General features: G+C 38.9%; 5 protein-coding genes and 1 pseudogene across 10 annotated transcripts in view; 3 read left to right on the top strand and 3 right to left on the bottom strand.

Moving 5' to 3' along the window:
- Positions 1–8,260, bottom strand: part of LOC309501978 (uncharacterized protein) — a 16,292-nt gene extending 8,032 nt beyond the window's left edge. The window contains exons 1-2 of one of the 3 annotated variants that reach the window (XM_082174281.1): positions 8,147–8,242; positions 7,659–7,805 (exon numbers count right to left, since the gene is read on the bottom strand). The gene's annotated coding sequence lies outside the window, so the exon portion shown is untranslated. Of the gene's footprint in view, positions 1–7,658; positions 7,806–8,144 lie in introns of all 3 variants that reach the window. The other 2 variants (XM_082174279.1, XM_082174280.1) reach the window with 2 other exon arrangements.
- A 27,158-nt stretch (positions 8,261–35,418) lies between these two features.
- On the bottom strand, positions 35,419–39,668 carry LOC309502155 (uncharacterized protein). 3 transcript variants are annotated; one of them, XM_082174423.1, is made up of 6 exons: positions 38,826–39,668; positions 38,620–38,664; positions 37,546–38,026; positions 37,409–37,463; positions 36,172–37,330; positions 35,440–35,546 (listed from the first exon to the last, which is right to left on the bottom strand). In XM_082174423.1, the coding sequence occupies exons 1-3, from the start codon at positions 39,322–39,324 to the stop codon at positions 37,917–37,919; spliced, it is 654 nt and encodes a 217-aa protein (XP_082030549.1). In that variant the 5' UTR covers positions 39,325–39,668; the 3' UTR covers positions 35,440–35,546; positions 36,172–37,330; positions 37,409–37,463; positions 37,546–37,916. The 3 variants fall into 3 exon arrangements, with proteins under 3 accessions (XP_082030550.1, XP_082030549.1, XP_082030548.1); XM_082174424.1 differs by lacking the exon at positions 37,409–37,463 and having other exon boundaries at positions 35,419–35,546; positions 36,172–36,236; positions 37,859–38,026; XM_082174422.1 differs by having other exon boundaries at positions 36,172–38,026.
- A 15,381-nt stretch (positions 39,669–55,049) lies between these two features.
- On the top strand, positions 55,050–56,742 carry LOC309500228 (putative nuclease HARBI1; annotated as a pseudogene). The gene is made up of 4 exons: positions 55,050–55,723; positions 55,894–56,009; positions 56,123–56,225; positions 56,313–56,742. The product of its transcript is annotated as a putative nuclease HARBI1 (transcript).
- Positions 56,743–78,034: 21,292 nt separating this feature from the next.
- polr2d (RNA polymerase II subunit D) lies at positions 78,035–82,432 on the top strand. Its single transcript, XM_082174350.1, has 4 exons — positions 78,035–78,233; positions 79,393–79,573; positions 80,538–80,633; positions 82,218–82,432. The coding sequence occupies exons 1-4, from the start codon at positions 78,164–78,166 to the stop codon at positions 82,294–82,296; spliced, it is 426 nt and encodes a 141-aa protein (XP_082030476.1). The 5' UTR covers positions 78,035–78,163; the 3' UTR covers positions 82,297–82,432.
- A 2,339-nt stretch (positions 82,433–84,771) lies between these two features.
- abcf3 (ATP-binding cassette, sub-family F (GCN20), member 3) lies at positions 84,772–102,666 on the top strand. The gene is made up of 21 exons (XM_082174233.1): positions 84,772–84,884; positions 86,226–86,367; positions 87,705–87,781; positions 88,725–88,780; positions 88,917–89,014; positions 89,143–89,265; positions 92,388–92,654; positions 94,297–94,377; positions 94,576–94,635; positions 94,774–94,830; positions 95,010–95,032; positions 95,120–95,175; positions 95,356–95,556; positions 97,816–97,892; positions 97,980–98,024; positions 98,103–98,235; positions 99,232–99,320; positions 99,610–99,701; positions 100,483–100,615; positions 101,893–101,980; positions 102,170–102,666. Exons 1-21 carry the CDS (start codon positions 84,809–84,811, stop codon positions 102,326–102,328), a joined length of 2,133 nt encoding a protein of 710 aa, XP_082030359.1. The 5' UTR covers positions 84,772–84,808; the 3' UTR covers positions 102,329–102,666.
- A 5,418-nt stretch (positions 102,667–108,084) lies between these two features.
- LOC309501969 (oxysterol-binding protein-related protein 1) lies at positions 108,085–127,266 on the bottom strand. The gene is made up of 13 exons (XM_082174269.1): positions 127,120–127,266; positions 123,307–123,396; positions 120,799–120,871; positions 120,487–120,621; positions 116,983–117,080; positions 116,720–116,902; positions 116,466–116,573; positions 116,236–116,325; positions 114,601–114,724; positions 114,320–114,439; positions 111,555–111,678; positions 110,512–110,602; positions 108,085–108,796 (listed from the first exon to the last, which is right to left on the bottom strand). The coding sequence occupies exons 2-13, from the start codon at positions 123,363–123,365 to the stop codon at positions 108,694–108,696; spliced, it is 1,308 nt and encodes a 435-aa protein (XP_082030395.1). The 5' UTR covers positions 123,366–123,396; positions 127,120–127,266; the 3' UTR covers positions 108,085–108,693.
- Positions 127,267–144,179: the final 16,913 nt, after the last annotated feature.

The raw sequence follows: 144,179 nt of genomic DNA, 5'->3' as shown, positions 1-144,179 counted from the left end.
ATCTGAAAGTGTGTTAAAAGGTAGAGAACAACTTATCGAAGTCCGTATCATGTGACATGGAATCGCTCGATCAGTGTTTCAACCGTGGAAAGACGTCAGTAAATCAGCTTGTAAACAATGTCATGTAACGTCACATTTACCTCAGAAAAACCATATCCAGTGACCATAAACTCGTTAGTCAGCTAGAAAAATTAACTCTACAGAGGAGCATTTTGCTAAATATATGCACCATAGGCCATTACATATTCATTATGTTTAATGTTCTTCAATTCTTCAAATGCATGTAAATCTGGAAGGTTTTTATGACAGCCACCATTTAAATGTTTATATTTCATATAACTTTATTCCCGTTTTGTTTGTCTGTTTTTAAATATTAGACAACGGTTTTGGAGCGTTTGAAGAAGTTTGAAGATTGTATAACCTTTCCAACTATTGAACCACGATGTGCGTTTTGGTTTCACCTGTTGGCCTATTGTTCCTAATTTTAAGCGTCTGTTGCTGGAACAAACTTTCAGGGTGCCCTCCTCTGGATCTACACTTCTGCGAGGTTGCTATTGGTGTGGATTCCTCCCGCATGGCGCTAAGGTACACTGTTTGCCAACTGTTGAAATTGAAAAGGAACTTTTATTTAGCACACGACACCTATGCTAACTGTGATGATGTTGGAATACTTCGGCGTAAGCGCTCTTCAAGGCGCAGTGTTATATGTTCCTCATCTGATGCTGTTTCCTATCCTACATTTCTTCGTAAACATCAAAGGTCGGTGTATAAACCTGTTGGGATTAACAATAACAACTTGACTGTGCTAACATACAAAGAGCATTCACGGGAGGTTTTGGAGTCCCCGTGCCTGTTGAAATCTGCTATTTTTAATGCTCGCTCTGTCAACAATAAAGCGGTGGCTTTATCTGACATCATTCTGGAAGAAAATCTTTTAAGTATAGTCGAAACATGGCACAAACATTCGGACGGTCTTCTTTTTAATGAACTCACTCCTGCTGGTTATGGGTTATTGGATCTCCCGCGATCTTCTGGCAGAGGTGGTGGCATTATTGTTCTGTACAATCAGAAATTCAATTTAAGACCCGTTGCTGTTCCACTGTTCTCTTCATTTGAATGTCTTGTTTTAACTGTTTCCGAGTGTTATTCAACTGCCATAACTACAGTCTACTGGCCTCCTAAAGCAAACAAAGACTTTCTATCTGAGTTTGCGGATCTGTTGTCGCATCTGTGCCTTAAATTTGAGAGAACTCTTTTTTGGGGGGATTTTAATATCCAGATGGACAAAAAAGATTCTGCATTAACAAAGGACTTCTTGTCCTTGCTGGAGTGCTTTGGTTTAAATCAATTTGTTGACTGTATTACACATAACAAAGGTCATATTTTAGATCTAGTGATATCAAATGGGTCTTTTGTGTCTGGGATGTCTGCTACTGATTTAGGATTGTCTGATCATCTGGCAATCTTTTTTGATATGCATATACCAGTTGCTAACACTGCCTCCTCTCGTATTTTGACTTATCGGAAGTGGAGATCAGTTGATCCTTCTGATTTCTCTGTTTTTATTGACTCTTCATTAAGTTGTTTTACTCCATCTGACCCTCTGGAGAAAAGGGTTTCTATGTTAAATTCAGCTGGATTTATTTGCTCCTCAGAAGTCACGCTCTGTTTCATTCGTACGTCCCGCTCCTTGGTATAACGAGGACTTGCGTATGATGAAAACATCTTGTCGCAGAGTGGAGCGTAGGTGGCGTATCTCAGGTCTGACCGTCCATTATCAAATGTGGAAAGATTGCTTACAAGCATATAAGGCTGGAATTGTGTCTGCCAGATCTGACTATTTTTCTAAAATGATTGATGACAATCAGGGTAATTCTAGACAACTTTTTAATTCAATTAACAAATTGTTGAATCATAAAACTGTCTCTCATGTTACTGCTTCTGATCATCTCTGTAATAAGTTTCTGGATTTTTTTGTCACCAAAGTTGAAAATGTTCGTAGAGATTTTTGTACTTCTATTTTACTGTCTTCTACTGCTGTTTATATTCCTTCTTATTCTGGTACTAAGTTGTCTAAATTCTGTACAATAGACTCATATTCTCTTTTAGCAGAGGTTTCAAAAATGAAAGCAGCCACTTCTTTACTAGATCCCATACCATTTGGTCTGTTTAAATCATGTTTTGCTTCTTTGTGTCCCTTTGTTCTGAGCATTATAAATGACTCTCTGTGTACTGGGGTTGTACCAACGTTTAAAACCGCTGCAATTACCCCAGTGCCTAAAAAGTCAAATATTGACTATGAGAACTTCACTAATTTCCGTCCCATATCAAATCTCCCTTTTTTTGCTAAACTTTTGGAACGAGTGGTTGCTTCTCAGTTGATTTCTCATTTAACTCAGAACAATCTCTTTGAGCCTCTGCAATCAGGCTTTCGTAAATTACATAGTACAGAAACAGCTCTGGTTAGGGTCACCAATGACCTGTTAATCGCCTCAGATTCTGGCTGTCTTTCAGTTTTGATCCTACTTGATCTCAGTGCCGCTTTTGACACTGTTGATCACTCAATTTTAATTACTCGTCTTGAAACGGTTTTTGGGGTTTCAAATACTGCTCTTAATTGGTTTAAGTCCTACCTTTTTGATCGGAAGCAGTTCGTTGCCATGGGTGGATTTAGATCTGAGGTTAATGTTGTGCAGTCTGGCGTCCCCCAGGGGTCAATTTTGGGCCCTCTTCTTTTTAATATTTATGTCTATCCTCTTGGCCAGCTTTTGAGATCTCTTGGTCTAAAATTTCACTTCTATGCAGATGATACCCAGATCTATATTCATTTCAGACCTAATGAAATTGTGCCTGTTAATTTTCTTTCTGAGTGTATTTCTAAGATGAAGGAATGGATGACAGATAATTTTCTTTGTCTTAACAGTGAAAAGACTGAGATTATGCTTGTTGGTTCACCCTACCATCTACGCAAATCAGAGCCGGTTGTTCTAACTCTTGATGGCTCAAATGTGGAGTTTCAAACAAAATTGAGGAATCTAGGAGTAATTTTTGATGCCAATCTAACGTTTGAGCCACATGTTCTGAATACTGTTAAAATTTCATTCTTCCATCTTAGAAATATTGCCAGATTGCGTCCAATGCTGTCGTTTACTGTTGCTGAGAGATTGATAAACACTTTTGTGTTCTCCCGTATTGATTACTGTAATGCCTTGTTAGCTGGCGTGTCAAAAGCTACCTTAAACAGAATGCAGGTTTTACAAAATTCAGCTGCCAGAATCCTTACTAGAACTAATATACATGATCATATTACTCCCGTTTTGGAGTCTTTGCACTGGCTTCCCATTAGGTTTAGGGTGGACTTCAAAATTCTGATGCTTACTTACAAGGCACTGCATGGTTTAGCACCTCAATACTTGACTGAGCTTTTAACTCCATATACTCCAAAACGTGATCTTCGTTCTTCGGAATCTGGTCTTTTAACTGTTCCCTCAACTCGTTTAAAATCAATGGGAGACAGGGCTTTTTCTTCATTAGCTCCAAAACTTTGGAATTCTCTACCGATTGAGATTAGGCAAGCTAAATCTTTTGGTATTTTCAAATCACAGCTTAAAACTCATTTTTTTAGGTTTGCTTTTAATTGATTTATTGTCTTTTGTTTATTTTACAGTGTATTATATCTCTTTGTGTGCTGTATCTTCCTTCATCTTTGTTATTTTAATTGTTTCTGTACAGCGCTTTGAGATGTACATTTAAAGGCGCTATAGAAAATCAAGGTTATTATTATTATAATTATAACTTTATGATTATAAAAATTATAAATCAGATAATTTTTACCTTCAATATTATAGTAGGCTAATGAAGCCTATAGGCTACAGCTGACTTCCATAGTTTACAGCATTAGTAAATGATTTGTTTTCCTTGAGAAAATTTACCATGCATTGTACCTGATATCCAAAATAATCAATATTGAATCGAATCGAATTGCAAGCTTGTGAATCGAAATCAAATCAAATTGTGAAATTTGTGTCAATACCCAGCCCCATCGCTGGCACTGGAGACCTAGGCGATGCCGTGGCGGCGAGTGTTTGAGGCGCAGCCAGAGTGCCCAAGGGCTGAGGGAGGAGCCAGTGCGACGGAGAACAGAGGCGATACCGAACCGGACGGAGCGCAGCGGATGGTCCGTAAGTCAGTGGTGGAAGTAGAGTGACGACTGACAAAGGGGGAGCTGGTGGGATAAGGGAACCAGGTACAGCCACAAGGCCAAGGGTCTCCGGTGGAGCCAAAGGTGGGAGGAGCAAAGGCGGAGCCAACAGGTCAGAATGGAGCGAAGAGATCAGAGGCCGGAGGTGGATCCACAGGATTCCCTCGCATAGCACTGCAGATGGGATGCACGACCTGTGGCGACGTCACAAGGGACTCCCCGGAGAGACTATTTGCAGGGCGGTATGGCTCTGTTCATCTGCTAGTCAATGACGAATTCACCAAGGATATTTTCGTAAACAAAAACTGAAAATAAGACTTAAACAATCGGTCAAAAAACATTTTCATAAAAAAAATAAAAAAAATAAATCATAATAAATGAAAAACTAAACGAAACTAACAACAGTTACCGAAATAACAAAAACTATTTCTTTTTGCTAATTATTATTTTATTAATAAGCTCTTTACTGTGGCAGAAAATCTGGCCTGTGGCTGTTTAGGGAAATGCCTGTACGCGCGTGAAGTTGCTGAGGCGATTAACCGCTCAATGAAGGACAGTAACCTAGAACACATCGCTAGTCCTACGCGGCTGTTCATAGAGGATGTGTCTGTGGCAGTGGGAACAACACAAGATTATGAGACAGAAGTTGAACTTTAAACTTGAGCGCAGTATTTTTAGAATGCCGTTTCATGTGCGAGACGCAGTGCGACAGCAAAACAACTCCGTCAAGCACAAAAACACTTTAATGTAAGCCTACTACTACTGTATGTTTGAGATGTCATATTTTCATGAAGGTTGACAGACTGAAAGGTGCTGTTATTATCTCTGTTTCTACAAAACATTAACTGCTAATAATATTATCATCCATGTGGAGACATTTCCCCACAATGTAGGGAATACCAGGACATCACACACACACGCACACACACAGACACACATGATTTCATCTTTAATATGAATTAGTTTGTCTGAATTTTTCATATTTTTTTCTTGTATACTTTTAAGTTCCATTTATTTGGATCAATCTCAAACCATTATTTTATTTTTATTATTAAGATGTCTGCACAAGAGTTACCTGTAATCTCAGCAAACATTAAACTTTGCTGAAATTAAGCGTCTCGCTTTGGTCTACACTGGAAGTGTTTTGTTAGCTCTGCTAAACTATAATTACTAAAACTGAAACTAAATAAAATTAAAACTAAATAGAAATGTGTTTGCAAAAAAAAAAAAAAAAACTAAACTAAGACTAACAAAACCATTAATGAAACTGACTAAAACTAAACTGAAATCTAAAACAAAAATTGAAAACGATATTAAAATGTAAAACTATCATAACCTTGTGACAAACGTAAGGTTAACTGCAAGGTCGGTGGCTCGCACTCCAGCTTGGCATTATTGAAAGAGACAAAAATGTCCATGAATACTTGTTTCTTAATTGGAAAACACATGGCTTAGTGCGATAATGAAATCGCAAAGGCTGTGATCATTTTTTTGTTTCATGGACAAATTGTATTGTCTGTACCACCAATCCCCCAAGAATCAAAGGGAGCTCAGTTCTGCCATCTCAGAATTGGGAATTGTGGTTAAAAGGATTGGCAGAGTCCTGAGAGTGAGGTGGGTGGCCTCATCACACAGAACAGTGAAGGCAGTGTGGACAATGCATGAGGCGCTTTACGCTCACTTCATGATGCTGAACGCAGTGCAAACGAGAGATGCACGTTTCAGGGTCTTGCAACAAAACTCTCATCAGGGGACTTAGCCAGACAACACAACATTTTATGGGGTAACACTGCAAAAGGACCCTAAGGTGAAACCAGTTTATCCTCAAATGTTATGAAGCTCTGGCTGAAAGTGTGCGCTCAAGAATGGTGACTGAAAGTGAAATGTCACTTTTTGACAAAATCAATGTTCTTGTGCCAGAAGCCTGGCCATCACCGTTGCCCGTGTTTTACGGAGAGGATGAGATAAGAGAGCTCTGTGACCTTTTTGACATCAGCTTTTCTGGTGTCAGACAGAGATTCAGACATTTCAAAGGGCATCCAGAAATTCCTGTAATTGCTAAAACTGCGGCAGGCAGTGAAATCACTTGCTGTTAGCAGTGCTGACTGTGAAAGGGGATTCTCTGAAATGAACATCACAATATCACCACTAAGAGCTCAACTAAAAATTCAAAAGGTGTCAGCACTGATGTTCATTTCTTTGGTCGGGCCTCCTGTGAATCAGTGGAATCCACAGAAATATGTAGGAAGAAATGGGTGCTCAAGAAGAGCAGCTGATCACACCGCCTGTCCATACAGAGATCAGTGCAAATCAAGTCACAGTACCAGTCACTATGGGAGCTATTTTGACTGGATGTGAGAATAGCCACAATATTTGGACCATCATACATTGTTGTTTTGTTGTTGTTGTTGTTATTGTTTCTTATGTTTTATGATACAGCAAAACTTGACTTTGACATTGACAATATGGTCTATCTAGGTTGTGATTTATTTCTGTTATAGTTGTCTTCAGCCATTTTGGTGTGTTAAATTCGAGTCAGTTTTGGACTTTCCGTTTTTATGTTCGAATTTACATTGTGAGAAACAAGGCTGTGTTCCATATTGTGGTGTTCAGCAGTTTTAACATAGTATCATCATCATATCAGTGTAGATGTAGATGAACCAAAATAAAACCATTAAAATATTGTATTTAAATAAGATGATTTTTGTGAGTTATCCGCGTACTGGTGTGCATGTAAACGTGCTCAATATTATTACGGAGAGATTTGCAACGCCTAATTGAGGAGAACATGATGTTAATCGAGATTTTTTTGTTTAAAGACCAAAAGATGTCCCGCTAAATTCAGTGGTAAGAAACAAATGTACTCAAATTTAAGTTTAAGTCAAATAATTGTTTATTCATTTTTTAATGTCTATGAATAAATGTCATTATTATACAGATCTGTGATAAAGCCATTGTTATTTGGTGCTGAAGAAATGTAAAATCTGGGTATCCTGTGAAATTTAGTCAATCTTTAATGGACAAATGACATTTCATTTAATCTTCCATATGATGGTTGATATGTGCTCGGATTTTTTTTTTTATTAACAATAAACAATAAATTAAAACAAGATATGGTTTAGCCTATTTAATACTGATATATGAGTCCATATAATATGGTTTTATTTATTATTAAAGATGTACAAATATGTAAGAATAAACATGATGAACTGAGGCTAGGGAAATGTTTGAATAACGTTTGGTTTCTACAACTCAAAAACTAACGTGCTGTTTGTGTGAATAGACCTTATTCAGAGAGAGACTTGCTCTGTTTTCAATGGCATACGCTGTAAAAAGCAGTATAAAGCTCCTAGATCACTGATAATATTCCACAGCTCATATTGTCTGGAGTTTTTTGGCCATTGAAATTTCTTATATTTGTGCAGTGTTTCATCATCTGAGCAATCCACAAACCCACTGAAGAGATGCGTGTCCATCCCTCACAGCCCCGCTTTCATCCCCGGTCAAGATCAAAGATGGCGCTGCCGTGAATAAGGTCTATTGTGGTCGCTGTTGCTCGTCACACTTACAATCGCTCTCAATTATCCAGGTTCTGTTTCTGTAACTGTTTAGAAACAATTCAATTATTTGAGTTTTTTATTGTATTTATTTTTATTAACTTTAAATTCTAACTCCTCTAGCTGATGTTTATGTTGACATTAGATGCAGCATTAAAAACAGGTTGCATTTGTTCATGGCATAAAATGAAAACAACTCAGAATATTTAAAAAAAATTATAATGTGAAAAACCAGTCAGTCAGTAACGAGTTTACGTTTCACGAGCGCAATCTACAACATCAGTCGGTTTATTTCGATTAATGTCTGAGTGATTCACTAAATCAACTAACTCCTTTAACCTTTTGGATTTAGATGTCTCCTAATAAATGATCAAATGAATATACTCACCGTCTGAAACACATCAGATTTAGAGCAGAATGAACGGCTGTGTTCCACTTCTCATGTTTATGTTCCCTTGAATCCCTTCCCTCGCTCACTTCTCTTCTTCTTCTCACACACTCGGGTGTGTTTCAGTGCTTCGGTTGCACGAGCGCCTCTACTGGCGGAAACTAATCTCTATTACACTATCTAACCTTCATGGATTAGATACAACCAACATAAAATCTGTTCTTTTTTTGAGATTATAGGCTACCCCAAAAAATCTTCTCACCAAATATTTGATTTGGGATAAAGATTCACACTTTAAATACCTGCTAAGGAGTTTGCATTTGTATTTACCTTCTGGACAACAGTTGTTTAATATAAGTTTTTACTTAATTTTAAAGAATGATGGTAGAAGTATTATTGATAAAAAATTTGAGAGTTATTAAGAGATATGTAGATTTACCTTAAAAACTTCTGTTGGAGCAGCTCAATGCAATGCAAGTAGAAGTTAATTGTCAGATTTAGATTTCTCCCAATAAAAATAAAATCAATGTCCCCACGGTCTGATAAACACAATGAATTAAATCAACATGGATTCAACAAGTACACAAAATCTGCTTAAAATATGACAAGTTAACCTTGATTACTTTTTTGTATTAAAATAAAATAAAAATATTAGCATATAATTTAAGAGCTTAAATTAAACCTAATTGGCTATTTTAACTAGATAGCGGCTGTAAAAAAAGTAAGCTATATTTCACTGCTCAATGCTATTGCATTGAATTAACATTGCAAAGTGATGTTATTTAAATTTTGCACCCGCAATATGTTGAAACAATGAGATTTCAATGAAAAATCAACAGTAATGTCACTAAATCAACGTTACATTATGATGTTGTTTCTACATCACTGCTGTTGAATCAACATTGAAATTAACAAAAAGAATTTTGTTCGATCGATGTTCAATCACTTTTGAACACTGAACTGACTTCAGCTGATCAATGACACTATTGTCCTTTTAGAGCTGCTTTACAGTAACATTGAACTCTGTTTGCATTGAATCATTATTTTCCATTATTTTTCATTATTACTCTGCATATTGGTTAATATATATATATATATATACAGTGAGGAAAATAAGTATTTGAACACCCTGCTATTTTGCAAGTTCTCCCACTTAGAAATCATGGAGGGGTCTGAAATAGTCATCGTAGGTGCAGGTCCACTGTGAGAGACATAATCTAAAAAAAAAAATCCAGAAATCACAATGTATGATTTTTTAACTATTTATTTGTATGATACAGCTGCAAATAAGTATTTGTACACCTGAGAAAATCAATGTTAATATTTGGTACAGTAGCCTTTGTTTGCAATTACAGAGGTCAAACGTTTCCTGTAGTTTTTCACCAGGTTTGCACACACTGCAGGAGGGATTTTGGCTCACTCCTCCACACAGATCTTCTCTAGATCAGTCAGGTTTCTGGGCTGTCGCTGAGAAACACGGAGTTTGAGCTCCCTCCAAAGATTCTCTATTGGGTTTAGGTCTGGAGACTGGCTAGGCCACGCCAGAACCTTGATATGCTTCTTACAGAGCCCCTCCTTGGTTATCCTGGCTGTGTGCTTCGGGTCATTGTCATGTTGGAAGACCCAGCCTCGACCCATCTTCAATGCTCTAACTGAGGGAAGGAGGTTGTTCCCCAAAATCTCGCAATACATGGCCCCGGTCATCCTCTCCTTAATACAGTGCAGTCGCCCTGTCCCATGTGCAGAAAAACACCCCCAAAGCATGATGCTACCACCCCCATGCTTCACAGTAGGGATGGTGTTCTTGGGATGGTACTCATCATTCTTCTTCCTCCAAACACGGTTCGTGGAATTATGACCAAAAAGTTCTATTTTGGTCTTGTCTGACCACATGACTTTCTCCCATGACTCCTCTGGATCATCCAAATGGTCATTGGCAAACTTAAGACGGGCCTTGACATGTGCTGGTTTAAGCAGGGGAACCTTCCGTGCCATGCATGATTTCAAACCATGACGTCTTAGTGTATTACCAACAGTAACCTTGGAAACGGTGGTCCCAGCTCTTTTCAGGTCATTGACCAGCTCCTCCTGTGTAGATCTGGGCTGATTTCTCACCTTTCTTAGGATCATTGAGACCCCACGAGGTGAGATCTTGCATGGAGCCCCAGTCCGAGGGAGATTGACAGTCATGTTTAGCTTCTTCCATTTTCTAATGATTGCTCCAACAGTGGACCTTTTTTCACCAAGCTGCTTGGCAATTTCCCCATAGCCCTTTCCAGCCTTGTGGAGGTGTACAATTTTGTCTCTAGTGTCTTTGGACAGCTCTTTGGTCTTGGCCATGTTAGTAGTTGGATTCTTACTGATTGTATGGGGTGGACAGGTGTCTTTATGCAGCTAACGACCTCAAACAGGTGCATCTAATTTAGGATAATAAATGGAGTGGAGGTGGACATTTTAAAGGCTGACTAACAGGTCTTTGAGGGTCAGAATTCTAGCTGATAGACAGGTGTTCAAATACTTATTTGCAGCTGTATCATACAAATAAATAGTTAAAAAATCATATATTGTGATTTATGGATTTTTTTTTTAGATTATGTCTCTCACAGTGGACATGCACCTACGATGACAATTTCAGACCCCTCCATGATTTCCAAGTGGGAGAACTTGCAAAATAGCAGGGTGTTCAAATACTTACTTTCCTCACTGTATATATATATATATATATATATATATATATATATATATATATATATATATTATAGCTGCTTTGAAACAATCTATATTGTATAAAGCACTATAGAAATAAAGGTGACGACTTTTGTTAAAACAAAATACAACTGAAATGTAATGTCAACATTAATGATGTTTGCTATCTGATGTATAGAGTTAATTTTGAAACAACATTAATATTTCCTCGACACTTCAATGTCAACAAATTCCTGACCAGTTTGAAATTCTTGCAGGTTACTTGCACTTTAAGAAGTCTGTTAGATGTTGTTGGAACTTTGTTAAGCGGGAAAGTCCTAATAAATATTACTAAAGCAATAATAATTGATAAGGTACAAGCTTAAATCTTAAACCCAGATCACAACACTGTCTTTGGCCTAGAAGGGCTGAGTGACCCAAACAATAAAATATATATAGATAAATAAATAACACCAGGAAAATTGCAGTATTTTTTATTTTATTAGCTGAAAGTAGAGTATAATGGCATAGCACATTATTCATTCACGAGGCGGAAAAGCAGAGGCTGAAAAATTTGAAAATCACACCCGCAAAATGTTTGCGTGCTATCAAGTTGCAAATTAAGAGGATTTAGGATTAAATATATTATATTATATTATATATATGAAAAAAAAAAATGAGTTTGTCATGTCATTTTGCTGTGTACTGAACCTATTCACTGCTCCATCAACGTTTCATGCCAAATCGCTATATTTCCTTGTTTAAAATGTACTGCAAGATGCAGTTCCTTTCCAAACCGCGATAAGCGCCAAACCTATTTTTAGCCTAAACGAGATATATCCTCAGCGTTCTACGCAATCCAACATTTATTTTTTATTTTTTTTAAAGACAAACCGTAAATTTTTGGATCGATTTATAGCGTTTTGAAAAAAAAGAAAAATTTACTTTGAATTTATCATTGTTGTTTGATTTAATAATTATTGTTCAACATGTTCAGACTGAGCCAAAAAAACATTTTAACTGAAGGAGTGAATTGTGGTCACTGTTGCTCATTTAGCAGATGATCATCACACTTATGCTGCGTCCCAATTCGCCTACTTATACTACGCCCTAAAAGTATGTACTCTTTTTGTGAAGAAAAAGTACATACTTTTGAGTGTGTAGCAAAAGAGTAGGCAAGCTTTGGGACATACTACTTCGTCATCTTAACGGACAGATCTGTCGCGTGCGTCCTGTCACCGTAAACTGCCCTGTCAATCATCTTGTCACAGTTAAAATCCTCCATTCAATCTAATTTAATTTCCTACCGTTTCGGAGAGAAATGTAGTTGCACGTTGATCTGCCAGTCCTGGGTCTTTCATGCGGAGACTCTCCTCATGTGTTTGCAATTTGAATATAATGATGCATTTAAAAGTTAATGGCTAAACGTACTGCTGCAGATGCAATATAATGTAGACAACATTGAATAAATACATTTTCGCCAGGTTAGATACTGATACTTAATCACTCAAACCCCTTTATCTAAACCTCTCTACATAACCGCCGGACTCACGCGTCCTCCATATCTGTAGTTTTTAAACACTTTTCACTTGTGTTTGTAGTTCTAACCGAATAGAGAGCCTAAGTCCCTCCCCTTCCGGTTGACCACCATGGGACCTTATTTCGGAAAAATATTGTATGGTAGTCAATGGCGAGAGACAACAAATATTTTGATCTCGTTTGAATTGTGCCCTGAATTACACATATGATGTTTGTCAATTTAAACGATCCATTTTAAAGTCAAGAAAGTCGCAGTTTGGTGTAGAACTGTTGAGGTATAAGACTGTGAAAATACGTAATTACAAAGACTACAAACCCAAAACGCGCACATGTGACGTCATACCTTTTCTCTCAATGAATGAAGCTAACTTTACTGAAGCTAACGTCTGTAATTTTTTCTATAGTCTTACTTTATAATCGTAACGTTACGTCGTCATGCCTGAGTGTTTTGTACCAGACTGCATACGAGCAACGGATCATGCTTGTTGTTTCGCTTCCCGGGTGATGAAAGGACCAGGAGTCGTTGGATTAAACACATCAGGTGAGATACATATCTGCGTGGAACATAGTTAAGTTACCTAGCTAGTAGCAAGCAATGAACGTTAGCTAGGATTACTGCGTTAACTTAACCATGTTATTTTCATTACTCACAATATTTAACAGTAAGAGAGTAGTCATGAAGTTAGGAAGAGTTTGGTAAGTATTTAACGTTAGTGAACCCTTTGAAGAGTACTGCCACACCAGTGTGATCATTCTGGAATATACCATTTTGTGTTAAGTTGTGTGAACATTGAATATTAAAAAGATCAGGCAGTTCAGGGAGAATCAAAAGGCAGGAAGGCAGCCATGCATGTAAATCTTCTGGACAAAGATTTTCATTGTGATGGTGAGTCAGTCTCCTTTTTTGGCAAGGTAGTTTGATAATTAGTGAGAGAGTGAATGAACAAGGCTGATTGGGAGGAATTATTTATAGTGTTGAAAGTGAGGTGACTTACCTTTTTTGTCTTTTATTTAACCTAATTTGTAAATCTGCGGACACACAAACAGCACCCCACATACAGACACATGTAATGTCACACATTCACACAGTCATCTGAAACCATCTTTACACACTTATAAAAAGTGTAAGAGTTGCATCTTGTTTTGAAATCGTGTGAATAAGTGTTCTTTATTCTTCTTTTCCCAGGTCCATCGGCACACCCTGTTCTGCATGTCCTGCTTGCCCATCAATGCTCTTATTTGTATGTAATTACAAATAAAGAAAAATTAAAGTTGTGTTTATTCTGAGTCTACAACCAATATTTGTGTTTCCAACATTCAATGAAGTTTAAAGTGTATTACTTAGCAGTCAATATGTGGCTACAACAGTAAGAGGGGCTAAAACAGAGTTAACACTGCGCCACCCTGAGAATGCTAAGGCAAGTACCCAATTAGGCACACAGGTTCCAAAAGCACTACACAGAAGATGTGAATTCCATGTAATCAAAGGTTTATTGAAGAATTGGGGGGGAAGGGAAGTTCCTTTAAGAGAAAATATCAAAGGATTATCGGGTTAAGCATTGTATGACATATTTCGATAATAAGTCAAAAGTAGATCTATTAGTATATTATAAATAAACAAATTGCAAAGTGAGTGAACAGGAAAAAAACCTGTGGTAAACGCTGATGGCGCTTCGGGGTTTTAAGTATTCATTATATCATTTTGATATATATATATATATATATATAATTTTCTCATTGCAGACGAGCAGACAGGGAGCCAGATGCTAATAGTAGAATTTGCAGCTGCCATTTCCCTCATGGGAAAGACAAAGGGCCAAGTTTGTTTAAATGGACAAAGTGTAGCACAGTCAGCTTACCCTCAACAAGCAAGTCCATCGACCACGGCTATGCCAAAGTGCTTGAGTCTGCAGACCCAGACACCAACCCCGAACCCGGACCCTCGAGTGAGCAGTCTGGACCCAGTTGTGAAGATGAGGCAGGAGATAACAGCTTGCAGTCTGAGCCTGTTGAGATAAAGAGGTCAGGCAGATACTCTGTAGCATGGCTGACAGATGAGGTCATAAGGATGGAAACAGGGCTTCCAGATATGGCCATTGTAGTGGGATGTACTGCTGCATCTAATTAACCTAATGCGTTCAGGCGTGAGTTCAATCATAACGATGCGGGACCATATAAAAAGGGTTTCGAGTCACCGTTTACGTGTGGGTGTCGTTTGCGTGGTGCGTCATTGCCCGGGCACCGCCCCTCCTGGTTCCTCATCCGTTCTCGCTCGGAGGTATGTGTTTGGCTGACTAGTTAAACAGAGATGCGTGATTTTATGTAAACAACTATTCCGTTTTAGCTTTGAGGATAAATCGCGGCTGTGGGCTGTTGACAGCTGCTACTCTCCTCTGCCGTTCCTCTTGCGCGGTCCCGCGTCTGGTGATGCGTTGAGCTTGAGGATAAATCGCAACTGTGGGCTGTTGGCAGTTGTTACTCTCCTTTGGCGTTCCTCATGGTGTTGTCTTGTGTGCGCGTGACGTGGACGGGCGACTTTTATGAAATGAAGGAGGAATAGACTGGTCAGGGACACCTGCGGGGCAACGCTGTTTGATGCTGCTGCTTTATACACTCGGATTCCTGCTGCTTTATACACTCGGATTCCTGCTGTTTTGTACTTCCGGATTCTTTCTGGCAATAACATTTCTCATCAACACGTGCGCTCGATTTATGCGTCTTGTGTGACGCCTGCTCTCCAGCTCTCGTCCTTGTGATCGCCGGGTTGTTTCTCCAACTAGTCTTTCGAATTGTGTGATTTGCTGTTTATATATATTTTTCCGGTTTGTTGATTTAAATGTTTATTATTTGTGTGTTTTCTTTTGTAGTTAGTGTCCTTGTTGCATGATGACCCAGTCTTTTAATGTTGTCTTAAGATTGTTGCTGACTACAATAAAATGTTGTATCTTTGTATCCACGTCTCTGGCCCTTCCTCGATAACAACGTTCCTGTGTGTCCTTTTTGTGGGTTATTAAATTCATGAGTATTAATATTTCCCTGTTAAACAGGGTGGCGTAGTCATGCATATGTAGAGGTAGTTATGGAGCTCCTCCCCTTAAGCGGCGCCCCGCTACACCATGTTTAAAAGAGTGGCAGGGTTGGTGGAGCGCTTTGAGGGCTCCATTGTGTATTTTGCAGGATGGAAAGTGGAGGGCATCCTGCTGGAAGACCAGGTTTTCATGGCCTTGATGAAAGTCCGCCAGGACTATCCACACCTGCACCTTGCACAGCTATTTCAGTGCAGTACTGCAACAGTCAGTAATGTGGTGAACACCATGATTCATCTGCTCCACAAGGTGCTGTTTCAGGCGATGATGTCCACTGTGCCAAGTCACCAAAAAAAATCAAGAGAGCATGCCTGCTTCATTCCAGTCCTCTGCTTTTAACTGCCGCATGATTGTGGACTGCACCGACATCCATAGCTGCCCCCAGTCAGATGGACCAAGCAAAACTGACATACTCTACATACAGGGGGATGCACTCATTCAAAGTACTGATCTCTGTTGCCCTGAATGGTGTCATTCATTTTTGCAGCCAACTCTTTCCAGGCTCTGCGTCTGACAAGTTCATTGTGCAGCAGTCTGGCATTCTGGCACACCTAGTTGCTGGTGATCTCATACTGGCAGATAAGGGGTTCCTGATCTCTGACATTGTGTCTGCAGGTGTCATAGTGAACATACCACCCTTCCTCAATAAGGGAAGGTTCACAGAGAGTGAAGTGAAGGTAACGAAGGACATTGCCAAGAACCGCATCCATGTCGAGAGGGCGAATGCCAGGCTGAAGGAGTTCAGGATTCTGGACCTGATTCCTTTGCACCTCCGGAACTCTGCAAATGTGCTGGTGCAACTCTGTTGTGCCTTGGTAAATTTGCTAAATCCACTCATTGAGGAAATTGCCAGCACCCTTGTTGTTGATTAGCCGATCTGTTCTTGTTCTAATTCCAATCATCACTAAAATGTACAATAACTAAAAAATCATCTGTGCAATGTCTACTTTGTATGTATGATTTTCTTTCATAAAGTTGTAATTCATAATTGTTGTGTTCATAATGTTCTGTTTAAAAATGAGCAAGTTTATTAAAATCCTAATATGGTTAAGGCAAAGATTTAAAATTTGTAATGGATCATTAGCTTCCCTGTTTTTTTAACAGGTACTGACAGGAAACGCGACAGGAACGCTGATCCAGTGTCTCCCAAAGAACTTGGAACTTGTAAAAAAAGAACTGATTCTATAAAAAAAATCAACTATTTATACATTTACATATTTACATGTCCTCCTCTCTACTGGCCAACACTGGGAGCATGTATTGGGTGTAGAAGTTCTCCAGGAGGAGGAGATTTCCACACCAGGCAGGGCCTTTGAGGATGGACAGGATGATTGCTTCCTTTGTGGTCCACACCACAAAGTAACATAACTCACGGCCAGTGATGTAGAGCTGTCCTTGGACCTGGTGCCAGTATGGGTGATCCTCTTTCAAGACGTATGATCCACCCTCCATACGTAGACAGAAAGATGATGACTGGACTGCCTCAGTGATGGTCATGTTCCTCTGGCTGTGTGGACACTTAACTTCCAGCAGGGCAGATGGCTTCACAAGTCCATCGGGTGATGCTCCCAGGATACCTGACTCACTCACAAAGAGACCAGACTCGAGCACCTCCAGCTGACAGGCCTTCTCAAAAGCTCTCACCCTTTCAGCCTCGTTCATTAAACCCCAGTTGACAGCCATCACTCCACCCAGGTTGTTCCCCCCAAGCACCCTTTTCATGAGGGATGGGCATGGAGTCGATGAGCGCCTTGACAACAGCACAGCACCAAAATTGCTGGCTGTCAGTCTACCCTGCCTGTGCAACTGCCACTGGGGATTTAGCGGCTGTCCCACGGTGGCTGTCTGGATGGCAGCTTGCTGGTCCTTTGTCAGTCGCATTGAAGCAAGAATTGCCTCAAGCCCCCGACCCCCATGCTCCTTCACCAGCTCCGGCACAGTGAGATTGACCTGATGTTGAGGCCGTGGCTCTGGCTCAGGTGACAACAACCATGCCATGCCACACTGTGTGCCCCTCAACGCAGTCCTGAACCAGTCCACATTCTCAGAGGTGATGTCTCTGCCCAGGGGGTTGTATGTTGCCTCACGCTGTGGGTAAAGCTCAGACACCGGATGGATGATTTTGGAAGATCGAGGCTTCTTCCACTGGCACTCCACATCGGTTGAACTGATCTCCCACATGGTGAAAATGACCAATGCTGCAGCATGGCTACATTTAAACTCTCCCCGTGCACAATCACAGGCAGAGCTAATAATAGTGCCGTCATCTCCCATGCAGACCTGTAAAAATAAAATAGCATACCATTTCTTAGAATGCTGTAATATATTTAATTAGCAGCAAAACATGAATGGGCAGGATATATGTATCCAATCAGACATTTGTGTATCAGCTGTCTCTGAACAGCAAATGATACACCATTTAACATTAACCCTCTGGGGTCGGCAATCGAATAAGCTTTTGTTCGCCAATTTCTGCTCATATGTTAAATATATAGTATGGGATGTTTTGTCAAAAATAAAGTAGGTATATTGAATTATCAACTAAGATGTTATTATAGTGTTTGTTCCAATATTCAAACTAATGAATCCTTACCTTTGAAATACGTATGATAAAATGTATACTTTTTACAAAGAAAGATTACACTTGAAATATTGTTAAAATTGTAATTGTTGTTGTAATTGTAACCTTTTTAATAAAATAGCAAAAAATATATTTACAAGGTAGATGTAAACAAAATCTTAATATGTCAATATACACCTTCTCATTAAATTAATTTTATTGTGTATTATTAGCGAAAAAATTTCGGGAGAGGATATATTCCCAAACTTTCTGAAAATACAGTATGGGAATTAACTGCACAATTACTAGAATGATTAGGCATGATGATTTTCACATCATTTTGAAGCAAAAAGTCTTGTGGACACATATTTAGAATGTGTTTTGTGGCCTTATTTCAGAAACTTTACGTTTTAGTTTTTTCAATAACCATGCATAAACAATATTCTCTCAAAAATACAAACATGTACATACATGTTGCTCACATATTATGGTAGCCCTGTTTGTGCTAAATAGAGTGTAATGACAACTTTGTCATTAATATGTTTATAAGCAACTGAAAAAAAGCAAAAATGACAGGGCATGTCAAAACATCTCAAGGACCCCAAAAATACCATAGACCCCAGAGGGTTAAATTATGCTGATCTCCCTTAACTCGTAATTTGAGCATTAGCCTATCACTTAGCGTTAGCGTTATAGCTGACATTAACGTTACACCCGTTTAACACTCACCGAAACTTTGTACCGCCGGTCTCGCATACTGGCTCTTACGAAACCGACTAAGTCTCCTTTTGCATAGCTGCAGCTCTCAACATGACCCGACTTGTAGTGATTTTCACCCCTTTTAATACTTTTTTCCTCGTTCTGGAAGAACGAGATGAAACGCGCTAAGGTGACAGCCATGTTGGTGACGTACATAGTGCGAGACGAGAGATGTAGTTCATTGAGCGATTTTCACATAAAACTAAATGTTACTCTTCTGTTTTATGACAAACTGCGACTTCCTTGACTTTCATAATTATCTTTTAAATAGACAAACATCATATGTGTAATTCAGGGCACAGTTCAGATGGCATAAAAAGATAAGTTGTCTCTCGCCATTGACTACCATACATATTTTTTCCGAAATAAGGTCCCATGAGCCGGAAGCGGAGGGGAGGGCTCTCTATCCTCGTCCAACACGCGATGGGTTGTGGGCAATATTAGCCGTTAGAGTGTGCATCGATCTGCACTTCGGATTCTGACCGGAAATAGTAGACCATCCGGGTATCTTTGGAACACTCATTTCAACTTACTACGATTTGGGATGTACTAATTCTATTTTGGAATACTATTTAGGACGGATAGTATGCGAATTGGGACGCACCATTACAATCACTCTCAATTATCCAGGTGCAAATGTTTGAGTTTTAACTATCTTTAAAGGACAAGTTTGGTATTTTACACTTAAAGCCCTGTTTACAGATCGTATCTGATGAAATAGAACGGTTAAGATTAAAATTTGGACACATGCTCCTGTCCCGAGAATTTTAGGTTTGTTTCGCTAGCAAGTCAAGATATATTAAACGCCAAAGAAAATAAATGAGTCTTAAGAGTAGACTTAAGAATAGATAAAGTTGTGGCATTTCTGATAGTTTAGGGCCGATGACAGAAAAGGCATGATCACCTCTATTTTTTTCGTCTTGTCCTGGGAACTTGCATTAGTCCAGAATTAGCGGATCTAAGTGACCTTGACTGAGCGTAGGGATGTAGCAGATATGATAAGTAGCCTACTGTGGTGCCTCATTATGAATAGATTTAAAAACAAACCATAGAATTTTTAAATCAATTCTATATTTGACTGGCAGCCAATGTAGTGAGATCAAGACCGGCATGACAGAATCATGTTTACGTTTCCATAAAGAAGCCACACCGCTGCATTCTGAACTAACTGTAGATGTGAAACACAAGCCTGGGGGGGCACTGATATGCAATGAATTACAGTAGTCCAGTTGAGATGTTACGAAAGCATGCATAACCGTTTCGATTTTCTTTAGGGAAAGAAATGGCTTCCCCTTTGACAGAAGACGAAGATGATAAAAACACGACTTAAACACAGTACTTATTTGCTTATCGAATTTAAGATTATTGTCAAGCCAGATGTCACACACTGCTCTGAGACACAAAGGTTGAGGATCCAAATGCAGTATTTATTTAAAAGGTTATCCACAATCGTAATCCAAATCCAGGCAAGGGTCATACACAAATAAACAATAACAGATTAGGGCTGAGGCAAAGAGATCAATCCGAGGGGACAGGCAGAGAATCAAGAAAACCAGGAGAAGGATACAAACACACTTAGAAATGCAGTGAGACACATACAAGACTTCACAGATAATGAGTGAGAAAACCAGGCTTATATGGGGTGAGCTAAACTAGATAATGAGATACAGGTGAATGTGATAATGGATGAAGAGTCCGGGAAGTGAGTTATGGGAAATGTAGTTTGTGAGGGAATGACAGTAGTCTGATGTGGAGTGCCCTCTGGTGGCTCTCAAGGGCACTCCATCTGGTGACCGTTATACCACACACCCAAGTTTCTGACACATGTAGTACTATAAAGTGACAAAGATGCAAGTTCAAAATCATGTACATAGTGTTTGTTTGAACCAAACACAATTAATTCAGTTTTACTCTCATTAAGGCTCAGGAGGTTAGTTGCAAGCCAGAGTTTTAGTTCTTCCAAACAATCCATAATAGGCTTTAAGGCCTGCTTGTTATCACACTTCAAAGGGATATAGATTTGGGTGTCATGTGCATATAAATGAAAAGCCCTGTACTTGTTAAAAATAGACCCTAGTGCAGGGGTCGGCAAGTAACTTTGGCCGCGGGCCAATATTTTTTTTAGCCAGTAGATGGCGGGCCAGCTACACGGAGTAGGCCTATGGATACAAATTAAATACTCTTATATAGGCCTATAATCTCGGAATATGATGGCTCCGTCACCGTCCGTGGATCATTTGTTCAATCATTTTTTTTTTCAAATTAAAACCAAAAATAAAAAGATGAAAAACAACTTGTTTTTCCATTATTTATTTCCTGAACTAAAATTAAAAAATGAAAAAACGAATAACGACGGGTTTTCTGATTTTCTGATTGTGCTCAAATCAAAAATAGAAAAAAAATGAATTACTGGATTAGACAAATTTTAATTTTGATTTTTAATTTTTAATTTAACACCTTAGGCATATATCAAGGGAAATCATTTTAAACAGATCAAGTACTATTGTGGTAACAGATTATAGCCATTTTAATAAAGGTGTGAATAGCAATCATGCCTCATTCGCTTACAGTCCGACTTTATTCCTTTTTTATTATTATTATTTATTCGGGACACATACATACACACCTAAGGTTTAAGGAGGTCTGCGCGGGACTGTTTTTTTTTTTTTTTCGTCTCGCTCCCACAAGGTTCTATTCAGCAACCGCTTAAAATACACTCGGTGTTCACCCGCTTTATTTCCCGACCTGACGGGTCCGCAAAATTTAGATCTCATTTCCAGAATCTCACAATCAAATGTCTCTAACGGAAAGAAGGAGATTAAGTAGCCTATAATAATTATAAATACTATACAAAAATTGTGATTGTGTCAATATAAATATTAGGCTATTTTAACATTGTACTGTCAGCAGAGAAAAAAAATGCCACAGAAAAAATGTAGGAAATATAAATAACATAAATTAAATAGGACAAAGCCTATCACTCATATTTCTAAGCAACATAAACGAAAATCATATTGCCCTACTGACAAATGAAGTAGGCTATTTTCTGCCGAACTATTTCAAACATCCTTGCAAAAAAAGAATGTTGTTGACTGACAATCATGGTTTCAGTACCAAACAGCTCCTCAGAGCTAGGTGTACAGGTGGTCAGAATTAAGTGCGGATACGCTGTCAAAAGATGTCGGGAGTGGGCTATTCTCAGTCAGACCGCCCGCTCCGTCCAAAGTACACCAGAGTTCTGGCCGCTACCGTCTTTTGACGCGCGAATGGACACAAAGTGGTCAAGCGTATAACTAGACGCGGCAGGCGCGAATTTGACGAGCTATTCGCGTCCGGTGTGAACGCACAGTTATACTTTAAAATGTAATCCCGCGGTGAAATCGCAGCACGACTACAGCTTTTCTCAAATAGTGGAAGAGTTTTGTGCAGCATTTAGAACTACCAAAATAATCCGGCGGGCCAGAAAATATTGCTGGCGGGCCAGTTTTGGCCCGCGGGCCGCCAGTTGTCGTTCCCTGCCCTAGTGGAAGCATATAAAGGGAAAACAGTACAGGACCAAGAATTGAACCCTGGGGAACACCAGAATTTAAGATTATATCAGAGGAGGAATGGTGTCCAATATTAACAACATACCTCCTGTCAGATATGACCGAAACCACTGTAATACTGTGCCACGAAGACCAACACGTTTCAAGACGTGATGTAAGAGTATCATGGTTGACTAAATCAAAGGCAGAACTGAGGTCTAACAGAACCAGAGTCATAGACTGCCCAGAGTCAGTGATTAACATGACAGGGCTCTCAAGTCTCACGCATTGGGCGTGAGACACACGCATTTCAACCCATTCACACGCTCACACGCCACACCTTGTATTTCTCATGCAGAGACATTACGAGGATAACGCCCACCAAGTTGCGGCGCTATTTTTTAAACCGTGAAACCAGTGAAACAAAATATAGCTACCGAACAGCCAATAAGAAAATAGCATTGCTGTATCTGGGTAAGATTTTCACAGGCTCGTGCGTGCGACACAGATTCAGATGCTCGCTGAAGTAAGTAACGTAACGGTTACAGAAGAGGACAGCGGCTGTCACATTTTAAATGATTTACATCTCGCCGAACTGATTTCTACAGAGTACAGACTGATCAATGTGGGAGAAGAACATCCTATGTAAGTCATCTCACCATTGCTGGGGAATATGTGTCCAGACAGCTGGTAACGTTATGTTAACTAACAGTTTGACCAGACTATCACGTGAATTAGCCTATCTAGTCTGTTGAATCCCTGGTAGTTTTATCTTAAGTAACTTAGTTCACAAAGCAGTTGAGACCAACTTCTAGGAAGGACATTACCAACTTAAAGGGTTAGTTCACCCAAAAATGAAAATTATGTCAGTAATTACTCACCCTCATTTTGTTCCAACCCCGTAAGACCTTCGTTCATCTTCGGAACACAAATTAAGATATTTTTGATTAAATCTGAGAGCTGTCTCACTCCTCCATAGGCTTCCATGTGATTTGAACTCGCTGGCCCAGAAAAGTTATTAAAGAGATCGTTAATATAGTCCAAGTGACTTCAGTGGCTCAATCTTAAGTTTACGTACAACACAGAAGCTTTGCGCTAAAACACTACGTGAATTCACTCGAAGCCCACAAGAAAATCTGAATAGTAGAATAAAGTCGGGGGGTTTTTTGCGCACAAAAAGCATTCTCTATAATAATATATATATATATATATATATATATATATATATATATATATATATATATATATATAATATATAATAAGTATTACACACACACACACACACACACAAATAAATGCTGAATTAAATAAATTTTATTTTATTTGTAAGAATATGTGTCATTTATGAGATCAGACACCCGTTCGCCGCCAAAATCTCACTCTGAACTCAGTTCAAAACTTGAGAGCCCTGACATGATGTCATTTAAAACTCTTAAAAGAGCTGACTCAGTACTGTGACAGGATTTAAAACCAGATTGAAATTTTTCGTGAACAGAATTGATAGTCAGATTAGGCAGAAGTTGATTTAAGACAACTTTCTCTAGAATTTTAGAGAGAAAAGGTCAATTTGAAATTGGACGAAAGTTAGCCTACAATGTGGAGTCCAAACTTGTTTTGTTTTTTTAGATGAAGCCGCACTGTGGTGAGTTTAAAGACAATAGGTACAGTCCCGGTATGGAGACATTTCGTGAGCTTAGAATTATAAGGTTCTATCTCCACTTTTGGTCTAAATTGAGTTTTTGACATAATCTGATCCATTAGGTGTTTATTAATGCCTGTGTGGTGTTATTTTTGTACAAAAAAATTAATAATTGTTAGTAGTTATTAATAATTAATCAAATAAAAAGGTTCCATCTCACAAAAACATAAACCAAGTTGGGATTATAAGGTTCTATCTCCAGTAGATTCAATATCCAATCAAAATCAAAAATCCAATCAAGCTGTGTGCTTGTATTATAAATATATAAATTGATTAAAATCAATGGTTATATACATTTATTCTTTGAAATGTGGGGTTTTATTTGTAAAAGTGGAGATAGAACCTTATAATTCCAAACAGAATCAGAGCTCTCAGAATTATAAGGTTCTATCTCCATTTGGGCCATCTTAAAAAAATCCCATTTCCAAATGTGCCAGGATTTTGATATTCTATCCTCAAAGTACCTGTAGGGTGATGGTCTTGTTGAGCTATAATAGTAGATTATACTACATAACAGTTTTGCCAGCTGGGATGTAAAAACTTTGATGCTCAATATCTCAGAACTACCCTAAACGGAGATAGAACCTTATAATTCTAAGCTCACGATTTATTGATTACAGACAACAGGTCAGAACCAACAGTCTCAATAACTTGCCCAAGGAAACGTGGTGGAATGACATCGTTGGGACACATAGTGGGTTTCAGACGAGACATGGTCTCGATCAGAGTATTCAGGTTAACAGACTCAAAGACAGACCAAGTGGAAGAGGAGAATGGAACATCAGACAGTTTATACGCCGAAATATGGATTGTAGATGTAATTTTGGAGATCTTATCGTTAAAATATGTTGCAAAGTCCTCACATATGGCGCGTTTCCACCGAGCGGTACAGTACGGTACGGTACGGGTCGGTACCCTTTTATTTGCGTTTCCACTGCCAAAAGTTGAGAATGGTACCAAAAAGCCGAACCGTACCGTACCACTTTTTGGGTACCCTTCCGTTGGGGTACCTAGCACAGTGGTACGGTACTAAAAGGTGGAGCTAGACTCACTGCAGGACGTTGATTGGTTGACAGAGAATCGTCACTTGCGCGTGCTACGAGGGGAATGACAACATAAGAAGCGCCATTTTTTAATATACAGTTTAATATAATACTACTGTTACTGTGTCACGAAATGTAATTTTAAGAGTTTTTCAGGCGAGAATGTAGTTGTTTAAAGCTCAAATCTGTGGTTTATTTATAAAGATGATTTGTTTTTCCCCGGTTGTGAGATCCATGCGATCAGCGGGCGCTCGGCGCTCATGTTTCCCGGCTGGATGAGCCTTTCCTCGGCTAAGTTAGTTCTTCTGACGTTCGCCGATGACTCCGACGGTAGTGGTTAAACATGAGATATAATTCGTCTTGTGTAGACCTAACGGGCGATCTTTGGTCTCGTGAATATATAATTCGTTCCCTGTCAATCGTTTTGGCCGAGGGCTAAGTTTAGTTTCATATTATAGGCTATTTGTATTTAACTTTACTGTTGTAATGTTAGACTAGAGCGCAGCATTTGGACATTTGACTGAATTGTTTGCTTTATTTCTTATTGTATAGCGTCTTGTACCTTTTACTTAAACTTTTATATTGGCTATTATTGATAAAACTGAAATTTTACAAAAATAAATATGGTTTCTTGTCATTTTCTTATTACAAGATTATCACTGATGTTTATTGTAACATTTGTACAAATGCATATATTGCCTGTAATATGTGTAATTTTTTTTATTATTTAAACGAAAAGAGGTAACGTTAGGGTTGTGTTTTAAATTTCGTTTTGTTATAACGTTAAATAGAATAACGTATAACGTGCAGTCAATATGCGTTGTGCATGAACCACATTTGTGTCCCTATAATGTTTAATTTATTTAAATGAAAACGAAAAGAGGCAGAGTAGTGTTTTATAACATATTTCGTTTTATTGTTGCTTAAAATGTACATACAGAGTAACAGAGATAACCGGAGTAGCAGAGCGAGCTGAGTGACCTTTTAAGAACGCGCTGTACCATTTGCATGTAGGAGTCGCACATGGCAAGTACAAACTTTGCGTACTTAATATTGAGAAAAGCCTAATGTCGGCGCTTGTCTTCTTGTGACAAACATGTCGAGGAGCAAGAACAAGATCTGCTGTATATGTCATCCATTGTAGTTTACTATGTTCTTCTTCGCGCGAAAATGACGTCGATCGAAACACCACGCCCATCAAGTAAGGGTACTGTTGGCAGTGGAAACGCTAGCCAGATCATGGTTAACAGACCCGAACCGTACCGTACTGTACCGTACCGTACTGTACTGCTCAGTGGAAACGAGCCAATAGAGAAACAGATACTTCAGGGAAAACATTAACACTTGGATGGAGATCAGACTCAATAGTGGAAAACAGAATATTTGTCTTATGGCTATTCCGTAAGATTAACTCTGAAAGGTATCTACTCTTTGCAACCTTAGCAGCTCGTATCATTATGCCAATTATGTATTAAATTATGCTTGTGTTTTTTCGCTTTTAGAGGTGCGATAGAATTTAAGATGTTAAAGCAAGTAGTATTGAAAATACTTAGATGTTCATCAGCATCTAAGTGACATGTGGAAAGGTTCATATCCTGAACAGCACTTAATTGTACATACTTGAAGGAAAATTCATCACGTGAACAATCGGTGAAGATTCGAGTCCAGTGTGGCGGTGGAGAATGTCCATCAGTTTTTCCATCAAATGGCACAGAAAACAATATGGGCAGATGGTCAGATAAGCCAGCTTCACCAATTTTGATGTTGATAGACCACAAGATAAAATCAAGTCCAAAGTATGTCCCTAAACATGAGTTGGTCCAGACACCCATTGCACAAAATCAAAATAGTCGAGTAGGCTAAGAAAGTCTTTTTAAAGAGGCTTGGAGTCACAGCACAAATGGATATTAAAGTCCCCAAGAATTAAAATTCTATCATAACTAGTGACAATTTCACCCACAAATTCCGCAAATTCATTGATAAAATCCTTATTTGCATGGGGTGGCCGATACATAATAACAAAAACCACCGGATTTACCAGAGAAAGTTGAAACAGCTGAGCTTCAAAACTTCTGCGAGTCCCAGTTGATAGATAGCGACAAAGGTGATTGTTTTTAAACACAGTCGCTAACCGCCCACCACAGCCAGATACTCAAGGGGAATAAAAAAAATTACAGCTCTGTGGCACCAGTTCAGTGAATGGACTTAAGTCTCCAGGTTTAATCCAAGTTTCGGTAATGCATAAAATATCCAAGGCGTGCAAAGTAAAAAAGTCGTTTAATATAAATGTCTTGTTTACCAGAGAGCATGCGTTGATCGAAGCCACATTGAGTAGCGACGTATCCTCCTGGAGCTGCGTTGATCTCTGCAACGGTCGAAGATTAGAGGTATTCACTCCACGCTGTTCACAGTACTGATCTATTAATCAAATTTTAGGTTGTGATCAAACAGAACATCCAGATTTCTAGCTCAATGAGTTTCATATGGGGCAAGAGAACCACGGTCCACATCAAACACACCGCTTTTCCTTAGGACAAAAAATAATTATTTCAGTTTCATTTTTGTTTAAATTTAGGAAATTACATGAGTAGCTTGAGTTCTTTTAAACAGGCCAACAGTGGTTGTAAACCGTTTTTATCATCATGTTTTAAGGGAAAATAGATCTGAGTATCCTCAGCGTATAGACAAAAGGATACTCCATACTTATTAAAAATGGAAGCCAAAGGTAGCATGTACAGGGTAAACAATACTGGCCCGATGATTGATCCCGGTGGGACTCCACAATTACAGAGGTATACTAGAGGAGAAATGATGACCAATACGAACACACGAAATCTGTTAGTCAGATAAGAACAAAACCACTGTAAAACTGCGTCACAAAGGCCCACAGATATCTCCAGACATCTCAACACGACCTCATGGTCGACCAAATCAGATGCAGCACTAAGATTTAATAAAACTAAAGCCTTGGATTTCCCAGAATTAGTTTCTGCAAAGATATCACTTGAGACTCTTTAAAGGGCAGATTTGGTACTGTGTAAATCTTTAAAACCAAATTGAAACATTTCATGAACGGAATTTACAGCCAAATAAAATTGTAATTGTAATTGAGTACAACTTTCTCGAGGATCTTTGAGATAAAAGGTAGATTAGAAATAGGATGAAAGTTAGAAAGAGAGAAAGAATCAAGGTTTGGTTTTTAAGATATGTTCCCTGCTGAAATCCAGCATTGCTGGCCACCAGCATAAGGTATGTTTTGCATGCTGGTCCCCAGCTTTGTGTCTTCCTAGATTTGACACAGTAATATTGCTGTTTTTCCTAGAAATATGTTTACATCTCCCCTGTCAACTGATCTGCACTTTTATCGGACTATCCGAACACTTTGTAGATGATCAATTTCATATGTATAAAAAATTTTTTTCTCACTTTCACTGTTCGTCTTAACAGTTTTGTTGAGGGAAATTATATATATATATTCCATCTTCCCTCCTGTGTCGCTTCAAGTCTGGGTGAAGGTCAAGTCAAGTCAAGTCACCTTCATTTATTTAGTGTTTTTAACAATATGCACTGTTTCAAAGCAGCTTTAGTGATAATAGGAAACTAAAGCAACAGAGATTGTTTTGGCTTTACAGCAGCTCTTTATTGTCCAGCTAAAGTTAGTTTTGATTGATTCACTTCCATTGCAAAGATCATTAGTTATTAACTTAGAGGCTGCTAACACAACACCACGCTCATTTGCATGATGACAGTGCCTGGTGGCTCGAGAACGCAAACCTTGAAAGAGGTTCCAACATGTACCCTGCTACAGCAATTGATAGCAGGAAAATCAGTCCATTTATTTTTCCTATACTATTCTGCTGATGTTGTGTCTCTGTCTCACTTTTTTTGTCTCTGTCTCTCAGTTTTCTTTTCCAATCAAGCCTGACTGGCCACATTAGTCCTGGTACAACAGGGATATTGACATACTCTTACTTTACAAGGTTTGTACCAGTCAAAGGACCTTATCTCTGTTTAAATGCATTGCAGTAAACCGATTCAAGTTATTCAGTCTAGCACTGCAGATAAACCTTACCCTCTACTGAAGTTTTTGCATCATTCCTGTGCTGTCGCTGCCTCATACAGTTTTGTCCTAGCTTTGCTGTTGTCTGCTTTCCTCTTCTTTTTTCTTTTTTCCATAACATCTCTCCTTTTGATTTGGGCTGCTGACTGCTCTCCTCGCCTCTCTCCACTACTTTTCTCTTCTTCTATCCACACCTGTCATCTTGTCCTTAATCTAATGTCTTCATTCCTCTTCTTGGGACAGTGGAGACCGAGAGAGGCCAGGCCTGGATTTATGTTGTGTTTTATTTTGTTATATGTGACAGCAGTTATCCGTGAGAGTCTTTAATTTTGTATTTGTGTATTTATTTAGTTATTACAGTCTTTAAATGTTCGCCTTCTTCCCGCAACAACGAACTGTGTTACCAGTGGTGTTCCTTTAGTGGAGCCAGTTAAGCACCTTCCTGGAACCAATAGCCAGGTGGAAAAGGACACATTTCAGCATGTGCCTATCATAGATGTTCTGAAGACTCAGTTGGAGAAACATGACATATTTGAATCATAGCGAAGAACCTGTGAACAAGCCCCAAGTACAGATTTTTTTTAAGCAGTTACACAGATGGAGAATTCTTTCATGAGAGACACTTTTTTTGGAGATCCTAATATTGTAAGATTACATCTGTACACTAGACTTGTAGTCAAGACCGCCTAAACCGAGACCAAGACACTACCAAGACCAGAGGGTATCGAGACCAAGACAAGACCAAGACCAAGACCAAGACAGACCAAGTCAAGACCAAGACCAAGTCAAGACCAAGACCGAGACCAAGTCGAGACCGGAGGGGGAAAAAAACAGTGTTGAAGCTAAGCAACTTGTATGAATTCAAGAATAGCAGCATTCTAGGGTTCAGCCGCAGTTTACATTCAATACATATTAGACGGTATTACTTCAACTACACAGGCAGAACAATGCATAGACAGACCATGTCATGTGTGTGACTGTGATCTCACTGTAAATGTTTATGCAGACTGGGTGAGATCAACTATGTGTAGCAATTGCATGACGGCTGTTACTGCACTATTAGAGGATTGAGACTCCCTTAACTTTTGTGTACTGTTGAGGACTGACATGACTGGTACTGATTGGTTCATCTGACAAAACATCAAACACCTCCAACACAATCTTGCTCCTCCAACAACTGTCTAAAGAATGAGAAATATGTAACCAATTGAAAATATACTTAATGTGTAGATGAAATCGTAAAATCAAATTAAAGATACACAATTGTAAACTTGGATTAGGCCTAATGTTTAGTCAACACAACGGAGATATGCATATGATATTTAAAAGACCATTTATTTAGTCTAACACCATCTTAAATACAATACTGTAATCAACACACACACACACACACACACACACACACACACACACACACACACACACACACACACACACACACACACACACACACACACACACACACACACACACACACACATCAAAGTCACAAATTCATCTAAGCAAATGCCTGCCTATCTCTGCCGATTTCGGAGTCTCCAAATTAATCCATTCTGCAACTTTTAAATACATAATTACATTTTTAAAAACTAAATTATAAGCTGAAGTGCAGGATCCGAAAGTTGGTCGTTTTGTCGCTATGGTTACACACACACACACACACACACACCGTTGGCGGTGCGCTCAAAGTCATCTGTCAGTTGTGCAGTTACCCCAAATCTCCTTAATGAAGATAAAACCCATCATGTCACTGATATGTGTTTTTTAAATCAAGTGATCAAAGTGCTCGTTGCCGCGGCGATCAGTGGCGCGGATAAAGTGTTTTCTGGTGTGACTCGCGCACACGCCGAACTTTCAGTCGGACGCGCGCTTCAATCCGTTCCGTTGCGGATAATAATGTTGCATTATCGAACGTTGTGTCATCGTGGATATTGTAGTATTGTATTGCTAAATCCCCCGACCACTATGTCGGTCTGAGACAGCGAGACCTAGACAAGACCGAGAGGTCCGAGACCAAGACAAGACCAAGACCAAAGACCGTCAAGACCGTGACAAGACCGAGACCACGTAAAAGTGGTCTCGAGACCGGTCTCGAGACCAAGACCGGTCTCGAGACATACATCACTACTGTACACTGATGAATATGAAGTGGTAAACCCCTTGGGGTCTTAAAGATCAGTTCACAAATTAGCAGCCTTCTATTTTATGATTGGCAATCTTGAATCTAACTGCAAATGAGGCATATACATTTGTGCTTACTTGTAAGAAATCAATTTCTAAAGAAGTATTCATACAGAGACATCTTGCTGCCCCTGATTAATGACCTGAAACTGAAGGACTGCAGGTCAGTGTAAATGGTCTCAACATCAATTTGAAATGCGCTCTTGCCACTATTTTAGCTGACAACTTGTCTGCTCACAGCCTGGCAGGTTTCACCAGCTGCTTTAGCAGTGGACGGATCTGTCGCTTTTGTATGATCCGTGTTAGGATTCAGGCTATGTTTACACGGAAACAATCTGAAGAGAAAACGCAAAAGTGGCGTTGCGTTATCACTTGTTATTCTGCGTTTAGATGAGCGTTATGGGGGGGAAATCTGCATGCATATGGTGACGCAAAAGTGTGTGAAATTCGATGTAGTATGCACTCCAGGTGGCTAGGTGGCAATGTGAAGCACTGCCACACAACAACTCACCAAGTCCGCGCGCCTGCGTACAACCTTCCTTGCGTTTTTAAGCCCCAAAAACGCTGTCGCCGTCTAAACGGGCACATCTGATCAAATATTTTTACGTTTTCACCAGCGAGCATTCTCGTGTAAACAGGGCCTCAGATTGTTTTGTGTGGGTTTGGTTGTTTTATTTCTCTTTGCAGGTTTGATTGGTAATTGGGGCATGGTCTGAGAACACCTGAATCCTGTCTTGGCTCCTATTGAAGCAACGTGGTGCGGCTAGTCGGGGCGCTGCTAAGTTGTTGCTTGAGCAGTTTGCCAGATCGGGGCGTCAGTTTTGAGAAAGTTACTTTTGGTTCACAACTTGTCCTGACAACATTCAATAGTTCCACATCCATTAACTTGCATTTCATACTGACTGATATTACTGATGACTGACTGTTTGATTATGTTATTTTGTTAATTTAGATGTAATAAATTCTTTCTTTTGAGCTTCTGTGTCGTCTCCCCATAATGTCACATCCTTGAGCCAGCTGTGACATCAGCTACAAAGACCTAAGGTCTCACGTTATCGAAGATGATGTAATAATTCGATCTTCTCAGGTACATCAGTACCATCTGCAAGCACTCAGGGAAAGTGCTGGAATATCCAAACAGACATATGGTGTGGTCAGCGAGTGCCCTTTCACTGAGCTGAACTACTTTGATGTAACAAACTTCCCCTTGACTTAATGCACGGTTTTCTGGAGGGTGTGGTGCCTCTTGCATTTAACATAGGGAGGAATGAATGGGCTTAACCTCCCTCAGAGACTTCCACATTGTGTGCTAAAGAAAAACACACTATCAGGGTCTGAAGTTTGGGCCACTGAAACAACTGTGGTGCATTAGATTCGAGGGAAAGCACCAATACTTGCATTACAAGAGGCACCAGTTAAGGCAGTGCTGGGAACGGACGTCGCTGGATTCCTTACATCAGAACAACTACACGAGACCTCACCTGAACACGTGCTCAAGCTTGAATGCGAGCGCAGATTAATGACGTCACAGAATTTACTATAACGTGGACAAATGTTATTCTAGCTTATCATGCCACACCAGCACTGTTTAAAGAAAACACCCGCTTCCTCTACTGTGTAGATAGTGTAAGTAGTTGTCTGTAGTGTCATTAACATTTGATGCACTTGACTTGAATTAAATGAACTGTTCATGCAAATATATATGCAGGGGTTAATGAGTCATTCCACGAAATCGGTATGATTTCAGTCCCTCTGACCTTTTTAATTGCATTTTATCTATTGGGTCACCGAAATCTATTTGTAAAAGTTTTTTTTTTTTTTTTTTTTTTTTACCAATTGAAATGTTTCCTTTAATAAAGTTTGAAAACATGACATACATTTTACCTTTATATTAGAAATGATCTTGTTTTTTTTCAGTTGACACCACCTATTTTGTCATGTCCCTCATGGACTTCTATGAAAGTGTACTTGGAATATGAACAATAAAATGTGAAAATTAGAAATAATTTTTTTTTGCTGGTAATGTTTTTTTTTTTTTTTTTTAAGTAAGTTCATGATTATTCATTAAAATCACATTATTTAGACCCATACCTCAGTAACCCCTCAACCCCGTTACGCACATCATTCTCCCCCCATACAAATAATGAACTGATCCTTATGTGGCATCAATAACAGAAAGTGACATCATATAAGTCTTCTGAACAACATTGCATGCAGACACAGGCAAGTTACCACCTACTTTTATAATTGTAACGTATTTATATATTATGATATTGTGGTTGTCAAGCTCAACGACTCAACCCTGTTACATCAAATAAAGATGGAAAACTATGACTTGTGAAAATTATCTTTGTTATTATTAAAAAATTATTATATTACTGCCTAGATTTACACATCTCAGTGTTAATTAAATTGCTCTGAAAGAATGTTTGATTTAATGATATCAATTTAAACATCTACAGACATCTATGAGTCTGTGATGGCACCGACACCAGCGGCAGAAAGGCAGAGGCAGTATCGTGCACGCCTAAAAGCTGATCCTGAAAAAAGGGAGAAATACCTGCAGAATGAACACCAGAGATGGAGAAAAAATTTTGAGACAGGAAAAAAGAAAGGTATCAATGAGTTAAGTAAAAGACAACAGCGGCTGAAGCGTATGCAATACTTGTCTTTTAAAGCAAAATTGTATGTGAGATAAAAAGTTTAAATTTGCCAATATAGGTTGCTATAATTAGACTATGTATAGATAAGAGAATAACATCCAATGATGGTGGAACATCCAATTATGAGTCTTGTTGGTTCTTGCGTGCCTAGTTGTCATATCTGTGTTGTGTCATGAATGATTCAATCACAAGAACGAAAGAACCAATGAGATTCAAAGTAATCAAAGTGGAGCTGACGTGGTAGCATGTTGAATGTTCTTCGGTCATCACCCCCTGCGCAAAGTTACCTCCAGATGACGTAGTTTCAACGGTGTGCTTGTCCGTCCTATGTCGGTATCATGAGGGTGCAGACTGTGACGCCAATCAACGTATTTTTCCGCCGTCTACCGAACTTCCTGTATCGACTTCCACAGGACTTCTGTTTAAGGGCTAAATGTAGTCCAGATATGGTCGTTGTGGACGTCTCATTTTGGTCCCCTATGGGTGCAGACTGTAACGCCAGACAACGTCTTTTTTTGTCGTCTAATGATCGTCCTGTACTAACGACCAGAGGACCTCTGTATTGGGCTAAATATACTCCAAATGTGGTCATTGAGGACTTCCAAATTTGGTACCTTAAAGGTGCAGACTGTGACGCCAAATGACGTCTTATTTAGTCGTCCAACAAACGTCCTGTTTTAACGTCAATCGGATCTCTGTGTAAGGGCTAATTGTACTCCACATGTGGTCATTGTGGACGTCCCATTTTGATACCTTAAAGGTGCAGGCTGTGACGCCAAATGACATGTTATTTAATCGTCAAACAAACGTCCTGTATTTACGTCTATAGAATTTCTGTATAAGGGATAATTGTAGGCTAGTCCAAATGTGGTCATTGTGGACGTCCCATTTTGATACCTTAAAGGTGCAGACTGTGACGCCAGATGACGTATTTAGTCATCTAACAAACGTCCTGTATTAACGTCCAGAGGACCTCTGGAGATGCAGACAGTGCTTTTATACTGCACTGTTCATAACCTTTGTCTCATTTCAACTGTTCCAGTTAATTTTTCTGTAGCTTCATTTGATTGCTTTCCTTACCACCACATAACTGGAAACACATTCCAATGTAGCCTAATCCATCCATTTCCAGTTCAAACCTGCCTCTGAGCCAAACAAAGCTACAGGAAAATTAACTGGTACAGAAAACAGGCCCTCAACCCTCTGGAAAGGGATAGGCATACAGTTATGCACAGAGGTTTAAGAAATCAATTCACTCCTCACTCATTTTTATTTTTATTTTTTTGTAAATCACTGTATGATCTGTACAATTCAGTTAAACACAACTATCACACAAGTGCTAAACTGAATCTGTGCAAAAGTTGAGTGACTGACTGCTGTGTCTGTGTGTCTGTGTGTGTGTGTGTGTGTGTGTGTGTGTGTGTGTGTGTGTGTGTGTGTATTTTTTATTTTATTTAATTTTTCTCTGTGTTCAGCACATGATCAGAGACTATGTGGAGTGAACCCTCCACTTCTTTGTGGTGCGTGTTTAAGGTGTTCTGAGGTGAAAGTTCTAATGGAGTCCCCCGTAGCAGTTTGGTCGAACTTCATAACTCCGTCTGCAAAAGTACAAAAACACACATAATTACTATCATACAAAGGCACTCTGCAGTCATACATCAAGTCCCTCATTCCTTTTTTTATCTGGCCTTACCTTGTAGTGCTCTGTATATTTTTGTGTTTCCGAAAGGCCTCTTGCCTTTTTGCCCCCTCCCCTTCATATTAAAAGATGCCATTACAGCATTAGAGAAGAGTCTAAAGGAAAATAATTTACATTTAGAAATCAATAGGAGAAAGTATGTTCTGTGGTCACAAACACATACACATACACAAATAATATTCTGCATACACACAGTCATGTCAGTCAGGGGGGTTTACGCCATGGAGGTATTAATATAACTGGAGACAGTGAGAAGCCCTTCCCCCTCCCATGCATTTCTATGGGCTGTGCTAGGCTAGCAAACTCAGCCTAAACGGGCTGAAATTGGCCACCGCCATGATGGATATTTGTGGGCTTAATTCCAGGGTCAAAACCAGGTAATTTCCTATCCTCGGTCTCAGTAGCCAATGAGGTGCTCATTCATGCATGCAAACATGGCCAATGAAGCTGATTGTGATTCAGACATTGAAAAACACAAAGCACCTGGACATTACACAAAATCTATACTGGATGTACTAACGTACCTGTCAAGGGCTTTGTGGACACAGTCCCTGGTGGTCTTTCCACCAACTTTTGATATTTGCAGCACCTGTTAGAATAACTTCATAAGTCAATAAGGTTGACTGGCCCTCCCCAAAATAACCTAACAATGAGTGAGTGCATTTTATTGTATAAAGCTAGTTATCTTTTACTTCCATACTTATGTGGCGATATGAGGGGAGCTACGATGGTTACGGGCACGCTCTCCCATACAGAGCTATAATGAAGTCACGACTACGCCACCCCAGCATTAACCCAGCTGGGGAAATACCCATAAAAAAAAGGGCACACAAGTTCGTTTCTCCCTCCCACAATCACAAGGCACTGAGACGTGAATACGTACAAAAATATATATAATTCTTTATTTAATGATCATAAATAATTAAAAAAGGGTACTAGAGTCAGTCAAGCAATGGGGCTGGATGGCAAAGCCATTACTTTGTATATGAGCAACGAAGTTCAATCAGTAAACAGACATGTCGACTCTCGTGACGGAGCTGGGGTGCACCATTAGCTGGGCAGGCTGAGCAGTAGGCCTCAAATCAGCCTGCAAGGAGTACACCGTGCCCAAAACTTCCACAGCACACACACACACACACATTTGTGAAATCCACTACAAGAAAACCTCTACCGCACACTCAAAGGAGAACTTCTGTTCATCATGCCCAGGATGGCTAGCCTGCCCGCTTTTAGATCACCCCTGCTCCTGCAAAAAGAGGAGAATATACTAATTAACAAAAGAATGTAAATACAGCCTATAAGAAAACAGCATTAATTGTTAATATTGCCCGCAATGGGCAATTACCGCCCAATAAACGCACAGAACCAACGCACAGAACCAATGTACCGTTGCTTACCGACAATAAGGGCTAAGAACACAAAAACAAATAATCAATTATATCAGAATAAGCATAAGCCAAATATTATAATAAGAAAAAGAAAACAAACCAAAAACAAGCAGCTGTACTCAAAACAGCTGCACACAAAACAGTTGTCAGAAACAGTTAACAAAACAAAATAGAAACAAACAAAACAAAGAAAACAAAACCAAAGAAAACAAAACCAATGAAAACAAAACCAATGAAAACAAAACAGCAGCGTCGAGGCTAAACAGCGTCGCGATCAAACGCCATCTTTAACGGCCTAAAATACACAAGAAACATGATTAAAACCACACTTTTACCTTGAAGTGGACATAAAGACATGATTAGGTTTACATACCGATCGGCCAGACTTCCGTTCGAATATCCGGCAGACCATTCCCTCATCCCATTTACTACACAGAGGAATTCCCGCGTCATACATTTACAAAATAAATACAGTCCCACGCCCACATATACACAATACAATGGACCTACCTCACGCACCGAGCAGTAAAGTAGCAGTCACTCACAGCACGCCGGGTTATACGTGCGATCGGTTCCCTTTTCTACACTGGAACTACAGCAGCAATGTAGAGGAACAAAAACCCGAGCAGTACGCTCCGTACCTCCACACAGACACCAGCTGCGCGGAAAAGTCAGCTCACACAGAGCAAGCGAGCACCAGCAACCATGACACCCAGATGAACGCAAGGATGACGCCATATCCTACCACTCTGGAAATGCCCTTTATAAGGCCCGCTAAATAATCATGGGGCGGACTCATGCTTAAAGGAGCACTTCACCACACTTATAAAAGTACCAAAGCATTATAGGCCTCCGCATCATGGATACATTCCTCTTCACGGTCAAAGTCCTCCAAAGTCTCCATCCTTTCGATGTTTACTGGTGAACTGGCAGGTTGGCTTTGCTTTAGTTCTTAGGTCAGCGAGTATGTCTAGGACTTTTTTCTGGTACACTGAAATCAATAAACACAAATGAAGATCACAATCATTACAGTCATCTCCAAAGTTATGGGAACAGCAAGGCAAATTTCTTTCTTTTTGTTGTACACTTGGGCAGAGTGACATTTGGGTTTAAGATAAAAATACGAATGCGAGTATTTTTTCTCATTTCCTGGTATTTACAGTACATCTACAGTAGATCTGTTAAACAACTTATATCACCCCTTGTATGGGAACATGTGACTGACAGGTGGTTCTCGTTGCTCATGTTTACTTTTAGGTTGATTGTTAGAACATTAAATATTGCTGCATGACTAGTGTTTATTTTAGCCTTGAGTTTTACCTATACAGTTTGCATTTTTATGACCAACATTATGTTTCGTGATGTTAATGGGTCACTGGCATAAGACAGTTGCAAGCAAGGGTTTTGCAACTAAATGTTAAATGTTATTTACTGTAAGATGATTTGTTCTTGAAAACGTGGTGGTCTGATAAAAAGGTGATATCTCCTAAGACGTTTCAAACTAATATGACCTGACATGATAGAAGCCAGTAATCACAACACTCTTGCTCAGTGTCCTGACACTGTCACACTTCGATAACCTACCACTCCAAGGCAATGGGAAAGTCCATCTTCTGTTGGTCACTGCATCTGCACCACAGAAAGTCTGATTCAGCAATTACTACATCACAACATTTTCAAGATATTGGGGCCGCCTTACAACCCCCCAAAAATGGGTTATATTCTAACAATAATGAGTACACGTACTACTCAGTGCACTACTCATCTTGCACTTCAGAAATAGAACTCACCATGCCTTGGCCTGCCAATGAGTGGTGGGGTTGCTGTTGATCTTATTCCGTGATGTGTGCTGTGATCATTCCTGCATCTCACAGTGTGTCTTGCTTCATCGCTATGCCGCGATCCGTCATTTCTGGATCTCACAGTATGTCTTGCTTCATTGCTGTGCCGTGATCCGTCATTTCTGGATCTAACAGTGTGTCTTGCTTCATCGCTGTGCCGCGATCCGTCATTTCTGGATCTCACAGTGTGTCTTGCTTCACTGCTGTGCCGCGATCCGTCATTTCTGGATCTCACAGTGTGTCTTGCTTCACTGCTGTGCCGTGATCCGTCATTTCTGGATCTCACCATGTGTCTTGCTTCATCGCTGTGCCGTGACCCCCCACTTCGGGACCTCACAGTGTGTCTTGCTTCATCGCTGTGCCGCGATCTGTCGTTTCTGGATCTCACCATGTGTCTTGCTTCATCGCTATGCCGTGCCCGTGACCCCCCACTTCTGGATCTCACCATGTGTCTTGCTTCATCGCTGTGCCGCGACCCCCCCACTTCTGGATCTCACCGTGTGTCTTGCTTCATCGCTGTGCCGCGATCCGTCATTTCTGGATCTCACAGTGTGTCTTGCTTCATCGCTGTGCCGCGATCCGTCATTTCTGGATCTCACAGTGTGTCTTGCTTCACTGCTGTGCCGCGATCCGTCATTTCTGGATCTCACAGTGTGTCTTGCTTCACTGCTGTGCCGTGATCCGTCATTTCTGGATCTCACCATGTGTCTTGCTTCATCGCTGTGCCGTGACCCCCCACTTCGGGACCTCACAGTGTGTCTTGCTTCATCGCTGTGCCGCGATCTGTCGTTTCTGGATCTCACCATGTGTCTTGCTTCATCTCTATGCCGTGCCCGTGACCCCCCACTTCTGGATCTCACCATGTGTCTTGCTTCATCGCTGTGCCGCGACCCCCCCACTTCTGGATCTCACCGTGTGTCTTGCTTCATCGCTGTGCCGCGATCCGTCGTTTCTGGATCTCACAGTGTGTCTGGCTTCATCGCTGTGCCATGATCTGACACTTCTGCTCACGCTGGATCCACCACTGGACCTAGTATAATTTTAAATTATTTTTATCACTTGGCAATTTCATGACTGAAGGCCATTGCACACTGAGTCCGAAATTTTCGTATGCGTTTTTTCGTGTTCGTCAGCCTTAAAATTCGTCACGCACAGAAACCTTGCACACTGAGTCCGATGCGTATTTATTAAACCTTTGCGGAAAAAAACGCAAAAAATACTAAATGGATTCGTCAAACAGTGAGGATGATTTTGTTGCCCTCTTTCTTCTTAAAAAGAGAAAAAGAAAGAGGAAATATTGGGTCCAACCAATCCTGAGATTGCACCGAGAGGAAGGAGAGTTTCACCTCCTTATCAAGGAGTTGCGAAATTATCCCGAGCGATTCAAAATTTACCTCAGAATGTCAGTGGAACAGTTTGATGCTTTGCTAGCGATACTGGAGCCACATATTAAAAAGAAGACCACCAATTTCCGTGAACCAATCGATCCTGAACAGAGACTGGCAGTATGTCTAAGGTATGGACCATTTTTTTTACAGTCTATGGTATGGACGGACAACACACACACACACACACACACGGCCGGCGTGTGACAGACGCGTCTGCTTGTCAGACGCAATTCTAGATTTTGTCGTTCGCTTGTACGGTGGCTTTGAATTGTCAAAAAACCTCTCAAAATACTGGCTGTGGATGCGAAAAACGCAGAAAATCGAACCCGATCCGATTTTTTTTATTACGGACGAAAGTTTCGTAGACAGTGTGCAAGCGTGATTGACATAACGTGAGGTCGAATTTTTGTTTTAACGTGCGAAAATTTCGGATGCGAATTTCGGACTCAGTGTGCAATGGCCTTGACACTGTGCCTTTTTCGTATTCTAAATAATTATCTTCACCCCCTGAATAATAAACTGGGTGAACACTGGAGCACTTTCAGTGAAAGACTAATCACTCCAAAATGTTCATCTGTGAGAAACAGTAAGTACTTCACACCATCAAATTACACTAATTTTCACCTCTCTGATACACTGCTGCAACAGAAGATTGTTAGTCTGAACTTTTTCCCTTTTCTTCCGACTCTTTTTAAAAAAAAATTGTTTATCTTAAAAATACAACTTTTTACACACTTTAGAGATTGCTTTTTGTGACAAAACAATTTCCTTTGAGATTAATACAAAGATATTAGAGTCCTTACCTGGAGCGATAGTCTTCCCTGGTACAACCTCTTGCTGCATCACGAGACCCTGAAAAACGCAAGGAATGTTTTTACATTTCACTAGGCCTGATAACATAAAAAATAAAAACATACACAGGGCCCGAATTTCGGCGCGGGATTACGGGTATTGCGCATAATTTTAATCATTCCCGCAGGTCTCCCACTTATAATGCGGGAAATTCCCGCAAACATTGATTCACTTTAGCATGTAGGTTGTATTGGTAAATTAATCCACACAGATTATAAAATCAAATCAGTCATTTTAAAACTGTCTGCGAGACGCAATTTCACAAACAGCATGAGTGATTCAGCGGTGCTGCGTCTTCTATCTCTCGTCTCTCAAAATGGGTTGAACAAGGTAATCGTTAAGCGCGCTGCAGGCGGCGATAACACTCTCGCGTTTCGGGAGTCGGGATAGACGGAATTGTCACTTGCATAATCGGGCCAGCATTGCATCATGAGTAACTAAAGTTTACCATTTGCACGTCTTTTTAAGTCTTACCAGTTTAAACATTCACGCGATTTTAAACTATTCGGTAAGCCTACTTGCGCGCTGTCTGAGAGAGGTTTTTTATTCTCTGCACACATACATAGAGTAAAGCCGCTTCACAAACAGCTCGCGGGTCACAAAAGTTTTTTTTCGTGGATTATATCGCTTTAACAGTCAAAAACATGCGAAAATATATATTTGTGCTACTTTTTTCAATTTAATTCAAAAATTTAAATCAAGCTTCCTTGTGTTGTGTAAATTCTTAAGAACAAAATTACCCCATTGTAAAAATGCAATGAGTGAGCATACATTTAGGCGAGATAAATGTAATAAAAAAAAAAGTAAAAACTCCCCCCTCAAATTAAAAATTCCCCCCCATAAGAATCACCTAAGGGGGGATTTCACCCCCATTTTCCAAAACGAAATTCAGGCCCTGATACAGTTTAAAGTGTGATGAGATGAATACTCACTGGGTGTTAATGGGTCTCTTTGCTGAAGTGCTGTGTTTGCAGGAGAGACTGAAAAAAAACCCAAAGAATATTGAAAGATGCACAATTACTGACAGACATGGCTTCATCTTCAGAGTCTGAAACACATCAATCAGCCTGTATTTATCATGTTGTACTAACAACATTAACATACTTCAGAAATTGTCATCAGTATTCACATGCATTAAGTAACATGCTGCTGTCCTGAATGGTCGGCAGCTTCTTTGGTGCAGTAGGGTAGTCAGGAAGCTTCACGCCTATAGAGAGAGTCAACATAAAGTAAAATAAGCATATCCATGGCATAATTTAAAGAATTATATTTATTTGGAAACTGGATTTAAAAATGCATTATAGAAATACATTACCCCTAACGCTCACCTCCTCAACAGCTGAATCAGTAGATTCTGCAAAAATCATTGACCACCCAATTCATCAACAGATTTTATATTCCTAATGTCAGAATTATTTGTGAATGATAAACATACCATTTCTGAGTCTGACACAATCATCTGGCGTTCCCTTTTTAGGCCGGGTCCTTGTTGATTTAATCACCACCTCTTCTTCTTCCACCTCCTCCTCCTGCTCTGCCTGACTGGTTATGTTGTAGTGATTGCATTCACTGCGCTTAGCTACAAATAGAAAAATTCAACTTACAAATGGATTGAAGTTACTTATATTAAAGAAAGGTATGCTGCATGTAAGTGGCATCAACATATAAAGGTTAATAAAAGTGTTCAGAGCCAGCCAAAAACAGACTTGAATTTAGTTTGCTTGCGTGTGAAAATTTCACTACCACTACCCCATGCAATCTTTCATGGGGCCCAAGATTTCTAGCAGCGCCCCTTGTGACAAGATTTAATTGGTGACCTACTTGGTTAAGTTGGTGAATAATGCAAGTGAAGTGAGATTGACAGGGTTTGGACATGTGCGCAAGTGGGTTTGAGGGTTACATTGTAAGGATGTTGTGGCAAGTGAGCAGTGACCGTGAGAAAGGACATGCAGGTGGCAGGAATCACAGAGAAGAGAAGAACAAATTCAACCTTTAATATTTATGTTCCAGACTATGGCGAAGGGGTATGAGGACAGAACCAAACGTTTGTTGTGGAAGGCAGGCCACCTTGCGGAACAGATCCTCTTCACGCAGTACTCTTTTTGTCATCCTGGCCTTCCCATTTCGCGTGCATACTACATTAATACGTTTTGAGTTACATGGTTGATGGAATAAAGGGGAAGTGTGACGCTGATGCAGGATTTCACAAGCAAAGGTACCATCTTCATTTTTCTCTTCAACAAAAGCAAATGTGTCATCTCTCAAGAGAAAACAACGGTCCCTTCTCTTGTGTGTTACGGTTGTGTTACAGTTTATTTTGTTCCTGTTAACTTTTGTATGTTCCATTTCTGACAAACGCCTGGTGAGCTGTTCCAGGGGACTTCTACCACTCCTGACGTGTTTCTTTAGTTGTTGTAAGTGGTTTTCAAACGGAAAACAGGAAATGTCATTTAAGGCAGCTATTCCCAAACTGTGGTCCGCGGACCACTAGTGGTCCGTGAGGGTACTGCAGGTGGTCCGTGGAAAGGCAAAATAAAATATAAAATAATATTTTTTTTACCTTAATTTTACCAGGAAATTCCCATAAAAAAATAAATAAAAGAATAATATGTAGGCCTATATTGATATAACATTTCAATTAAATTGTCAAGTTATTGTGTGATTACTAAAATAGCCTAGTGGTGTTCGGCCTTGACATTCAAGTTCAGTGCCGTTAGAACCACAACATTGGTTCGGTGGATAGCAACAGGTTCTCTGAAGAGAAAAGGGCAGAGGCAAATATGTTCTCATTATCACATCACACGCATAGCCTTTTAATGGTGCGTTCACACCGGACGAAATTTCGCTTCAAACTTTTGTTTTTACGCGCATCAATTTCGCTCTCGACGCGCGAATTGATACAAAGTGGTCAAGCGTATCACTAGACGCGGTAGGCGCGAATTTGACATATGATCCGTTTTTGAATTTGACGCGTTATTCGCGTTTGGTGTGAACGCACAGTTAGGCATAGGCAGTAACGAAATGTTTATAAATGGAATGAATAAGGCCTGTTATTATTTTAATTTCCAGTTAGTTTCTTGATCTCGCGTTTCTGAAATGTTTTCCAGATGTGCTGTTAAGTGGACAAACTCAAGCCTAGGTACTTTTTGAGGACTTGTAAAACTAAAACTCTTAAGATTAATAATCCCCTAAAATCGGCAAAGGTTTTGAAATGTTGACTATATTCCAGTGTTCTGTATAGATTTCATACTCCATTGCTATGGAAATAAGCCTGTTGTTCAAATGAACCTGATTATGCCCTCGGGCGCTTGAGTAAATAAATAAATTAAATATGTGGCAGCCATTGTGTGCAGTAAACTTTCTTTTAACAAGCCTGTTGTACTGATGTGATGACCAATGATAGTTTTAGAGCTAGTAAGCCTATTTAGAGGTGCAGATTAATTCAGGTAGGACTCTGTGTAGACATATTTTTTATGTGTATTATGAGGTGGTCCGCGAAAATTCTTGATTACAAATAGTGGTCCACACACACAAAAAGTTTGAAAACCCCTGATTTAAGGAACTGTTGAAATGGCTGACATCTTCATGAAGATGAACTAGTCCATGTACATTGTAGACAGGAAAGGTCTTGCCATACAATTTAGGACAGCATGTGACAAAATGTTTGATAAGTTCATGAGCATATTGGAGATAGCCATTTCGAGTTCGGTCATCTGACTCTAGCATTATAGACATGGCGATCGTCAAGGACAAGAAATGTTTGTATCGTTCAGGGGACAAGACAGATTTTAAGACCACAGGTCCAGTGTAGAGCAAAAACTGACGTAACTCAGTGGCTTTCCACCTATCTACCTCAAGTAAACCCCGTGGTTGCCTGGCAAATTCACTTGGCAACTTCCCTCTAAAAGCAATTAGACTTTGAGAAATTGCATGTTTTTGTCTCAATGATAGACGACAGAGTTTTGGGCCACGAGTCATGTATATTAACAGGCGTCGACCCATGATGACCATATGCATATAATCCAAGACAAAAGAGGTAACACAAGGAATTCCAGCATCAATGAACGGACTGACAGCTCTCTGGTGATCCCTATACTCAACTCGAGAAAAACAGTCATCAGTGCACGAAGGGCAATCCTGATCAGCAAAAACTATCCTTCTCTCAACAGAAGTTCCTGTGATGACACATCTTTCGCAACTATTATAGGAGTATGACCCTTAATACATTTAAGATAAGCCCTTGCTGGCGCGTCACAAATCACAGCATCAACATTAACAGTATAGGTGTGGCTTTCATAAACTATCCCACTGTCTTTCAGATGCTTGTACTCGGTTAGAAAATCTTCAACATAGTCCTCGAGTGGACTAGGCTTACTTTGGCCACTAAATATGGCAACAATAAATGGATCGAAATGGCCAGTCTTTGCCAGTATTGGCCAGAATTGGACACCACTGCTTTTGAAAAGGGGGAGGCCATCAATATTTACAGTAAGGTGCACATCATTACTGTGACTCTGATTCAAATAAGGACGGATCCCCTTTTCTATGCCGTAATACTTGTACTGCCCACCACATTTAGATTGTGTTGTGTTACGTTGTGGTGTGGCAAGCAGTGTGCGACAATCAGCAGGCAATTGGTGGCCTTGCCTTCTCAAAATAATCAATAAACTATTAATTGCTCTGTGAGTCAAGTTGTGGTCTAAGGCCCACTGTCTGAGGTCATCCTTAAGCTACTGGTCACATCAGCTTCATCATGTTCAGAGTCAGTGGACCAACGGTCCCCTTCAGTGTCTGTGTTAAAATCAAAGTCGGGTGTCACATGAACATCGCAACATGTCCCAGAAACAGCGTCACCAAAGATCCTTTTACCCTCTCTGGTGTCACTGTGACCACTAAAAGAAGGCACACTATCTAAGTTATCGCTGTCAGAATCAGCCAGAATTTGTTCCAGTTCAATTTGGCGTTTTCGCCACTGTCTCATTCTCAATGTCATCTGTAAACAGAGTCTAAGTTAGTTTTGTTTCATGTGTATTTAACTGAGCCATTTGCAAAGAGAAGGAGGATGAGTTCACAACACATAGGCCTACCGTGTTTAATCTTTATCTCCAAAAAGGACAACTCACTCCAAAAGAGGACACCGCAAATCACCTGACAGTTAAACAACAAAAAAAAATAACTACAGCGTTACAGTACCTACACTATAGATTTTTGACATAGTTATGACAAAATATTAGGCTAAGGGACCATTCGGTATTTATGGAATGGACCACAGGAGGAAAATAGGGGAGGGTCATGTATTTTTATCCTTTATTGAGGGGAGGGTCATCCAACTTTTTTTTTGTCTGGGGGAGGGTCACCCATCTATTGTATTCATGAAAACAGGAAAATTTCAAAGTGGCTTGTTTGGTGCATATTTTTTCCATGTAGCCTAGCTCCATGTAGCTCTCTCGGCCCCCCATTGCTATCAGATGGGTCTGACCCCAGTTTGGCGCTGTTTGACAGTGCGCGCACACTTCAGTATGCGCTCAGAAAAAGTGCATCATGTCAGAACAAAACGCCAATGAAATGTTTACCCGGCAAAGCTTAAAAGCACGAGCAAATTATGAAATTTTGTTATTGTGAATAAGTGCAGTGCCCTGTGAGTGTAACTCTACCACTGCATTAACATGTGATGTGAATGTACGTCGAGTTTTACAGTAGGCTGAGGCGCCAGAACTGCAGCTGATAGAATGTGCGCTGTTGCACGATACTACCATATTTTAGTTTCCATTCTTATTTTGTTTCCACAATAATGTTAGTGAGTAAATCTACTGAAATTACCACCATAACAGTGGAGTGTGATGTGTAAGATGTAGGGCAGGGGTCGGCAAGTAACTTTGGCCGCGGGCCAATATTTTTTTTAGCCAGTAGATGGCGGGCCAGCTACACGGAGTAGGCCTATGGATACAAATTAAATTACATTAACAAAGCTTGGTGCACAAACTCTGCTATTGTTGGGAGACATTGTTCAGCTAACCTTGAGTTTCTCATGGTTAAATGTAGACCGTTTTATCTACCGCGGGAGTTCACTTCCACTATTATAACTGCAACCTATATTCCCCCGGATGCTGATGCCAAGTTTGCTATGAAAGAACTTCACGCAGCCATCAGTAAACAACAGACCGTTCACCCGGAAGCTGCGTTTATTGTTGCGGGTGATTTTAATCATTCAAACTTAAAGTCAGTGCTACCGAAATTTCACCAGCATGTTTCCTGTCACACCAGAGGAAACAAAACCTTAGACCATGTTTACACAAACATGGCTGGAGCTTACGTCGCGACACCCCTCCCCCACCTGGGACAGTCAGATCACCTTTCTTTGTTCCTCACCCCCAAATATGCACCTCTCATCAATCGCGTGAAGCCATCAGTGAAGACCATCAAGGTGTGGCCTGTGGGGGCAGATTCCTCACTCCAGGAAAGGTTTCTACACACAGACTGGAGTATGTTTGCTTCTCAAGCCACCAGTGGCTCTCACACGGACATTGACTGCTACACCTCCTCTGTACTGAATTATATCAATACCACCATTGACAGTGTTACAACCCAGAAGCAGATCACCACATACCCAAATCAGAAGCCATGGATGAACAGGGAAGTGCGACTCCTATTGAAGACACGCAACACTGCCTTCAGATCAGGAGATGCACAAGCCTATAGCACATCCAGAGCAAATCTGAAAAGGGGCATCAAAGAGGCCAAGCACTGCTACAAGCTTAAGATAGAGGGACACTTTTCCAACGCTGACCCTCGGCGCATGTGGCAGGGCATTCAGGCCATCAGTGACTACAAACCCTCTCACTCCACCCCCGCAGCCACTGATGTCAACTTCCTGAACGAGCTAAATGACTTTTATGCTCGCTTTGAAAGAGACAACAGAGAAACTGCCACCAAGCTCAAATCCTCAGCTGACCACCCGCCGATCACACTCTCCTCCACAGATGTCTGCAATGCACTGAGCAGGATCAGCGCGCACAAGGCTGCTGGACCAGACAACATCCCTGGACGCGTACTCAGGGCATGTGCGGAGCAGCTCGCTGGGGTTTTTACAGACATTTTCAACCTGTCTCTTGCCCAAGCAGCTGTACCAACATGCTTTAAATGCACTTCCATTGTGCCAGTGCCAAAACACTCCAGCCCGAAGTGCCTTAACGACTACCGCCCTGTAGCACTCACACCCATCGTAATGAAGTGCTTTGAGCGGCTGGTCCTGGCACACCTAAAAGACTCTCTTCCATCCACATTGGACTCACACCAGTTTGCCTACCGTAGCAATAGGAGCACAGAGGATGCAGTTTCCATGGCACTGCACTCTGTGCTCACACATCTGGACAATAAGAACACTTATGCACGCATGCTGTTTGTTGACTTCAACTCAGCATTCAACACTGTCATCCCAACTAAGTTAATAGCCAAACTTGGAGACCTGGGCATCAACACCTCCATGTGCAACTGGATTTTTGACTTTTTGACCAACAGACCCCAGAATGTTCGATCAGGCTCCAACTGCTCCACGTCCATCACACTCAACACTGGTGTACCACAGGGCTGTGTGCTAAGCCCGTTTCTCTACTCCCTCTTCACCTCCGACTGCAAGCCTGTGTACGGATCTAATTCCATCGTCAAGTTTGCGGACGACACTACGGTGATTGGTCTCATCAGCAACAACGATGAGACTGCCTATAGGGAGGAGATCAAGCACCTGGCCACATGGTGCACTGAAAATAACCAGCTCCTCAACACCACCAAAACGAAGGAGCTCATCGTGGACTTCAGGAAAGTGTCAAGAGGCACACACGACACCATCCACATCAATGGAATGGCTGTTGAGCGTGTCTCCAGTTTCAAGTTCCTGGGGACCCACATCTCGGCGGACATGACCTGGACAACCAACACCTCCAGCCTGGTCAAGAAGGCTCACCAGCGCCTTTTCTTCCTGAGGACACTGAGGAAGAATCAGCTTTCCTCCACTATCCTGGTGAACTTCTATCGCTGTGCAATAGAAAGCATCCTGACCAACTGTGCTACAGTGTGGTATGGGAGCTGTTCTGTTGCAGAGCGCAAGGCACTGCAGCGGGTGGTGAAAACCGCCCAGCGCATCACTGGGACTCCACTACCTGCCATCGAGCACATCCAGAGGAAACGCTGTCTGCATCGAGCTCGCAGCATCCTTAAGGACTCCTCTCACCCAGCCCACAGACTGTTTTCTCTCCTGCCCTCCGGCAGGCGTTTCAGGTGCCTCCGGACCAGGACCAGCAGACTAAAGAACAGTTTTTTCCCCAGAGCTGTCTCTTTATTAAACTCTAACCCTCATTGATCCCACTCCCCTCATATACTGATTGACTCTCCTCTCCCTCCTCACACCTGCCTCCATTTTGTTATTTGCAATACTATAATGTTCATTTGCACTGCTGACTGTTATTATAGAAACAACTGTTTACATATGCATCTTGCACTACTACCTTGACTGGAATATGCTCAATCTGCACTGCCGACTGTTTATTTACAGTACCGACTGTTTACATATACATTTGCAATACCGTACTTTAACTGTAATATGCAATTACTTCCACTGCACTTTCACTCGGATAGCTTCTGTCCAAACTTTATTTGCACTACTTTAAATCCATTGTTATACTGCTCATTTTAGCCTAACTTATACATATATCTATTTGTAAAATTCTGTTTATAGTAATAGCCATCTGTATATTATGCTCACATTCTGTTTATAGTAACACCCATCTGTATATATATTCATAGTACATATCTATCTGTAAAATTCTGTTTATAGTAATAGCCATCTGTATATTATGCTCACATTCTGTTTATAGTAACAGCCATCTGTATATATATTCATAGTACATATCTATCTGTAAAATTCCGTTTATAGTAACAGTCATCTGTATATTATATTCAGTACATATCTATCTGTAAAAATTCTGTTTATAGTAATAGCCATCTGTATATTATATTCAGTACATATCTAGCTGTAAATTCTGTTCACAGTAATAGTTATCTGTATATTATATTCATAGGACAAATCTATCTGTAAATTTTTGTTTATAATAGTATTCAACTCTATATTTATTCAGTACATATCCATGTTCTGCACTTATGGAACCACTGTATATCCTGCACTTGCTGCTATTGCACTTCTGGTTAGACCTAAACTGCATTTCGTTGCCTTGTACCTGTACTTGTGTAATGACAATAAAGTTGAATCTAATCTAATCTAATCTAAATACTCTTATATTCATGGGTTTCATCCGGTCCCTTTCCACAGGTGTATAAAATCAAGCACCTAGATTATGAATGCAGACTGCATTGTGCTTGATTAATACACCTGTGGAAAGGGACCGGATGAAATCCATGAATTGGCCTATAATTGTGGAATATGATGTGTCCGTCACCGTCCGTGGATCATTCATTCAATCTTTTTCAAAAATAAAAAGATGAAAAACGACTTGTTTTTCCATTATTTATTTCCTGAACTGAAATGAAAAAAACGAATAAGGACGGGTTTTCTGATTTTCTGATTGTGCTCAGATCAAAAATAGAAAAAATGAATTACTGGATTAGACAAATTTTTATTTAGATTTTTAATTTTTAATTTAACACCTTATGCATATATCAAGGAAATCATTTTAAACAGATCAAGTACTATTTACAGCCATTTTAATAAAGGTGTGAATAGCAATCATGCCTCATTCAGTACAGTCCGACTTTTGAACTTTATTCCTTTTTTCTTATTATTATTTATTCGGGGACACACACATACACACCTAAGGTTTAAGGAGGTCTGCGCGGGACTGTTTTTTTTTTCCGTCCCGCTCCCACAAGTTTCTATTCAGCAACCGCTTAAAATACACTCGGTGTTCACCCGCTTTATTTCCCGACCTGACGGGTCCACAAAATTTAGATCTCGTTTCCATAATCTCACATTCAAATGTCTCTAACGGAAAGGAGGAGATTAAGTAGCCTATAATAATTATAAATGCTATACAAAAATTGTGTTCGTGTCAATATAAATAGTAGGCTATTTTAACATTGTACTGTCAGCAGAGAAAAAAAATGCCACAGAAAAAAAAAAGAAAGAAATATAAATAACATAAATTAAATAGGACAAAGCCTATCACTCAAATTTCTAAGCAACATAAACGAAAATCATATTGCCCTACTGACGAAATGAAGTAGGCTATTTTCTGCCGAACTATTTCAAACATCCTTGCAAAAAAAGAATGTTGTTGACTGACAATGGTTTCAGTACCAAACAGCTCCTCAGAGCTAGGTGTACAGGTGGTCAGAATTAAGTGCGGATTCGCTGTCAAAAGATGTCGGGAGTGCGAGTGGGCTATTGTCAGTCAGACCGCCCGCTCCGTCCAAAGTACACCAGAGTTCTGACCGCTAACGTCTTTTGACGCGCGAATGGACACAAAGTGGTCAAGCGTATAACTAGACGCGGCAGGCGCGAATTTGACGCGCTATTCGCGTCCGGTGTGAACGCACAGTTATATTTAAAATGTAATCCCGCGCCGCATGATTCCCTATGGGCGTTTCACACAGTATGCGGCGGTGAAATCGCCGCGCAACTACGGCTTTTCTCAAGTAGTGGAAGAGTTTTGTGCAGCATTTAGGACTACCAAAATAAGTTTGTTTTTTGTTAGTAGAATTTTATTATTATTTGAAGGTAACATAATAAAATACGTAGACCTACACCAAAAAACTAGTTGAGGATAAATTCGTTAAAATTGGGCAATTCCAGCGTTATGGACGTGACATTTGCAGTCAAAACTTGAAATATATACTTGAATATCTCAGAAGGATATTGAATGCATTTAATACCAATATATTGAAACGTCTGTTTATATACTCCCTTAATAAAGGAGTCAAGACATTAGAAAAATATCAGTCTACACATGCGTTTTATATTTAATATGAGGGAAATACACATGTGAGGTGACAAAAAAAATCGAACTTTTAGGTGGCAAAATATTTTTTTGTAAATCTATGAATTACACTGCGCAAACCAAAAGTAATATACCCACCGGATGAAGAAGGGTCGGCCTCCACAGAACATAAAATATTCTTTTTATTTTATTTTTCGTGTTCGCATTTATGAGGAAAACACAATGTTACGAACGTGACCGCTCTGAAAGCGACTTTAAAACTTTCACAGAGACCTCAAACAGAAAGCACAAAGCCTTTCTTTAAAGTGAATTTCGTTTTTTATTAATTGTATCTTAATTTTAATCAATGTTTCATCAACCAATTGCCTGGATTTAATAAATAAGTAGTAAATATAGTAGAAAATAGATAACGGAGGCGCCGGAGAGTGAACTGGACTCTCGTCTCATAAATGAACCGAAACTCAGCGTAAGGTACTTGCCTCACAGACCTGAGAAATATATAGAAAGCTTGAAATGTCTACTTTTAAACAGAACAATTCAAAACTAATCCATATGAAATGTGCATTTCTCTCTGGCGCGTTCACTACTGCGAAGATCGTCAGCATCGTCAACTTCATCTTTGCAGTCGACACAGAAAACAAAAACATTGTTTTAATAAACAATTAAAATGTCTCCTTGCTATATTTGACATAGGCCCATTTATGACAGCTTTTAGATGCTTTATTGGCAGCGCCACCCCCGCATCAGCACCGAAAACATGAGTTTTTTTCAAATCTAAAATCAAAAATCGTGATACGAACCGAATCGTAGGTTTGGTCTATTGTTGCAGCCCTAGTAAGATGAGAAAGCAGAGGTTTATGGTTGTAAAAACAAAACAAAAAAACAATAGCTATCAGAACATCTTTGCCAAGCGCAAACCAGTACAGAAGTAATCAATAAATTATCGGGGAGGGTCATGCCTTTTTTCACAATCATTTTGGAGGGTCATAGAAAAATGTATGGCTGGCGAAGGGAGAGTCATGTCTTTTTTTACTACAGATCTCAAAACTCCTCCGGTAGCCCCTTAAATAAAAAACGAACAGTCCCTAATGATCAATGATCAGAACTTGTTAACTTCATCTTAATTTAGTTTTTTTACTTTAACACTCCTCGTACCTTTTAATGTGTCAGCATTATAATGGACAACGTGAACATTATAAGAGAGACAGACATTGACATGACACAGGCTGTTTGCAGTCTATTTTCTTTTCAATGTGCAATACCCGGTTGACATTAAGCACACAATGACTTATATTCAAAAATATATGCTTAAACTTAGACAAGAGCATGACACAAGAACACCAATACCTGTACTAAAAATGTACAATCAACTTGTGTAAATTGTAGTGCTATTTAATAGATGTTTTATTTGTTCTGGAAAAATGTGTGATGTACTTGAAAGAATTTTACTATTCCTGCCAAACTTTCATGGTTACAGTTAGTGTTACTACATTAAATCCATTGTGAATGTTGCTCATCTGTGGACTTAAAGTCTATAACTAGTTCATTCATGGCACAATGAATGAAACCACATTCCTGGTTTCCACATCAGCGCTGTTTGATCTAATAGAGATTTACGGTTAATAACGGAGAAACTTGAATGCTTCTCACTCCTGACCATGTTCATTTCCGACATTTGTGACCCGGGTGGCTGTCCCAGCTCCGTGACCAGCAAGCTTGTGTGCAACCTTCTTGTCCACTTCTCCCAACAGTGATGTTATACTGGCTTTGATCTCATGCAGTCTTTGAAGGACATCCTGAGCATACACCTGCATTAGCCACCAGTACAGAAAGACAGGCATGACAAGACCTGCGGTGACCCCTTTGTGAAAACTCTGGCAATCTGTCATAAACAACACGACCTTCGTTTCCTTTATTTATTTATATAGCACCTTACAGGCTACCACAGCAGTTCCAAAGTGCTGTACATTGCAATAAAAAGCAACCGAAAAATAAGATAAAACATAAAAATATCTATGTACTAAAATGCCAAAGAGTAGAGATAAGATTTTAAGCGGTCCTTACAAACATTAAGAGTCAAGGAAGATCTGACATTCAATGGCAGATTATTCCACAATCTAGGACCAGCGACAGAGAAAGCACGATCAACCTTCAATTTGAGAAAACGAAATGATGTCAAGCTGTGATATGATATCAAAGCTCCGGGGGCCTGTACCATGATGGTAGTTGAACAAACTACAGGGTTACAGGATTAGTTTTGAGTTAACAAAACCAAACTAATCTAACCAGGCTTTGTTGGTACCATGACATTGATCATCAACTTTCTCTGTCAACTCAGGCTTTCATCCTGAGTTGAGGTGTTTAGGTGTGACATCAGTAGTGAACAGCCAATCACATGCTGAGAAAGAGTGAAACGGCGATTCATTTCTTGCGAGAGAAGCAGCACAATTCACTTCTCTCTTCTGCAGAATATTACGAGATTAAAAAATATTAAGAATTTAAACAAATTTACACAGCAAGAAGAAAATAGCTGTCTATGAGAGAGGAAAAGTCTTGCTATATCAGTGCAAGTTAAAGTTGTGAAGTTAGTTTATACAGTTGATAAAGATATAGAGAGAATTGATCATTTAAGCTCACATGTAGTCATTTTATAGCTTTATCTATTGATTCTAAAGCATATTTATATTACCTTTATATATTTATTCATTTAAACGGTGCATAATAGTAATTGATAAACTATAACTGTACATGTGTGATCGATTAAGGGTGTAATAATTACTTAAATAATATCTAAATCATACAAATGTATTATTCTAAATAAGCTTTACTAAAAACCAGACGATTTTGTCTTTAAAAATCATTTGCTATATAGTGACCTTTAATTTTAAACAGGTGACTTTATCGCCTCAAACATGTGACACTTTGCTCACAGCTGATTGGTCCAAGTTCGGTTTGCAACCTCTTACCTGGAACATCACCTGAACCGGACCAGGGGCCTGTACCATGAAGCCGGTTTAGGTGGCTAGCCAGCTATGTTTCAGTTTAGTTTCCGCCAACCCTGGGTTTTAGGTACTATGAAAGTAGCTTGGCTTTAATCGGTGTTCGTTGCCATGGTATCTTACGCTGCACGGCTAACCTGCTCCGGGGCAGGTTATGTTCTGGATTCAAGATCTCAGACTGAAGTTTGACCAATCAGCTGAGAGCAAAGAAACATATAGGTGACGTAACTAATTCCCAGCGTCTGTTCTCTGTTGCAATGGCTTCACCTTTTCTCCCAAATCCGGTGGACATCTCCGCGCAAATTGTTAGACGAGCACTTCGTAGAGAAAGAGTTTTTAGGGACAGACAAAATCCATTTGACTTTCCTGATACTTACTTGTATGAAAGATACAGATTTTCCGCGATGTCTTATCTTTTTGAACTTCTTGAGCCGCACATAACAAATGTGACTCGTCGAAGCCATGCCCTTACTGTACCGCAAATGGTATGTATTGCGTTGCATTTTTTTGCAAGTGGGATGCAGAGAATCTAAGGAAAAACACGGTCTGTCGAACCATTCGAAAGGTGGTCCTCGCTCTGCAGGGGTACATAAATAGCTTCATTGTGTTCCCTGGACATTTATCGACCATGTCCATAAAAGAGGGCTTTTATAAAATTGCCGGTAAGATATCTTGATAGGGTGACATCACATGAACAAATTTAACCTTTCACACTCATTTTTTTTCTTCTTCAAAAAAGCATATTTCACACTTAGAAATCTATTATACAGTAGTCTGCAGTAGCTACCTGTTGAGAATGATTTTAAATATATTTTTTTAATTCCTATGATAGGATTCCCTAGAGTCATAGGAGCAATAGACTGCACACATGTTGCAATCTCCACAGCTCTCGGAGAACATGAGGCAGATTATGTGAACAGAAAGTCCTTTCACAGCCTTAATGTTCAGGTAAGGCTACTATATAGCCTATGTGAAATGATTTTTATTTGCATTGAGATCAATCTTTAAATAAATAGTAACTAACAGATAGGACAATTATTTACTGTACATTTCATCTGCAGATGACTTGTGATCATGAATGCATGATCACAAGTTTGAATGCCAAATGGCCTGGCTCAGTGCATGACTCTATTGAGTCTATTTTGTGTCAGTGCTTTGAGGAAGGCAAGTTCAATTTGGTACAGTACACTTTAAAATTTTAATTTTAATAGCAAAACTTACCCAATTTTCCCCTTTTCTTTTCTATGACAGGGCTTTTTGATGGCCTGTTGGTAGGAGATAGAGGTTATGCATGCCAGAGGTTTTTGCTAACCCCCTATCCTGACCCTCAGACAGGGCCACAAAACCACTTCGATGTGGCCCTCAGTAAAACCAGGGTCAAGATCGAGATGACCTTTGGTATCCTAAAGGCACGTTTCAACTGCCTTAGGCGTTTAAGAGTGTCACCAGAGCGGGCATCACAGATAGTGGCTGCATGTGCCATTCTGCATAACATAGCCACTATCAGAAAGGAGCGAGTACCACCACAAAACCAGCTTCTCCCTGATGAAATTGACCCCATCACACTTGACCACCCAGCTGGCGCAGCTGTCAGAGATGCAATCACAACACAATATTTTACTTAATAAAAGCACACTGACACTGCAGATATGTCTCAAACTGTTTTATTGGTCATCATGTGGCTAGGGGGGAAGAAAGAGAGCAAGAAAAATTACATTAATGTAGCGGGTCAGGTGGTTGAGTTGGGAAGTGTACCTTTAAGGCCAGCTGATTATTTGGATCAGGTGGCGTAAGCGACGCATCCCCTTTAAAGGTGTTGAGATGAACAGGAAAATGGGGCGGCGTGAGTTGAAGAGTGAGTCTCTTGGTGTATCGGCTGTGCGAAGGGGAGAACCTCGGTCGGGCGTCTGCGTTTATGGTGTCCAGTAAATGGTACCAGCAGTGACGAGCTTACAGAAACTTGCTTTCATAATAGTGAGTAGTGATCCAACACAGGTTTTGCGGCAACCTCGGTCTGGCGTCTGCGTTTATGGTGTCCAGTAAATGGTACCGGCAGTCACGAGCCTACAGAAACTTGCTTTCATAATAGCGAGTAGTCCTCTTACACAGGTTTTGCAACAACCTTGGTCTGGCGTCTGCGCTTATGGTGTCCAGTAAATGGTACCAGCAGTGACGAGCTTACAGAAACTTGCTTTCATAATAAAACAACACTGATGAGAGTGTGCACAGTATTAGTCATCCACACCACTTAATTGTATTGCTACGGGGCATACGGCTTTGATTCAAAGAAAAACGAGGATTGTCTACGTCGGTCACTAGCCACTGTTTTTCCTGAGCTTAATCATTCTGTTTTATTCTGTATCTCTTTGTGTGTGTGTGTGTGTGTGTGTGTGTGTGTGTGTGTGTGTGTGTGTGTGTGTGTGTGTGTGTGTGTGTGTGTGTGTGTGTGTGTGTGTGTGTGTGTGTGCCTTGGGAGCGGCTACCCTCTGGATGACCCGGACCTAGTTGGGCTTAAGATGGAGCCCTGCTTGTGGTAGCCTGTTCATTTAAATGTTGTTTGCTTTATTTTCTTGTTTATTTTCTGTTTGGCCGTCATAACTTCCAACATTCGGCCTATGGGCATTGAGCAATATCTCCTTTAGGAACAGCGTCTATTTTGTGATGAAATGTTCACTAGTGAAGTGTGAAATGCTGTGAAATGCTGTGTTAGTGTATGTTTGCACGGCCGAATTGGTTTGAAGTGTTTCTGCAGTGTTTTGTGAACAGTACCTATTTATTTGACTTTATGCACTGTAGTTTTGATATTGTTAGACTTTATACCTTGTAATTCATTTACTATGAGGCTTTTATTCACTGTGACCTATTTATTGTAGAGTTGTTTACTGTTACCTATAGGGAATATTTGTCTGCTCTGATTGCCAATCATTATATTTAGTGTTTAATAAATTTATAATTGAGTACATCAGTCCCATGTCTGTTCCTTCATTGGACACAACCTGCCTAATTATCTAAAAGGGGAACGTGGGTTTTGGGGTTTCTATTCTAAATATCCAAATTGTGCGTCGGAGCGCCCCCTAGGGGTCACATTAATAAACATTCATAGTGTTCATACTAAAGGGTTACTTGGTTAAAAAAATTTCACATACTGAGATCTGTTTTTTCTAGCTGTTTGATCTCCAATAACATTTTTTTAATTTGGAGCCTCCTCAGCTCACAGTCCAGCTCCTTCAGTGAACAGTCTAGTTCTAGACTCCTTTTGTACAGGGCCCTGACTGAGTCTGTTTCCACCTGAAACAATTCCACCACAAACAATCATTACACGTTTTCTGGATGTTGATCAAATCACAAAAAGTGGCATGACTTTCTACAAACACAGGACTGACTGTAATTTATGTCAAGGGTTTAAAGCATTACCTTGTTCACATTTCTTCTATAGCCCATTGAGGTAGAGGCTTCAGTTTCTGGGGCAGGTTGTGAAAAATCCTACAAAAGAGATGTGTAAGGGCCAGTCACTTAATTATGACATTCAAATGTGTGCCATAATAAAAAGCTCAGTGCATTCACCTCAGCAACTGTCTCAGAACACACAGACAGAGTGTCTTCATCGTTTGGTTCACCCTAATAAATAAAAGGCCAATGTAAAGCATAACTGTTATAAAGCAGGTTATGTTTGGTGTTCTGTCTGCTGCATACTGACCTCTGTGTGGGAGACTGTGTGCATGTGTGCTGGCTTCAACAGGGTTTCCCTCTACTGCAGAACAGAGTCAGACATATTTAACTTTTTTTTAAAACATTAGTAATGCATTGCACACACATACCCAGTGTCACTTGCTTAGAGGAGCCAGCACCAGGGTCAGACTGTACAGCACTTGCAATCCCATCCATAATCGGCCGCCCCTTATTGTTACTCAGCGCCAACTCCTCCGCCACAGTGTAATCTTGAGGAGGTGGCCCTCCCCAGTTTTCCTCATTTCACATTTTTTTCTGTTTGCTGCAAACAAGTGTTTGTGATTAAATGTTCACAAAAATAATAAAAGGTTGTGGTAAATACTCACCACTTTGAATTATATTTTTATATTTTGTCTTGATCTGCTGTCAAGAACGTTTGGAGTTGGGGTTGCATCTAAAAATCAATGAATATCAATCTTTCTTAGGATGTAATAGCCTATACATTCACATTTTACATACATCTACACACACACGTATGTATGTATATATCAACACGAATACATTTTCATTTTAGCATTTAATACATTTTTAATATGAAGATTAGCCTACATAAATGTACATACATTTTTTAACCTACGCATTAACGCAATCAGCAATCTTCCTCCAAGATTGTTCTCTTGCTTTGGCAGCAGATACAGTGTTACTGCGTGCTTGAAAAAACACTTCTATATTCTTCATATTTCTGAAGAATAATCTCTTGCTCCTGCGCGGAAAAATATATAGCTCTCGTTCTATCCATATCGAACGCGATTGGTTGTTCAGTGTCGACGTTACTCTTTTATGTGCAAGCGCGCGTGGATTAATCATAGCTTAAGGATCAAAGCCTGAGTTGACAGAGAAAGTTGATGAGCTGCATCATGGTACCAATAAAGCCTGATTGCATCGGTTTGGTTTTGTCGACTCAAAACCAATCCTGTAACCCCGAGTTTGTTCAGCTACCTTCATGGTACAGGCCCCAGGCTAGCCGTGGAGTGTAAGTTACTATGGTGATGAACACGGCTAAAAGCCAAACCACTTTCATGATGCCTAAAACCCAGGGTTGGCGCAAACTAAACTGAAACATATCTGGCTATCCACCTAAACCGGCTTCATGGTATAGGCCCCGGCTGATCACTTTCCTCTTGCATTTCCTACAAGATGGGTACTCAGACGCCATAAGTAAGAAGTTGAACATCGACTACCTGTCGAATTTTCTGGTGCGGTCCTGCTGATGTGAGCTCCTCCTTAACACAGTCTGAATGTGGACATGTTAACCGGACTCTCCACAGCTTTCTTGTCAAAGTGAATTCTTGTTGAATTTGTGCTGTTGAATTGTGTTTTTAATAAAGCTATCTGATGACCATTACCACTGAGGCCGAGCAATCTTATTTTCAATCATTCCCCCTACTTCTGCTGTTATCATTCTCTTTATATCATTCACTCATTTTCTGAAGTCAACTTGAATGTTGTTAAATTGTTAATACAATTGATTTTATTGAGAGAACACCAGAGAAGTTGACTCCATAAATTCACTGTAAAATGACTTTATTATAAAAAACTAAGTAAACACATTGCCTTAAAATTTTCAGTTGCTAAAACTTACTACCACTTAGTAGAGGTAACAACCTGACTATTGGTAACTCAATTTAGCAAGTTAAGTAGTTCAGTAAACTTAAACAGTTAAGTACACTGAACTCAAACTAAACAGTTTCCTTAACAGGCTTGGCCACATTACTAGACGAATATGTCTACTCTAAATTTGGTGCTTTACTCAAAGATGTTAATACAAAGACATACAAAAGAGTGTTGGGACAACAATGGACCATGTAATTATTTGTATTTATTACACTGAATATTGTTCAAACAATATCTGAAATATGACTGAATTAATTAAACAAGTAAAACTAAAAACAGCTAATTAAGCAGCTAACAAATGAGGAATACAGCAAGCAATTCATCGTGAAGAGGCAAACAAACACAAGAAGTGCTCAAAATACAAACTTTCAGACATTGCTTATAGTAGCATAAGCTAGAATAGGGATGGATTAAAGGAAAGTGAAATAAATGTATCTGTCCTGAAATGTATCATGTCTCATGTAATCACTCAATCAACCGCTGAAAGAGGTCAATAAAACAGCTTGAGAACAATATGCCACATATTTACCTCAGAAAAACCATTTACCGACCATAGCATGTTAGTTAGCTAGAAAAAATAACCGTAGAAAGTATTTTGCTAAAATCTGTGTGATCTAAAATCAATATATGTAATTGCTATCCAATATATTACATATTTATTATATTTGTACTCATGTCATAAAAAATTACCCTATTATAACATTTTTATTATTATTATATTAATAATAATAACCGCATTTGAGTTGTTAATAATACCAGCTCCCTGTGTGTTTACTGTATTAGTTGAGATATTTTTTTCCTTGAGAAAAATCAACATGTAGCTACTGTACCTGATATTTATCCAAATGGATCGATATTGAATCAAGATCGGAATCAAATTGAAATTTGCGTCAAGCACTGATAAAAACAGTAGCCTACCAGTCATTGTACCATGTACACATTGCAACATGTTGTCACTAAACTTAATGAAATGTTTAGTTACCAAATGTTTTGACAATTAACATCACCTCATTTGCTCTTGACGTCATAAATGTACTTTATAAACACACAGTTCTATGACCTTGACAGAGCATCATTATTGTAGATAGGAAAGGAAAGGAAAATAGGTCAGAGAATAGGCCTTTAGCTCATTTACTTGTTTTGGAATGTTCGAAATCCCAAGCAGTGTACTCGCACTTCCGGTGGCCTCCTCTCGCCGGTGCTATTGCAGTGTGCCGGGCTGCTCAACGTCAAAACAAAGGCAGCCATACCTTAGCTTCCATGACTTCCCAAAGGACGAACACCTCAGCAAGGCTTGGGTGAGAAGGTCCTTCGTTCCATATAAGTCGGGGTAGTACGTTTGTGTGCAGCTTGCACTTTGACAAGGAGAGCATATGCGCTTTGAAAAGTGGGCGGAAGAAACTAAAATCCGGTACTACTCCAAGCCGATTTTCGTGGAACAGTTGGGGGGAGACTCGTGTACTTCGCCAGTCAGTTTTCGATCGGGTTAATGCGCGTCTTGGAGTAGTGGAAGAGTTTCAGGATAGCGACTCTGCTATAGAGGAAATGGATGAACAGCCTACAGTCGCGGAGGATCAAGAACCCGCCAGAGATCACAACTAAACCCGCAACTCCGCAGGTGGACTAGATGCCGATGCTGCTGCCAAAACCATCAGGCAACTGGAGGCTAAAATCAGGAGTTTAGAAAGACAACTGAGGGACCTACCCTGCACACTAAACATCAACAGATACTGTGCCACTTAGAGTTACTTTAATTTCAGGTGCGTTTCCATATATGTGGCAAAATAAAATATATCAAGTTTATCTTTCATTTCACTGATCAGCGACTCGTCGAGCCAAATTCGCTCTACTGTGAGGTTACTTTGTGTGGATGTGATGAAATCACACCATTTTAAACCAGTTATGGCTAACTGGAATTGCACTTGGCAGAAATACTTGTGATTTTTTTTTTTTTTTTTTTTTTTTGGTCTGACCACCAATAAACTTCACATACGTAACGTCTGTTATACTGTTAATAGTTGGGCATTTCACTTCGGCTAACCCAAAGGGGGGATTTGCAGTGGGATCATACACTTTGTCATCAGGGCTAGCACTGAGGTAAGGCGCATAAGGATTCACAACGAATCCAGAGGGAGTGACACTGACATTGCAAAGGTCAGTGTACTGTTGTAAAACTTCTGGCTCAAGGTCAATACCCCTTTTCATGGCTGGTGTTTGCCTTACCCCCTTTATGATCCTGGCTGCCAGAGCCTGACTAGGAGTCATCCTCTAACACTACAAACTTCACAGAATCTACTTGAAGTTAGGCGGGGCTGTTCGACTTTCTTCCACAAAGGATCCTCCGACTGCCCCCTTGTATTCTCTCCAATGATACTTGCCAATTCACGGGTTAGTTCTAAACTCTGTATGTGATAAAACTGATGACGATTGGGGACAAACTGTAGATGCCGTTCTAATGTGTAGCCACTAATTAATGGAAGTTGTGGGAATGAGGGGGCTTCTAGATGCTTAATGATTTCTCGGGGTATTACTGGTGTGAACTGATAAGAAAGAACTGAACCTCGAGGTACTAGTCTTTTAGAATCTTTTAGAATTTAGAGTCCACTAAAGTCAGGTCGGAGAGGCCATATAAGATTTTGCAAAGGTTGTGTAGTTGGGCTCCAACTGACAACACCGTTGGGTCTGGAAGGGGTCCTAAAAACACAAGTAACAGAAACCATTCATTAGTTAATAACAGCCAATGATTTACAAGCGACAGTGTAGCTAATCTGATATAAAGTCCTTACTATATTTCAAAAATAAGAAGTATGTAAGTAAATAAGTAAATACTTACCAGCGTAAGCTCGATACAGAGTAGATTTGACTCTACTGTGTCCTGGCGCCTTCGGCTTTTGTACCACGAGTTCATCCGTGGGTTCCGGACGAATCCCCTGGATCAACACAAAAATAAATTAAATGCATTTGCAAGTGTGAGAGAGTATCAGGTCAATTCAGCACACAAGTCATATTGTAGGTGTACATCCTCTGCAGGCAACGCTGCTCTGCAAGATAGAAGGAAACAAATGTATACGCATATGTGATGTGTGGGTTGTGTGAGTGTAATACTAGAATTTCAAATATCATTATGGAGTATATAGATAAAAATCTAAAAGGTGTGCATCATGCCTTTGTAAAGCGAAATAAAATGGACCCAAAATTGCCTGTCGAATATTATAGGTTGCTATTTTTAAACAGAATGAATATTTTGGAAGTGAAAATCTGAAAGGTGAATATGGATTATTGAATTTGTATTAATGAAAACGTGTGTGAAATGTTTTGAATTGAAATATTCACAGCTTAATATACAACCATGTTGAATTTCAGCCCATAAAAATGCGAGCCCGAAAAATACAATGCATTAAAATGCAAGCAGGGTTCATGCAATGCATATATTTTTCCAAGTAGTGCAATTCAACAGGCTTTTTTGTTTAAAAAAACATTTGTCATTATTTTACTTCCATACACAGATCATATATTACCATGTGAACAATTCATACGGATGAGGTGTAGAGGGGGATGGATACACTGTGCAGAAACATCTACACGAGTAGATTAAGTGTTCCAACAGTGTGCACTTACAAACTTTAAACACACAACTTGCATAAGACAAACTTTCCTGTGTCCTTGGTCGGTGCCATGATTGTTGGCTCAGCTTTCAGCCCCATGGTGCTGCAATGAGCCGTTTGAAACAGGAGTGCAACCACATGGTTGCTTAAAGCCATTCCAGCAGCACACGAGCAGGAGCATCCATTTAATTCCACAGGTTTAACGGCACACAGCACAATCTAGAAATGGAGAACATATACTTGAGGGAAAGTCTTGATGTTTAGGCTATGGGCTACTTGCGTACACTTGTAAAGTCACCGAATGCTGGCCTCAAACAGAATGAGAAGGCACTAGTAACAGAAAGCGTTTGTCGTTAGGGAGCCGTACTCCCTGGAAGGCAGCGATTCTGAGTACATTCTGTGAAGCAAATAAACGCTTGTCATCTGGCTGAATCTTGGGTATGTTGTAGTACAGATGAACACAAGCAGCAGTAAGAGTTTCAAAAACACGACAGTTTTGAGTTTGGCTCAGTGCTGAAAAAGGAAGGAGCCAACCAGCTGCTCCAGCTGCTTGTTCTGAAACCGGCGGGCTCGTCCGGGATTTGAACCCGGGACCTCTCGCACCCAAAGCGAGAATCATACCCCTAGACCAACGAGCCTCTTCGACGGTAAGTCTTTCGGGAGGTCGCCAGAAATTCAGTGAAGCCCATCTCAAAGACAGAACAAGACCTGGCGTCGAGATACGAAAGTGTAGTTGTTTGAGCGTTAGAAACCACTTGAAGGCATATTACAGATCAATATGCTTGTATTCTGGCTGAGTTGTAGTACAGATGAACACAAGCAGCAGTAAGGATTTCAAAAGCACGACAGTTTGGCTCAGTGCTGCAAAGGAAGGAGTCAACTGGCTGCTTGTTCTGAAATCGCTGGGCTCGTCCGGGATTTGAACCCGGGACCTCTCGCACCCAAAGCGAGAATCATACCCCTAGACCAACGAGCCTGACTGACGAAAAATTTGGCTACTTGCATACAGTTGTAGAGTCACTGAACGCTGGCCTCTTACAAAATGGGCAGGCACTAGTTTTAATAAAAAGCGTTTGTCGTTAGGGAGCCACACTCCCTGGCGGGCAGCGATTCGGAGTACGTTCTGTGCAAGGAAATAAGCGCTTGTCATCTGGCTGAATCTTGGGTATGTTGTAGTACAGATGAACACAAGCAGCAGTAAGAGTTTCAAAAACACGACAATTTTGAGTTTGGCTCAGTGCTGCAAAAGGTAGGAGCCAACCGGCTGCTCCAGCTGCTTGTTCTGAAACAGGCGGGCTCGTCCGGGATTTTAACCCGGGAACCCTTGCACCCAGAGCAAGAATCATACCCCTAGACCAACGAGCCTCTTCGACGGTAGGTCTTTCGGGAGGGTGCCAGAAATTCAGTGAAGCCCATCTCAAAGACAGGACACGACCTGGCGTCGAGATACGAAAGTGAACTTGTTTGAGCGTTAGAAACCACTTGAAGGCATATTACAGATCAAAGGCAAAGCTTGCTGGACAAGGCCCAGTGGCCTAATGGATAAAGCCTCTGCTTCTGGAGCTGGAGATTGTGGGTTCAAGTCCCACCTGGGTAGGCTTTAATGGGCTACGTTTAAGTTGGATGTTTGACAAATTCAAGCATGGTTTGTTCAAAGCAACAATGACCGCAAGATCTGAATTAGCATAGAACCGACAAATTGTGGTGGGTTTTTGTGTGCATCATTCTGGCCTGCCTGTGCATGTGCCCTTTCAGGCTGAAATTACACAAAGCACTGTGCGCAAGAGGCCCATACAGTAAGAAGCATTTACTTGACACTAGGAACATTATTGTGAAACTAGGTTGAACAAAATTAAGGCAACAGCAGTAGAACAACAAAAAGAGAGCATCAGCAGAAGAAACAAAAACATCCTGAACAAATGCACCTGAACCTGTGTAGGTCTGAAACCATGCTCTATTCATTACCCATTACAAGTGTGGGGTATTTTGGTACTGTAGCACTGTCTGGATCCAAATTGTAAATCTGATGAAATCCATCAGGGATCAGAAAGATTAGGTAAGGTAAGGTAATTCATTTATAAAGCACAATTAAAAACAACGGCTAGTTGACCAATGTGCTGTACAATTTGTAGAAAACATACAAAGAGTGAATGTACAAAACATTTATACAGTGTAATACATATATCTAACTACTCTCACAAAGCAAACAAGCTACTAACATATCAGCAATTCGAGTTAGACAGAAAAGCCAGAGAAAAAAGATGAGTTTTTAAAAGAGATTTAAAAAATACCACTGTGGAGGCAGTTCTAATATGCAAAGGCAGACTATTTTCGGAGTTTCGGAGCCAACACTGAAAAAGAACGATCACCCAAAAATTTGCATCTAGACCATGGGACAGTTAAGAGTTTCGGGTCAGAAGACCTAAGTGATCTTGATAGTATTAGGCTACTATCTACATGATGTCCTGTTGATAAACAAAAGACTACAGAAAGCCAGTAACGCATGTTGATGAGTAGGGACTAGAGCATGATTTCGGACTCCTGACAATGTAACCTGAAGTGTACGTGGCTCTTCATTCTTTCGCATTGAACGGTAGCAGCTTGCCTGCACTACCACTTCCTCACTCACTAAATCTGACACTGCAGTAAAAAGGGGAAAGATTATCATACTGAAAAAGGATTCAATGTTTAACCACATACAACTTAACCTTAGCCTGTGATTCTTAAACTGCCGCAACGGCATTTCGGAACGTTAATGAAGCTAAAGTGACCATCCAAACTTCGGGCCATTAACGTTAGCTAGAGCCTTTGGGGCTCCTCAGGCAAAAGTTTAATAACCACTGACACTGACACTGACATACCCAAGTGAAATCCAAAATATCTTAATAGCATTAATAATCAGTCACATTGTTTGAATTATTCAAATAGGATAAGGTTTTTTGTCTGTATTTGAACCTATCTAACAAGCTGACAATTAGTTTATTAAACATAACAAGATAGCAATCAGCGATAACTTACAGCATCATTCAAGCCACTTACCTCTATAATTAAAGATAAAATTCTCGTAGAAGATCTTGTATCCTTTCTCCAACTTGGAAGATTTTACCTTGGAGTGTTCATTCACGAGTCGCACTACATTGTCTTGACCAACTTTTGGGAGATGCGAGAGCGAAGTAGTCCAGCGATAACAGGCAGCCATGTTGAACGCAATATATATTTCGGATTGACGGATTGCTTAATTAGCTGTTTTTAGTTTGTTTAATTAATTCAGTCATATTTCAGATATTGTTTGAACAATATGCAGTGTAATAAATACAAATAGAGCGGATACATACGTCACCTAACCTAATCTTCATGCAAAATATCGAAGCGGTATACTAAGCTGTAACGTTTTATGACTTTTTTAATATAATAATATTATATTATAGTAAAAATTATTTCATAATTTTGTATTTAAAGCAAAATAACATACAAATCAACCACAGTAAAAATATTGAAGAATAATTTCCACAAAGGAACAGTTTTAATTGTATTTATGTAAAAAAAATAAAAAAATATCTTAAATTATTTTGACAACACACAATAACTGCAAGGGGACCATACTGTAACAAATTAGTTTATATTAAAATAAAAAAATATGAGCAAAAATAATTAATCAGAATGTTGTATTTAAAGAAAAATAACATACAAATCAACCACAGTAAAACAATGAAGAATAATTTCCACAGTTAATTTAATTGTTTTTGAGAAGAAAAACAAAACAATTTTGACAACACACTTGAACTGCAAGTGACCAAAACTGTTACATCAAAGACACATTGCGCACACACACACTTCACTGTTCAAGACCTCCATCGTCTAAAAAGCAATCCCAGCTACAGTAGCCAGGGTTGTCATCTGAGGAGTAAAACCCCAAAAGCTCTCCCCGTTGTCCATTTCCCTGGTAGCCAGTCCCACAGTCCCTGTAAAGCTGGCTGCATCTCTAGTCCCTAGAGGCGGTGTACGGCTTTCTGTACCTCTGACAGTGTCTCTCTAAAAGTCTTTTCCAATTCACTACACCTGTTCAATATCAAAACACAGTGAAAGTCACAATTCAGACAATAAATGAACAAATCTTTTTTTATCTTTGAAAATGTACTGCACACTTCTCTTTATACCAGTGGTGTCCAGGAGACTGCAACCCTCTGAGCCTGGTGTTGTGGGCACCTCTGACTTGAAGAGGTCTCTTTGGGTTTGAAAAAGATGCCACTTTGAGATGTATATGTGTGGACAAGATGTCCGTGGCTCAGGCAGGGACAATGCCAGGTGTTCCTTTGAGTGTTATAGGGGACCATTATCCTCCCAAGTCGGCTAAAACTATGAATGCCGGGCTCATGGATCGACGGGCATGTGATGGAGACCCACCAAAGTCCACAGGCACACAAAGAGGAACATGCGCTGCACAAGCAGCCTTTTGCCTCTTCACACATATAGCTGCTTTTGCCTCTCCAAATTTTTTTACTGCAATCATATCCCTCAGGACCTCTTTTCCGAGACATCTCGCTGCGGTAGTCTACAGAGCGAATGTGAGAGCACAAACTGTAGCTTAATCTTGAGGAGACTAAGATTGCAGTGATAATGCCCCACAGCACGGCATGGTAAAACAGTCCGGGAAGTCACCTGTGAATTTTTTTTTAAATAAATCCGTCCCCTCAGTTTATAAACCGTACTCACAAATTCTTAAACTGTTCTCTCGGTTTAACAAATTGTGCCCATGGATTAATAAACGGCACCCACGAGTTCCTAATCCGCGCTCTCAGATTTGTAAACCGTGTACCGTTTGTACCGTACAAAACGAGTAATTGTTTTATTTGAAAATGCATAACGTTAGATTCCTAAAATTTTCTTCACTTTTACACTTCTCAATACCCGTGAATCAAACAACCAGCACTAAATAAACAGAATTAAACAATAAATACAAACATACGTACCACACACTTAATACTAAAATGTTCCCTATATGTGGTCTCGCGCCATTAATGCTCAAAACGCAGCTCTGCGTTCGTGCAGAAGAACTTTAAAATATTTAAATTAACAAGCAATCAATATAATGCTCACATCTGCACACTCTACAAACATTATACAACATTATATTTTAAAAAATCATAAAAATTAAGACCTGAATAGAGGGGAAGAAAATTAAACCCAAAACTCGCTGATGTTTCCCCACTGCAAACTAAAAACCCCGCAAATTTTCCAAGTGGAGGTGACGTATTTCAAGCACTTAAATTATTTTCTTTTTTTTCTGTAAGATGGTTAAAATGTTACATGTAAATGGGAATAGTTCTATTAAACTAAAAAACGGTACCTCCCCCAGATTTTTCCTTAATCGTGGTGTTCGACAGGGATGTCCAGTGTCTCCTTATATATTTTTAATTGCAGTACAATTTCTTAATTTACATATTACAAGGAGCGACCTAAACAGCATCACTGTTGGAAATACAGAATTAATCATTAGTCATTTAGCTGATGACACAGCGTTGCTTTTAGAAGACTCCTCTCAAATCCCCATAGCCTTAAATATCCTTCAATCATTCTCTAGAGCTTCTGGTCGAAGTCTGAATAATGATAAATGTAAATTATTTCCCATTAAAAATTGTAGTGTTTCTTCAATATGTGGCATAGCTGTTAAAAGCACTGTGAAATACACTCACCTAAAGGATTATTAGAAACACCATACTAATACTGTGTTTGACCCCCTTTCGCCTTCAGAACTGCCTTAATTCTACGTGGCATTGATTCAACAAGGTGCTGAAAGCATTCTTTAGAAATGTTGGCCCATATTGATAGGATAGCATCTTGCAGTTGATGGAGATTTGTGGGATACACATCCAGGGCACGAAGCTCCCGTTCCACCACATCCCAAAGATGCTCTATTGGGTTGAGATCTGGTAACTGTGGGGGCCATTTTAGTACAGTGAACTCATTGTCATGTTCAAGAAACCAATTTGAAATGATTCGAGCTTTGTGACATGGTGCATTATCCTGCTGGAAGTAGCCATCAGAGGATGGGTACATGGTGGTCATAAAGGGATGGACATGGTCAGAAACAATGCTCAGGTAGGCCGTGGCATTTAAACGATGCCCAATTGGCACTAAGGGGCCTAAAGTGTGCCAAGAAAACATCCCCCACACCATTACACCACCACCACCAGCCTGCACAGTGGTAACAAGGCATGATGGATCCATGTTCTCATTCTGTTTACGCCAAATTCTGACTCTACCATCTGAATGTCTCAACAGAAATCGAGACTCATCAGACCAGGCAACATTTTTCGCGTCTTCAACTGTCCAATTTTGGTGAGCTCGTGCAAATTGTAGCCTCTTTTTCCTATTTGTAGTGGAGATGAGTGGTACCCGGTGGGGTCTTCTGCTGTTGTAGCCCATCCGCCTCAAGGTTGTGCGTGTTGTGGCTTCACAAATGCTTTGCTGCATACCTCGATTGTAACGAGTGGTTATTTCAGTCAAAGTTGCTCTTCTATCAGCTTGAATCAGTCGGCCCATTCTCCTCTGACCTCTAGCATCAACAAGGCATTTTCGCCCACAGGACTGCCCCATACTGGATGTTTTTCCCTTTTCACACCATTCTTTGTAAACCCTAGAAATGGTTGTGCGTGAAAATCCCAGTAACTGAGCAGATTGTGAAATACTCAGACCGGCCCATCTGGCACCAACAACCATGCCACGCTCAAAATTGCTTAAATCACCTTTCTTTCCCATTCTGACATTCAGTTTGGAGTTCAGGAAATTGTCTTCTTCTTCTTCTTCTTCTTCTTCTTCTTTCTTTTTTATTGGCGGGTGGCAACCGGCATTTAAGGTGCATATCCGCCACCTACTGTACTGGAGTGTGGGCCAGAAATGCAAGCATCTTATCACGATTAAAATAAAAAATAAAAAATAAAATAAAATAAAAAAATAAAAATTAAAAATAAAAATTCACCGATCAATTAAATCCTTTTCATTAAACCAGTTTCTTTCAAAAAGTTAAACAAAGCTCCCATTATCTGCTCTCCAATTTTAAAAAGATTTTTAAGGTTCAACATATTTTCCCCAAATTTCATTAATTCCTCTTTTAATTTTATCCTATGATTTTCATATTTGACACATTCACTAATCACATGTTCAGCTGATTCCTCTCCCCTTCCACAATCACACAAACCTGAAGGGTGCTTTTTCAATAAATACATAGTTTTATTTAATCTAGTATGTCCTAATCTCAGCCTCGAAATAATGCAACTTTCTCTAGTACATCGATCTATAGATTTCCTTTTCCCTACTTCTTGCATAATATTGTATAAATGACGCCCTTTCTTCCCTTCATCCCATTGTCTCTGCCATGTCTTCATAATATTTTCCTTTATTTTAACTTTACCTTCAGCTTTACTTACTGCCACTTTTGTAATTCTGTCGAGTTTCAAAGCTTGCTTAGCCAACATATCTGCGGTCTCATTTCCCTCAATCCCCCTATGAGCCGGAATCCACAAAAATCTGACCGCTGCATTAATATGTTGCAGTCTGTATACAGTCTCATATATTTCATACACAATATCAAGTCTGCTATTAGATGATAACGACTGAAGAGACATTAATGATGATAGACTATCAGAGCAAATTAAAACCTTGGTAATTTTGTTTTCCTCTACCCACTGTAATACCCTTAAAATAGCTAACATTTCCACAGTAAATACTGTCAAATGATCAGAGGTTCTTTCCTTAACATTTATCTTTAATTCTGGAATAGTAAATGCAAAACCAGTAAAACCACTCTTAGGATCTTTTGAGCCATCCGTAAATGCAGCTATAAATGAATTATACATAGACCTTATTCTGTCCTCCACTTTTTCTAACCAGTTTCCTTTCCCATTAAGTCTTTTTATTTCTCCTTGAATATAGAAGTCTATAATTAGTGGCGAAAACAACCAAGGCGGCGTACTTGAAAAGGGAACATTAGGACTGAACTTATTCTCCTGCAATTTCATTTCAATTGCTACTTTACTAGATGTCCAAGCAAAGCATTCTCTCTTAGCCTTCCCACTTTCCCAACAAGGGTTAAGACACTTAACTGTAGGATGCCATCTTTCATTATGACCTTTTAAATTAGTCCAATAGTTCATCATCAGTTGCTCAAATCTTAAACTTAATGGAAGCTCGCCCACCTCAACTTGCAATGCACAAGCCGGAGAGGACCTTATGGCTCCACAACAAATTCTCAGTGCTTGATTTTGTATAATTTCCAGTCTCTTTAATGATGTTTTCGACGCAGATCTAAACACTATACTCCCATATTCCATCACTGGTCTTATTAAAGCCACATACACCCCTCTTAAGGCTCCTTTACTAGAACCCCACTCTATCCCAGTTAAGCACCTCATTATATTTAAAATCTTCTTACACTTTTCCTCTACTTTCCTTACCTGCTCTGACCAAGTTAGTTTAGAGTCAAATGTTACCCCTAAAAACCGAAAGTAATTTACCTGCTCAATTTGATTCCCATACAATAACACCTTACCATCTTTATCTCTCTTTTGAGTAAAAACCATCATCTTTGTCTTTTCCACTGAGAATTTAAAACCCCATGAATACGACCATTCCTCAATTAAACCTACTGCTTCCTGTATCTTCTCTTGAACTAAAATTAAGCTCTTGCCATTTTTCCAAAGGGCAATGTCATCAGCAAATAATGACTTCCCAATATCATACCTTATTTTACTAAAAACATCATTGATCATAATAGAGAAAAGTAATGGGCTTATCACACTACCCTGCGGGGTCCCATTATCTACTTTGAATTTATTAGACACTGAAGTACCAATTTTAACCTGAATAATCCTTTCAGCTAAAAAACTTTTGACCCAATTAAAAGCTCTTCCCTTAATACCCATTTTATCTAGTTTAATCAATAGCCCCTCTTTCCATACCATATCATAAGCTTTTTCCACATCCAAGAAAACTGTCATAACCGATTCCTTATTTATCATAGCTTTTCTAATTTCTGTTTCCAAGCAAACCACAGGATCCATTGTTCCCCGTCCTTTCCTAAAACCACTTTGGTAAGGGGATAAAAGATATTTACTTTCTAAAATGTCATTCTTTCTACAATCATCCGTTCCATAATTTTCCCAACATGCGACGTAAGGGCAATGGGCCTGTAGTTTGTTGGATTCGTTGGATCCTTACCTGGTTTTGCTATAGGTATAATAATAGCCTCTTTCCAACTTATTGGTAATCTCCCTTCTTCCCAGCTCTTATTATATAAACCTAAAAGTTTCATTTGCATTAAAATTCCAAACTGTTTCAACATACTATAACTAATCTGATCTTTTCCTGGAGCAGTTACCTTAGCTTTATCTATTGCCCGTTTCATTTCGCTTAATGTAAAAGGGGAATCCATAGCATCCTCTGTACTTTCCTTTCTTATTATTGCCTCTGGGTATGAATCTCTAGTCACTTCTCTTCCTCTTTTTCCAGCCTCTGACAGATTATTAGAACTATGAATTTCAACCAAAGCCTTAGCTATGATATCAGCTTTTTCCCTATTTGTTACTGCTATGGTTTCTCCTGATTTTAAAACTGGAAACTGCCAGTCTTTTCTAATTCCCCTCATTTTCCTTATCATTCCCCACACATTTCCTAATGGAGTCGTTCTACCTATTTTATTACAATATTCTCTCCAACTGTCTCTTTTTGCCTTCTTTACTACTTTCCTAACTTGAGCTTGGGCCTTTTTGTATTCTATTAATCTTTGGAAGTTAAGATTATTCTTCAGCATTTTAAATGCCTTATTCCTTACTTTAATGCTTATCCCACACTCTTCCGTCCACCATGGAACTGGTTTCCTATTCATTTTTCCTTTGCTTTTTGGAATACATAAGTTAGCCACTCTAATCACTACTTCTTTAAATTTTCCATCAATTTCATCTATATCCTGGCTTAAATCAATTTCACTACTCTCCTCCTCACATAAATATTCAAATTTACCCCACATAGCCTTATTTAATATCCATTTATCCTCTCTTCCCTCTTCCCTCTCATCCTTTCTCACACATAACTTACATACAACAGGAAAATGATCACTACCCATAGTAGAGTCCTCCCATAACTCCCATTCACAAATACCTGCCACCTCTTTTGACACTAATGTTAAATCAAGTACTGAACTTTTACCTGTGTGAACATCTATTCTTGTGCTTCTCCCATCATTAATGCATACCAGATCCCACTCATCCAACAACTGTTCTATTATTCGACCATTTAAATCTGTTTTCTCCCCTCCCCATAATGAACTATGGGCATTAAAATCTCCACATACAACAATGCGGTCACTTGCTAGTTCAACAATCTGATTTAATTTATCACCATCTAATCTTCTACATGGATTATAATAATTTACCACAGAAACCTTCTCTTGCTTAGTCCATATTTTAACAATAATATACTCTTCCTCCCTTCCTTTTGATATAACTTGATATGAAATATTCTTCTTGATAAATGTAGCACACCCACCCCCTACACCATCTTCCCTATCATTCCTTACACTAACATAATTATATATACTAAAATCTAATTTCCGTAATAACCATGTTTCTTGTATACAGATTACATCAGGTTTAGTTGGTAACGAACTGATAAAATACTTAAATTCCTGCCCATTTGCCACCAAGCTTCTTGCATTCCATTGAAGAATAAGAACCATAATATCAGCTAACAAATGGAGCTTCCTGACTGGCCTGAGCACTTAGCTCATTCCTCACCTCTTCCCAGGACAAATCATTCAGGTTAAGATGGTTCACTGCTGCCTTTACTATTATTTGTATCCTTTCCGTTTTTGACTTTGACTCAGTTGTAGCATTGATGACCCCTGCTATAAAGATGACTAATTTCCTTAAATCAACCAGAACTTTATCCCCTTTTATCTGTTCATGTTGATCATTATTCAGATTCTCACTTGCCTCAGTTACTACTCTTTCCTCCCTGTGATTCATCAGTCTAACGGCCTCTGCATATGATATTTTATTTTGCACTCTGACCTGCTGAATCTCAACCTGCCTTTTCATTACTTCACATCCCCCGTATGCCACACTGTGATTTCCTCCACAGTTACAGCATTTCGGTTGCCCATCCCTTCTACATTCCTCATAATCATGGTCCTCACCACATCTAGCACACCTTCTTTTCCCTTTGCAATTCATGGCTGTGTGACCAAACCTCTGACATTTAAAACACCTCAAAGGTTTAGGAACGTATTCTCTCACATTATACATCATATACCCTAGGGATACTTTGCTAGGAAGCATTTCATCCTCAAATTCCAACAACACACTTTCACTTACTTGTCTCACCCCATTCTTAAAGCTGGTCAATCTTCGAACATCTTTCACTTTCCCTCCTTTTAAATTTGCTTTTATTTCATCCACATTTACATCAACAGGAATCCCCCAAATCACCCCCCTATTCCACATGTTTCTCTTCTCCACGCGACTAACACTACTTACTTTATACCTTCCTATCTCCTTCATTCTACAGGCCCTTTCTCTTTGATCTTCATTTTTGCATATTATTAAAAGGTTTCCATCCCTCAAAACTTTGGCCATTTTGACATCTCCCACTTGGTTTTTTAAAATCGTAGTCAACTTCACTGGATTCATACCAAGCACTCCATTTTCTTCCCCAAATCTAAGTATTACTTTGCACTCATCATCTATCTTCAAATTATCATCCTTTCCATCAACTTTAGTCATCATCCCTTTGAATTTCTTTGACCCCGCTTTTCCACTCTCACCACCCCGTTTCTCTCTTATTCTATCTGTCTCCTGACTAAACTCCATATGATCTTCATTCTCAATGTCATCCGAGTTAGCCCATTCTGGCCCATTTCCAGCACAGCTTTGCCTACCCGACATCGTTGTCACCCCTTTGTCACGTTTCCCCATTTCTTCCAATAAAATTCCTTGTCTTCTCTTCATTAGGTGACAGAAACTCGAAGAACTTTAATCATCGCTTCTTCAACTTTCCTCTCGCGTATAACAAGCGAACCTCGCTGAACAAACAACCTCCACCTGCCTCCACCGTCGGTATGACACCAACCGAACTGCGATCAGGAAATTGTCTTGACCAGGACCACACCCCTAAATGCATTGCAGCAACTGCCATGTGATTGGTTGATTAGATAATTGCATTAATGAGAAATTGAACAGGTGTTCCTAATAATCCTTTAGGTGAGTGTATCTTGGTATAGAAATAACTAAAGGTAAAAATAGATGTGCAACAAATTTTTATCTGATTATTGCTAAAAACAAAGAAAAAACTTAATTGCTGGCTTCAAAGGCTCTCTTGTGCGGCCCAATCTCTTTATGTTGATAAGTCCACATGTAAATTGATTGATAGAGATCTGACAGATTTTGTCTGGAAAAATGAAAAACACTATTTGAAGAAATTGGTCATTCTAAACTATTACAACAAAGGTGGCTTACATTTGATTGATTTTAGTTCTTTAAATTATACTTTCAAAATAAATTGGCTTCATTAGTATTTGAAAAATCAAGACTCCATCTGGAATATCTTCCCACAACAAGCTTTTTCATATATTGTGCAATTACAACATATCAAAAATTCCTATCAAATTTCCACCAACAAGTACTTTTGGCATGGGCTTTAATATATAAACACAATTTCACCCCCCATAAATTCTTTATTTGGAATAATACAAATATTTTATACAAAAATACATCTTTATTTTGTGATAAATGGTTTAATAAGGGTTTACTTTTAGTACGTCAGCTATTCAACAATCAAGGTTTTTTAATGACTTACACAGAATTTCTTTCTGAATACAATATGCCAGTTATCCCAAAAGAGTTTGCCATAGTTATGGGAGCAATACCAACAGGAATCTCCTCTTTAAAAACTGCACTCACTCTCCTACTATGATTACTACTTTTCCTGAGCCAACTGAAACTCCAATAGGTAAAATATGTTTTTCAGGGGGAAAAAAAGATAGAAACAATAAAGTTAGATCCCTTTTTCTTGAAGATATCATTTCTGTTTCTCCTGCAATCTCTTACTGGAGTAATTTATTTAAAACATTTAATTGGAAAAAGATTTGGTCCATACAACAAAAATATTTTCTAACTAATAAAGTAAAAGAACTGTCCTTTAAAATAATAAATACATTTTACCCTGTTAAATATTTTATGATTAAATATAAAAGTAATATTGACACTGGATGCTCATTTTCAAGTTCACACAGAAACTGTTTATCATTTATTTTGGTCATGTTTCTATACTGAACAACTATGGGAAAATATTGACATATTTATTAAAGATATCCAGCAAGATATATAGGTAACCTTTAAAGACATTATTTTTGGATACTTTATTCTGATCCCACTAAAAACAAAGCCTGCTTTGTTAATTTAATTTATTTTATTGGCAAATTTTATATCCACAAATGTAAATTCAATAAGAACAAACCAGTGTTTTTTTTTTTGTGTTTTTTTAATGTACCTTAACACCATTTGATCCTCAGTAAATAAGAAAGCAATTAAAACAATTTCAAATTGTAATGACTTTAATTTGTGTAGCCTACACTGAATGATAAATAAAACAATATCTTACCCTCATGATCTTTTTTTATAATTATTGTTTTTTCTATCATCTATTTCTCCTTTATTTTTATTTTTAGCTAGTTACGCATTGCTAACTTCTTCCTTTATTCTGTATGTTCAGATGACATTTTTCATATTGTTGTTACATTTTGTACAGACATTTTTGTAATTTTGTTACAAAATTGTATACCATGATTGTCATCTCTGCACGGTTTACAAGCATAATAATAATAATAATAATAATAATAAATTAAAAAAATTAAAAGACCCTTCTCGCAATTTTTGGCGGCTACTTCCGGTTTTCTATTGTGATGCGATAAAGCCCTATCCGGTAGGTGGCGGTGATGCTCCTAGGAGTGAACAGCCATTTAGAAGAAGAAGAAGATGATAACCGGAAGTAGAAAGTGTTTCATTGAACGGCGGTAGCTGTAGTGATGCGCCTGTATATGCAGCATACAGGGAAGATTTACTCATATTCATATTATCTTCTTCATTACACAGTTATTGTGTAATGGCGGCGGCAGGAGCGACGCAGGTGGGCGATGTGGAGGAGGACGCGTCTCAGCTCATGTTTCCTAAAGGTGAGAGGGATACAGTACAAACACACCATCAGCTCTTCATCATGGACAACACACACACACACACACACACACACACACACACTCGCTCGCTGGAGTCTGTAATGTAAGTTTCGTGTACGAAGATAATTCATTTTTATCTCACAATTCTGCTTTGTGGACAAAAATGGGATGAAAGTGCTACAATATTATATATTTAGTCGGATGCTGTTCTGAAATGAGGAGGCAAAGTCCTCAGTTTTATTTGTTGCTGTGTAACGTATTAGAAAAAAATTTTGTATTAGAAAAAACAAACAAATACAAATCTATTTAGAATTTTTACATTGTTATCGCTAATTAATGTTATATTCATAAATGTCAATTTAGTTTTTTTAAGAATTTTTACATTTATTCCAAAATATTAACTAAAGAGACAATTTAAACTATATTTTATTTGCGAACTGATGTTCAGCTCTTCTTTTTAATAGTCAACTTATTTTCATCAGTCAGTTGTCAATCTTGTACACACGTCACAGACACAAAGATGTATCTTTCATTTCTCCAAGCTGATTGCTCACTAAAAAAAAAAACACAGTCATCATGTTTTCAAGCCATTTCAAGTTTGATTTTGTCGTGACATGAAGCGGTGATATCTAAAATGAATTACTTTTGAATTAGTCTTCACATTAACGCCATCATTTTGGTCATTCAGTCTGATTCGAGAACGTGCACGAAAACAAGAGGTGGGATTTATCGCAAGAACCGATCATAGCCAATCACGTGACTTTCCTCCATTCGTTCTCAATGACCCCCCCACTAAACCCACCACACGCTTTAGTGGATCTGTTAAAGGTCTCAGGGGAGGCAAGAGAGACGCGGCGTCCCGCTGTAACTTCACCTGCTGGTGACAGTGTTCCTTTAGAAAAACGAGTGATTTAAACTCTTTTTAATGTCACATTTTGTAATATTCGCATTGTTTTATTGTTCTAATATGCATTATTGTCTCATCCAATTTTTTGAGGAGGCACTGCCCCCCTCGCCTCCTCAGAGGAAACGCCCCTGAGTGTGTTTTGTTGGTTGAATGTTATTTTCTGCTGGATATCTTGATTGGTTAAGTGTGGTTTTGCGTCTCGTTTTCAGTGTTGTTCATTTCAAACGCTGACCGATGTTTGTTGTGCCTCAGAGTTCGAGAACTCGGAGACGCTGCTGAACTCGGAGGTCCACATGTTGCTGGAGCATCGCAAGCAGCAGAACGAGAGCGCGGAGGACGAGCAGGAGCTGTCGGAGGTCTTCATGAAGACCCTCAACTACACCGCCAGATTCAGCCGCTTCAAGAACAGAGAGACCATCGCCAGTGTGCGCAGGTCAGCGGGCTTCACACAGACACACACACTGATCTCTGAGAGACACGCAGCTTCTTATAGTGTGATGGTTTTCCTATGATAGCTTGTTTTCGCCACTAAATATAGGCAAGGTAATTGTGCCTTTTCATCACGATATTTTTCTCTCAGAATTGTAAGATATTAACTCACTTTTATGAGGGGAAAAAGTCTGAATTGTGAGAAAGTCTCAAAAGTCTCTTTTATTCCACTTTCTATTTTTATAGTCTAACGCCTGATACAGACATTTCAGCAATACTGTAAGATCATTACCAATCACACTTTACGACATGGATCTAATAAACGTGGGTACGACATGCATGTACGATGATGACACCTATTAAATCATGGGCTATGGCGCAAGTTAGTATAGAGGAATAAAGTGTCATCAGCATGCGCTAGTGGTAAACCATTTTTATTGGCTATTAAATCAGCGTAGTAAAGTAGGTCGTATTAGCAAAACATGATGAGGTTTTGTTTCACATGTCGTTGTGTTGTATTGAGCTGTTTGATGGTGGTTTGTGTGTGTGTGAATGACACTGTGTGCATCATCTACATACCAACATCAGCTTGGGGAAAAGCTGCTTACATGAACTTTGATTCATTATATGACTTTCTCTTTCTCTTTACTCCCTCTGTTTTAAGGTGGTTGTTAGTAGGCTATATTTTATATATATATATATATATATATATATATATATATATATATTATAAAGGTAAAGAACACATTAGTATTTTTTTATTTTACTATAAATGTGACTTTTTTTTGTTTTACAGCGAGATAATTGCGCTTGTGTATTTTTCCCAAAATCTTAATTTAAACTAAATGGGATGTTTCTGAGATTGTGTAGGTTTTTTTTTTTTTTGTATAATTTTACTGTCATTTCGTGAATATGACGTTCACATGATTTTTGGTTACATTGCTGTTAACCGTGGCCGTGTTTCACAGCTTACTCCTGCAGAAGAAGCTTCACAAGTTTGAGTTGGCAAGTTTAGCCAATCTGTGTCCCGAGGCGGCGGAGGAGGCCAAAGCCCTCATCCCAAGGTTGGTCATTATAATGTGCAGATTTATTTATTTATTCAATCTTGTGCCTGTATGAGAAACATGAGATTCTTACAGTCATTTTATTGTCAATCTGTCATGTTGTTGATTTTTTTTTTTTTTTTGCCGCAACATTATACATGTTGTCTTGGATTGTGCATGGACTGCAGATCTTGACCCAGGGTTCAATAATGCGGACTAGGGCTAACTTTCCCAAAAGCATCATTGCCACCAATGGTCTCTACGATCAACTTGGCTCACGATGCTTTTGGGAAACACAGTCCAGAACTGTGATTTACACCAGTGGTTCTCAATTCCAGTCCTCGGGACCCGCTGCTCTTCACATTTTGTATGTCTCTCTTATCTGACACACTCAGTTCAGTTCATGGAGTCTCTCCTGACGAGCTGATGATCTGGTTCAGGTGTGTTAAATAAGGGAGACATACAAAATGTGCAGAGCAGCGGGTCCCGAGGACTGGAGTTGAGAACCACTGATTTACACTATTGGGCCACCGTGAAAATGTTGGCAGAGCAAGTAAAAACAGAAGTTGTGCTGCTTTCATGTAGTGTGTAATAAAGCTGTTTGTGACAGTAAAAGGTCTGCAAGTGCAGATAAATGGGTATTGTCTCCCAAAAGGAAGAAGCGATTCTTCATCGGCCGCCCGCGAACAACGTCTAATTTTACCCACCTTCAGAAACACTGTACTTGTAGCTGAGCCTGGAAGAGTTCGGTTAGTGTTGTTCAAGTCGAGAAGACACTTGCTGCGTCCTAATTCGCTTACTATCCGTCCTCAATTGTATCCGAAATTAGAATTAGTGAGTCTCAAATCATGGCATGTTGAAATTAGTATTAATTTTCATGAGGAGAGTTCTCCAGACCCACAACTGGCAGATCAGCGTGCTACTACATTTCTCTCTGATTCGGTAGGAAATTAAATTGAATTAGGAGGATTTTAACTGTGACAAGATGATTGATAGGGCAGTTTAAATGGTGATAGGAGGCACGTAACTAAGCAACAGAGCTGTCCGTTAAAGACGCAATTATGTTTGTCCCAAACCTTGCCTACTCTTCTGCTACTCACTCAAAAGTATGTATCCACCTGACCAATCACAACAGACTGAGTCATCTGACCAATCAGAGCAGAGTAGACCAATCACAACAGACTGAGTCATCTGACCAATCAGAGCAGAGCAGACCAGAACAATCACAACAGACTGGACATCTGACCAATCAGAGCAGAGTAGACCAATCACAACAGACTGAGTCATCTGACCAATCAGAGCAGAGCAGACCAGAACAATCACAACAGACTGGACATCTGACCAATCAGAGCAGAGTAGGCTTTTGAATCTTTTATCGAACCGTTTTAGACACTGAGAAAAAGGGAAAAAAGTATATTATGAGAAAATTTGATTGTTTCTTGACCTTGGATTCATGTAAGTGTATTGTAGGACATTTCAAAACAGAAGCTTTCTAATTGCATAGAAGCGGCACTTTAAACCATTGTCCCACCGATGGCTAATGAAGGTGTTTAACTGAACAGCACATTAACAGATCTAACTAGCTGTTGTCTATTCTCTGTCTAGCGTGGAAGGCCGGTTTGAAGATGACGAGTTACAGCAAATCCTGGATGACATTCAGACCAAGCGCAGCTTCCAGTACTGAGCTGATCTCTCCGTCAGTCACAGTGATGCTCCCTGCTTTCTCTTCTCTCCACGGCTCTATACGTCACACCAGTGTTCTCTTCTGTAGTTGCTTATGTCTTTGTTTGGAAAAAATAAAGTGTTTTTGATAAAATTGATAGTGTTTTTCAATGTGTCACTGTACAACATATACAAAAAGAACTATTAATGTACAAAATAACTATTAATAATTATGATATTAACTCATGGGTATCATGATATTGGGTATCATGAGAATGCTAATGTCTGCTTAAACAAAACATTTACATTTACATTTAGTCATTTAGCAGACGCCTTTCTCCAAAGCGACTTACAAATTAGGACAAAATTCAGCGAGTCATCATAAAGAGGCAAAAGCAACAACAACGCAAGAAGTGCTCAAAGTACGAAGTTCAGGTATTATTCAGAGTAGCATAAGCCTGATAAGTGATGTTACAAAGGGAAAGGAAAACTTTTTTTTTTTTTTTTTTCTATAAGGTTAAGTGCTCACGGAAGAGATTGGTTTTCAGCTGTCTTTTGAATGTTGTCAGGGATTCTGCATTCCGGATGAGGGTGGGGAGAGCGTTCCACCAGCATGGAACTGTGAATGAGAATGTTCTGGAAAGTGATTTTGTGGCTTTCTGTGATGGAACCACGAGACGTCGCTCGTTGACCGATCGTAGGTGTCTGGTAGGGATGTAGACTCGTAGGAGTGAGTGAAAGTAGGAGGGAGCTGAGCCTGTGATAGTTCTGTAAGCAAGCGTCAGTGCCTTGAACTTGATGCGAGCAGCGAGAGGTAGCCAGTGCAGAGAGATGAACAGAGGAGTGACGTGGGCCCTCTTGGGCTCGTTGAAGACAAGACGAGCTGCAGCATTCTGGATCATCTGTAGGGTTTTGGTTGCACATGCTGGAAGTCCAGCCAGAAGAGCATTGCAAAACAAAAACATTTTAATTAATGCTTTGGGTTTTAGTACGTTTTAGTCTAATTTCAGCCTCATCCCTGAATGTTTACCCAGAGAGGGAGACTGCCTGTCCATCATGGCTAGATCCCATCATTTTGAAGCAAATGTCACTAACACATTTTTAATGCAATTAAATTAAAATGTCTTTAAAATGTTTTAACATTTAAAAAGTAAAAAAAAAAAAAAAAATGTTTATACAATTGTTTAAAGATGTGTTTGTCAGGCATGTGCTTAGTTAAAAATACCTAAAATTGTCACTACCAAAATAATCACGTCACTTCCAAAACTTTATCATATGTTAATTGAAAGAAATATACAGTGATGAAGTCGAAAGTCAGATTTGAAGATTTTAAATGTATTTCATGTGTTCAGAGATATAAAGGCCCCTGTGGCAGATACTGTCTAAGTGAACCATGGTATCCAGGTATTATATATTTTTCAGTTATTATTAATGGCTAAGAGTCCGGTTACTGCAAATCTAGAAAGTACAGATATACATTTGTGTTAATCCTGAAGATGAAGCAACACTCAGTTTAAAAAGATTTTTCAAAAATCAGATTTTCTTTGTGGTGATTTCTGTTTTTAGCAGAGGCCTATATTGTTTTCTTTTTAAGATTTTGTAGTGTTTATTCTTACAAACACAGACAATCAATTTTTTTTACATTTATTTATCATAAAACATTTGTTCATAATTTCTTTTTATGGAAGAATGTGATTGTGTTATAATAAAATAATGTGACAATATTGTGGTCACTACCGAAACGTGATGTTGTCAAAAAATGTAAAACATAGGCTACCTTTCCTTTCATCATGAAGTCTGGAAACAATCTGATCAAATATGCTGTGAAAATGTACAGATATATGATGTTTGTTATTTAATGCATTTCTATAGTCATTTAATACATTTCTACAGTGTTTCGGCAGTGACAAATGCTGGGCGAGAAAATTTATAGTTAATAAAAAAATATATAAAGTTATAGTTTGAAAAAATAAATAAGCAACTGCTATATAAGAGTAGCCTAGGCTAAATTACGAAATATTACTTAATATTATAAGAATTGTTATGTTGTGAGAAATGAAATCTTATAATTGCAACGCGGACGTTCTATTGTTACTATTATCTATGAAGGATATGTGAATAATAATTTCCGTATTTAATATATTCACTGTGTTTTCAGCTCAATAGAAATGAAAGTTTCTCCGGGTTTTTATTATTTATTACATACAGAGCAACTGCGTACATGGACTGCGTTGTCACGTGGTACATGTTACTTTTTCCAGCGCTGTTCACGATGCACCAATCACAGTGTATTCTGATACATTTTATTTAATTGTTTATATTGTTGCTGAAGTGGCTTTTCATTTGAATGTCAGTCTCCAATTTTGGACATTTAGACCAGTGCACTGCTATTAGACATAAAACGTGGCGAGATTTGAATGTAACAACTCTCCCTGAGCCGCAGAGCGCAGTTTCTTGCTGCGCTCGTCCACGTGTTATTGATGCGCCAGTGCGCATGCGCTTGGTGTCCGGCGGCCCGGTGTGTGTGAGTGTGTATGATGGCGGCGTATGTGGAGATACTGAAGAACGAGTTTCCACAGATCGACTCTGAACTCTTCGATTATATCACTGGTACGGTACAAATATATGACATTAATATACATATGTGACGCCTTATATGCGCTGTTAGTGTCAAGTCCTGCGTCAATGACACGAGTTCATTCATTATATAAAGTAGTTCTGGTGATGTGTTGGTCATGCTAGCAGACAGTATCAGATACATCTGATCAATTACTGACATTAGCGCTTAAATACTTTAATGGACACACGAGTTATCGATTCAATCAAAACATAATTGCTTTATAAATTGACATTTGTGAAATAAATCAGTTTGACAGTGACACCGGTCTCATGTTTCCAGACAGACAGATGGTTTACTACAATATAATATATAATATAGTGCTGTACATAAAAGTTTTTCTTTATATAATATATATGTGTGTGTATACACACCCATGTGTGTGTGTGTGTGTGTGTGTGTGTGTGTGTGTGTGTGTATGTGTGTGTGCGCACACACACACACACACACACACACACACACACACACACACACACACACACACACACAAAACATGTATATTATATTCATATATAAATATTATAATATATATACACACATTATATAAGCAAACTTTTATGTTAGATGTGATTAATCGATTTGGCATCACTCATAATATAATATAATATAGGCTAATATAATATAATAGTTTGTCCCTGACAGATTTGTGAAACCGCAACTTTGTGAAAGTTGAGTTCTGCAGATATAGTCACAGTTTTCCAGGCGTCACTCGAAATAATTTATGAATGGCGTTAGAATGAAATGAATAAATGAACACATCTTCGTTCCATCTTAATTATGCCTTCATTTGTCAATATATTTTAGCCTAAAAGATTTATATGCAGCGACAACTGTAGATTTCACTTATTAATATTGATTTAAGTTATTATATTATTAAAGTGTATGCGATTACTTAGTATGCAGTGTAATTTTAACTAGTGCTTTATTTCTCCAGGTGAAAACCGACTCTTTTAAGGCCCTTAATAAAAGGACTGGCACTATCCGGCCCACATCTGGCACATGTGGATTCAACCCGTACCAGATGTGGGCCGGATCTGGGCCGACACTATGTTGCTGTCTGGGTAGATCTTCACAATTAATCGTTAAAAGATCGCAATTGTACCTTTGACAAGTACGATCACACCGTAACATTCATGAAATGAAAGCATTGCTCAATAAAATCATCTGTAAAGTGTGATAACTATATTTTTCCAAGTGTGTTACGCTTGCAACTAGTTCTTTTTCACGTTGACCTCGCAAATCCAGAAGAGCAGTGTGACGAGGTGGATTGATGGAGATGTTGAGGATCAGGTGTGTGTTCTGACTGTGTGTGTGTCGTGTGTTTTACGGCACAGGAGTGTTGGGCAGTGGCGGCTCAGATTTCGAGGATGGGGAGGAAGTGTTTGAAGCCATCGGTGGCGTTCTGCAAGAGGTCGGGGACAAGAATGAAGACGACATCCGAAACATCTGCTTCCAGATGTTCAACACACTCCAGCTGTAAGTTCCACACTGCAAAATATGAGTTTCTTACTTAGTATTTTTGTCTTGTTTCCAGTCCAAATATCTAAAAATTCTTCAATCAAGATGCATTTACTAGGTGAGGAAAATTCCATAAGATATTATGTCATTAATTCCTGTTTTCCGGGGGAACTAATACAAATTAAGTGAGTTGATGCTTAAAAAAAGCTAAATTATTTGCCAATGGGGTCAGAAAAATAATCTTAATTCAGACAGAAACAAGAGTATTTTTGGCAGATATTTTTGCTTGTTTTAAGCAAAAACTCACTTAATTTGATTTATTTTTCCAGTAAGCAAGACTTAATATCTTATGTCATTTTACTACTTTAGTAAATGTGTCTTGATTTAAGAAATGTTTGATATTTGGACTGGAAACATGACAAAAATACTAAGTAAGAAAAGCATTTTTTGCAGTGCAATAAACCAATCCACCATCAATGTTCATATTCTTTCTAAAATAAAAACATTGCATAGGGGGAACTCGCTAATAATGAATTGTGTCTGCTGATGATGCTGTTTATGTTTATTGTTTTAGTGTTCACTAAAGGAATTATGCAAATTTAATGACTACCACTCGTGATCTGAATGATCCACTGAATGATCATCACTGTTTAGATATAAACGCATATTTGAGGTCTAAACAACCACATGCTCCCCTAAAAAAGCTCTTAAAACTACATTCAGTGACATAATAACAGTAGCAGTGTGTTTACTCCTCCACCATTGACACTCGCTGTGAGAAATGAGGGATTTTAATAATTAGTGATTTGTGATATTAGTAGAATATCGCATGGCTGGAAAAGGCTCTCAGCCAATCAGATTCGAGATCCAGAACTAACTGTTGTATAAAGTTTATCAATAGTTTGACATTTCCGAGTTATGAAAGGGAAACTCCTGCGGCTCTTACGTCTTCTGTCGTGGTCGTTCTTTAAGATGAGCTGCCAGTCTGTGTCACACATTTGAGACTTCAGCAAAAGTGAAACGGATGCATGCAGGGTTCCCACGGGTCCTTGGCCCTGGAAGGGTTTGGAAAATAAACATACATAGACACAGGTCCTTGAAAGTTCGCCAACACTTCGTGGCCTATGCACACTAGCTTGCTTGATTTACGTTAGTTACTGGCATTTACGCAAAGTGTGGGAACCCTGAACTATTTGAGACTTCAGCAAAAGTGAAAATGATTTAAAACTGATATGGATGCATGCCAAATTCAGTGACACACATGGGCCTGCTTTCTGTTCTGCATGTCTGTGTTGTGACTGGCCTTTACTAAACCTCACCTAACCCATGATCTTGTTTGCTCTTGCTCTTGCCAGGACGAAGTGTGACTCTGGACAGCAGCAGATGCTCCTCGAGGCGCCGGTGCAGTTATCTCAAGTGTCTGCTGACGCAGGTGAGACACATTCATTTATATATGTATTTCAGCTTTATTGTTTACACACTCAGTGCAGTTAGACAACAGCTAGATGACATAAAGCATGCAGGTGATGGATTCCTGTTTTGACATAAAGGATAATACTTTATTAGGTCCACTTAAAATGTGAACTTTTTTTTTTATAAAAACAAAAACCAAACAGTCATAATTGTAATACACCACCATTTCTTTAACTATGAGAATGAAAGGGTTTGTTTTGGTGCTGTCATGGAATCAATAATTGTATCCCTTAAAACTCATCTTTGATCACCAAAATGACATATTTAAATGTTTTGTTCCTTAAAAACAAATCTCTTCATGCCTTAAAATATCTTGAATGTAACTCAACACCCTTGCCTCATTTAGTATGCGTGATAATAAAATAATAATAATAAAATGTATTATTTTCCACATGCTGTACACTTTTATAGCTCCTCTATGCCCAGTCTTTCTAGAACACGTTGATTTCTATAAAGCCCCTCCTTCCGAAAAGCGTGGTGCGTTGTGATTGGACAGGCGGGTGTCTGAAATGTAACACCCCTTAACATAATCGCGAGCTTCAGCTTTCAAAGCAATTATAAAGCACACTGTGCTCTGATTGGTCATTGGATCAGTGTGTTGTGATTGGTCGAGCGCTTAGAGTGTGTTTGGGAAATGTCCCGCCCCTTTCCATAACCTCCAGTTTCAACACACTACTAACTAACTCAACCAGGCCCCGCCCCTTTATTCTGCGTATGAATTATTTAAATGAGGATTATTGTGACGCGTTCGTTCCCGGAAGAAACTCAAGACTACAATGGAGGCGTTTCAGGAGTTCAGAAACACTGACACTGATATAGAGAAGAACTCAGACAGCAACATTACACACTGAAGATAGGTCCAGTTTAACATCAAGAGTGTCTCAATGTTTCTGCTCTTTCAGCGACGTCTGCTAATGATGTTCATGGTATCTGGATGATGAAGAGGAATCCGAGTACAGTAAGATCATCTCACCTCATACAAACTTTCATATACTTGATAATGTTTTGAGTATGTCTGTGTCCAGCACCATCAACTATGTGACACTTTACTTCTGGTATAATGTAACTTTATCACTCTCTTCTGTTCATGTTAGACTGTGAATGCCAAGAAACTAGAGAAAGCTGAAGCCAAACTGAAAGCCAAACATGAGCGCAGGAATGAGAAGGACTCACAGAAATCAACATCTCCACTGTGAGTTCTGCTTCATCGCTGGAACAGTACATATGATGTTCACACTAAAGTGCCGCGGTCTACTGACGCTGAAACCCTGTGACTGAGATCACTGAATGCCTGTTCTGCTTCTGAACGTGTTTCCTCAGGGTTCTGGAGGAGGCCTCAGCCAGTCAGGCGAGCAGTAAGAAAGAAAACCGCGTCGACTCCTCTGGGAAGAACCGCAGTTATGACATTCGCATCGAGAATTTCGACGTGTCTTTTGGGGAGAGGTGAGAGATCACATGATCAACAGAAACACTGGTATCTAAACCACCACAACATGAGTTACGAATTTACGTGACCGTAAGCACACAAAACATTCTTGAGACAGAAATGATAACTTGCGTGATTTAGGGAAGGATTCGTCAGACTAACTTTGGGTTCGGAAAGTTTTTTAATGGTTTTTAAAAGAAGGCTCTTCTGCTCACCAAGGCTGCATTTATTTTATAAAAATCCCCCAAAAAACTGTAATATTGTGAAATATTATTACAATTTAAGACGGCTGTTTTCTATGTGAATATATATATAGTAAAATTTAAATTAAAATGGAATTTATTCCAGTCTTCAGTGTCACATGATCCTTCAGAAATCAGTCTGTTATGCTGATTTGATGCTCAAGAAACATTTATTATTATACAGTTGTGTAAATTTTCAATTCTTTGATGAATAGAAAGTTCAAAAGAACAGCATTCATCTGACATAGAAAGCTTTTGTAACATTTTACACTACCGTTCAAAAGTTTGGGGTCAGTAATTTTAGGGAAATAAAAGAAATCGATACTTTTATTCATCAAGGATTAATTAAATTGATCAAAAGGTACAGTAATGACATTTATAATATTAAAAGATTCTGATTAAAATAAATGAGATGGAACTTTCTAGTCATCAAAGAATCCTGAAAAAGAAAATTGTACACAACTGTTTTTAACATTGATAATAATAGTGAATGTCTCTTGAGAGCATCAAATCATCATATCAGACTTGATTTCTGAAGGATCATGTGACACTGAATATTAAGAAATATTACTGTTTTTTTTTTTGTTTTTAATCTTTATTTTTAATCAAATAAATGCAGCCTTGGTAAGCATCTCAAGACTTCTTTTAAAAACATTAAAAAAAAGTACAAACCTTTGAATGGCAGTGTATATTGGATCATATTGGTTAACTATGTTTTTTGTTTTTTTTTGCCAAAATTACATTATTTTGTTGTACTCTGTCTGTTGATGTCATCACAATCACTCAGACTGCAAATGCACATTTAACTTAACTTAATGACTCTCATGACAGATTTTTTTTTTTGATTTCATAGATTTCACTTAGAATGGTAATAAAAAAAGTTTGTACGCCCAAAAAACAAATATATATGTATATATGTTGAAAAGGTATTATTTCCAACCCTCATTCTCACTCTTTCTGAAATAACCAGTTTTTAAGGCTTGGCTCCTTTAAGGCTTGTCAGTAAATGGCCAGTTATGATTGGCTAACGTCATTGCATAATAAACAGTATCAACGCCCACTATTGCATTTGAGTAAGTGTTTTAAAAACATTATCCATATAAAACTGTCACTTACAGACAAAAGCATTATGAAATATTTTACTTGCTGTCTGCGATGCAGCTGGTGTCAGATCCAGTACAGTTAATGTTTCATCTGTCAATAATAGTGTATTTACGAACTGGGCCTCGTTTACGAAACAAAATGTTGCTTTTCTATCAGCTGAACCAGTCTAGTCATTCTCCTCTGACCTCAACAAAGCATTTTCACCCACAGAACGCTTCCTGGATATTTCACTGACGCTTACTGGATTTTTAGCCCATGATTTATTCACCCTGAAGTCATCCTAGGTGTATATGACAATCTCCTTTCAGACGAATACAATCAGAGTTATGTTAAAAAAATGTCCTGGCTCTTCCAAGCTTAATACAATTTCTTTAAATATGTCTTAAATATGTTCACTGCAGTTTTAAGGAGAAAATACTCCGCAATGGTGTTTACTTATGAATTTACAAAGCTAGTGTTCGACCGATATTGGTCTTTTGATGGTCGATGCCGATATCTTAGAGAGCAGGGTGGCCTATATATATATATATATATATATGCTTTATTTTAATCAATATTTAATAAATTTGAAAAAGATATCCTTAAAATAAACATGCTTATACTTTAGATGGCAACTTCTTGAATCTACAATCCTATTACAGTATTTTTCACAAATAAAGTAATTGTTAAAAAATATATGAATATGTGAATAAAAAGGAAGTAAACACTGTAACAGGGCACTCTTGTGCGCACTGGTAATCATATTTTTTCAAATAAAGATAAGGGTAACGCTAATATTACATACAGCGCACAGTGAAAACGATATGAATAGACTCAGTGGGCACCTGGATATAGCACAGCATATTTTAAAATGAAGGATTTAAAGTTTTTCAATCGTGACTCCTGAAGCTGATCTTCTGTTTGCACTCACTCACGAACCGACCGTCACTCGCAGACACACGTTTATCAGGCTACAAATGCACACTTCACAAGATATCACAGCTGGATTCCATTGAATCTGCAAGGTTGGTGAAATTAAATGTTTATTAGATATTCAGAGATGTTAAAATGTTGTAGATGCGCATTTGCTGAATGTTGACGGTAAATGATCAAGTATTTTAGCCTGATTGTTTGTCTTTTCTGTTACAAATAATATAAAAGCGACGCTTTACTTTTTCGCTTACCATTTACTTTCTTTGTTTACCAGTTCTGTCTAACAAAGTAATAGATATGACTGACAGAGATCGTAAACTAATGAAGACGGAGAATGTGAGTGAGCGCTGTGTGATCAGGCGCTGCCGTTCTCTTCTCAGGCGCTGGTGTTCTCAGCGCCACCCGTCAAAATAAAAGTCCCGCTTCCAACACATCGGCCAATCAGAAAAACTCATCGGCCGATGCCGATATTTTAAAAACTACTACGACCACTACTTAAAGCATATTAAAAACCACATATTTTCACCACTGGGGAACTTTAAATCACCTGATGCTCAGTTTGAACTTCAGCAGATCATCTTGACCATTTCTACATGCCTAAATGCATTGAGTTGCTGCCATGTGATTGGCTGATTAGATATTTGTGTTTACATTAGATATAGTTGAACAGTTTTACCCGATAAAGTGGCCATTTGTATATATCCAAATAAATGAATATCAATTTGAATTAAATCGAATCGAATCCTGAAATGTATGTCAGACACTTTACTCTTGCGTAAGACAACCCTCAAACTTTGAAAAATGTCTGCATGGCCTCTTGTGTCTTGTTGCTTTAATAGAAGTGCATTAGTTGGTGTGTTAACGCTTGTTCCCGTGCGCAGGTGTCTGCTTCAGGGCGCTGAACTGTCTCTGGCCACCGGCCGGCGCTATGGTCTGATTGGTCGTAACGGGCTCGGTAAGACCACTCTGCTGAAGATGCTGGCGAGTCGAAGCTTGCGTGTCCCCTCACACATCTCCATTCTGCACGTGGAGCAGGAGGTGGCCGGAGACGACACCGTGGCTCTGCAGAGTGTCCTGGAGAGCGACACCGTTCGAGAGGCGCTGCTGAAGGAAGAGCGCTCACTCAACGCACACATCGCCAACGGAACGTACGTCAACTACACTCACCAATGCCTCACACACTTCAATATGCTGTTGGATGTTTGTATCCAGGGTTTGACATGAACTTTTTTGCTCAGCAGTCGCTTGTGGTTTTCCAAAGTTACTAGCCACTCATTTTCACTGGCCACAATTTTGACATCGATAGGCTATATTAGGCTGCTGTAACTTTATGACCTGACGCACGGACCCATTATACTGTTACTTTGGATGCGAGTACAAAATCTGCGGGAATAAGTCAAATCAAGCGCAATACGATCAATCACATGCTGAAATTAAAGCCCTGTAACAGTGACAATATTCATCCGGAACCAATGAAACGAGTGAGTCAAGGGACGCTTTATGTTCGACTTGCTGTCGGAGAGATGAGAGAGTGAGAAAGCTCAGCTGGTATTGTGTATCTATTCTGCGGAAAATGAGTATTAGAAGCGTTTCAGATATCGAAAAAGCGATATTGTACTTAGTTTATTATTTCAGATGCCTTTTTAAAAGACTACAAATGAAAGATGTATAGGGCGATGTGGGGGACGCTGTGCTGTTTTCATCCTCCTTTATTTTTTTACGTATAAACTAGGGCTGTCGATTTAATGCGTTCATTGAATTAATTGGTTCTGGAAAAAAATAACGTTAAATTTACTAAGGCCCCACCCAGAACCTACGTAGTTCATCTGAAATTTCATAAAGTTGATTGGTAACAAACATGAAGCAGGGCAATAACTCACTGCGTGATGTAGCCTATAGAATGCAGTTAAATGCCCCTAATATTTAGGATATTGGGACAAAAATGTCCCGTATGAGTTATCATATTCGTCTCATATGATATAGTTAAGCAATATCACACGTGTAACAAGCGCAATGTCACACGAGTGCTGTTTTTTCCCGAATAGCATGAGTGCACATTTTATACTGATTTTATACAACAGTTCAATAAATAATAAGTTAATATTGTGTTATATTTTAGACACAATATTGTCTGTTTTTGTCAATGAAAATGTTACACATAAAGCCACAGCAGAACGATTGTTCTGAATGAATTTGCATTTTGAATGACTCAATTGGGTGAACCAATCGCCCACTCATGAAGAAAGCCATTTACTTCATTACTGTATGAATCAGCCGTTTGAATGAATCTAATGAATGAATGAATGAATGACTCAATGACTTAGGCCTACTCGTGGCCTGGTTGAGTTAGTTAGTAGTGTGTTGAAACTGGCAGTTATGGTAAAGGGGGTGGGGCATTTCCCAAACACACTTAAAGCGCTCGACCAATCACAACACACTGATCACGCCGACCAATCAGAGCACAGTGTGTTTTTCAGAAGGGAGGGGCTTCATAGAGACCGGAACTAAACAGAGCGTTACTGACAGACTGGGAAGAGAGGAGCTGCAACAATGGAGAATATGAGGAAAATAATCAACATTCAAGCAGGAAAACCTGCTCTAGTAGAGCACAAAAACAACATCAAGAGTTTGTAAAAGGGTATAATAGGTCCTCTTTAATAAATACACATCAGAGTACGTAACTGAGGCGTCTTCTAACAGACGTTGTAAAAGTGTATAATAGGTCCTGATGAATGTATTTCAAGTGTTAGCTAAAACCTCTGTTTCTGTGTGTTTCCTTCAATCTTTCAGTGCTGAAGGGTTAGAAAGTGTCCGTCTTTCTGAAATTTATGCTAAACTGGAAGAAATTGAAGCCGATAAAGCGCCCGCCAGGTGAGTAGAAAATGATTTGCATGTTTATCAAATAAATTAGAATTAATGTTTTTTTCAGACCGGCGCGAGATAATTTTACACATGATTTTCATGGATTTGTAGATCAGGCTTCCATATTGTTATTCAGGACATGCTAGCATAGTCAAACAGTGTGATGAAAAAGTCACGTGATGCTCGTTTTCCTCCCCACTCTTTCAGAGCATCAGTCATCCTTGCCGGTTTAGGCTTTTCACCTAAAATGCAACAGCAAACAACCAAGTGAGTATGTAGCCATGCAGTGATGGCTGATGTTTCGCTCGTATAAATCTTCTCTCTTCATAAGTGAAACCTTTATAAGTGAGTGCGTGTTGATTTATCAGTGGCTGCGGTGGTTCTTGATGTGTGTGTTTCCTGTAGGGAGTTTTCTGGAGGCTGGAGGATGAGGTTAGCTTTAGCAAGTGCCCTGTTTGCACGGTGAGTTTATTATATGATGGTGTATCCTATACTACAAATAAATGCATTATACTATTATTTCATAATTGTGTGAAATTAATGTTATATAAGTATAATTTAAAAGGTTGCATGGTTAACTAGTCAGATTATTCAAAGTACTTTGTGATAATAATGATTTTTTCTGATGCTATATTTTTCAGGCCTGATCTTTTGTTACTTGATGGTGAGTAAAATGTTCTGAATATGGTGGTAATATTGATAATCTGCGTTAAATATTGATGCATATCTTTTATTCATCACTTCTATACAGAGCCCACAAACATGTTGGACGTAAGAGCCATTCTGTGGCTGGAAAACTATTTACAAGTAAGCGTCTTCTTAGACAGACAGACGGTTCCATAGTTTGCTTTCAGGGCTGATGTTTCATCATTTATCAGTTCTAAATGAAAACTAATGGAATGTTAAAATGTTTTAATGGCCGAAATCTGATAAGATGGTAGTTCTTACAAACGTTTTGGAAGTAATTGTACCTTTCTTCCACCCTAGACATGGCAGTCCACCATCCTTGTGGTGTCTCACGATCGTAACTTCTTGAATGCGGTGGTAACAGACATCATACACCTGCACTCCCAGCGGCTGGAGAGTTATCGCGGCGACTATGAGAACTTCATCAAGACCAAAGAAGACCGACTGAAGAACCAGCAGAGAGAATATGAAGCTCAGTTACAGTACAGAGAACATATACAGGTATCAACCAGCTTCTCTGAAGAACATATTCCTCACCTAGACTGTGTCTAAAGGAGGAGGAAGTCTAAAAGAGGTCTTACATTTGAGTGAAATCGGGTCCTTAAAGCAGCACTCAGTAGCTTCAGGACTTCTTCGCTGTATTCTCGCTTTTTGCTCGCAGGTTTCTCTCTTGAGCTCCCCCCACAGCTTCGGAATAGATATTTGACAACACTGTCGTAAAAACTCGTTGTTGATTCTCAGACACCAGAGGCTATAGATCAACGACATCAAAGCAGATGGGACGTTCTTTAAAACGTCTTCTTCATTCGGGTTCGGACAGCGTGAGGGAGCGCAATAATGACAGCATTTTAGCAGATTTCTTTTGGCCGTAAAGCAATTGTTTACATCGCGAGACCTGATATCACGTGAGACTTCCTGACGCAGCGGCCGGCGGCCCGCCGGCTCAAAGTTGCAAGTCTGTATTTTCCGCTCACGGGCACCAGGGGGGTGCGAAACGACCACCATTCAACCCGAAATAAGTAATATAACCATTCCAATGACTCCGAAGCTGTTCAGTTAAGGTAAAAAAAGTTACTTAGTTCACCTTTAAAAGTCTTAGTTCACGCAGAAATCATTCTAATATGCTGATTTAGTGCTTTGTTTTAGTGTTATTATCACTGTTGAAAAAGTTTTTCTGCTTAATATCTTTGTGCAAACCATTATACACTACCTTTCCAAAGTTTGAGGCAAGTAGTGTTGTCAGATATTCGATATGTATCGATACTGAAATATCTGAAACGGTTCCAATACTCCTTTTCTGCAGTATTGATACATCAATACCAGCTGCACGTTCTTTCTTTCTCTTTTTTCTGACGTTTTATCGCATGTAGTTTTATCTACAGTAACAAAACTCGGTACGTATATTGTTCTCATCAAGCCAAACAACCAATGAATGCGGGACGCATGTTGTGTAACAGTATATTGGATCCGTGCATAAGCTCTTAAAGTGACAGCAGCCTAATAAACCTGCAGCTGTCTGTCATTTATGCCAATCAAAGAACAAAAGACAAAGAGAACATCACTCACTGCTCTTGAATGAATAACTTTTGTAACTTTGATTGTTTGCATTAATCTGGATTCAATTTTTACAATGAAGACTATTCAGTATTAATTTCTGTAGTATTTCTTACCTGAATGTTACTTTTAAACCCACCTGAAAAACTTAAACCCATGTTTGTTTCATTTGTATCTTTAATCTTTTTTAGTTATTTGTGCTATCGTTTGCAATTTGTTTATTTGTTCTTATTTTATTACTGACTATTACTTGTTCAGAGTTAAATTTAGTTCAGCATTTCAAATTAAGCCTCCTTGTGCTGTGTGAAAGCTGTTGCAACAAAATTACCCAAATTATCAAAAAAATCACGAGATGATAATATCTATATGGCAGTTTTTCACCATGGTATCGAATATCGATATTCTTCAAGGTATCGTATCAAAGTAAGTAATAGAAAGAAGAAAGACAGAAAAGACTGAAAGAAAGACAGAAAGAAATACTTTTATTCAGCAAGGATACATTAGTCCATTAGTCACTATTGAGTGACAGTAAAGACTTTAATATTACAAAATATTTCTGTTTCTAATAAAAAATCCTGAAAAAATAAATGCATCACGGTTTCCACAAAAATATGAAGCAGCAAAAACGACATTTTTCAACATTGTCAGCACCAAAATCAGCATATTTGAATGGTTTCACCATTTAAGGACATTGATAATTTATAATAATTGAGCAGCAAATCATCATATTAGACTGATTTCTGAAGGATCATGTGACACTGAAGACATGCTGAAAATTCAGCTTTCATCACAGGAATAAATTACACTTTACAATATATTCACATAGAAAACAGTTATTTTAAATTGTAATAATATTTCACAATATTACTGTTTTTATTGTATTTTTAATCAAATAATTGCAGTCTTACTGAGCATAAGAGACTTCTTTCAAAAACATTAAAATACCTTTATGATTCCAAACTTTCGACCAGTAGTGTAACTTCTATATGAATTATGGCTGCAACAAAATGTGAAAGAAGAAAAAAATATGAGTATTTTGTGAGTATTATTTGATCGATGTGGGTTTTTCAATGCCTGATGCTGAATCACCAAAATTGCTGAATTACTTTTTACACAGTTTTCTCAATCCACCAAAAATGGATAGTGCTTATGATCCGTAGACAAAGCTGCCAGTGTAAACACATGTTAATGTTGTGCTTGTGTCAGGTGTTCATCGATCGCTTCAGATATAACGCCAACAGAGCGGCTCAAGTGCAGAGCAAACTCAAGCTGCTGGAGAAACTGTAAGTGTGACACGAGCAGCTCATGTTTACTCACTGATCAAACACACACACTCGCTCACTCTCCCTCTGTGTGTGTGTGTGTCACAGGCCTGAACTCAAGCCCCTGGTCAAGGAGTCTGAAGCCATCTTACGGTCAGTTTCGCTCCGTCTTCCTGTGTGTGTGTAGTGTGTGTCAGAAGTGAACAAGTGTTTGGTTCTGATCTCCAACAGTTTCCCGGATAACTTTGAGAAGCTGTCTCCTCCGATCCTGCAGTTGGATGAGGTGGAGTTCGGATACTCGTCCGACCAGCGGCTCTTCAACGGCCTCAGCGTCTCGGCGGATCTCGAGTCTCGCATCTGCATCGTATGTGTTCGCAATAACACTAAACAACTTTGTCTAGCTCTGCAAACCAGTTCCAGAGCTTATTGGTCTTTTCTGTGGCGATCACTATTACCATTGTTTGGAATGATTATAAAATGTAATGTAATCAAGAGACTTACCAAGTTGAGTAGTTGTAACAGTGTCGCGTTATCGAGATCGGCCCGCGAGTAAACCTGTTCTGAGCTCACGCTGCTGATAAACGCTCCGCGCTGCAAAGCTCACACTAGAAGAAGGGTTTAGCCAAGCTTTCCTTTCGTTTGCCATTTGCAACAGAAATGTAATTACTATAATAAGTACATAGTATTTACAGTAAATGCGAACAGGACTGTAAAAGGTTACACTATGTTTTAAGGTGACGTAGTTACATTGTACTTAAGTTCTGAGTAATATTAATTACGTAGTGCACCTACATGTACTTAATATATAGTTAGGGTTTGGTTAGGGTTAGTTGCATAATTTACTGTTATTACTATAGTAAGTACATGTAGTAACATATAACTACGTCACCTTAAAATAAAGGATAACACTTAATTTTATAGTGTCCTTGTTACATATGTTACATGCCATATTACCATAGTAATAACAGTAAACTATGTATAATTACATGCAACTAAATCTTAAATCCTAATCCTACCCTAACCCTATAGTAAGTACTTAAATATATTATTACACTATTACACAATGACACCTTAAATAAAGTGTTATCCTCGGTTACACTATATTTTACATTACGTATACTTAGTGTAATTACAGTGTACTTATCCAAGAAAGTACTGGTAATAAAAGGTAACTACATGGCTTAAGGTTAGGTTAAGGGGATCAGGGTTAGTACCTAGTTATGACCCAGTTATTGTAAATGCTATAATAAGCACTTAGTATGTACATGCGGAACAGGACTGTAAAGTGAAGTGCTACCAGTAACTCTCATCAGTTAACCGAGAGCACATCATCTTTCATTGATTGTCTATGTGTCTGTAGGTGGGAGAGAATGGAGCTGGTAAATCCACTGTACTGAAGCTGCTAATGGGAGAGTTGACGCCCATCAACGGTGTCAGATACGCCCACAGGTGAGCATCACTGCCACACCAAAGAGACTATAACCCAGTGGTTCTCAACTCCAGTCCTCGGGACCCGCTGCTCTGCACATTTTGTATGTCTCCCTTATTTAACACACCTGAACCAGATCATCAGCTCGTCAGGAGAGACTCCATGAACTGATTTGAGTGTGTCAGATAAGAGAGACATACAAAATGTGCAGAGCAGCGGGTCCCGAGGACTGGAGTTGAGAACCACTGCTATAACCTGTCTTGTCTGTCTGTCTGTCTATCTCTCACATTTCTGTGTCTTTTCAAACAGAAACTTGAAGATTGGTTATTTCAGTCAACATCACGTGGATCAACTGGACCTCAATGTCTGCTCAATAGAGCTGCTGCTGAACAGATTTCCCGGTAATGCCTCAAATTGCCACTTACATTCTCATCAAAAACCATCAGGATTACACCCCTGACCCCTACAGAGACACTTCTGATGTCTCAAGTCCTCTTCATTAATGAAGATATTAGTCACATCATTCACACTGAGAATGTCAAACTGTTATTCTAGGCCTTTGTCACTCATGTCACATCATCTGTGTGACTGACGCATTTAAAGTCAACATGAAGTCAATCATTTTTTATTGTCTTTGACTTTATTAAACACAGTTGTGTGGGTGGGGAAAGTAATATTAACTAATAACAGTGTCATCCAACCCACCCTGCATTACTTGCCAACGAATATTGTTTCTACTAATATTAAAGTCCCCCTGTAGGCAATCATTTTATCCCTTAAAACTGATCTTTGATCACCCTATTTAAACATTTTTTCCTGGAAAAAAAATGTCATCGTCTTAAAATACCTTGAATGTAACTCGACACCCTTGCCTCATTTAGTATACGCGGTTCTATGAATATGCAAATGAGCCCCGCCTCCACTCACTCACTCAGCTCAGAGATCCACTCGTTGACGATCACACGTTGATCTGATTGGTTACAAGGTAGTTTGTGACGATTTCGTGTTTTTGAGACTGTCTTTGGTTCACTGCAGTTTTAAGGAGAAAATACTCAGCAATGCTGTCGACTTGCGAACCACATAGACATATAAACAACATTAAAAGCTGCATTTTCACCACAGGGGGACTTTAAGTCCCTTTAGCTTAAGTTTGAACCGTCTCCTCTGTGTTGCTGTGATCAGGTCAAACGGAGGAAGAGTACCGTCATCAGTTGGGTCGATACGGCATCACGGGGGAACTGGCCACGCGGCCGGTGGCGAGTCTGTCAGGAGGACAGAAGAGCCGCGTGGCTTTCGCTCAGATGACCATGCCCTGGTAAAACATTAATATAACCAGTGTTATATTAATATCATTGAGATACAATTATAGATGTGTTTTTTTTTACTTTTATATTTTCCATTTAAAGTTCTAGGAATTTAGTTGTTGTTGTTTGTTGTAAATGTATAAATATAGTTATTTTTTATTAATTTTTATTTCAGCTTTAGTTATTTTAGGACATCAAGTTAAACTAAATGAAAATGAGAAATGTTGCCTGAAATTATTTTATTTTAATTAAATATAAATATCCCACTAGAACAATGTTATATATTTTGTTAACTTGTGTACTTAAAACAAGTTATCCCAAATGTTTCTAACAATGTTTAAATCCAGAGTAGTCCCCAATTTAAAGCTGTGTCTTTGTTATTGTTTTGAATATGCGACCTCTAGTGGTGAAACTTTCATATTGTACCTTTAACATTTATTTTATCTCAAGTAACAAATGTTTCTTATGGTTTTAGTTAACCACAATAACCCTGCTTCTAATGGACATTTACACCTGCATTTACATCACCTGATCCTCAGGCCCTGTTTACACCTGCTATTAAGATGTGTTTTGGTCAATCGGATCACAAGTAGACGAGAGACACATTCCCGTTTACACCTGGTGTTTTAATCCGTCTCTTTTTCCACTTTCAACCACTGATTTCTTCGAGGGGAGGGTCTATGGGCGGGTACATTTATGGGCTTTTTTTTTAGATCTTTCGATCTAATAGACTAAATGAGCTCACGCAATTTAAAAATGAACACGACCGGAGGTTTAGCTTCTGCTCTGACAGACACAAGACCAGCCGAACGCTGTGAGTGTGTGTTAGAAATCAGGAATGGAGAGAGAACATTGTGCTTGGTACGTTTTTCATCGTCAAACCAAACTTGGATCTCCAGCCGACAAAGTTTAAATCCCGTCTGGCTAGAGCTCTTCCCATAATGTTACGCATTCAGTCAGTAGACGGAGAGAAGACGGTGTTTAGTGGCTGTTTGAACACATTCGACCACATGAGAGTTTACACTACGAAAGCAATCCAGTCGAATGTGTTTTCAACTTCTTCTGGATGTGGTCGACAGTGGACAAGCTCAAAACGTTTTAGACCCCGTTTACAGCTGTATTTAGTGTCGTCCACTTGTGAGCCGATCGACCAAAACACATCTTAATACCAGCTGTAAACAGGGCCTCACTTTCATTGACTGACCTTCACTTACGGCCTCTGAACTGTATTTACACCGTATGGCCTTCATTTGCCCATTCATTTACATATTCTGACTTTCATTTATAGCCCCAACTTCTACATTCTGGATGAACCCACAAATCATCTGGACATGGAGACGATCGAGGCCTTGGCAAAAGCCCTCAACATTTTCAAAGTAAGTGCAGAATCTGCTAATGTTGTCCTCCACGTTGAAGAAGCAAATCTGATGTGTTCTGATGTGTTTACAGCATTTTCATTATGTAATTGTAATCACTTGATGTAAAACAAAACAGCAGGCAGTAGCAGCAGCTAATTAAGTGTTGTCTGCAGAAACTTGATGTGTGTGTGTGTGTTTCTCTGTCAGGGTGGTGTGGTTCTGGTGTCCCACGACGAGCGTCTGATCCGGATAGTTTGTAAGGAGCTCTGGGTTTGTGAGGCCGGGCGAGTGCACCGCGTGGACGGAGGCTTTGACGAGTACAAGGATATCTTACAGGAACAGTTTCGTCGGGAAGGATACTTGTGATAGTTTCCTCGAGACGTCTGTTTACCTGCTCTACATTACAAACACCGAAACTGCCATTTGATGAGAGTGTCCACAGTCCCACGCCAGCAGGTCGGATGTTCTTACTTGCCAGTTGGATGTTCTCACTCAAACCCATTCAAACTCCCTCAATCATGCGGCTCAGACACGTCCTCCGGGTTCAAGGCTGGACGCCTCCTGAACTTTTATGTAGAACGACATATTAAAGTTGAAAGAAAGGCGAAGTGGACATATGCACTAACAGATGTTATACACCATACCGCTTTTAAAAAATAACACAAAATACAGAAATAAAATAATAACTGTCCAAATTTTTTTAATTTTGTGTCTGGTCACTATTGTTAATGTTTTTCATTTTATTGTGTTTCTTCATTTGCCAGATAACCAGATCCATCAGATGTAGTTCACTTGCTTAAAATAATGCATTTTGGTATCTTCTCACTGTCTGGGAAAATGTTCTGTTCATTTATACATGTAAGCTTATCACACTTCCTGAAATTAGGGATGGGCAATATGACCAAATTCTTATTTCACTATAACCATATATATAATATATTTGTTTAAGAGCTCTCCTACAATTGGTTTACATGTATCCAAGGTCAAAAAACACTTTTCCCACACAAAATGTTCTCATAATATACATTGCAGCATCAGATTTTTTCTCACAGAGTCTAAAAGCGGATCACCTGTTGTGATTGGTGATTATCAAAATTGAATAGCTATTAGCATAGCTGAACTTCAGCTCAGGAGGCTTCCTCGGCACTTGATACACAGCAATACGAACAGTAACGATGGCGTTCGTTTTACTGTATCAATTCCAGCACGAGTCCTCATCCTTTGGAAATGCATGCAAAGTGGATTGGCTTTTCGACAACACGAATCAAACTCTTCCAGTCTCAGCTACAACTACATGAGGCCGGGTTAAAATGGTCGTATGGTCAATGCAGACCATAGGCTGGCATTATGCAAATTTGTTACAAACATACGTGGGTTTGAACAGGAAATGAGAATGAATTTTTGATGAGAATGAAGAATTATTTCAGGCTGTTCAGAATCGCTTTTTCTTTTGGGAGAAAATAACTCCATTTATCTGCATTTTGATCTTTGAAACTTTCCAGACCTTTTAAATTCACAAACAGCTCTATTACACACTACATGAACGGTCACATTCGAACAAGCATAAAAGGACCACTTAATTTACATCTGAAACACTTCACACGCCAAAGAGAGTTGAATATTTAGCTCACATTTATTTTAATCTGACATTTTTGTACGTCTGAACCGTGCAATAAAGGGATAGATCACCCAAAAATTATTCAATTAGAATGAAAAAAAGGTGTAATATTGAATAATAAGGTTTTATATTCTAAAAAATAGCTCCAAAAGAAGGTAAAACATGAAGTTTTTCATGTCAACTTAGACTAAAATCCGCTCTCGAACAGCGTGTACGAGTAGAGTGACAGATTTAGTCTCCGAGACCTCAAAGCGTTCTGTAATCACTTCAGAAATCATGGAGGGAAAGAAAGCGCAGACAATCTGGCTTTCCAAAAAGAAAAAAGCCAGATTGTCTGCTTCTACTATGATCCTTTTTTGGGGATTTCCAATCAGGATTTAGACCGTATCTTAGTAGAAGACTGCTCTCATCAGAATTACAAATGGCTTCCTCTTATCATCCAATCGTGGTTGTATCTCTCTATTAGTTTTACTTGACCTTAGTTTTGTATTTGATTCTGTCAACCACACATTCTTTTGAATAGGCTCAAAAATTATGTTGGCATTAGTGGAATTGCATTAGCATGGTTCAAATCGTACCTATCAATTATCATACCATTATTAATTTGTAGCAGTAAATCAAGAGAATGGCATACCACAAGGCTCAGTACTAGGACCGTTGCTTTTCACCCTGTGTATGCCACCCTTGGGAGATATCATTAGGAAGCATAGTGTTAGATTTCACTGTTACACTGATGATACTCAGCTCTAATTATTCACAGCCTGACGAAACATACCAAGTAATTTCCTGCTACAAAATTCTGAAAAAAAAATAAAAAATAAAAAAATAAAATAATATATATGCCTTTTTAAGTTTCTGGGATTTGTCTGAGATTTTTGTTATGGTGGATAGGGACAATGATCTGTTCCTCACACAAAGCAATTTGTTTGGCTTTGGAAGGCTTTGAATTTTTGATAATTTCTTGAACAAAATGTGATACTTTTGTCTGCATGTTACATGCTTTATATTGTTGAGAAGTGGTTAGGTTTAGTAGGGATCAATCTAGATATTGTCACAGTTGAGTAGTTGAGCAGAGCAGCAGGGTGAACATCAAACCACACCAAAATTTAAACAACAGGTGCGTAGATCAAACCCAGATGCAATGAAAGGAAAAAAAAGAGGATATTCACACCAAAATGTAGGCAAAAGCTCTCATCAATTTTATTCCATCAAGGCCACCAAAAAGTAAAAGAGTGTCAAGTGTAAACCTTTTCGAGCTCAACCCTTTATCAGTGCCATTCAATTCCAAGCATACGCTTACATTCATTTAAATTCTAGGACATTATCGCAATCCTACTGATATAAACATTCAGATATACAACAAATGTTTTATTGATACAAAGGACATACAGTCAAACCAAAAATTATTCAGACAACATATATAATTTTTTATGTTTTTTTACTAGTGGGTACAAGACACTATAATTTATGTAAGTTAGGATAGCAAGGTGTCTGAATAAATTTTGGTTTGACTGTAGTTTATATATTTGCTATATGTTCAAGTGCATTTTTACAATTCATTTCCTTACATTCTTATCATTAATAAAAGTATCTTATATAACCTTTTAAAATAATTAACAAGAACTTTGGCATCGTTGTTTGTAATTTTCATGAATAATTTTATGTATTGTAGGGGTTCTCACAAATACCACCAAAATAGCCTCTGGTTTCACAGACAGGGCTTAGACTAAGCCAGGATTTGGGCTTAGTTCAATTAGGAAATTTAAGCAGCTTTTATAAACATATGCTATAAAAGATATGCTTTCAGTTAAAACAGCTCATACATGCATTTTAGTCGGGACTAGGCTTAAACCTTGTCTGTGAAACTGGGGATAATGTTTTAAGGTGACTGCGAGAGTGTCAGATTACTCCTTCCTTCTTTAATTGCGGGGCACCAGCAACGAATGTCACCTTTCCAGTGAAGAACAAAGATTGTTGAACAAATAAATATTATGTAAATTTAAAGAAGTTTGTCATCTGACCAATCTGTTGGATTTGTGAGATATCGGACAACTTGTAACTTGCCTCTTACTGTATTATCAACACAAAAAGGAAGACAAGTGTAATAAAATAAATTGTATTGACAAAAAGATAAAAAAGAGTAAATAAACACAAATAGTAAATGAATACCATGAATTATGCATATTATGCATAAACTACAAGTGGTTAAGTTGATTGGTTATGGCAGTTACATTATCTTAGTGAAAGATAAACTGTTGTTTCTCTGAAACTAATATGGTGATGAGGAACCGTATGCATAAAAACGCATGAAATTATTTGTTTTTAACTGGCATCAGCTATGTTATCTCTAATGTAAATTAGAAAATACTATTATATAATATACATCAATGCCAAGGTCTCTGGAAAGAGGTTTGCGTTGCACGTATTCCACTGGTTGTGCTGGGTGACAATGCAGTGGGAAAAGAAGCGGGAATCCGTTTCAACAGCCATGAACATGAAGATCTATGGGATGCTGATCTCCTGGAGCTCTACAACGGTCCTAAAATCTGGAACATGCAGAAGGTCCTTAACAATCTGGGACACACAGACGTGGGTACCTTGAAGTAAAAGTTTGCTCTCTGGAGCTTAAGCTTGTTGCAAATTTGCCTCTCTGAGCCAGAGACTCAGAACTTGGTCAGTCCGCTTTTGTCTCTTTGGCATGGAGACTCGGGACATTGTATCTGTTATCGTCCCGCTGGACGAAGACACTGAACATAGTATGTCTGTTAATGTCTCTTTCCTCAGACTGGAGACTCAGAATGTGGTCGTATCGGTTGCTGTCTTTAATTTCACAGGTCAGACTCAGAACGGTGTATATGTTAATTCCCTTGCTTAGGAGACTCACAGTGGTACGCTGTATCTGTAAATGGACGGACCGGTGACTCAGAACTTGGTCATATCTGTTGCTGTTTCACTGGATGGGAGACTCAGAACAAGGAGTGTCTGTTGACCCTTCTTGGAACTCATTTGCATAATCTAAAGCTCACAGTTAGAACAGTGTCTTTAAAGGCCGGGACACACCAAGCTTTTTTGGTTTCTTGCTTAGGTTTCTCAGCGTGTTCCGCACTGTTGGCTCTAGTTGGACACTGTCCGTTTTTTTTTTCTTTTTTGACCGATTCAGCATGTTGAATGTGCGTCGGATGTGCGTTGAATGTGCGAACTCTGATTGGCTGTTCAGCTTAGCGAACGAGTCAGTGCACGAGAATTAAAAGCGAAAGTGAGCAAAGAAGTCAAGACGGCACAGAGAGATGGCTGTTATAATTTTATGTAATTTTACCTGAACATTTGAATGATTGAATATTTCCATAATAACATGAGATTGATACTCATAATGGTAAGCAAGCGCTGCTTTGTTGACGGTTTGTATATCTACAGTCCTAGTTTCGGTTTCCCTTTTTAAATGACGAAAATAGACTATTGATACCTGCTGATATAGACAGATATTTCCTTTCATGTAGGCACAGAACATGCTATTTGACAGTCGCCTTTAGGCCTTTTTGTGTGTTCAAGTGCAGTTTTTTGGCCGAGATGCAGCCGGCGAAAGGCGACAACACAGTCAGCTTTCGTCGTCGCTAGTTCTTTGATATTGGCTTTGCGTGTCCCGGTGTTGCGCCGAATTTCAACCCCCGCCAAATTATTACCCCCCTAGTATTGGTAGGTTTAGGATTAGTTGTGAGGGAGGGGTTAGGATTAGGGGTGGGGTTAGGATTAGGCAATCAGGTACTGACTTCAACGAGGCGGGGAATAATTTGGCAGGGGGTCGAAATTCGGCACAACACCTGGCTTAAAGTTTTAACAGTGCATTACTCACTTCCCAAACCGCCACCAGAATACCTCTGGCAATGTTCTAAACATATATGGTCCAAACATGATGGAAAAAGACTGAATTGTCATGCATGCATTCATTTGTACGTTGTACCTTAATTTGCACTACAAATAGCTGTCACTGAGAATACTTATTTCTCTGAGTGTGAAATGGATGTGCTGTATTTTACATTAATTTCAAGGTTTCCAAACAATTATGAATGGATTTGGATGGATTATTGTGGCCTCTTTGTTTCAGCCAGCCACTGCTACTGCATCCAAATGGCCCTAAAGACTTTTTATGGTGGTCTGGACATAAACTTTAGGAATTAGTCTCAAGAGGTGTAAGGGCAGAAACTGAATGTGGACCAATGAGAAGTCCTATGCTTTCATAAAATAAGCAAGTCTGGAGACGGATGACCCTGTGTAGCTGAAAGGATGGTGGACCTCATTGGGCCGACTGATCGTAGGGCCAATGCGGAGCCGGACGGTCGGAAGTCATAGGCTTAGGCCGTCACTCCAAAGACCAGGATGGATCTGGCGGGCCTGTAGACCGAGGTCTAGTTGGTGAAGACAGAAGAATGGGTAGATTTGGTGGAATTTTCATTACACATTTAATTTTATTCTCCTCCAAACCAATAGATGGCACATAAGCTCATGGAATCACTATATAATTTACATTTTGTCACAATAAAGAAGTTTCAGAAAGCCTTTATTTAGCAACAGTAAAAAGTGTTACATGGAATGAATAAACATTGTGTTTACATGAAATTTTTGCACTTTTCAAAAATTGCACATACAACATGAATATACAGAAAAAATGGGCCATTTATTTTTAGAATTTTAAAACTTGCTTTAAAATGACACAATTTATTGTAAATGCAGAGTGCCATCGTTGTCAAACACAAGCAGATTTTGTGTCCTTCCAAAACACTCTTCAGAAAAACTTTTAAATATTCACATTAAATCGCATTTAAATCTAAGTTGACTAGAGTATTTTCACATCATATATCTTCCAAATATTTATTTCTCACCCTGGAACATTTGAAATGGATGTGAATCATTAGCTCTTTTAATGAGATCCTAATCTATTTAAAGGAGTTGTACAAGAAACACTACTATATTTTACATCACGATGCCCTGTATCATCTTTGTCAGTTTATCACCATATCAGTGATGCATTTATATAAACTCAATGCATTTCCTCAACAGTAGGACGTTTGTACTGTACATGTACTCCATTCCCCCAGATGTCTGCAGTAGTTTGAGGTCAGTATATGTCAGGCAGTTGTGAGTAGTTCCTGTTCCAGTAGCTGCCGTTGTAGAGCCAATCTGGAGCTTTGGTGTGAGGGCTCGGTCCCTGATGAAACCACCTGTGAGTGAACGGGATTTTGATGTTAAGGTGTAGATCAATGCTCAATTATTTTCTCTTCACAATAACTTAACATACAGACTCATGCAGATCGTAATCACTGCTGATTTAGGACCATGATACACCAAGACGACTGCTAGGCGTTGGGCCGTCTGTGAGGGTCTTTCAGGGTAGTTTTTGAGGTATGTTCCACATGTCAGCTCTAGCGAGTCAGTGTACAAGAATAAAACGAAAGTGATGAAAGCTAGCAAAGAAGTCAAGAAGCCACTGACTAGTTGGGCTTATGTCTGTGGCAGTTCACTTGATTCACCATGTTGAATGGCCGTCTGTGAGAGAGAGAACTCTGATTGGCTGCTCAGTTTAGCGAATGAGTCAGTGTATGAGAATAAAAGCAAAAGTTATGAAAGCGAGCAAAGAAGTCAAGACTGTATAGACTTAGAAGGCTGTTATAATTTTGAGCTTTCCAATACGCAAATATTTTCATAACATGAGCCGCCAGGAATGAAGAAAGTGGTCAGCGTGATTGACATTCAAAATGGTAAGCAAGCATTGCTTTGTTCACGGTTTGTGTCCTAGTCCTAGTTTTTTTAATGGCGAATATAGACTACTGATATCTGCTGATTTAGACGGTTATTTCCTTACACTCAGGCACAGAACGCACATGCTAGTTGACAGTCGGCTGTAGTTTTTGCGGTGTGTTCCAGCACAGCTTTTTGTCCCAGACATAGTCGCCGCTAGTTCTTTGACGTCGGCTTGGTTTGTGAGGTCTGGAAAATGAGTCAGCTTCTCTAGGTAAACACTGGAATTATACTGCTAAATTAGTTTATCATTATGATAAATGATGATAAAGACAATAATCATTGTTTTGTTCTTGAATTTTACACAGACATTATGTATCAAAATGTTGGCTACACCCACAACAATTTACATTCATTGTTACATGTGTGATGAAGTTCAAATCTGTGGAATCTCCTCCTGTCTAGAACTAATGAATATTCATTGCTTTACCTGTATAACTGGATCTTAAACTAATGGATCAGGATAAATTCAGTAAGAGTTCATGTCTGGTTGTTGTGCAGATCAACCTCACTTAGTGGAAAAGGGTAGTCCTTTTAGCGCAAAGATGCCTCAGTTACGTACTCTGATGTGTATTTATTAAAGAGGACCTATTATGCCTTTTTACAAACTCTTGATGTTGTTTTTAGGCTCTACTAGGACAGGTTTTCATGCTTGAATGTTCATAAAACACCTTATTTTTCCAATCTTCTCCATTGTTGCAGCTCCTCTCTTCCCAGTCTGTCAGTAACGCTCTGTTTAGTTCCTGTCTCTATGAAGCCCCTCCTTCTGAAAAGCACACTGTGCTCTGATTGGTCGGCTGGAGCAGTGTGTTGTGATTGGTCAAGCACTTCGTTTGGGAAATGTCCTGCCTCTTACCATAACCGCCAGTTTCAACACACTACTAACTAACTCAACCAGGCCCCACCCCTTTATTCTGCATATGAATTATTCAAATGAGGAATATTGTGATGTGTTCATTCCCGGAAGAAACTCAAGACTACAATGGAGGTGTTTCAGGGAGTTCAGAAACACTGACACTGATATAGAGAATAACTGTGTTCTTTGCAGACATTTTTCATGCTGAAACAGCAACAAAATTACACCCTAAGGAAAGATGAACATGGAAAAACACAAAATAGCTCCTCTAACATTTCAAACCTTATTTTCCATTCTTCATTTGTTTGGGAGCGATTTTTCCGAGCCATGCGTTGTTTTTCCTCCAGTCTGTTCTTCTCTGCACTGGCTACATCTGGGGAAACAGCAGCAATGCAATATATAATTAAGTCGTTTTATATTATGTCATTATATATAAAGTTGAACAATAACTGATGATGGATGGATCAAGGACTGATGATCTGTCGTCCATCATTGAGGGCAGGATGTTGATATAAGTTTAATATTAAATATATATAATATTTAACGAGCACTGCAACAACATTCAAATGTTCCAACTTCCAGCGTTATTTCATTTGAATTTAAGTTGAACTTTTAGTGCTTTTGTTGTTGTGCTTTTGTCATTTTCATTAGTTTTATTTGCATTTTGCAAATGTACAAAACAAAGGAGGGTGGTGTTTATGATATAAGCACCACCTTAATGGTCAATAAAGGAAGAGGTGTTAGTGAGGCCAGCAGGGGGTGCTCACCCTGTGGTCTGTGTGGGTCCTAACGCCCCAGTATAGTGATGGGGACACTATACTGTCAAAGAGCACCGTCCTTCGGATGAGACGTAAAACCGAGGTCTGTGGTCTCTGTGGTCATTCAAAATCCCAGGATGTCTTTCGAAAGAGTAGGGGTGTAACCCCGGTGTCCTGGCCAAATTTGCCCAGTGGCCTCTGTCCATCATGGCCTCCTAATCAACCCCATATACTGATTGGCTTCATCACTGTCTCCTCTCCACCAGTAAGCTGGTGTGTGGTGGGCGTTCTGGCGCAATATGGCTGCCGTCGCATCATCCAAGTGGATGCTGCACATTGGTGGTGGTTGAGGAGATGTAAAGCGCTTTGAGTGTCGAGAAAAGCGCTATATAAATGTAATGAATTATTATTATTATAAAACAGGAGGCTCAGTAAAACTGCAGGCTCAACATGGGCTTTAGGGATAAGGACAAAACAGGTATCAGCCTAAACTCAACCATCCTGCATTTCAGAAATTGGTTGGATGTTGTTTTATGGGTGAATGAATACAATAAGAGGTTAATGCACCTATGTGTCCGCTCTCCAGTGCTCTGATATCAGGTCTCAGACGACAGTCTGTTTGTGGAAGAACTTGCTCCATCTCTGCATCCAACTCATTCAACTGCAGAGCAAATGATGTGAAGGCATAGTACTGACAGAAAGAGAAAGAAGACAAAGAAGGGGTTGGTAAAATGCATAAAGAAAATCATTTTCTTGGTACAAACATGTTTGTTTTTTGTCTTCTTGCACATTCAACATTGTTGAATGCTTGATCATGTCTGCCTGACAGTCATTCTTAGGTGATGATTTTTTTATATATTTTTTTTATAACTGTACACTTAAATTAGTTCCAAGTCTCGATGGCATTAGTTCTACATCACTTCACCAAAGGTTTTTCAGTTAAGTATAGCCTGCCTAACTATCGTTGGAAATACCTGTGCATATAATTAAATTACTGTTTGAACCTGATTATTCTTCTTTTTGCTTCTTCCCACAATGCACTGTGACAGAGGACTGGACCGAGAAATGGATGAGAGATTCGCCGCCTTAGCCCGTGAAGGGCTTCCTCTTACGGACTTTGCCCTCAGTTTTAGCCAGCTCGCTGTAAAGACAATGAGATGGTAAAGTCTCTCTTCTGGATCGGAGGAAACTACCATCATCCCGTAGACCTCCCATACACCTACGGACTTTGCTGGATGGACGCCGTCATCAGGTGTCTGGACTCTGGAGAGCCTCTACCCCCGATCCCAGCCAAGCCCAAAGCCCAGCCCGTCATCCCTGTGATTGACAGCACCTGAGCCCCCAGAAAACTGGAAGTTTCCAGCCGCCGTGACGAGTAAGCTTGTGCCCGAGGAAGGGAAGATAGAGCACACCATCACCCTGGATTTCCCAGCAGGGATTTGCCCTTGGCTCCTTCATCCACTCCGCCTTGGACTATCATCCTGAGTGTTACCTGGTTCCTCCCTTCATCGCAACCTTGGTTTCTCCATCCGTCTTCACCAACCTGGTTTCATCTGCCTGCTTCTCCAACCCTCGACTATCCCTTTCACCATCCCTCCGCCATCACCACGTCCCCCTCCCAAACCTCCACCCTTCTCTCTCATCTCTGTGCTTCATTCATGGCGCGAGGTCGTGCCTATTGGGAGGGGGCGTTATGTTACACTCCGTCTGTGTCATCTTTGTTTCACTTTCACAGACTAGTATTCATTGGTTCCGGTTTTCCTTTGTTCTGTTCCCACCACTCGTTTGTCACCTTGGTTCCTAATATGACTTGTGTGATGACCTGGTGAACTCCGATCATTAAATGCTACAATTCAAGCTATTCAAGAGTACCCTGCGCCTACTACCAAAAAAGAGCTTATGCGTTTTTTGGTTTTAGTAGGTTACTACCGTTTAACTTTTCAGCAGTTGTCGTACCACTTACCGATCTTTTGAAAGGCAAGGCAAAGTTCATATGGTCTTCAAATTGTGTGCTAGCTTTTGAAAATGTTAAGTCTCAATTGTGTTCATCTGCTGTCCTAGCTGCTCCTTGCTTTGAAAGATCATTCTCTTTGCAGGTTGATGCGAGTCAGGTTTGAGCTGGAGCTGTCCTCCAACAGGCTGATGAGCAGGGGGTGGTCCGGCCTGTCAGTTTCTTTTCAAGTTTAATTCTTACCAACTGATTTATTCTGTGATGGAAAAAGAGGCTTTGGCTTTGATTTGGGCGTTGCAGCATTTTGACATCTATGTTTGCTCAAGTCAACCTGTTGTCATTTATACCGACCATAACCCACTGACAATTTTGAATTCTCTTCACTGCTCAAACCAAAGGCTGATACGTTGGTCCTTGTTTCTGCAGGCCTATTGCCTTGGCATTCGGCACATCAGAGGGTCTGAAAATGTTGTGGCAGATGCACTGTCACGTGCCCCTATGAATGTAATGTGTAATGTGTATTTTAACTTTAACTTGCCCAGGCTGCTGTCCTTGGCTCTTAACTTCTTGGGAGTCATGGGACTTACATTTTTGGCTAAATTGTCTTGTTTGGTCATTTGCATTTTGGATTCTTGACTGACCCCTATTTTAAGGGGAGGAGTGTGACGACCTGTGCCTTTAATGGGGTTTTCCCCAGCGTTGGACGGATTACTCCACCCTCCCACATGATTACATCAGTGACATGCGGCCTATTTGATTTGATTGCTTTTGATATTTGCTTGGTTATGTTTCTTTTTTGCATGCACCATGACGCCACAGCACATTACATTCCCATGCATTCATCTAGCATGACACTACTGACGCCTGACTACTACATTACACAGTTTTTGTATAGTTTTCCTTTTGTTAATAAATAACTTGCTATAAAAGTTTGGCTTTCTCGGGTGTCCCAATTTTGTTGCGTACCTTTTGAGCCATGGGGCGTAACACTCGTCATTTGGTTTAGCTGTGTTCACCTTACCAGTGTTTTCAGTGTTCTTTGTCTGGTCTCGTTTATGCTACGTTGATGTTTGCCTGCCTACCTATCGTTGGAAATGCCTGTGGATATAATTAAATCACTATTTGAACCTGATTCTTCTTCTTCGTGCTTCTTCTCACAACATACCGTGACAGTTACAGGGTTGTACAGATGGCCCATCGACAATTAAACAAATGTTAATTTACACATAAATATTGCTGTGCCCCATAGGGTCACATCTCATATGATCATGACCGATCATGGCAGTCACCTCCAAGTACTTGTGCTCATCTCAAGCCTAAATTAAAGCCACATTATAATAACAAGGGCATATAATGACAAATAGTGAAATATTCTGCATACTTTCCCCGAGTTGTCCGGTCGCGGTGATATCCTCCAGATGAGCTCACTTCCTGGAATCACCTGCACAGTCTCTGTCTCTGGAGGAGGCATTTCATCCGGCTCCTCGTCCGCATTATTACTCTGCAACATTTGTAAAACACATTACATTAGACATTAGTTAATGTTATTAACACCAAGTCAATTTCTGCTCTGACGGTTTAAAATGCATGTTTATGTTCAACAACATATTACATAAAAATGTAAAACGAATCAACATTCGTGATCATGATCTCGACAGTCACCTGTGTACTTCCCTTCCTGTCAGAACGCTTTATGTCAGATTTTCTGTGAGCGTCAAACGTCGCTGGATCCACAGAATACAAACACTCCGTCCACTTGCCATAGAGAGCACACACCTTTTTTTTACTGGACAGACATAAAGAAAACGATTGTATTACAGACAGCTTACTGTGTGTGGCTCTTCATTAATGTACACACTTTTGTTTGTTAAAGATTTTCCTTTTGACCAATTGTTAGTTAGATGTAGCTAATTTTTTTTCAAGAACAAATTTCATATATAAGTTCAGTCCAATATCAGTCCAAGTCATAGCAAATGTAATGTAAATGCATCACTTGCAATCATGCTATTATACTGAATATCAGTATGACTGTCACATACAGTATAACATCTTCTGTACCAGGGCTGTAACCACCAGGGGTCTGTCTCCAGCGCTCGTCAATGTCAAAACGACTGAAATGGCCAATCAAACCAAGAAGGCGAGCCTTACTGTCAGCACAACATTTGATTTTAACAATCAAAGAGTGCGAGGTAAGATCAATGTTCGCTCAATTTTCTTTTTCTTGCTGAGCGAAACGTTTCTCTATTGGCCGGATATTCTTCGCCACCTGAGCAAAAACATTCTTAATACCAGACCTGTACGGCGTATGTACTGTAAACACACACACAAAAAATTGTTTCATCATGCAGTTGTAACTTTTAACTTTAATGTGCCATTTCTATGTTATTTGACCCTTGATGTATTAAATCATATTTTTGGATTTATTAGGAAGTCACTAAAGGAAGCACAATTTAGGTTATCTGAGAATTTTAGTACCAGTCTTTAGCAAGAAATTCTATTTAAAAAATCATTTACAAAATCTCCTGCAGGACAGTTAAATTCTTTACAGTAATATAATATAGTATGAAAAAGCAGTGACACTGACATGGTTTGAGACAACAATAACGTGTTTTTGTACAGTCAATTATAGGCTACTGGCAGCATTAAGCCATCAAAATTAAATGATTGTTTATTGCTTATGAATTTCCAATATTTTTTTTACCAGGGTTTTTCAAACTTTTTAATGACAAGGAGCCCTAAACAATCCCCTTGTGAGATCAATTCTGTATTAGTCAGTAGAATGTCTGTTGGAGGAGCATCACAATAAAGAGTTAGCAGATACTTGACACGTGAGAACAAACCTCGTTGGTCTTTGCGGAAACTCAAACGAGCTGCGTAACACAATACATTCTTTGAAGCGTTGAAGTGGTAGTTGTGTAGCTGTCAATGGAGGGACAGAGAGCTCTCAGATTTAATAAAGATACATGGAAGTCTTAAGGGGTTTGGAACGACATGAGGCTGAGTAAATAATTACAGAATTTTCATTTTTGGGTGAACTAACACTATAATTCACAATAATTTTGACCCAAAATGGCCTATTTTGTGAATATAAAGTGATACTAAAAGTGAAATACTCCAGTGCTGTTATATGAAATATCAACCCTCTTTGAACACCTCATATCCAATTCAATTAGTGGATCAGAGCTGTTTTAAGTTGTATTTACCACACTACAGTCATGTAAAACTGAATAAGCCTATTTAGAGGCTCTGGGACAAAAATATCATCAGATATTTTTCATTTAAGTAGTGTTTACATACCTTTTATCAAGTATGTATCCTTCCACTTTATGCAACTCTTTTCCAAACATGCCACACGACTTGAAAGTCAAACAACATCTTTCCCCAGTTCTGTAAAAAAAAAAAACACAGTGAAATCATTTGTGTGTTTGTCTTCTGCAGTAGTTAGACTCTTTGCTCCTCTCAAACATTAATAAAGCAACAATTATCTAATTTACACCCAATGATACTTTCATGATATTTGCTCTTACTTATGATTAATAATTTCAACATTTCCATATTGCTCAATCCACAGTTGTCCCATGATAATGTTATGAACACAGCAGGTAGGGTTGGTCCATGTGTAGGCTTCATTGTGACTGCGGAACAACAAATTAGAAATAAATATGTCAGTGATAAAGCTATTTAATAAATGTTTATGTCTGTGAGAACATGACATGCTCTTGAATACACACATGCTCCTTCTGTTTACTGGTGCACACATGTAAGGCTGGAAACCACTCACTTGGGTAGCTCTAGGGTGATGATTCCACGAGGTTCGGCCTCCACACTCTTTCCCCAGAATTTGAGTTTGGGATAAATGGAGCCATGAAACATGAAGTCGTTCTTTATGCCCTCGGCATGGAAGGCACTGACCGGCGGGTGATGACTGACCTGCTCAGAGATCCATCTGAACCCCAGATCCTCTCTGATGACAGAGGAAACACTGACGTGATCAGCTCATTGGAAACATTGACATGATCAGCTCGTACATGAGCAGACACTGACCTTAGCAGCTCATAGGTTTCTCCCAGCAGAGGGTTGAAGGGTTTGCCGGTCCTCTCCCACTGCGAGGCCACAGCTGACACCGCAAACGCTGCCACACTCTCAAAAATCAAAGAAACCTAACATTACTGACATGTTAAGAGTTTGTTTCAGTTGATGGTAGCAGAGCCATCAGATATACACTACCGGTCAAAAGTTTTAGTTTAGTTTTAGAAGATTTTTTATGTTTTTAAAAGTATCTTCTGCTCACCAAGGCTGCATTTATTTGATTAAAAATACAAACAAAAACAGTCATATTGTGAAATATTATTACAATGTAAAACAGCTGTTTTCTATGTGAATATACAGTAAAGTGTAATTTATTCCTGTGATCAAAGCTGAATTTACAGCATCATTACTCCAGTCTTCAATGTCACATGATCCTTCAGAAATCATTCTAATATGATAATTTGAGGATCAAGAAACATTTATGATTATTATCAATGTTGAAAACAGTTTTTTACATTTTTATTTCATGATGCTATGATGAACAAAGTTCAAAAGAACAGCATTTATCTGAAATCTAAAGCTTTTGTAACATTAAACACTACCGTTTTGGGGTCAGTAAGAATTTTAATTTTATTTTTGAGGGAAAGAAATAAAATAAATCAATACTTTTATTCATCAAGGATGAGTTAAACTGATCAAAAGTTACAGTAAAGACATTTATAATGTTAGAAAAATTTCTATTTTAAATAAATGCTGTTCTTTTGAACTTTCTATTCATCAAAGAATTTTGAAAAAAAAATTGTACACAACTGTTTTCAACATTGATAATAATAATTAATGTTTTTTGAGCCTAAAATCATCATATTAGAATGATTTCTGAAGGATCATGTGACACTGAAGACTGGAGTAATGATGCTGAAAATTCAGCTTTGATCTGAGGAATAGATTACATTTTAAAATATATTAAAATAGAAAAAAAAAATATATATAGTTTTTTTTTTTATCAAATAAATGCAGCCTTGGTGAGCAGAAGAGACTTCTTTTAAAAACATTAAACATCTTACCGATCTAAAACTTTTGACCAGTAATGTACATTTCAGGTTTATAGTGTATAACTGTTATATGCTCAGATCTTTTGACTGTAGTCATAATTAATTTTATGTATAAAACCTAAAATTCCATCGATGTAATAGCTATTCGCTGCTAACAAAACGCAGTGTATTGTGTATTGTATTTACATAAGATTACATAAAATCGAGATAATGGATTCTGTATGCTGTATAATTAAAATACAAAGCAGACAGTATAATTCAGGTCAAAGTTCTGCCAATTATTGTTTGACCTCAAAGAAAGTTTTGTGGAGGCATTTTAATCAGTAATTATGTCCCCAATTAAATAAAACCTTACCAATCTGATACGATCTGGTCCAGTCGCGCTGGCAAAGTTGATCGATCAGCTTGGTCATCTGCATTTTCCGGATCAGATTCGGGCTCGAATTGACAAGGTAGTGCCGACATTATCACCAATCATTATTGCTTTGGGAGCTGATGTTCCAAATATGGTAACGGGCGGGACATTTCCATCACACGCTTAAGGTTTTAGGGCCAATCACAATGCACTGGTTCGCTGGCCAATCAGAGCACACCACGCTTTTTTCAGAACGATGAGCTTTGTAAAAATCGATGCGTTTCAGAAAGGCAGGGCATAGAGGAGCAACAATAATGTACAATATGTGTAAAATAATGACTTTTTTTAACCTTGTTTTTAAGCGCAAAAACATATGCATTAAACCAAATACACACACAAAATTTTTTTTAGAACCATCATATGACCCCTTTAAGGACTTTGGAAGTCGTCAATTGAGTTGAATTCGACAGGATTTCTGTGTGTGTCGTGTTCGTTAACGGTCCACCTGGAAACAAAGCCATTGTGATGCCAAACCGCCTCACGGAAGAAGAAAGCCATCGTGTTTACAACTGTGACAATGAGCGCTTATCAAGATCAATTAAACGATGGATTTTTAAAAGTATGTGAAGTTTGTGGCTCCATTGTTGTAAGTAAACTTGCAAAACATTCATGAATGAATCATTTATTAGATGCACGCCAGTCTGTGAAGAGACATCAACTTTACATTTTCATATCCCTTAAAGGCCCACTGAAGTGCCTTGGAACGCGCAGCTTTGTATGATACATTGACATAATTTCCACTGAAACAGGAAGCTAAGGCGGGACATATTAAATGGCCCCTCCCCCTTTTCAAATAGCCAATAGCATTTAGTTTACCTTACTAAGTAAGTCGTACTTGACGGCACCAGCGGTGCGGCTGCGTTGTTAATTAGAAAACATGACGGAAAAAGGCTTCCTGCTGACGAAAACCCTCTCAGTTGGTGGCAAAGATCGTGCAACGACATACTTGACCATACCTGGCACATCGGTCAGAGATGAGCGTGTGTTTTCATCAGCTGAAAACATTGTCAACAAAAAGCGCTCAGCACTCGCTGCAGATCAAGTTGACCATCTGGTGTTTATGACAAACAATATGTGGATGTGTAGTGAGTAGAAGTGGATTGTTTCTGAATGGCAGTTTGCTATTTTGTGTTTATGTAGTACTGTCTGTTGAAGCGTGTTTTCTCAGGTAAAACACAGTTTTATGCACTATTGTAACCTAATTTTCCTTGCATGCACATGACGGAAATTATATTTGATTTAAGAACAGTTATTTCAAAAGTTAATGCACTTTAAAAAGTGAATGTCATTTAATTTCTATAAAAGATGCAATGCTTGATTAGGTTTATATTTGCTAATTTCGCTCACTTGCACCCACCCTTGTGGGCATAGGAGACAATACAGTAATTTTTTACTGTAACATTATTGTAAGTATTGCCTTTAGAATTCAAATAATTAGAATTGTGCTAATATTTAAGAAAGAAATTCGAATTTAGCTTTTCAGCTATTTTCCAATTGTCCAGCCTAATCTCCAACCCATATTGCTCTGTGACGTGTCAACGGTCGCTTTGGCCAGGTGTTATTTATAGCATAGGGGTCGGGACGCTTAACATTCTAGAGAGCATTTGATTGGACAGAAGATGTGATGAGAGGCTGAAGTCCGCGGTGATGTCATAAAAATCTGTGATTCATTTTAGGGGAAGTGAGAGACTGTAAGCGAATTTTGTCATTGTTTTGGAACACACCAGCTTATTCATAACCTTAAGGCTAACATATTCATACTAAAAGCTAAAAAACGTACATTTTGATTTCAGGGGGCTTTTAACATGACGCGGAACAAAACAAACTGCGATTGGTTTCTTTACATGTCAGTTAGACGGCCCTAGGCGGTCCCTGGCCAATGAAAGCTGCGATGGAGTCCAGACCTTCTGCCGTCAGTCTGAAGGTCTGACTACGTGAGACTAATATAGGCCAGGCTTAAAATGCAAAGCTCTGTTTTACTCAATAGGTACCTGCCCTATTTTTCTCTTCACCAAGGGGTATTTGGCCTAAAACATTCTAATATATAGTTACCTTCATTCTGTGGATGGAGTCTTGTGAAGCGTTGGCCTTCTGGATGAGGTATGTGTGTTCCATGTATTCAGTCAATCTCTGAAGAAAACTCAAAGGCTCATTAAAAATCACTGGCATTGTGATTTTCGACAGTTCCTGTGAAGATTTAAAGATGAGAATAACAGGCTGAATTATAATTAATCCGGCAAAAAACATCATGCATTACAGTAAACATTCAAAGATTATTTCAGATTACAATCAAATTTTTGGAACATAAAGTGCCTGAAGTTGCAGGAACACTAGTACAGTATGTGTAAAATTAATGTGACTTACCATCCCGATGCATTTTTTGAGAACGCTCCACATACTGGCATTGTTTCGAGACATAGCAGCGGGAAGAGCCGACCTATTGCAAAACGGATAATGAAACAAATTTCAGAATTTGGGGGGACACGAAATGCAATTTATTTAAGCACTTTACATGAGCAATTTACATGAGCAAAAGTGCTGTTGTTCCAAATATTAGCATGGCTGTAGCCTTGTGATACTGCTTATACACAACAGTTCTACAAGTTCACCTTGAGTAACTTTACAGAAGTTCTTCAACGAAAATAGACCAAAGCAGAATCAACCGTTGCAATGTCTCAAAGCAACACACAGTAGTGTTGCTGTGATGACATCAGGTATAAACCTGGCTTAACCCAATAACTTTTACATGATGTTGTTTACACAAGAACACCAAGTGAGCAGACAGTCTACCAGCATAGTCTTGAATCACCACACAAACGTCTATTTTTCTGGTTTGTCTGCAAGCATTCACAAAGTCTTACAATGATGACTAGCCAGAAAAAAAATCTAAACATGTCGTATGTCTTTACCTAACAACACACCTCTGTTACAGTAATGTACTGGCAATGACTGAACTTTACTCCCACTGAACTCTGAACATTCCTTAAGTTAACTTCAGGCGGATGAAAGATTATGTCCAATGCATTTATTAGATTGTATTCTAATATTCTGTGAATTAAATATGTAATTACATTGTGACTGTCTCAGATGAAAACAGCACCATCTGACCAAACGACGGACACAACGAGTACAAAAGGACAGTTACGAAGAGACGGTTTGACATTTGGTTTGAAGGAGAACCATTTGCTGGTATCTTTAAGTATTGCCTTTTATTTTTGTGGCACATTTGCTCTCGGGAATAAATCATATTGACAGTTGTTTGTAAGCATCACAAAAGAAAGTATATAAATGAATTAATATTAATATTGGGTCACACTTTATAGGTGTCTTTAATAATTTTTAGGTACAATGTACTTACTTTGTTGTATTGCAAAACACTTGTGCTGCTATTAAGGTGGATACGGGTTAGGTTAAGGACAGGTATGGTGGTATGGGTAGGTTAAAGGGTGGGTTAAGGGATAAGGTTTACAACAGTGTAATTATAGATGTTAATTTACTTTAAATTAATTTAATTTAAATTAATTACAGCTGTAATTATAAATGCAAGTTTTTTTTTTTATATATAAGTACAATGTAAAAACATGTATGTATACAAAAAGTGCATTGTATCAAACGATTAATTTAAATACATGAATTATATAGTAGTTAAAGATGCTTAATGTAAAGTGGAACCTAAACTATAAATGTTCCTCTTTCAGTCTCACTTCATTGGCTGCCCATATCTAATATAAGGCTATGTAACACTTTAAAATAACAGGGCATGAATATTAATGTATTAATACCTGAATTAATAGTTACTTCAACATGAACTCAAGATTAGTGAAGATATGAACTAATCATGAACCAATGAAGAGCGATCCTTAACTACAACAGGAGTCATAATGATTCATGCTTGAATAACAGCAGCCTTAAACTTGTTAGTACATGTTTGATAGTTAATGCATTAATTAACGTTTAGGGGTAAACTAAATCAATCAGGCTCCAAAAGAATAAAAAATAAATACTTTGACTTTGAAATACATTTAAACAATTTATTAGTCATATTTTAAACTATTGACATCAACATTAATTAATGCATTAACTATCAAACATGTACTAAAATGTTTAAGAGCGATCCTTAACTACAACAGGAGTCGTTATGATTCATGCATGAATAACAGCATGAATAACAGCATGAATAATAACAGCTGCTGTTATTCATGCATGAATTATTATGACTCTCTTCACTAGAGAGTTCATGTTGAAGTATTAATTCAGGTATTAGTACATGATTATTCATGCCCTGTTATTGTAAAGTGTTACCCTATAATATGATGTTTACCAACATGACTGTATGAATAAATGTAAACGTTATTGCTCCATCGCTCATTTCACTAACCTGAACCTGGTAAAGGCTGAAGACCCCTGATCTAGATACTAGAAAACCAATTGTACAACCAAGGATTTAGGTCACATGAATCATGACATTCCCTTAAACTGGCTGGAGAAATGTTTAGATACTTCCTATCTTTTGTGTCACAATCACTTTGTTTGTGTAAATCAGATATTGTCAAACCTAACACAAGCGTAAGATTACGGAGTGCCACAAGGCTCTGTATTAGGTCTTCTATTGTTATAACTGAGTCATAATGTGACCATAATTATAGGCCATATTCTTTATGTAGCTAGTTAATGGCGTATTGTTTCACTCAGCTAAACACATAAAATGGACTTCACTTGATTACATGAGGTTTTAACTGCATGGACAGCAGCAACAACAATAATACTAATATACAACAACAACAAAAAATCGTTTTTTCTAACAAAAATAAACAAGATATACTTTTTTTAAATGAGATAGGAAAACCAAATCCCATGATAGAAAAGGTATACCTGTGATTTTTGACTCCATTGCTCTGGGTCGTGTCTCCCTGGCTACCGTCCCCTGACATGATGTCTCAGTCTCTGGGGTCACAGATGAAGCTGTGTAAAAAAACACCAAACTGTTTACTGATCTGGCTCTAGAAATGCATAAAAGAATAGTATAAACATTGTCCTTCAAGGGAAAATTAAGAATATTTCATTTTTTTATAAAGATAAACAAATACATAGAATGAAATAGATAGACTGTCAAGACCAGAGCTATTTTATCCAAAAGCATTGTAAGTAGATGTAGAGAACATTGGTGCCTGTGGTTTCTATGATCTATGCAGGCTTATGATGCTTTCGGGAAACACAGCCTAGAACTGTTTGAGTGATTAAGAGTTGACTGCACTCCTGTTAAGAGAATGTGGACAATTACAGTTTTTCTCAGTCGCTTTGGTGCATTTCTCACATCACTATTTACATTTGCACAACAGTTAGTTCAACCTCCACAACATTTAGTCATTTGTGCACATCATAGTAGCAGTTTCTCATTCCTTCCAACAAATTGCAAATGCTTTTGGACATGCATCAATTGCTTTCATACAACTCTCTGCTGTTTTATAACATTATCATTTGCTTATGTCATGTCAGTCAAAATTAACTATACTTGTGAATGCTGAATAGTCATTCCATATAAAACTAATAGTCCTCATTTCATTGCTTGAGTCATTACATACAAAAATGTTGAACTAGTTGTCAAAATCTGCCAAGCAAATTTGACAAATTTTTTAAAATCTTTTTTACAGTTTTTCTCGATTGGTTTGGCTCATTTCTTGAAACCGAGATGACATTCTCAAAACCATAAGGTCATTTGGCCAAACAGTCTTACAGTTCTGCTCAACATTATAGCTCACTAGCAAAATCAAATATCTTTCCCCAAACTCTTCTTCCATGCTTCAAAAGCAGATTCCTTTCCCATATAAAAGGTCAGTACAGTCAAAATAGCACAGATCCTTCTCAATTGCCTTGGCACATGTGCATTCATTTAGTGCTTTTGTCAAAATAACCTGGATGGTTTAGCACAACACCATGGATCCCCTGCAAAAGCTCATATCTCTCCCAAAACAGTTTATCCATGTGTCAAAACTAAATATCCTTCTCATATAAATAGTCAATGCCCCCAAAATGCATTATACCTTTGGCATTGTTTAAGCACTGCAAGTCAAAATGCTTAGACGTTTTGTCACTGAGGCACAGGTCTAGCAACAGAATACCACTATGAATAAAACTAAAAGATTTTACAGTAAAATCAGCCTCCAATAAACCACTCATACTCAAGGAAACTGTAAACATTTTTATTCGTAACTAAACAAACTGTTTGATTGGTCATCTGAGATGTGGGAAACTGCTCCTTCGTTAGTTCTAATTTCACCTGATTGATTGTCAAGTACTGTCATAAATTTATCAAATGTTCCAAGAAATTCTTTCATGGTATTATATCTTTGACTAATTTTGACAGCTGAACAGACAATTGTGCATATGATGACTTACACAATGAAACCATGCTGATATGTTTTGGAGAGAGTAACCATTTCACTGAAAAATCAACTAATCAGTTTAGATCAGCAAGATCTATTTATTTGGAAAATGTGCTAAATGTGGGCTCATTGTGCTAACTGTAGCTACTTGTACATAATCATTTGAAAAAAAGCACAGAGTCACTTGAGACATGTACTAAAGCATTTGCAATTTGATAAAACCAATGAAAAATGACATTCTGTTGTGAACAATTGCAAGGTGGTTTGGAGATTTGTCCATGTTATTTTGAGAATGTCATCTCGGTTTCAAGAAATGAGCCAAACCAATCGAGAAAAACTGTAATCGCCACTCGAGGAGATACTTTCCTCGCTGCATTGCAAGAGATGATATTCGCTGTGATGTAGATGAAATTATGTGGCCAGACAGAGAGGAACGTCTGGATGTGCATGAATGATTACAGTACTATGTATGTTGTATGTTCAGTTCCAATATGTACTGCAATATTGTTTCCAGTTGTGCACAGCTCTACCCAAAGGGAGTTTATGTTTGTTGTAAATAAGGGTGTATTTTTTCTTTTGCACAATGCTGTGAACAAATTAGAATTGCAAAGAGCATATGCAGTAAAAATGTGAAACATACATATTCAGTCTTGTACTCAGTTACCTCACTAAATACAGTAATGTGTAACTTTACTGTATTTTTCAAATGGCTGTGCAAATAGTATATAGTGCTGTCTTGAGCATTTTCAGGTAGTGTCACCAAGATCTGACTTTTTTGCATTGGAAAACATTTACAGAGTAAACTGTCATAATGAAAACATGACAAAGCAATTTGACTATCTTGTTCATAAACAATGGTGTCAGGACTTTTCATCTTGATGACACTGACACTTTCATTGACATGAATACTTGCTTTTGAGGAATGAGCTATCCATTTTGAGCAAGTGACACACTTTTGCAGGTTATCAACTAGGTTTTGCAGTTTGTACTAATTGTTTTGAGAACTGCATTAACTGTTGTGCAAATGTAAATAGTGATGTAAGAAATGCACCAAAGCGACTGAGAAAAACTGTAAAATCAACAAATGGATTTGTATTGGATAAATTCTTTGGATTGCTTTTTTTATGTATATGAAACATAAGTTTATGCAAATGATTCACACATTTCTATCACTGAAAAGCATGTAGGATTATGAGATTATAACAGTATTAGATTCAGCGATATGATGACATCTGTCGACTGCAGATGAGCACATGCCCCTTCACCTTAATCAGTTTTGTTTTTCTTTTCAATTTAACATGCAATTCCACTTTATAAATCTCACAGCTCATCCTGAGATGATTCATGGGTTTTTCTGGCTTCGGCACGCACTGCTATTTTAAGTGTGTTCATACTGGACTGAACTGCTGAATCTGTCAACTAACAGAGATCTAAAAATACCAGAGCTCAGCTAACTTTAACCTCGCCTATAATAACAACCAAACATATATCCACAATTTAACAAGCATTATGTACTACTGACATCTATCAATACATGTATTTTATTAGAGCTTTAAAAGCTGGATGGATAATATGATATAAATAGATGGACTGCATTAAATAAAATAATATAGTTATGTTTATTCATGTGTTGTTATTGGTGACAGAACTATGTTGTATCTAATTAGATGAAAAAAAAAAGATTCGTTGAATTTAATTTTAAAAAAATTGCGTAAGTGGTTGCACACAATTGATTTTAGCTACATTTAAACAAATGCATTAAGTTGAACTTAATCAATTTTAGTTCAACTTAATGCATTTGTTTAAATGTAGCTAAAATCAGTTGTGTGCAACCACTTACGATAAAAAAAATTTGATTAAATTCAACAAATTATTTTTTTCAGTGTACAGCGTCTGTGATGATGTCACACCTGCAAACACACTGATAACAGGATGCAAAAATTCAAAAAGAAATGTACGGGGTAGAACAAAAAAATCACAGCTGCTCAGTGACACAAACATGCAAAGTGAAAACTGACCCTTGATGTAAAAAAGAAAAAAATATAGCAATTATTATTTGCTACATATAATATTTGACATGATACATTCAGTGTAAATGTGCAGGTTCTGATCAGGATTAAGGTTACTGTACCTTCAGAGTGACATCATGACAAATGTTACTGTACCGGTCTCATTTACAGTCACTTGACCTGTCTTGACACATACTCTGGGCATACCTCTGACTAAATCTACTGCCCAAATCTTCATTTGACAGTGAAATGAGTGAAAATGTGAGCAGAGAAAAGCAGAAATGTGAATGTACCTGCCTGAATGGCTGCTGAAGGTGTCACCTTGTTTTGCGTCCTCTCTGCTGTTCCTGTGTGTGAGACTGTAGGTGCGTTAACTGGAGCACAGGAGAGACGGGAGGAGTGTGTGTGTGTGTGTGTGTGTGTGTGTGTGTGTGTGTGTGTGTGTGTGTGTGTGTGTGTGTGTGTGTGTGTGTGTGTGTGTGTGTGTGTGTGTGTGTGTGTGTGTGTGAGGATGTGTTTGCAGAGCTCAGCATAAAGAGGATCGGAGAGCAGCTGATCACACTACACCTGGGCTATCATGAACACACACACTGAGACAACATACACATATACAGCTATATTACGTACTTCAACTATTAATAAATCAGTAATGTTTTCATAATTATCAGTGTTTTTGCAGAGTTTCTGTAATAAATGTGATTATCTCAATGGCTGTATTTTCACTGCATACTGATGTCATGGGATTCACACCCCAAAACACACATTACAGAGTAAAGATGGTGTGTCTACAGCCCTTGTCTAGAAATTAATTAATAAATATACATTATGATAATTGAATGTGATTAAAATCATTATATGACAGGTTGATAGATAGACAGACAGACAGACAGATAGATAGATAGATAGATAGATAGATAGATAGATAGATAGATAGATAGATAGATAGATAGATAGATAGATAGATAGATAGATAGATAGGCAGGCAGTAGCTGAAGTGTGGAAGTGATTATGAAGGGTGTAATGGAACAATACTGCTTACTATACACTGAGCTGTCGTAAGAGGCTTACTGTGCTTTAACAGAGTAAGCACCCTTCAAAAATGCTCTCATTAATTTTAGGCTATCAATCTGAATATTTCCCCCCCAGTACAGTCTTTTTCTTAATATTCAGTCTTTCTTCCCTGAAAAGCCACTCAAAACTCAAATTAGGTTTTCTCAAGTTTCTGAATGTATTTTTTTTTATTGACTTCACAGAATGTCAAAGAACTGAAGTCAAAATGACACATTTTACACTAGTACAGATTTACTGAAACTCACATTTTCAGTCGAGGTGATTTGAGAATGACTCTGTAAAAAAATAACTAATTTTAAAGTAATTAAATGTAAAAAGATGTTGTGGGAGAGTTTGACTTTATTTAAGGACTGAGAAAGCTGTTAAAAGCTAGATAAGTTTTTGATAAGTACACATACTGTAATTGCACACTTACATAATAGTAAAAATATGAAAATGTTGATTAACCTGCAATATCTTGCCATTCTCTTACTTATCCATCATACTCTTTCACATTTACAAAAAAACACTCAAACACTCTGTCGCACAAACACAGTTCTACCAGAAAGACTCGGGAGAATTAATACTGTGACAATGAACATTTATTTAAGAGCTCAGCAAACAATCAAATTCTTTGGCGTAGGCCCCGTCCGTAACTCGCATTCCGAGGGTACGGAATCTGCATGTCCTGCCTGAAGACGAAGGCAGGGGCGCAGCTCACCCCCTGCGAAGTAAGGAAGGGGGCCATCTGGTGGTGGTGGGGTGGAAGGAGGAGAGGACATCCTGGCGTCTTCGGGGTAGAGGGGAGAGCCCGTCTGGAGGTGATGGGGAGGATGGAGGGGAGGACCCAGCATAGAAATGTTAGGGAGATGAAGGAAAAGTCCCGTCTTGGTGGTGGATGGGGAGGCTGGAGGTGGTTGAAGCGACAGCATCTGCGAACTCAGACATGTGTAAGTACCACCCTTTTATACTGGCTATTAGGATATGATTGGATAGATGAGAAGGTAATACATGACGTGAACGATTGAGTCTTCCTGGCAGAACTTACGCTAGCTTCATTTCATTGGTAATTTGTTAAAATATGAATGCACTGTAAATGTTTAAAATGCCTTCCTTGCCCATGTCTGTATTTATCAGTTTTGCCTGGATTTGGATATAGGAGCTAATCAACAAGAAAAACTACAAAAGACTACAAAACAGGACATAACATAAGTCCACACAAGACAAGAATAATCAGATCTGTAACGGTGGCTGTTTCAAAGGAACGAGAGTAGGACCCAGATGCAGAAAACATTTATTCAGACAAATAAAATAAAAGTAAAGCCAGGTAAAACTGATACAGACACGGACAAGGAAGGCAATCAAAACTGACAAGAAGCGCACACATAACATCCAAGGACATCACCAGTCATTGAACATTGAAACACTGAGGCATATACACAAGGGGTGATAGGAAAACAACACACACCTGGGAACAATCAGGAGCTAATCAACAAGAAAAACTACAAAGGACTACAAAACATGGACATATAAGTCCACACAAGACAAAGAGGTACACAAGACAGGAACCATGACACTAATAGTGTAAATTAATGTGTTCATTACCACAACAGGTGGAAGCCATGTATTTCAACATCCAGCTGTTTGTTTTAATAAATCTTTGGCTAATGATTTGCTTTCTTTTAAAGGCTTGGTCGCATCTTTCATCTTAAGGACTGTAAGTTTGATCAAGATGATCTTCTTCACCTCCTCAGACCTGTGATCGATCTCCTGCTCGTCCTGCAACTGTCGGCAAGTGAGTGTGGCTAGGAAGCTCATCAAATGAACTATGTTCACCTATTCTTCTCTCTATAATTTTCAGGCACTAATAGAGCTCAAGGCAACACTGACTTGTGTAAATTTGTAAAAATCCCAAATTTGACTAAAAAGATTTTGAGTGCTTCTTTTCGCTGTTTGGACATATAGCTGATGTGTGAAATTTGCCAAATAGACATAAGCTAGACAAAAATTGAGGTCTTGGAAAAAATTAGAAAAACAGACGCATGTTGAGTTTGAATGAGATAATTATCTCAATGCATTTTAATTGCTGGTGTATGGTTTCTAATGGAAAAACACTTGACAATTTAAAAGATTTATTGGTGCTTGAACAATTTAAGAACTGTTTCAGACCGTGTAGCAACTCAGTGAATGTAAACCTATCATCGCAAATGATGCTGCAGTTTTGGCTGACAAGTTCTTTTTGATTCACAAAACCTCTTTTAGCTACAAAACCTATGGGGAAAACGTTAGGAAAGAGCCCTGGCATTAGTCTGTTCAATTTGCCAAATTGTTATATGATTCTACTAGGGGCAGGTGCATAATTCATTTGGGGATAAAGGCAGAGATAACGTGCAATTATTGGCATGTGCATGGTCATTGAAAAAACGAATGTCCCCTAAAAGGAGACACTTCTAAAATTAAGTTTAAATCTCTCCTTCTCCAATACAACTAGTCGCTCTTGCCATGTCTGCCCAACATATACTCCATTTGTTACAGACGGGTTTGTCAGATTGACTAACAGATGAAGTCCTGCAGGACACATGCTCATTAAAAACTTTTGTTTTAGAATTTGTATTGACTTTTACAACTAAGTCCTACACTGCAAGTAATGTGTTGACTAGGGTGTGGTGTAAATAAATACAACCAGGCAAGGCATGTAGTGAACAACAACTCTTACTCGCCGCAACTCTCTTTTATATGTACAAATTAGGTGGAACCAATCGCCCATAGCACAAACATGTGTTGTTATTACAGAACAGTCTTTCTTTTTTTGAACAGTGCTTTTCCACCCTCTAGTGGACACAACATCCCCCTCCCCCCTCCCATGCAGCTCTCTAAACATGGAAGGTGGCAACAAAGTCTTTCAGGTGACCTGGAAAGAGAGAAGAGTCCTGACATAGGGCTGAAGGGCCTGGAGATTGCAGGGCCTGTGAAATTATGAGTGGGGTAAGGGGAAACAGGGGGTGGGGGCAAAGAGGGGTCTAAGTCTTGTGTCTTGTGAGTCTTTGTGTAAGTTGTGGTTTCCCGTTCCAGTGGGAGCAAGTATGTGGTTGATTCCCACTGCTTTGTGGGCAGGCTGGGGTAGGTGCAGCTACTTTCCGAATACCGCCATCAAGTACCATCCTCCAGGAGATAAGATGTCCTGCCAATCTGATGAGGACCCAACAGGGAGGTAGACCAGAACGAGGCCAGTTGATTGCTCCTGTGGGGTCTGTGAACTTACCCAGTCCTGAACTGCGATATCTGGCTCTTTGATGCATCTGAGTCTGTCAAATCTCTTTATTCATCCTAGACTGCTGGCAAGTCACTATGGAGCCATAGAATTGATATAGAATTCCTCCTTCGTTGGCAGAGGGTACTTCTCAGGAATAACTGCTTTATTGACTTGCTGCAAGTCCACGCAGATGTGCAGGGCACCGGATTTTTTAGTGGCCACCACCAGGTTTGAGACCCAGGGTGACATGTCCACAGGCTAAATGATGCAGGCGCTGAAGTTCAGCTGACATTCACTCACACAGGGCCAGGTGAATGTGGCATAGTGGCTGAATGACAGGAGTGACAGTATGGTCGATGAGGGGCTGGTGCATAAATTAGGTGAGGCAGCCAATCAAACAGTGTTGGTCGCTGTTGCTGACACGTTGCCGTCTGGCTGTAATGCAGGGCTTTTTCTAATTTTGTTATTACCGTATTCTTCCGAATATAAGACAATGTTTTGTTTTTCTTGGAAATACATCTGAAAAAATGGAGTCATCTTATATTCAGGGTCTAGACTTTTACATGTCAATAATACACCGGCAACAATAGGGAGCGCCAAATGCATATAAAACGAGTGTTTCCCTCAGGACTGATAAATACAGAGGAGTCATCAAACAACTCTCATTAAGCAGCCAAGAAATATGGTGTCAGAGTGTATTGTTAGAAGATGGCAAGTCCAAAAAGACGGTCTTAAAAATGCTAATAGTCAAACAAAAGCTTACTGTGGTCCTAAAAGCGGCCACTTTGAAGAAACTGACAGGCAAGTGTGTCAGTACATAGCTGAAAAAATAAATTAGGGGCTGCCGCTGCCCATAAGCAGAGCTGTCATCCAGATGAAGGCAATGGATATCCCCAAAGAGCTGAAGGCCTCCAGCGAGGCCCATCATTTCTTATTTCGGCTATCTCGAAGCGGCCGCTTTGATGTGGCGTAATGTATAAGCACTTGCCCTCTGACTTCAGGGAGAAACTGCTGTCTTTTCAGCGCTATGTGATCAGTCTAAGGAAAAAAACATTCATATCTCCCCTGGATCAGATTATCAGGTAATGTGGATCAAACACCTGTGTTTTTTGACATGCCAGCATCTGTCACTGTACATAAAAAAGGTGAGAAATCAGTCATGGTGAAATTTATTAGGGGTTCAAGCACGAAGTGCTGAAACCCTATTGTAATTGTCCTGATTTTTATTATTATTTTTCTTCTGCCGTAAAACGCATCGTGCAGCCTAAACCGTAAGTGCTGGAAATGTGAAACTTTGCCAAATGGTAGTACAAAAATCGAGGAGAGGTTCAGAGAGTATGACCCCGATTGGCTCATAGGTGGCGCTATAGCAACCAAAAGCGCGAAACTGCTCATAACTCCTAGACCATATGTCGTAGACTCAAGTGTCTTATATCATTGGAAAGCTGGAACACTGAAGAACAAAACGTATATCTCCGATTTCATTTCCGGTATGCAAATTTTTCCGCCATTTTGAATTTTGTCAAAAACCTACTTTTGCGAACTAGTCCTAGGTTTTTCGTTCGATCGGAACCAAACCAGTGCAGAAATGTTCTCTGGAGTCTGAATATCAATAATTATCGAAAAAAAGTTGAAATTTCGATTCTCGGTCGCTAGGGGGCGCAAAACTATTGTTGTGGGAGGAGCCTATTTTACTAAATGGGCTACAACTCAAGATGTAAATGAGGTATCTTCACCAAACTCGGTCCACATGTGTAGGAGTTCAATCTTGGGTCACAGTAAAAAAATCGCGACGATTGAACACTAGGTGGCGCTATAACATGAAAAAAACATGAAAAGGGCTATGACGACCTGACCGTTAGTCCGATTGACTTGAAAATTGGTATGCAGTGTCTTGGTCCAAGGTGCCATGTATGTCTATGAGGACATTGGCGTATCTCAAAAAACATGGCCGCCATCGGCCAATGAAATTTGAGCACCTATTAGACAAGGTTTACGGAGGCTGATCGGAACAAAACTCGGTAGGCATGTTCGACTCATGGCCCTAGAGGTCTGTAAGAATTTTGAAAGAAATCGGCCACTAGTTGGCGCTAACGAGTTTAATGGCTCTGTAATCACGTGGTGTTACACTTATTGTCACAAAATGCATACCATTTGATAGATCTCCTCTTGTTGAACAACTTTGCCTCAAGAACCATTGCTCTCAATCAAACCGTTCATTAAATATTCGTAATTATGTTAAAAACCTACTTTTGCGAACTAGTCCCTGGTTTTTCGCCCGATCAGAACCAAACCAGTCTAGGACAATTCTATGGACTCTCTAGGTCAATAATTATCAAAAAAAAGTTGAACTTTTGCATTTTTCGCATGGGTATATTGGGTCATAAAGAAAATGGGCGTGGCAAAATGCACTCAAAAGCCTATAAAACCTAAACGAAAACACAGAACTTCACAAAAATGTATGCGCATATTTGTCATAACATGCTAAAGAAGCCTGGAAATTTGTATGGAGATCGGACCAAAGGTGGCGCTATAACTGTTAAAACACTTTAAAACCATATATTTCCTATGGTAAATTGCCTGTATTGGCTGTGAATGGTCTTTTCCTATGAAAAATTCCATAGGAAATAATTTGATCAAAATGAAATAATTTTCATATAATAATGTTCATGACTCTTAATAAGCATGAAACATTTCAGACAGATCAGACAAAATTTGCCTCTATAACAGTCAAAAAGGTAAAAATTATATAACATGTCATTAAGCCAATAAGTGGTATTTTACTGCTTTTATTCATGCCTGGTGTAAAAATTATGACTAGTACTATTATACAAAAGTTGAGAGTACAGGACATTAGGAACTTTAGACACAGAGATATTTCTTATAAAATAAAGCAGAGAGACAATCCTTGAGAGACCAGTGCATTCTTAGTATATTAGCTCTTCTATAACAGTTTAAATTGAGTCGTATCGCTCTGTTCTGGACAAATTATATTTTTCAATCAGTTCTTTTTTTTCTTCTTTACTTGATGCACTCGATTACACCACTGGGCAATAACACACGATTCATCCAATCACTGATTGTGCTGCTGTGACTGACACCCCTGAGAGCCAACAGAAGCGGCATATTCATAAGGCCCGCCCACAGGTCGCGCAGGCGCTGCCGCTGTCAGCATAAACAGAGAATCAGATGAGAACAGATCAAATGAGACACGGAGCATTTCTCCAGAAACTCCTTGCACTAAATGATAATCATAATCTATCGAGAACTGTGATTGTGTGCACTTGTAAACTTTGGATGCTTCAGCCTGGAGTGTTGTCGTCAGAGAGAGGTGAAGTGGAAATCGGAGTAAAGATTTAGTGGATCCCAGAGCGGTAATCTTTATTGAATAGTCTTTTTTTTATTGAATATGTGATGCAATCTCGTTTTGGTGAGTGACATTTTTTTATCATATGTTATCTTATGAAAGATATGTCAATTTCAGAAATGATTTGATATGAGCTGAGTGTAGGCCGCACAGCGCGAGCTGAACTAATTAGCCGTAGGCTAAAGCTATCACATATAACAATGATCATTGTGTCATGAGTTGAGACAATGGGTCTTATTCATGAAACACGAGCAGAACGAATTTTTGTGTAAATCGTGTGTAAAGTGGTTCTGACGTAAATTTTCGGATTCATTAAAATGTTCGTATTTTCCAAACGTTAGTTGGTACGAAAGAGATCTACACCTGCTCCAGCCACGCGTAAATAGTGCGCTTAACATCCGAACGTTTTGCTCATTAATAAGGCTGCATTTTAATTCACCTTAATCGTGTACATATTTACACAGCATTTTGAAAAAATATTAGGTAACACTTTACAATACGGGTGCACTAATCTGCATTAATTCATATTTAACTAATGCACAGATAATCATGTGTTAATGTATGACTCATGAAGAACTAAACCATTAATTAATGATTACTGCATCAGCAACTAATAAAGATTCTAAATGATTAATAGATTAAGTAATATATGAATTGTTATTAATTAAATGTGTCAATGTATTAATTAATTAATAACTTATTTTATTAACTAAAAGTGTAAATGAATGCGTTAATTACCACAGTTGGTCAAAGCAATGTACTTCAACTTCCAGTTGTCTGCTTTAATTAATCATAACTAATGATTTGCAAATGCATCATTATGTTATGACTTTACTTGTTGAGGCACATGACTATTAACTAATTGTTAAGTAATATGCCATTTATGGGTTTTGACAGTTTGCACATGCAGTGAATGTAATGTCGGTGAACGTGTTTGAAGGATGGGTGAGTTGGGCTGCACACAAATATCAGCACACCAGAATCTGAACTCCTGAAGCTGTTACACTGTGTTTACACTGGACGAGACCAGCTGTCTACACCTGGACATGACAGACCATCGCAAGTCCATTAGTCCTTCGTAACAGAACTAGCACAAGAGCTCTGAGTACGTCAGTAATAGAGTGTGGCATCGGTTTACTGACTGGGTTTTGTCGTGTAGTGTCGCGACGCATCCAGTGTAGTATCACTGACTATAATGGACGTTCTATTATCTTTGTCCAGTCTAGACACAGTGTTATGAACTAGCAGCGCTCGACCGCATGTTCTTAGTGTATGTTAACCTGACATAGTCCTGTGCCATGAACAACAAAGTTCATCGGACTCAGTGAAATCTTGGTTGTACATGGTTGGAAATTGAAATCCATGGCTTAGTGTGGATGTCAAAACCAAAATGGCATATTACTTAACAATTAGTTAATAGTCATGTGCCTCAACAAGTAAAGTCATAACATAATGATGCATTTGCAAATCATTAGTTAATGATTAATTAAAGCAGACAACTGGAAGTTGAAGTACATTGCCTTGACCAATTGTGGTAAGTAACGCATTGATTTAGACTTTTAGTTAATAAAATAAGTTATTAATGAATTAATACATTATGACACATTTAATTAATAACAATTCATATATTACTTTATATTAATCATTTAGAATCTTCATGATGCAGTAATCATTAATTAATGGTTTAGTTCTTCATGAGTCATACATTAACACATGATTATCTGTGCATTAGTTAAGCATGAATTAATGGTTATTAGTGCACCCGTATTGTAAAGTGTTACCAAATATTATATATAGTAATTACATACGGTTTTTCTTTTTACTTTTATTACGACAGCCAGTAATTACGAGAGCCATCTGCAAACGGAACAAAAGTCTGCAAGTTTTTTTTATTGAATTTTTTTATTCAAGCTGTTTATTCTTTTACAAGTCCGCAAGTCACAAATAATGCAGTCAAGCTTCATGTCAAACCATTTTCTTTTCACTTCTGGGACTGTTCGATTAACAGATGAAACTCCATTAACTGCATCTATGCTGCCAAGCTTCCTTTTTTTTAGGCCTGATACGCCACTATGTACGCTTGAAAACAAAATGTGGCGTTTTGAATGAACTTCTGATAATAAACTTCAATTTCTGCATCTGAGAAATTTCTCTTCTTCATTCGTTTTTGAGAAGACAAGTTGAAATCCTTCGTTTGGTGTCATAATATGATGCCCATATAGCCTATAGTTTTCAGTCGGTTTTAATGGGCGGGATTTATGGTAATTTAGAGAATGAGCGTGCACACGCGTCCCATTTACAACTGATTGGAATTCATTAACACACACACACACACACACACACACACACACACACACACACACACACACACACACACACACACACACACACACACACACACACACACACACACACACACACACACACACACATTTCACTATCACATCTGACGTTTACGAAGTATTTCTGAATCAGGAGAAGAATTTTCGGGAATGTCGCCTTTACGCGCAAATCACTCACATATTTACTTGTATATTTACGATTTCATGAATGAGACCCATTGAGTGATTAATGAGTGTCTGTGTTAAGTAACTGTTGAAAAGTTCGATTAATGTGTCATTTGAACTGCGCATGTATATGATTTGTTACTGAAATGTTGAATCAGAAATGAATTATTGTACGTTTGCCTTGTGTTTTCCAAGGCTGCGTTTTCTTGTTCTCTGTTTTTTTTCCTATGTGAACGTGATCGGCAAGTGAGATCCTGTTTTGTGCCATAAATAATCCTGTGGAGGTGAATCGCCTGCCTATTGAATACAATTAAATATGCACAAATGGCTAGCTGACCAGTGCCCATGGACCGGTTTCCACTTTGAACCATAATTTGAAACCATCAACTGGTAGGATAATTACAATTTTCTTTTGTTTTTCGGACTCACAGGACTTTTAATTTGTGAAATAAATTTATTTATTTTTACATCTGAAATGGAGAGACTTCAACTGATCGAGAGAAGTCTGAACAACTCTTTAAACTGAATCATTTGATTCACGAACTCTGGTCAGCTACGTCGTTATTCATGTTGTTGAACATACTATTTTACTATACAAAGATAAGGTGGTTAATTGGAAGGAATGATGAATCACATTGTCTTTTGAGTCAAATCCGATATCGGATTACTAGTATTTCTTTCGTCAACAAAAATTATAACTAAATATTGTCGTCAACGAACCACGTGACGAAAACGAGACGCAACGTAAATGCTGGTCATGTGACAATAACTATAATTAAATGTATAATGCAATATTGTTGACGAATAAAAACGAGACTAAATGTGGTTTTACAAAATAAAAACTATGTTAAAATGTCTCTTCATTTTCGTTGACCAAAACGAGATGAAATGTTATGACGCTATTTCGTCTCGTTTAGTCACATTATTATTATTATTATTATTATTATTATTATTTTGCAGTATTTCTGTTTCCCGTGTCTCACTTCAGGGGCTGCATCAGGGCGCACTGCGCAGACGACGTCACTTCCTCAAGCCCCACTCGCGGCATTATTTAGAAGATGCAGCTGAGGTGAGTTAGCGTAAACGACAACAAACAAAGTTAAGTCTGACGCCCGTTTCACACATAGGGCCCGATTTTTAACGATCTGAAACGCAAGTATCAAGCGCGAAACGCAAGTAACTTTGTGGCCGGGTCTTGGGCGCTGTTGCTATTATACCGGCGGGATAAATTACTCTTGCGCTCAACGCAAATCTAAAATGTGTTGGTCTGCAGTAGCTTCATTACTCATAGGTGTGGTTTGGGCGTAACGTGAAATAAACCAATCAGAGCGTCATCTCACATTCCCTTTAAGAGCAGACGCGCTTATTCTATAGCGGATTCCTATTATAACGGTGGATTTGCCAGACGCGCGCCAGCAGCGGTTCACAGCCGAGGAGACCGACGTTCTCGTCAGGGCCGTAAAACACAGAGAAGTGACATTGGGGATGGAGAAACACACCCAAATTAACTTCGATTAAACAGGCGTATGATAATTTGGGTAAATGTGTAAACTAGAAGTATGCTTTTATAATTTATCTATTTATCTATTTATCTATCTATCTATATCTATCTATCTATCGTAATGTATGATTTGCAAAAATGAAAACGGCTGCTTCTGTGTGAGAGAATCAAAGTGTATGTGCGTTGTGCACACGCTACATTGATTATGGCCAAGCATGCGCCCTTAAAATAGCATAAGAATAACATGTGCAACGCGCCACTGACTTTAAACTAGATTTTTTCAGTTAGTGGCGGAATTGTTTTCTAAACGTGCAAAATAGCATGAGGGAACGTTTGCGCCGGAACACGCCGCCTCTTTGCGCTGAACCGCCCCCGGGAGCGCAAGTGTATTTCTTAGTTAACCGACGTGCGTCTGTGGAGGGAAAAGTCCGCTGTGCGCGGGTGCAAAATAGGAATGATACATGCGTCGGTGTACAAACCCAATTGCGCTGGGTGCAAGATAGGGCCAGTGGTGGACGAAGTACACATACCATGTACTTGAGTTAAAGTAAAGATACTCAAGGTAAAATATTACTCAAGTAAAAGTAGAAGTGCTGCCTTTAAACATTCACTTGAGTAAAAGTACAAAAGTATTTGCCTTCAAATGTACTTAAGTATCCAAGTACTATGATTTTTTTATTACTATAATGTCCTATTATAATTTTTGTCACAAGACTCTTGCTTAACTCAGTCTACGTGAAGACTCTGTCACTCTTGGCACATCAATCTATTAATAAAATGACATTAATTACATAATTAGTCTATATATATATATATATATATATATATATTTGAATTGAATACATTTTTTGTGTGTTTAATTTTGGACGGAAGGGGACTGATCCCATAAGGTATAATACATTTACAGTATTTACTGTACATATTTTTCACAAGCGTCTATGGTCATAATTATAAACATCCTAATGATATGATACATTCACATAAACCTGCACAATGCCATTGAATATACACACTACATTATGGGAGCAGCCAATTTCCCTACAAAATTAAACACCAAAACGTATTAATGCAGTGTTTCTGCTACTCCTCAGAAAAAAAAATGCTATTATATGCAAGTAATTTTAGTGTCAAGGTAATAAGCAATGTTCATTATGCGTCAGTATTTACCGATAATTGCTGCAATAATAGCTGCTGCTCTCTGCCCCGCTTAAAATGATTGGCAACACAAATTGTTTGGAACTATTGAGAGCTACACGAATCACGTGACCGCGCGGCGGCGAGATCACAGTAGGCTTGCTCGACTTGAAACGGCACACTGCACAGACCAATCGGTGAATGACATTAAAATACCGCAAGAGCGGAGAGTAGACGGCTCTGTATGCTTTTCAATCGCTCTCGCGATTTCGCTCTATACTTTGATGTCATAAACTGATCGGTCTGTGCAGCGCCGGTTCAAGTCGAACAAGCCGTGTGTGTCGCAACCTCTTATATACTGTCTATGGTCACAACTCTCATATTTAACGGCTCTGGTTCGCGCTTAGTAGATACCACCAAGGCAAGTTCAAAACAAAGCGCGCACGTTGTAGGCTACTGTGATAGGTGGCTCGTTTGACCAGTTAAGTTTTTATCCACTCATAAATAAAAAGGAACGACTGATTTTGAAAATGTAGTAGAGTAAAAAGTAAGATATTTGACTTTGAAATGTAGTGGAGTTAAAGTAAAAGTCTTCCCAAATTTAAATACTTCAGTAAAGTACAGATACGCAAAAAAGCTACTTAAGTACAGTAACGAATTACATTTACTTCGTTACTGTCCACCACTGGATAGGGCCCATACTCCGTGTGCAGTGCATATGCGGTGCAGGAGCAGCACTCGCTATAGTGCTTTCACATATACTGCGTTTGCAGTGCGTAACTGATCCACGGCTGAACCACAAACACATACTCACTATTTTTATTTCAAATCCAGAAGTTATCAAATACTTTTATTTAAAAAAAGTTTTGTCAGCATTACGATTCTCTTTGTACACACATACTCTTTAATGGTCGTAATTCACTTTTAAGCACAATTTAAACAATGTATTCAATGCACTACTTCTATCTAGATTTATTAGCAAGTGGTAAAATATTTAGCCATATAGTTATATTAAAATGACAAATATTTTAAATTAAAACTTAAAATTGACAAAAACAACCAACTCTCATGCCTTTTCTTTTGCATTTAAATTAATACAGTAAATCTTGGATGTCAGAAAGAACTTGTTTTTCAACCTCCACGAATGAGACGAGTGTTACTTTTCTGTTCACTATTTTCGCTATTTTTCCATAGTGATACACTATATTCACTGGGTTAAATAGAATTGCATTTCTAAAAAGAGACTAAAATACAATTTTCATTGACTAAAACTAGACTAAGGGCGCTTTCACACTTGGTTCGATTGCCTGTTCCTAACCCGAGTTCGATTGCTCCCCCCCTGCCCCCGATGGACTTGTGTTCACATATTATTTGTATCCGAACCGCAGTATGCTTGTGTCATCAAGTTGCAGCTGGTGCGTAATCGTGTTGCTTGGTAACCGCTATGAATGAAAAGGCGTCAAAATGGATAGAATTGCTCGCTTCACATTTGTTCTTTTTTTTTTTTTAACCTTTGGTTTTGTTTGAAAAAAATCGTTCCAAAGACAGCGGGCTGTCCGCCGAAGACAATTTTTACGGAGGCAGCCAGAAATCATCTCTCTGCTTGCAGTGCGTCAATCCCGCTTTTCATCAAGTTAAGTGTATACATGACGAGAATAATTCCTGTTAGTGATCCAGAGCGCGATCCATTTAGACGCTGACAAACTTTATTGCTGCGGATAAAACAATAAACCTCCGCAGAAGCATTCCAGAGGTACTCCGCGAGGAACAAAACATGTTCCAAACATAAAACAGGCTATAACCACCTGACCGTTAGTCCAATTGACTTGAAAATTGGTATGCAGTGTCTTGGTCCAAGGTGCCATGTATGTCTATGAGGACGTTGGCGTATCTCGAAAAACATGGCCGCCATCGACCAATGAAATTTGAGCACCTATTGGACAAGGTTAACGGAGGCCAATCGGAACGAAACTCGATGGGCATGTTCGACTCATGGCCCTAGAGGTCTGTAAGAGTTTTGAAAGAAATCGGCCACTAGTTGGCGCTAATGAGTTTTATGGCTCTGTAATCACGTGGTGTAAAACTTAACAACTTTTGATGCTTTTGTGCTTAAAGTCCTTAAAGGCCTTAACTGCTTGAACCCCGATAAATGCTGCTTGCAGCTTTAATTCTGTTTATTTTTATGGTAGCTATGCCATAACGTGTTTATTACTGAATGTGATTGTTGTTGGTGCATTTTACCACTATTTCCCTTACTTTAAATACAAAAATTAAAAATGTAAATATTCAATATGACATATGCAATATGCAAAATGAAAATTATTTTAAACAAAGTATTTTCTTTAAAAGACAAGATTTGGCCTTCAAAAAGCCTTTTTCCAAAAGGTACATCTTGAAAAGCGGGGTGTTGTCTTATATTCAGGGTCATCTTATATTCGGAACAATACGGTATTAGTGTGTTCAATCAGCTGGTCGCGGATCATTTCACCGTGCAGCCCTCCGAATTTACATGGATTCGCTAGCCCTCTCAGATTGGCCACATACTGATGCACAGACTCACCGGGGAGTTGATGGCACCGGTGGAATATGAACCGCCGCAGCAAAACACTCTGTGGAGCGGCGAAATGTTCATTCAGGGCCATCATAGACTGTTTAAAAGTGGCTTCACTACTGTCACTGATTGTTCCGAGCTGTCCCACTGTCCCTCCCCACCCAGGCAGTGTTGGAGAAGTGCTTTTTTCCATGCCACACTCACCTCTGTGAGGCTGGATGCGATGAGAAATGTCTCAAAGGACTGCAGCCAATGGTTGGGGCCACGGTATAGGAGGTTCATCCGGGAGAGCGAGGAAGGGCGGCGGAAGAGGTAGAGAAAAATCAGCCATCCTTGTCACCAAAATGTGGTGTAGAATAAATACAACCAGGCCAGAAATGTAGTGAACAACTCCTTGTTTACTCTTACTCTCAACTCTCAGACATGCATTGTGATTACAGAACATTCCATCTTTTTTTTGTAAACAATGCTTTTCCACCCTCTAGAGGAAACAACATACTGTATGGGCATTGGATTAAATGTTGTGTCAGTTCCTCCTCATAAAATTATTCTGCAGTCTGATTTATTCCAGGGAGAAGTAAAAGTTGGTGTGCGCTCCTGCTTGCTGGTGGATGGAAAAATTTTGGCTAGTGAACGAGTATGAGCACATTGATGATCTGGAGAACAGAGGATTGTTGGCTTACCAGAAGGGGCAGAGGGCTCTAATGCGGTGGCTTTCCTCCAGAAATGGATCCCGGAGTTTCTTCAACTGCAGACGGAGGAGGGCTATTTCAAGATGAAAGGGCTCATCGCACTCTAGCTCCCAGACTAGGCATCAAGGAGAGACCGAGACCGCTGGTGGTGTGCATGCATCACTTCGGAGACAGACAGAGGATTCTTGATGCAAATGGAAAGTTGTCCATGGCTGACAACCTGCGATTTGAGACCAACAAAATCTCTTTCTCCGCTTTAGTGCTCTGAAAGCGTAGGGAATTAGATCCGGTTAAACTCTGCTTGCAGAAGGTCGGAGCCTGCTATGCAATGTTACATCCAGCTAAGCTGCAAGTAACGATGGGGAAAACTACCAAGATCCTTGCCACACCAGCAGCGGTCTCGGATTGTATTGCTGAGTATGGGTCTGGAGTCTGGCAAATAAGATCTCTATTTGCAACAGGGCCAGAGCTATTCAGCTCAGGATTGTGCATAGAATTCACATCACACTGCTCCTTAGAAGTAAATTTGACCCAAGCAATTCTTCATTATGTCTTAAATGTAAGGTGGAAGTGGGAGACCACATTCATTGCATTTGGGACTGTTCTTACTGGTCAAAATTTGTTCAATATACGAGTCGAATGTTTGGAATTCGAGTTACAGTTGGATCCCTTGCCTTTCAAGAAAAGGCTAAAGACGCATCTTTTACATCAACACTTGACCCATTAATACAAACACTTACCAGGGCTCCAGACTAACTTTCCCACTGGTCGCAGTGGTGCAACAAACTTTCTCAGTTGGTCGCACCAGCACATGATTTTTTTTTTTTTTTTTTTGCTACAACATGGTATTGATCAATGCACGCTCATGAATATTTGTCTTAATCTGCATACCATAGTTTTGCACTGAAGTAAAAAGAATGATAGTGACACGAGACCTCATGTTGGCAAAATGTTTTAATCTTTGAACTATCAAATGAAAACCATAAAACACTATCAAAAACTATAAAAATCCCACCATGTATGTTTTTTAATGTTTAATTATATTTTTACAGCTGTACAAACCATTGTCCTCTTGGTTGCAAATAAATGTCAACTTTAGTAACACTAAACTCAGAGGGGCCAGCTCTAGTTGGGCTTCCTGGGTAAACTCACCTGTTGAGGACAGTGGAGAAGTGCTCTAGAAGTCGTGGTTGTAGAAATTGAAACACCTTACTGCCTTGGCTGTTGGGGTATTCTTTATATTCTCTTCTATTACTAAAGAGATTGAAGATAAGGAAATCCACAGGCCTAGCAACAGT

The sequence above is a fragment of the Leuciscus leuciscus genome (genome assembly GCF_965113295.1).
Source record: "Leuciscus leuciscus genome assembly, chromosome: 6".
NCBI classification, from domain to species: Eukaryota; Metazoa; Chordata; class Actinopteri; order Cypriniformes; family Leuciscidae; genus Leuciscus; species Leuciscus leuciscus.
This window is presented reverse-complemented; position numbering and strand designations above follow the sequence as displayed.

What these genes read in the sequence shown, in the direction of transcription:
- abcf3 (XM_082174233.1), top strand. Translation starts at nt 84,809, where the DNA reads ATGATGGCGGCGTATGTGGAGATACTGAAGAACGAGTTTCCACAGATC. An exon ending in GCAAGTGCCCTGTTTGCACG is followed by an intron (nt 94,831 to 95,009) that starts GTGAGTTTATTA and finishes TATATTTTTCAG; the next exon opens with GCCTGATCTTTTGTTACTTG. An exon ending in GCTGCTGAACAGATTTCCCG is followed by an intron (nt 99,702 to 100,482) that starts GTAATGCCTCAA and finishes TGCTGTGATCAG; the next exon opens with GTCAAACGGAGGAAGAGTAC.
- LOC309502155 (XM_082174424.1), bottom strand. Translation starts at nt 39,324, where the DNA reads ATGGTGAGATCCAGAAGTGGGGGGTCACGGGCACGGCATAGCGATGAA. An exon ending in CATTGGCAGGCCAAGGCATG is followed by an intron (nt 38,665 to 38,825) that starts GTGAGTTCTATT and finishes TCTGTGGTGCAG; the next exon opens with ATGCAGTGACCAACAGAAGA. An exon ending in TTTCCCATTGCCTTGGAGTG is followed by an intron (nt 38,027 to 38,619) that starts GTAGGTTATCGA and finishes TATTGATTTCAG; the next exon opens with TGTACCAGAAAAAAGTCCTA.
- LOC309501969 (XM_082174269.1), bottom strand. Translation starts at nt 123,365, where the DNA reads ATGTCAGGGGACGGTAGCCAGGGAGACACGACCCAGAGCAATGGAGTC. An exon ending in ACTCCATCCACAGAATGAAG is followed by an intron (nt 117,081 to 120,486) that starts GTAACTATATAT and finishes TTGATTTTTGAG; the next exon opens with AGTGTGGCAGCGTTTGCGGT. An exon ending in GGATACATACTTGATAAAAG is followed by an intron (nt 114,725 to 116,235) that starts GTATGTAAACAC and finishes ATGTCTGTCCAG; the next exon opens with TAAAAAAAAGGTGTGTGCTC.
- polr2d (XM_082174350.1), top strand. Translation starts at nt 78,164, where the DNA reads ATGGCGGCGGCAGGAGCGACGCAGGTGGGCGATGTGGAGGAGGACGCG. An exon ending in ACCATCGCCAGTGTGCGCAG is followed by an intron (nt 79,574 to 80,537) that starts GTCAGCGGGCTT and finishes CGTGTTTCACAG; the next exon opens with CTTACTCCTGCAGAAGAAGC. An exon ending in GCCAAAGCCCTCATCCCAAG is followed by an intron (nt 80,634 to 82,217) that starts GTTGGTCATTAT and finishes TTCTCTGTCTAG; the next exon opens with CGTGGAAGGCCGGTTTGAAG.